Genomic DNA, 144179 nt, shown 5'->3' with positions numbered 1-144179 from the left:
CAAACTACGTGGAAGCAACGTGCAAAACTCAGGTTTTTAGTGGAGGAGACTTTGCAAACAAGCCAATTAACTTTTCCTGCTGTGTCAGAGGGCTGTGAGTGCCGCAGCTCCAAGTGTGTGCATAAAATTGTACCTCTATATAATGATTTTAAAAAATATTCATGTATGTAGAAATACCCATAGTCATGGCCACAGCACAGACACTTTTAGCAGATAAAAGATGTTTTTTTCATGTGTTTTAAGTGAGCCCTTAGCTGTGCACAGACACAGCCATATGGCTGTAGCCTATGTATGTACATAGCCTGTACAGGCCAGAGGGCAGGGGTGACCAAAAGGCTGTGGTCTGTGGCAGGAATGCATTCAGCAGAGTCCTTGTGGTGAGGAGCTAGAGGCTTCCTGACTGACACTTCTGCATTCTGTTTGCTAGTTGACTTTTTTCTTTGGTTGGTTTTTTGCATCTTACTTCCCTTTCTCTCTTTTGTGTCGTAGTGAGTGCTGCGCCTCAACATTTCACACAGAGCCTTTGGACACTGAATCAGGAGACAATGATGTGCATGTTCTCCCAGCCTGGAGAAGCCCTGCCACCCTGTCCTCAGGAGCTTTCCCTCTGGGCTGTACTGTAAGCCACTCTGGGAAGATGAGAAAATGAAGATCTTTTGTCAGCAATACCCCCAGTCCCATGACAGCATTAACATCTGTGAGATATGACCTGAACTTATTCTGTGTTTTTCACCTGCAGACCACTGGACTACAAAATATGGGGGGAAGTTTGCTTAGCAGAAACCTAGATAAGGACATGTTGTAGGAATCCTCCCAGCTACTCCACTCTCCTGCATCATCCTCCCTCAAACAGAGCTTAAAATCTGCCAGGAGTGCTGGTAACCAGAAAAGAAATTAGGTGAGAAGTTTCGCTGGAAACCACCACCAGAGAATTTTTCTGCACCACTGACACAGAGCTACCTGGCTTCTGAGAAAGGGAGTCTGTGACAGCAAAGAAACTGATATGGTGAGGAAGGGAAAAGGACAAGTATCCCCTGTGGGGATATTTCACCACACCAAAAGAGTGTAGGCAGTGATAAATGGCATCCTGATCTTGATGTCATGACTTCACTTGGTATTTGAGAGGTGGGATGTGTAGTTTTTTCAAATATAGATGTGGGTTTCTATTTTAGGTATGTTTTGTTACACAACAAGTTTATCTCACTTTAAAAAAAAAACACAGAAAGAAAAATGAAAGAAAACGATTCCTCCTTTCTCATACAAGAGAAGTATGTATTTCATATTTGTAAGTGTTGATCTAGCTGCTTTATAAACACAGGGAAAAATTTTTTCCCTTCCTTAAATACATAAATAAGTAAATGCATATCTATGCAATGAGTCCAATGAGGGAGGAGAATTCAGCTCCTTGAGGCTGGAGAGATTGTCTCCCAGCTGATGGGGCTTCCTGGAGCTTCTTGCAGGATCTTCACAGCTGTCCATGGAATGGGGAAGCTGTAGATTTCAGAGAAAATGAAGTTCTCTGAAGTGTGACGGGGAAGGAGCAGTGAAGAGCTGAAGGAGAGAGGTCAGGTAAGTCCCTGCTTAGAACTTCCTAAACCATGGTTGGTGATGGTACAGACAGGACTGACTGACTGGTGAGGAAGGACTGCCTGGGGTTTTATTTCTGCTGTACACCAGGCCTTCTGCTATTTCTGTTCTTTTTAAAGCAGGAATTACTTGAGGTTTGTAGCTTCTTTATGTGCAGTTCGGGATGTGTGGTGCAATTCCATCATGTGAATTCCATCATTCCAAACTCCATGTTTGGCTGTGGAGTGGGAGGCTGGTACCTCTGACTGAAAGATGGGGAGAAAACCTTCCTCTGGGGAGCCTGAGATACATCCTGATGCTTACTAAAGGAGTTAAACATCAAGCTATAAACCATCTCTGTATACTTGTCCTCTCTGTTCATCTCTGTATACTTGTATGGAAGAATTTTCTTCTGGTTATGCACAGCCCTGACAGCAGTAATTACACTTGTGGGTTGCTAATTCCCAGGTTTTTTTTTCTGGGAAATCAGCAGCAAAAAGCAGTAGGCCCACAAGGGGCAGGAGTTAAAGCAGTTAAGATCATGAACATATGTGTGGTAGGTAGATTTGTCTGCTGCAGTACTGGGATCAAGAGAGAAGCTCCTGAGGTTAAAGACCTACAAGTGATAAGGGGATTCTCTAGGGCCAGGAGTAGAAGTTGCTGAGCATGGCCCTGCTGGCCCAGTGCAATCAGCTACAGCTAAAAAAGAAATACATTTCCTTGATCTCTGCAAATTGTGATATAATTGCCTCTGGATATTTTAACATGGAAGTGTCAGGTTCTACAGGCTGCATTACCAGCAGGGCTTTTCCCCATCTGTTTGCTGACATTGGTGAGAGCCAAAGATGGTTTATACCTGGGAAAGTCAAGGTGTTAGGTACAAGAACTGTTTGTTTGTTTGTTTGTTTGTTTTTTCCTACATAAAATGGAAAATGTAAAGCAATAAAGCAATTGCTTTATTGTCGTGTCTCTTTCTGGAAGGAAGAGAATGAGCTACCAAGGGTGGTGTTGTTCACATTCATCCTTTGCTCCTACTGCCCCTTCCCAACACTGGATTACTCCCTGAGGGACTGGCTGCAAGGCAGCTGCAGGTGTGAGGAATATGCCTTGGCTTGTGCTATAACTTCATGGGACTAAACCATTTTCCAGATGAGCTAGTGATAAAAAGGTAAATACATCTGAGAAGAGGGGAGATGCCCAACTGCTTCCTGCAATTACAGCTACTATGTATGACAAATTTTTTTCCCCTGGGGAAAAATCCACACTTTGTAATGTTAGTATTACTCTAAATACTGCTATCTTGATGAATTCAATAGATGGCACAAATCTCTGTCTTGCTGTGGAGGAAATTTCAAAACTATTTACCTTTAGGTATATTTACCTAAACACTGTAATTTTACAGTTGTTTTGTATAACTTGCTTGTGATTGTTTTGAGAGCTGATTCTATTAGGCTAATTCTCTCTTTCAGAAAGCCATCCACCCTCTATTTCCCATTTTGCAGAGAAAGCTTTGTAGTTTGGAAGTGAATGAAACTAGCTCACAAACTGGATGGACTAAATTTCAAATCATCCCTGGCTTCAACTGATGCCAGCAACTGTGAGACAAACAGGGAGTCTGAGAAGAAAGTGCACCATGGAGGCTCTTATCCATCAGTCCCTGGCAGAGCTAACAGTGTTCTGCTGTGCTACTACAGGAGTACAGTTTTCAGGGTCAGGATATCTTTAAGAGAATAAAAATACCAGGAGGCTCTGAGGTCAAGGCAGAGGTCCATTACCCAGCAGCACTGTCAGGGGCCAGCCACAGATGGCTGAGAACAGAAAAAGAGCACAGCCTCTCCTCTCCCCACAGAGCTTTCCAGTTTCAGCTTTGGGGGTATCTACCTGCTGCCCCTTTGGATATATTTGTCTTCCCCAGAGGGCATTCAAAGTCTTGCTATATTTTGTTGTTTCATTTTCAGTGGAGGGACTTGAGGAATTCCCAGCAGAGGAACCATTGGTAGGGAGAAATGGGAGCAGAAGAGGCTGACCTGGGGTTGTTGAAAATACAGCATAACCAGCATCTCTCACTTCAGAAAAGCTGCAGGCTTTTGAGTTGGGTGCTGTGTGGTCTTGGTGATGAGGTAGAAACATCAAATACTGCATAGAAGATGCTGCTGCTACTCTGACTGCCAAAATTGTGGATTTGGATTTTAAATAATGCAGCCTTGATTTGCAGAGCACTTACCTTATCCTTATAAGAGAGTTGATACAGATGTGTGCCACTGCTTTCTCTTGTTGCCATCCCTTCCTGCCCTTCCTTTCCCATCTTACACAGAACAAAGAGCCTTCTAAGACAGTCTTTTGTACCCTTTAAAATGTGCTTTCACTTCAAAACAGAACCATATTTTGCTGAGGTAAACACAGGAATGGCTCTGTGACAGACTGGTTATCCTTTAAAAAGTTGTGGTGGCAACTGATGCACTGATAGATACCTGACCTTTTCCTTTTTCAGGCTGTGTTAGCAAATATTTAAATCATGTTGGACATTGCATTTAAATCATGTTGGACTTGCCTGATTTTAGGTTGATGCTTTGCATAGCTCAAGGCTTGTGGCTGGTGTGTGATGTGTAACAACAGACAGCTAAGGTTGTGACTTGTTTTCCATGTCACAAAGCAGTTTGTTTCTCTCAATTTAACTCTGCCACATCCTCTTCAGGGCAATGTACCACCAGAGGGTTTTTTTGACTCATCTCTTTCAAGGGGGGGGGGGTGGAGGCTTTATCTGTCTGTAAGAAAAATCAGCTGCATGTTAAGGTCTCAGAAGCAACAACAAAAAGAAACTAATGAGCCATACAGCTGAACGCAGGGATGGAATCTCCTAAACTGAGATAGTTCCCACTTTGCACTTACATCTGGGCCCTTGGTGGGGACAGAGAGGGAGGGGAGCTCCAGGTACATCTCTGCAGTTCCCTGGTGTGCAGGAGCTGCCTTGGAATCAGCCCTCAGGACTGGGATCCCCGTGGGAGCGGCTGCCAGTGCTGAAGCCTCCCTTCAGGAGGAGAATTGGAAGACCAGATCACACTGGAACTGCTGCTGCTCCCCTCCAGGCTCTGGGGTGAGGAGGGCTCCTCTTGAGCCCCTAAAGGCAGTGGATCTCCCCCAGCCTCAGCTCTCCTTGGGATGAATCCGAGCAGGAAGAGCGGCACACGTATCGCGAGGTCTTGTGTCAGCCACTGCCACCGAGGCTGAGTAAAAAATTTAATTTATTTTAATGCAGCTGTTGAGGCATTTTAATTCCATCAAAGGCAATAACACAAGGCGAGCCACCAAGTATTCGTTTGCTACTTTTAAATGGGTTTGATTCATCTCTGCTTGGTTGTTCCTTTATGGATTTTGAGAGTTCCTTCTTGCTCAGAGGCACAACTGTTCAAGGGCTGTGAATTTTAAAAATTGGAGATTAAATTCTGTGTTTCACCCATGAATATTTAAAGAGAGTCATATACTCTCTCCTTTCTGTAAGGTCCCATTTTTAATCATTAACGCCTGTTCTTTTGAGCAAATAAACCGCATATATGAGATTTCAATGCATTTAAAAAAAAGATACTTCTCTGGGACAAGTTCCAATATGAAAATATTCTGTTATGAATATTTATGGACTCATCAAAATTGGTGAATACTGAATTTGCTGATAGAAATTGTGGAAGGTCTGTTGTTTTTTCTTTTACTTTCCTTTTGAAAGAGACTGAGAAATTCTTTGCAAATTAGGTCAAGTTCAGTACATAAGTCTGGTCAAAATGTATATTTTAAATTTTTTTGGTTAAAAAAATCAGTTTTTAAAGATTCAAACTGTTTTGATTGAAAGCAACTTTTGCACGCATAATGCATCCAAATTGCAAAGAAAAAAAAAAATCCCAAAACTTCTGACAGTGCTGAATAAAATGAAACAAAACAAAACATTTCCTTTATGGCAAGGATTTTATGTGAATGAAAGTGAAATTTGAGATGTTTTTAATGTAGAATTACATTGCTTGTTACACATTAGTAGCAGAATATAGATCAATGTGGTTGTGTTGGTGTTTTTACCAGGTGGAAACGAAAGATTTTCATCCAGATGCATGACAATTCTTTGTTAGGGTTGTGAGCAAAACAATTCTTTGAGGAAAACAATTCTATTGAGGGTGGTGAGGCACTGGCACAGGTTGCCCAGAGAAGCTGTGGATGCCCCATCCCTGGAAGTGTTCAGGGTCAGGCTGGATGGAGCTCTGAGCAACCTGGTCTGGTGGAAGTGTCCATGGCAGGGGTTTGGAACTGGAAAATCTTTAAGGTCCCTCCCAACCCAAACCATTCTGTGATTCAGTGACTTGAACATGCACTTGTATCACCCTGTTAAGGCAAACACCATCTCTTGCATTTGGCTCGTGCCTGTGGCAGCTTTTGTTCTTCTTGTGCCTCACGTGTGGCAGCGTTGTGGCTTCTCTCCTCTACACCAGGCATCCTCTCGTGGTTTGTTTCACATTTAAAATGAAATCTTTGACTTGGGAATGAAAACATCATCGTGTCAGTATTTCCCGTGGGATGGGAACACAATTTTCCAATCATCTCTAGCTGTGGGTGCCTGATTCAGAAAGTAAAATATTAAAGAGATGGAAATGGCAGCATTTATAAGACATGGTTTGTTAAAAGGTTTAGATAGTTGTAGAATAGCAGGAGTTACTAGATGCCTCTTTAGTTCACCCTGCCTATGAAAGCAAAAACAAACTCATACAGTTTTGATCCCTTGCAATAAGAGGGCTGCTCTTTTTGTTCTGCTCCTAAAGGGAGTTACTCTTCAAGAAATTAAAAGCATCCAAAGGCTAGGAATAATTTCTTTGCCAAATAGTTGATGAAGTCTAGATCCTGAGTGGTACCAGAGATCCAGGATTTTAAAAAACTGTTTGCAAACTGTAGCTTGTTTTTTGTTGGTTTGGTTTGTTTTTGGGGTTTTTTTTTTTTTGTCTTTATTTTATTTTTAATTTTTTTTTTATTTTCAACCCTGTTTTTGCTGTACTTCTTCACTGTACGAGTGGCACTTGATATGGGGTCTTGTTTAGAACTCCTGCTTTCAAAGGAAATGGGTTTTCTACATGTTCTCTTTGAAGGGATGAGCACAACCCTTTGTGACTACATGCCGTTTTCTTTGCCTTCATTTTCTGCAGTGCTGATTCCTTCTGCTGAAGATGGCTCAGAAATGGGCAGTTCTGGCTGTGCTCCTTTTCTTGCCAATCAATCTGGTTGAAGGTAAGTGAGAAAGATCCAAAAACTGCATGTAGCACTGTTTGATACTCTGTATTTCCAACTTGCCAGGACATTGAAAGTTCACAGTGCACCAGAGCAAATTTTGCCTATTGTTTTGTGGGAATGGAAAGAGTAATGTCTCCTTGGCTGGCAAATTAATCGAGCGCCTTGCAGAGTGGCAGAGAATGAAAAATCTGACAGGAATCCAAAACTGCTCATCTAAAGATACATCTGTTCAGCTGGGACAATGGCAGGAGAGCGATGATTTCTGTAATAAAAGGGATCCACATATGTCTCTTACTAAACTTCTGCTCCAAGGGATGTTGGTCTGACCGTGCCACAGGTGTGTGTTCCACAGCTATACTGAGTTTTACTGGCACTTGAAGCAAGGCATCTAATTCAGGAGCACAATAAATATTTGAAATAGTTTCCTTTCCCTTAAGAATGAATTTTGCCCTCCCCATCAATTTTTCAAACCCTATATTAAAGTGATAGAAATTTATTGCCTAAAATAAAGGCAGGGAACTTGCAGCTTGTCAGCATCACTGTCCACAGCAAAAAGGCACCATCTCCACTGCACTTCCAAACTTCAGGAAGGTGGATCTGGAAGTTGAATACTAATAAGTGCCCCAAAGCTGCCAGTACAGTCAGGAAGTATATTTTTAAGGGTGATGGAGCCAAGAGTTTCCTGTGCTTTCACAATGGTTGTAGCATATTTTTAATGTCTTTTTGCCATCTTATGAAGCTCACAACAGGGTGACTGTGGAGGCTGGCTCGGAAGCGGTGCTGAGTTGCCCCAAAATCTTCAAGGTGCCTTCACTGCTGGTGATGTGGAAGGGGCATTGCACAAGTTGCTGCTTTTTATCCTATAGAAGGGATCACAATAAGACAAGCAGTCTGAACTGCAGTAAGAGGATCACGTTGAAATATTCACCTGGCAGTGACCCTGCACTCCGTATTTACCCTGTGCGCCTCAGGGATGAGGGAATTTACACCTGTGAACTTGCCAACACTGAAGGGAATTTTCAGTTTTTCTCTTCTCTGACTGTGATAGGTAAGACTGCATCACTAAAGTAAAAATTAAATTAGTCTATTTGCAACATAGGCAGGAACAAAAGAATATTAGGAAGCATAATGAATACATCAAATCATCTTTTTCATATAGTGAGGTAAACTATATCTAGGTTTCCATAAAAAAAAGGGAGAGATTTTTGGTTCTGGCTATATTAGTTAAGCCATCTCAATATAACTAAAAATTATAAGAAATTAATTTTGCAACTCTATAATTGCTATTTTTTGTCATTAATTTGTTTTGGATTTGGGTTTTGGAGTATTTTTGGTTCTTTCCTGGAGAATTGTGCCTTTCTGATAAAGGTTTAGGTGTTGTGTGAGCCTTTCCCTGTTTTGCCAAATGCAGAATATGAGTTGTTGGACTTCAAGCAGAACAGTTTTGCCCAATTCCTCTTTTATTTCCCTGCTATCAGATTTTTGATTCTACATATCCAAACTCCTAAATAATGTACCTGAAGCTTCAGCAATCTGCCTTTGCATCAGTCAAGTTGTAAATCTTTATTGAATCCACCCCTCTCTGTCATCCCATCTCCTGTTAATCTGTCATCACCTTTTGGCAAACAGGAGGAAGCAGTACTTTAGATGCAGACAGTTAGTTTTGAAGTGTCCACCTTGGACTTTTTGATGTATTGTTTTTCCTTTAAAATGTGCTAATATTTCAAATTATTTTAAAATCTCACAAATTGGTCATACAATCTAAAAAAAACCCCACCTGTTTTTCAGTTTCTCAGCTGGTGATTTTATACTAAAAAATGAAATAGAAATAAAAAATTGGAATAGAAATAATGGTTGTGGCTTTTCAAAATTTCTTCTGCAGTCCCTCCTACGGTGACTCTGACCCACGACAAGAGCAGGGTGGCTGTGTGCCAGGCATCTGCAGGAAAGCCAGCTGCTGACATCTCCTGGATCCCTGCAAGCAATCACAGCTCTGAGGAAGAATTCCATCACCCCAGTGGAACAGTGACCAGAGTGAGCTACTTTGGCTGGGCCAACAGCTCATTTCCCTCTGTCACCTGCCTGGTCACCCACGCAGCCATGAACCAGACTCTGGTCATGGACCTGAGATGTAAATAATGTTGTTTTGTGATTGCTTTTCATCATGTCTTGGGCTCCTCTCTGCTGTTCTGTGTAGCTGTTCCCACTAAATGCCAGGGCTCTGGAGCTAGGTTAGCATGGTTATAAGGTGGAAGTCCCAGTGCATGTTGAGAGATAAATTAATGATTTTGAAACCAAATGCTTTGTGGTACTCTACGGAGAAGCTTTCAGTGTGTTTTTCTCTCAAAATTCCTGTTCTGTTTTACAAGAATTCCTTATTCTGCTTTCAGTGGGTTCACCTTGGCAGGCTGCCAGGTGCTCTCCAAGCTGCTCTATTGCTCCCTCCTCTTCAACAAGACAGGGAGAAAAATACAATGGCCAGCTCATGGGTCAAGGTGAACACAGGGAGAGATCATTCACCAATTGCTGTCACAGGCAAAAAGGACTTGAGAGAAAATAATTTCTTGCCACTCAAATCAGAGGAGGGATAGCGAGAAAAAAGAGAATCTAAAAGTGCCTTCCCCACGACATTTTGTCCAGCTTTTCCACAGTAGTGATGGTCCGGAGAAAATTTCCTTGGAGCCTGTCTGTCTGTGACTGGCAAGTGTTCCAAAGGTAGTAAAGGCTAAAATTCAGCTTCTGTGGCTGTGCTGGACCTGTTGGAAGTCTATCGCAGTAGGATTTGTAAGAACAGCTAAAGATGTGCTCACACCACCAAAGTATCTCTACTAGTAAAGGCATGAAGAACAGAAATCAGCATAAACTAGTCATTAATAAAAGCATTTTGCAGGGAGGCTGCTCGGTTGTAAAGGGCTAGCAGTACTTGAAGAAAATGAGAATGTAAAGGCAGATGAGTTGAAAATGAAAATGTGTTTGTGCACACAAATGACTGGGAGTGTGAGGCAGCTTCTTATTGCTGGTCGGCATCCAGACATCTCATCTGTTTCTCTCTGCTTTGTTTGGAAGCAGAGGATTAGCTTTTTCTTGCAGATAAGGTAGGCAGTCATGTCACAAATACTGACATCTAGCTCTCTTGTAACTTGCTCTCTTTTCTCATTGCCCAGACACCTCCCCTACGCTTCTCTACATCCTGACAGGAGCAGCTGCAGGTGCCATTGCTGTCACTGGTCTGACTTTATGCTTGATATTCATATGCAGAGGTGAGTCTTTTGAATCTGAAATATACTGCAATTCCATTGCTGACCATGTGCAGGTACAAGGACATGCACTTTATTGCTGAGACTGAGGTGGGAGGCAAGGGTTGAGGAAAATGTTCATATATGCACTGTCCTTTTGGAGAAGTCATAATAAAATAAGGGGTAGCAATTTAAAATATGTCTGGAGTTTTGAAAGAGCCACAGGTATTGTGGTATTAATGCATTACAGACATGTCAGAGATTCATTCAGGATGAAAAGGGTTCTCTCTGAGAATAGGGCAGGCTTTGAGTTTTTAGAATTATTTTGTTTGTTCTGCATTTACCAGCACAGAATTCTGTACTTAATAATGACAGTTCATAAACTAATGACTAAACACAAACTATCTTTGTTTCCATGAGCAGTGATAATTTTTCCCTTGAGCAAGTGTAAGAATAGGCCAAATAGTTTGATATCTTTCAGATAATTGTGTATTGGGCATATTAGATAGCTAATTTGTTTAATTTCTCATACTAAATGCAAAACACAGCTACTAAGAAGAAAATCAACTCTACCCCAGTAGAAACCAGGGCACCCAGCATGACCAAAAGTTTCAATGAAGGGAAAAATAAAACAAGAGCGTGTCAAAGTGCAGGATGTAAGAAACCCCAAAAACTTAACATGTGAGGGTAACTGTATTTTGAAGAAAGTCTTTCAAGAGCTGGAGGTAGCTAGAGGAGAACCCCAGCTATACCAGCTGTGTACCCTGCACCATCAAACCACTCTAACTTCCTGACATCCTACTTTCAGCTTGCTGGTTACGTGGACGGGCACAGGGCCCAGCAGAACACTTTAGAGTAAGTGGGCTTTGTGTGTGTGTGTGCTTTGCAGGTTTTGGTGTTTTCTTCACTAAAACTTGTGTCTGCTCTGACAAACCTCCCATACACCTCTGGGAGCACTTGGAGGGGGGGAAGAGGAACACATCATCTGTGAGAATGTCTGTTGTTTGGATGGCCCTAGCTTCATGTATAATCAGAGTATTTGAGCAATTTTAATTTTAATTTGAGCAGTGTTTAAGCACTGGATATAGAAGGGTGTGGTGCATTTCCTGTCTATAAGTCACATTTACAGTGGTCACTTTTAACTCTCCCAAAACGTAATATTTTCATATTTCTGCTTCACAGAGTAGTCTTTACTCAGATGTTTTATTTAAGAATGTGTATTCTTAATGGCAGAAGCCTGCCTGATTAAAGATTGGATGGAAGTAGACAGGCCTTTTACAATGAGGGGAAAAAGGTCCACTTTGTTTCGCTATATTGGAGACAAACACAGCTATGAAACTTTTATTTTTATGTGGCAGTTCATATACTTGTAAACCAGGATACACCAGGGATAAATCTGCCACCACAACTTTTACTCACTCTCTAATTCCAGTGTGTTGTGGTATATATTTAACAAAATGAAAATGTGCTGCTTTTCCTCAGGGCTTCTGCCTCACTTAATGCACATGGAAAGACCAATTATTTCCTATTTTGTTTTCTGCTCATGATTTAATTAATTGTCGTGTGCCCTGTTGGTTGCAAACCAGTCAGAGTGCTCTGAAGTTAAAATGATTCATTTCCTGATATGCTCTTGTGTGGCATTCAGGACAATTTCATTGATGAGAGGGGGAGTTGCAGAGATCAAAGGCTTCCAGTGATTTTAGGTGCCTAAATTGGATTGTTTGTGGTCTGTCTGTTTTATTTTCAGAGAAGCTATCATTGTTCATTTTCATCTATTTTGCTGTAGATACCAACATTTCAAAATTTGTTTCTGAAAAGACAATATTAAAAAAAAACAATATTAAGAAAACAATGTCAGAGGCTGTCCTGTTGAGGCTTTGTGAAGGCTGTTCTTGCATTTGTCTGCCAGTTCATGTTTCACCCTCTGTGCTCTACCCTTTTGCTCAGAGAGCTCAGAGAAATCACTTCACATTTCTTTTGCAGCAGTAATGTTACCTACCAGGTCTCTTCTGCTCTTCGCTTTTAGTTTGGGATCTATAGGAATGACAGCCCCACAGTACTCTACAATGTAATACAATGGTACATGTTTTTCTTCCTGTTGCAGACTAGAGCCTCAAAGTTCCCACCTTCACGTGCAACAAGAGTTGAGCCTCCTGACTTTCCAGAGAGCATCTATGTGAATTACAAACCAAGATCTATTTATCTATACTTAGAAGAGTGTAGGCACAAGTAGCCAGCTCAGCTGTTAATGATACTCAGCTCCTCAAACTTGTACTTCAACTCTTAAGCCTCAGACCTTACCCCCAAAAACCTTTGTCTTTCCTGACCTGACGATGGTGGGGCAGAAAGGCTTGTTTAAGTAAGTTTTTTTCTCTTTCTCTAAATATCAGTACAGCTCTAGAGAAAGTTGGAAATTTTAAAGATTGAATCAGGGAAATACCTTAATTTTGTTAGAAAATGGACTTTGATGTATGTGCTGACTTTCCTCAAAACAATAATGGACATATTTCTGTGCCAGAGTAAAAGACTGCTGGTGAAAATGTAGCACTTTTCTTTCAATTTTGACAACTGGATGCTCTGTAAAGTTCTGTGTTGGAAACTTGAAAGTGGCATGGGAGACCTCAAAACACAGAAGGTCAAAGCAATGTATCTAACAGAAATGCAGAAATAAGAGAGTTTTAGGAATTTTGGTTGTTTTGTTTTGTTTTCTGGTTGCAATGACAGATGATGATCTCGTATTTGACATCTATGTATTTTTAACATACTTCTTTTTCAATTAATCTTCCTGTTTGCATTGATAATTGATGGAAAATAAAACCAATTTGATATTATACTGGATATGGAAATAAGAAACAGCAATGGACAATTTTTGGACACTCTTTAATGTAAACATGCAAATATTTACTGGAAGGATTTTTGTGGTTATTTGGGAAAATGTTTTTTAACCACTTTCTGAGAAGCTGAGATCACGTCATGGTTTTACTGAGAACAGAAGTGTTAAGTTGTATAAAGTGCAGGTGGTGTGCTAGTTTAAAACAAAGGAAAAAAAGACAACCCTAACCGCACCATTTATTTCTTCTCATCTTATGTCCCCAAGCTAAAAAAAACCTCCACAGAGTGGTTCTTAATTTCAGTTTTCATTGGTCAGGTCTGTCAGAGCTTCCAAACACTAATGCAGCAGTAACTAAACTGAAAGGTATGTTTTGAAGAGCCTTTTCCTGTTTGTTTCTGCAGGGTCATCTCTGCTCCATAAGCATTCTTAGGCATGAGCATCTCCCAGTGCCTTGCACTTTATCACTTCTAAATAGACGTGGATGTCAGCTGACATCACTCCAGCCTTTCATTTTAGTCAGAAAGGCATGAAAAATGACTCTCTGCCTTAAGGAAAAGGACCTACAGAGGCCATGCTGGTTTCCAGGCTTAGTGGACAAGTGAAGCCTTTCCTGTGGTGTTGAATGTCAGTGATGGGTTGATCTCACTCTGGTGTGCAGCATTATCATGCCTTCTGTAGGAAGGGAGAGGCCCTTTTCACGTCTAAAACCTCTGGGAGAAATAAGTGACAACTTGGAAGTAGTGCAAATAGGTTTGAAATGATGCTAGGTAGGAAAAGTGTCTTGTAGCTCCAGTGAAATTCACAGCAGTGCCTCAATCCAAGGTGCTGTCGAGGGGTCATTTGTGACTTGAAGCTTCTGAAATAGAGGGAAGATCTCTTCTTGCTTAAGGAACTGCCCAGTCAGGTTTAAACCTGGTGTTTTCTCAGTGTGGTAAATGAGCATGGATTGTTTTGTGGACAGCTACAGCAATCTGTGCCTTTTTCAGAAGCTGGATCATTGCAGCCACACCCAAGGATGACAGGGCTGTTAAAATTAAGAGAGGCTGTGGAGCAGCCTGGTTCTGGGAATCACAGTGCATGTGTACTGTGATCATTAGGGTGTAATGTGATTTTTCCTTAATTCCTTTGCCCCAAGTGAGATGTTGAAGGGTGAGATCTCATAGAGACAGAAAAGATAGAACCTAGACAGGGAGATGATGGTGTGTGGGGAGAAAGCTCTCTGAAGCTATCTGTGATAATTTGTCCTGGCTGAAAACTATGGTTTTCACTCTCATATCTTTATTTTCACCTTTAATTTGCATTTGGTGGAATTGGCCCAGTCACCTGCAATGTGTCAGCACTTTTGTACCGTAGAAATTCTGAGCAGACTTAGTGCTGAAACGAGGTGCTCTGGCAATGACATGGGCTATCCTGGAATAAAATTGGCCCTTATGCTTTTTAGGCTTGTTGTGTATGATTAATAGAAGTTATCAGGCCAAAGAGAATAATGTGGCTATGAAGGTGCTTGTAAGAAAGGCTGGGACATCAGGAAAGCCTTTATAGGTACTTTCACTGTTGGTTATGACTGGTAAAGGGCAGGGTTTTGTTATATGTGAAGCTCCTGGTGTGGGCTTTGATGGCTTCCTCTCTGCCTGCCATGACCAGAGCCATGTGTGCCATGCTTCTTGGGCTGATGAGCTGGTCTGTTGAGTACTTGAGAATGAGAAATAAATCACTTAGATATTTTCTGTTATGCTGCTTATGTATGGGATAGGCAGCTTGGTGTAACCCAAAGAACAGCTCAAAATGTGTGTTTGGTGTCTTATAACAATTTGGTCCCAAAAATAAGCAACTTGAAATGTGTTTATGAGTATATTTATAATGATTTTTTCCCCTCTTAATTATGAGTACATTTTTGGTGACCCTCTACTCTTTTTATTTGCACTGAAAGAAAATTTAATCAAGGCAGGTATTTTAGACTGCCAAAATGTGTAGGAAAATGCTGACTGTTTGTTGAATAATCATTGTGAGAGAGCTACTAAAAAGTGATGGGAATTGGAGTCAACTATTTGCACATTGTCACAAGAAAAAAATTTTTAAAAAAGCCTGGGAGCGTGACACTGCTGTTTCAGATCGACTATTTAGTCAAATGCACAGTTGACCGAATGTCACTTGAGCTTTTTAGCACCAGATGTGATTATAGATGAAAATGCTCCTGTTTATTGTGTGGATTTTCACTCACATTGTTCATAGGACACTCTTTGTAATAATGATGATGTCTGCTTTCTGATTAATCTATGAACAATTTGTCTTCTGGAAATAGCAGGTGTTGTGATGCCTCTTTCTCTTCACTGAATATGGAAAAAAATGGTGACAAAGCATTATGTTTTGAGCCTCATAAATTGGAATGTGACTTCAGATTATGAACAATATTTGTTTAAAATCACAAATTTCAACACCAGGATTGAAATAAGAAGGTAGACAATTTTTCTGCAGATTTTGGAAATGGAGCAGATGTCCAAAGGGTATTTGCCAGTTCAGTGAAGAGCTCGATTTTCCTGAATTTGAAGTTGCAGCTATAAGTTTTGTCTAACCTTCCTGGCATCAATTTGTCACAACTTTTACTCTCTGATGAGAAAATAATGCTTTCCTTGGTTCTTTTCTGGTAACTGTAACACCTGTGATGTCTTTGTGACCTACTCTTTCTGACTTCGTGAAGTCTTTGCTGTTAATGATAACTTAGTTCCTTGATTTTGTGTCCACAGTCTGTATACACCTGTCATGTGCTGGAGGCAGTGAAGAGCTCAGGAATTAACCAAGTGGGACTTTTTCTACGTTTCCTATCACTTCTCTGTCCTGCTGTATTTTCCTCTTAATGATGCTTCTTTAAGCAAGTACCTTCTTTTCTCTTTTTCCTCCCCAATCTTTTCATGCACTAGGTTTCTCAGTTTATTGATTTTTATGTTCTCCAAGTATTTTATTACCTAGTTTTATGTCTTTCTGGCATCAAGTACAATTTTATTCTTCATTCTTTTGTTGCCTTTTGTATGTGTGTAACGAGAAGTTTCAAATAGTGACTTGTTTTGGTATTTTTTAGTGCTTTTCACTGAACTTCTCCATAGGGACATACTTACTCCAGGTCTCCTTCATTTTTTTGTCCCAATACATAATAGGAAATTAATCACTCTTGATGACAAAAATCTTCTGTTCTTAGACTTCTGTGAATCTAAGCTCACTTACCAAATCCAAATGCATTATATGCAGCATTTTTATTTGTTCTTGGCTGACATCTGTCTAACAGAATCATAGAATTGTTAAGGTTGGAAATATCTTCTGAGATCATCAAGTCCAACCATTAACCCAGCACCATGGTGGTCACAACTAAACTGTGCTCCTCTGTGACAGATTTACATGTCTTTGAACACATCCAAGGATGGTGATTTTACCAGCTCCCTGGGCAGCCTGTTAAATGCCTGACCAGCTTCTCAGTGAAGAAACTTTTCTGAATATTTAATACACTCTGCAGCACCCGTGAGGAAGAGGAGTGAGAAAAATGTGAGAGGAAGAGCCCTGCAGACACCAAGGTCAGTGGAGAAGGAGGGCAGGAGGTGCTCCAGGTACCAAAGCTGGGATTCCCTTGCAGCCTCTGGTGAGGCCATGGTGAGACAGCTGTGCCCCAGCTGCCCATGGGGGTCCATGGAGCAGCAGATTTCCACCTGCAGCTCGTGGGGATCCCATCCTGGAGTACACTTCTGGCAGGAGCTGTGACCCTGGAGAGGGATCCATGCAGGAATGGGTTTTCTGGCAGAAATCACACTGAAGTAGTCTGTTCCTGAAGGACTGCATCCCATGGAAAGGACCCACTCTGGAGCAGTTCATGAGGGACTCTGTCCCATGGTAAGGAACTTGCTGGAACAGAGCAACTGTGTGAAGGAGGAGTGGTGGAGGTGAAGAGGTACAGAACTGACCCCCAAACCCCATTCCCCACCCCGCTGCACTCCTGGGGCTGGGGAATATGAGGCACATCTGTGAAGAAGAGGGAGTGAGAGCAAAGGTGTTTTCAATTTTGTTTATTCGTCATTATCCTACTCTGTTATTAATTGCTAATAAAAGAAATTAACGTCCCCAAGTCAAGTCTGCTTTGCCCATGACACTGACCAGTGATCTTCCTGTTCTTATCTTGACCCATGAACTTTTCCATCATATTTTCTCCCCCTGTTGTGCTGAGGAGGGGGAGTGAGAGAGTGTCTGGCTGGGCACTGTCAGGTGGCAGCCAGCCAAGGTCAATGCACCAGGCAAGGCTTAGTCACCAGCAGAGCTATAATAGGAAAGAGGATGCTGTAAACATCGCATTCTACATTATTAAGGCATTTTTATGCCGATGGTCCCTCTCTAGGTCTTCTGACTTTAATCTCATCACTGTGTACTGAGCTCTGAAAATTTCATTTCCACTCATTCTATTCTCTCAGCTGTCAATAAGTACTGCTGAGCAAACAAGGCTAAGTGCTTTTGGGATTGATTTTTGTCTCACTTCTGCCACAGTCCAACAGTGCTTATATTGTCATATCATAATGCTCGTATCTAGCTGTGCTTATATTTTAGATTTCCATGTGTGCATCTGAAAAAGAAAACACGGGCAGCCTCCCTGAAATCGTTTCCGTGCTAGATTTATGATCTTGGAAGAGTGCAACCCCCTCTTCTGTGGAAACATGTGGCCACATGCTGCAGAACAACGTGCTTAGTACATGAATGTCTTGTAATTCACTCCATCTCGTGTGAGAGGAGTGTTGTGTGGAATAAACAGACAAACGAGCCAACTACTGAAAAGCTCTGGTCTGGCTGCTCATCTTTTTGTGCAACTTGCTTGAAGTATTCGAACCAGGAAGACTGGAATCCAACACCACCAGTCAGTGTATTGTTAGGGCTGCCTCCTTAATCAGGCAAGTTAGTGCCTGCAAAGCTCTGATACCTTCAGGAGCACTGCCTGCCTCCAGGTCTGAATATCTACCAGCTACACTTAGTATCACACCCTTCATCATTGTTATTCTTGTGTAATCAACAGTGGCTGCCAATTTCATGCTGCTATAGATAGCAAAAATAAAAATGTACACCTATATGCAAATATCTTGATTCATAGTTACATTGCTCTGTGTGTGAAGCTGTGAATATACACAGGAAAAGTTACAGGGTTTTTTCCCCTGAGAAATTAATTTCTTAATAATTTCCCATCAACAGAACATCTCATTATATATAAATGTTGTGAAAGACCTTATAAGACAGATAGACACATGAGGGATAAAATGAAAAGTTGCTGTGGAAACCATAACCTGAAATAAATCTTTCTTCTGTGCACTCAAAATCCCAGTCTTTGTCTTCTATTAGAATATTGTTTGCATATCATTTCCCTCTTTTAGAAAGAATCTGAATTTCTGATACACAAATGGAAATGCCATTTTGACAGTGACTGTAAAGTGCATCTCAGACTAATGGAATTTTTTTTTCCTCTCCTGTGAGTATTTTAAGCCTTTCTCTTGTCTTGGTATCAGTCTGGTGTAAGGCAGAAAAAATTGTTGGTCAGTACAGCCCACATCTGACCAGGTGCAGCAGTTTTGAACTGATTATATTAATTGGACCTAATTTTGGTGCAGGAGACAGCTTGGGGTAGGCTATAAAGGAGAGAATAAGAAACACATAGAAGATGCTAAGGCACAGAGGAAATGTTTGGCTAAACACAAAACATTCTTTAGCTCTCAGCTTGCAGCTGTCATCATCCCTCTATAGCACATTCTTAGAAAAACACATTTCAAATAGAGCCTGTCAAATGAGCAAAAAGAGATTTGAGCTCTGGTATGGAGAGGCTGGATCACGTTCTGTCCTTGGGACTCTCCTGTAACTGCTGTTCTCTGCAGTCATCTGTTGGCAGATGCATCCACATGGTGTTAGCCTGGGTCAGGAATGTGCTTTTGAAAAGAAGCTCCCGTGCTCACTGTGCGGGGTTGGTATTGTCCAGCAGCCTTGCAGCACACAGCAAACGCTGCATCTTTTCTGCAGCACCCCTGGGCTTCACCTAAAGCTCCCCAGCTGCTCATGGGTGTTCAGCTCACAGGATCAGACCAGAGCTAGCCCAAAATAAAATCCCCCAGCTCGTGCTGTGCTCTGTCAAATCACTCCTGCTGAGCTACGCAGCTGATGAGATAAACTTAGCTTTTGTTAAACAAGCCCTTCCTGCAGTGTGATTTTTCTTTTTAATCTGTTTTGTATGCAAGAAATAACTTCAGCATCAGCTCCAAGAAGGCACTGAAAAATACCAATTTGCAGTGCTCATGTATTGAAGATCTTTTTTGATCACACAAAGGATGTGCGTGGAAAAGATGAGGCCAACTATTGAGTGTGCTCCTCTGATTCTCAGTCTAGCAAAAAGCACTGGGGACTGATTCTTCACCTGCTAAAACTGGATTGCTTGGCAAGAAAACATAGCAGACATGGCTTCATGCAGGCATTATTGCTGGCTAAGCCTCATGTTTTCTTCACAAATGCTGAAATACCACAAAGAATGATTTAAGATCAATCTGCACAGTGATTTGCAAATGCATTAGTCCTATTTCCCTTATTCAGTAGTTATATATATATAAACTGGCATAGAATTTCTACTGTTATTGCACAACAGCTTGCATTTGAAAGGTCATTGTGCTTAACTGCCAATGGAGAATTAGCATATCTGTAAAAAAAAGGAGGGTATGTGTGTGGAAAAAAAAATATGGAAAAAGCCAAATTCTTGGCATACATCTACTAGATGTAATGTCAGAGTCAGTCCCATATCTGGAGTTCACCCTCAGCAAACATTTTAGATACAGACACTACCTGATGGGCAGGCAATTCTTCTGCCCTTCCAGTTTTAGTGCCATCGATGGAGAGCTCAGCCTGGTAGAGTTTGATGGAATTGGGTCTGAATCAGTACCTGAATGCCTCTGTGGTGACTTATGCCCTGCCCATGGCTGGGGGAGCTGGAACCACAAGAACTTTGTGGTCCCCTTCCAACCCAAACCATTCCATGGTTCTATGATTTGAATGAGGAGCTGGCTATGAAACAAGCCCAGACATTGTGAAACACATCTCTTTTTCAGCAGCTCAGAGGAACATTCTGAGGATGGCTTGAGACTGTTTTAACTTTGTGTAATATTTTACAGGATAGTCCAGAATGGCCAGAAGAGAAAAGACCATAGGAAACCATGGCTATCTGACCCTTTGAAAACCTTGCTCAGCTTCTTACAGTCAAGGGTTTAGGACTTTTTGAGATGGAGGTTGTGTTTGAATCATCTCTTAACAGCCACTGATAAACCTGCCCTCCATAATTATTTCAATGTCTTTTAACCTTTTTTATGTTTTTAATCTATAATATAAGATCCAGCAATGAGTTCCACAAACTTAATTATGTTCTGGGAAAGATTATTTTTGCTGGTGATTCAAACCCACTTCTTTGTAGTTAAATGCTGAGAGGAGGAAGCATTACTGTGGTGAAGCTGAAGAAAACAATCAACAAGTAGCAAAAGAAACAGTAGTGGCAAAGAAGAGGAGCAAAGCACCTCACTCCAGAAGAGAGGCAAGAGTTAGGAAGAAGAATAGTAGGGAGAGGAGCTCAAAGATTCCCACCTGCCCCCAAAGGGCACATCCAGGAGTGTAAACAACCCTGGCTAAGGAAAAATTGGTCAGGTTTTCACTGGTGAATGAGAGACTCGTGAACTACATCCCTAAGGAAGGACTAGGACAGAGTGTTGAGGCTGAAAAGGATTCTGAAGGTCATAGGAAGAATCAATAGTGGATTTTTCCCTGTTAAAAAAACTGTCAGTGCCCAAAGGACAAAAAAAAAAAAACAAAAAAAACTGTGTGAAAGCGTGAAAGTGATATCACCAAAGACTTGGTTTAGGTGAAATTTGGTAAAATACTTTGAAAGGAAGGACAGAAAAGACAGAAAAGTTCCTCCAGATCACCGCAGTCAGTGCAAGGAGTGTGGTTAGAAGGAAAAGCCATGCAAAGGGGCATCCCCCATGGGAGGGTGGATAATGCTGAAGACACAGCTTCCTGGGATCACACTTAACAAGGCTTGTGAAAAGAAATCTAAATAAAGAAATGAATAAAATTGTTTGGAAAAGTAGTGAAGTCCTTAGAGCTATTTTTATAATACAAAGAGAAGGGGAAAAGGGAGTAAAACTGCTGCCAGCTGTAGTTAAGTGGGTAATATCAAAGTATTTACTTTTATATGCCTAGAAAGTATGGTCAGGAGACAACAGATATGGTGTTCACACCAAGCACACCAAGCAAGTGTTTATTGCAGGTGGTGTTGGAGCAGGAAAATGAATATCCTCATCAACTTAATCAATTACATTGAGGTGGAAAAGAAGCAGTGATTATTACATGACAGGAGCAATCATGTTGGAAATGGGCTGTATACAGAAAGGATAGAATAATGATTTTAAAGCTATTGGAGGAGTAGAAACATACTTTAAAGATGTTAAGAAAAAAAAGGGTAATATGGATAACGTAGATTAGTTTCCATCAGAATTATTCCAGGAAAAGATGTCAAAGGAAGCCCTCCTGGGATAGATTGGGGAGTTGAATTTGGATGCAAATAAAGCATTACTGAATGCTTTTAGAGAGTAAAATACTCCAGAGATTTGTGTCACAGGAAATTTTCTTAGTCATCCTACTGAACACCATTAGCAATCACATGCCATGGGAATGACAACAGAAGATCTATTTAACTCCACAGTCAATGAACCAGGGACTGATACGACTTAAAATTTTGTTTCTGAGACTAAACATTAAAAACTTAGAGGAGATGTAGAAAAACTGCTTGAGTGAGCAAGCGAGGTTGATTTAGTTGATGTGACCTGGAACATGGGTATGTGATCCTAGTTTAGAAAGGGAAAATCATGCATAACTAGAGGGAACTAAATGGTGAAGAACGGACTAAAAAGCTCAAGATTTCACTTTAAATGAAACTGGGAATTTCTTTTTGTTAAAGATGAAGAGATGTTGGAGACTTCTCTTCTAAACCAAAGGAAATATCAGCCCAGCCAGCTCTGGAAATAAGGCAAAATTTAATTAAAATGGACATGAGGAACATGGGGAAACCCTGAAGGATGGGGAAAGATGATTGCCCTGCAAAAAGGCCTAAGGATCAAGAATCTCAGGGAATTGCTAACACCTGTGCAATTGCACAGCTGGTCTTGAAAAATACCTTTAATTGCTAAGCAGGGGGCTTGCTACGTTTTGCGCAATAAAAGTTGTGGTGAGAGCAGCTCTGAGCTCTAAAGTTCTCATTGCAGCCCTGTGCTTTGGGAGAGCCAGTGGAGTTGGTGTCTGGAGTCATGGACAGCCAGTGCTCTGTAAGTAGAAAAAGGGAGTGTGGGGGGTAAGAACTGCTGCAGAGAAACATTTGGAGTTTTTCTGTAATGAGTGGAGCATTTTGGTCCAAATTTGCTTTTGGTACCTAGCAAGGTGGGCTGGGCCAGGGTTCTGTGTTAGCCCAGACACTCCTGTGATTTGAGGCAGAAGGTGGTCAGTCTGAACAGTGAAAAGCCTTGAGAAGTGGTACAAATGAAGTCTTTCACTGCAAAGTGTTGGGAAATTTTAATTATCAGTCTCATCACTAATTTGATGTGTGATGGCTTCACATCAGAGGATTCAGCAGCTGTTTGGGCAGAGATGGAAATGAATCTGTGTTGATGCAAGGTACGCATTCAGTATGACTCCCATACGTTTTTTGTGTCCATTCTTTGGGGGTGTGTGGGGATAAATAGATACACCAAAAATCACCACCTGCCTAAGGAGGACGTGCCCCTCCTCAAATCCTATAGTGGTTGTATCTGGATCAGAAAACTGCTGGATATGGTAAGAGCTTGATATCTGCTTGATGTTTGGAAGCCTTCCTCAGGGTACCATGTGGCAGCCTGAGGAGCCATCTTAGTGGGATGTTGAATGGACAGAGTGAAAATTTGATTGTGGCCTTCCACAGAAACCTGCTTAAAATTTTTCCTACTGGTTTTGTACAAAATTTCCTCATGTGAAATAATTTTTCACTTTCCACTATCTCTGAAAACACAAGCTGACTATGGCCTGGTTTGTTTTCACTGATTACTCACAGAGTCTCTGATGGTTTTTGCTTTGTTTTACCTTAAAATCCCACTTGTCTGAGTCCCAGTTTTGGTGTTTGGTTACTCTGTGTTCCTGGATTTTAAAATTATTGAAAACCAAGAGGATCTGACACCACAGCTGTTAATGGCAAATTAAGCAAATCTCAGTTGTACTATTTTCTGAAGCCCCAGCTATGACTTCAAACAGTAAAGGTTAACAATAAAGAGACTAGCCAAAAATAATAAATTTCTGTAGTCTTTAATCAAATCTCTACTCTAGACCCTGCACTTTTATGTCAAAGGAGGTCCCTTGCTTGCTTCCTTTAACATTTTACAGACTTTTAAAAATTACATAATGAAGCCTATGGAGAGAATCAAATAGGTGAGGAGAATTGGGTTTAGTTCTTTGTAGCTGTTTTCTTCTGTGATCTTGGGCAATAGTTTCTCCTTCTCTGTCTCTCTCTCTAGTGTGATTTTTTATCTCTAACTGAGGGCAGAGAACAAAGGAAACTTTCTTGTTTCTCCTGGAGATGCATTCTTTTACTTTCTATAAAAGACAATGAAGAGCTCAGACAGTAAAGCAAGGGGATTGTGTTAAATACAAGAGAGGGGAAAAAACCCAAAGCCACTCTGAGGCTTCTGACTTAAGTCTGGATTGTTTAATATCTCTATCAATTTGTTGTGCCCTCTGTGAAGATGGGAAGTGAGGGCACCAATAACATCTGCACCTTATGGGGCTGGAGATCCAACCTCTGCTGTCAACTCAAACCTTGGTCTTACTTTACAAATATCTTTGCAACTGTTAATCTCTGATGTTGAAAAAGACTGTAGAAAACACATCCATCTGTGAAATGGAAGTGTAGAATGAAATTACTTTTTCTGGGTTTTGTGGCTTTTTTTTGGTTGATATTGTTATTAAAATAGAAAATAAGGTACTGAATGGATTTCTCTTGTCCCACTTGAGTTTTGTGCCTAGATGGTTACAGCTTGGGCTTATTAACAACTTTGAAAAGGAGATGAGTAGATCAGCAAGGAAATGGCACATCACATTGATCTCCCATAACTATCAAGACTGTCCACAAATGGTGCTGGCTGATACCTTTGGATTTGATGAACTTCAGGCTGAACAGCCTGGAAGGAAGGAATTTCCTTGCAACATCTAGACAAAACAGCCACCTGACAGGACAAACTGCTGGCTGATAGTGCTGTCATTCAGATGAATGTCTGGTTTATTGCCTTTTTCTTTTTTTTAATCCCTGCTTGCTTGGGGAGCACTCTTTAGCCTTTATGGGTCAAGGTAATATCTGTATTTCTGTACTAGAAAAAAAACCCAGGTGCTTGACTTTGCTCTTTTGACACACTTGGAAATGTGCAAATGGAAAAACCCATGAATGTGTGGGCAGTAATTCTGCATGTAGAGGCTATGTATCAGACTCTGGCTGCCCTGTGGTCTGTGAAGCCTCTCTGAGCAGTGGGTTACCTTGTGAAGAAGTGGGTTGTACTGAAGCAGGAGGAGATCATGGTGATGGGGTTAGAGCAAGGAAATGACCGCAGTGTGGGGGATGTGTGAAAGAAGGAAATAGAAATACACCTCTAAAGATCAGGGAGGAAATGGTAGCACGTGTCAGTCTTTTGCTGCATTAAAAAATAATGATTTTGTATTTTGGGTTATTAACCCGTACTTTATATGTATAGATAGTCAGATCAGAAAATGCATTGCTGAGGGCAGTGATAGTCCTCATTCCATTCTGGCAGCAAAGGCCAGAGTTATCTGGAGCATATTCATGGTCTGCATTGCTTCCACAGCTGATGCCAAGCAAAGGGCAAGCTGGACTAATTGGTCAGCAGGGGACTTCCTTGTACGAAAAAGGCCCTCAAAAGGCTCAGGAGTGACCATACTTTAATGACAGCAGACTGTCTAGCAAGCAGTGGCTGTATTTCAGTGGAAGGACTAAAGGGACACAGGGCTGTCATCTTCCTTGGCTCTGTGTTTGGGCTGGCCTTTCCCTGACTGCAATGACCCCAGCCCTGTGGACCTGTGAGCCAGCATGTCCCACACTGTCCTTGTGCAGCTGCTGCTGGGACACCAGCTCAGCTGAACACTGAGAGACTCTTGGCAGGGTGCTCTCCCTGGGGGCTGGATTGTGGATTTCACTCATTCTGGTTGTGCTCTAAGTCACCCTCAGAACCCTGGCTCACCATCCATCTTCCTTTTCCTTACCACGGCCTGGGGAAGCTCCTATCCTTATTTGTTTCAGATCAGCTTGCTTCATTTTACCCTGGGGCCTTTGACAGGTGCCTTGTGTCATGCAGAGATGATCACTCACTCATCTGTGATCTCCTGAGGTGTGTTGGTGACAATGTTTTGAACTTCCCTGCTACAGTAATGAAACTCCAGGAGATGCATTTGAGCAAGGAGATCTCCCATGCCAGAACATTTGTCTGGAAGTTATGTAGTGACAGAAAGAAATAAATTGAGGGAGGGCAATAAGGGAAGGAGTTTACTCCACACTTGCTTATTATATGGTGAACTAGGTAGAAAAAGAGTCCCTGTGATATTTTTGCATCAAACAAGTGTTGAATATTTTAAAGAGCACTATCTGGCAAGAGATCCTACCCACGTGTTTCTGGGCAATTGAATGGGAGGATGTGGTTTGCACCACATCATGATGGTGCTGAATGCAGGGTTACTGTTTGTACACCTCTCCAAACAACCTGAAAATGTGAATACTCTGCTATTTAAAACTAGCTTGGCTTGAGGGTGTCTGAATATCTGTAATTACCACCAATATTAGCAATATATTCCACAGCAGAAGGGAATGAGATGGGATCATACTGCCACTGCGTATTCCCTTGGAAATGCAGCATGTATAACTGTAACTGGCCTCACAGTTGTGATGAAAGATTTGAATTGATTTCTTTTGATCCTTCATTTGATTTTATTTTCCCATCTCTCTTAGAATCCAACAAAACTTGGAAAGAAATTTCCAGGTCTGGCAAAGTTGTTTGTGTGGCTTTTTTTGTTTGTTTTGTTTATTTCTTTGTTTTGTGTCTGTATGACAGTGAAGAAAGGATATAGGACAGAAAAAAAAGATATGTTGACAGAAGCACAGGAGTCAAAAAATCTGTCATAATTTTTATTTCTTAGCTTTGCAAAGCAGCTCAAGTATTTCTGTGGCTTTTGTGCTGCCTATATTTAAAAAAAGAAGAAAAAGCAAATTCAAACTGCAAGTGAATTGCATAAACAATTCTAGATTTACTTTTCGAGAAACAGGAATAGAATTGGACAGCTGACAAGAACCAGCTGAAGCGCTTGGGTATAAATCAATGGTTAGGCAATGCATGAGAGAGAATTTCTTAACATGAAAAATGACAGTGGAATTGGAAAGAGCCCTTTCTAGATTAGTTCCTGAGGTCTTCTCTTGCTCAGGAAAAAATCTGCTGTCATGAATCCTTATGTTTGGTAATTTCTAACTCTGAAAAGGATTGTTTGTGGCACTTTAGCTCTGTGTTCACGTACAAATATTTGTGTGGTCTATATGTGTTTCTTTGTGTACGTGTCCTGGTCTCAGCTGAGGCTTCAAAGCTCCTCTCCTCAGTACCCAGAATATGCATTGATTTACTGCTGCCCAGTATTCCACCATATTCAGACATGTTGTTGGTAGAATTTCACAGAAAATGTATGAAGACAGTAAGACTTCAGTTATTCACACTGCAGCATGATTTTTATTTCCAAGAATGAAATTCCAGTGATTGACCACCTTATAATTCCAGAGCATAACTCCCCACTGCCCTGTGCTTTGCTTTGTCCTTGTGCAGTATGAGAGGGGCTACAGATTTTGGAAACCTGAGCAAGTTTCGACCACTTTGCACAGTACTGTGCAATATCAAAAAGTGGTAAAGAGCAACTGTGAACAGTTGCTAGTTCGAGTCCAGTAACCACAAACAAGTCCAAATCAAAAACAGTTATTATAAATAATGTCATTACTTTAAATAGAGAGCTAAGTGGCTATTCCTGTAGTACTTGCTATTGTTCATGAGTACGTAGAATTAAATCCTGAAATAAACCAAATAACACATCAGAAAGAATCGGCTTCTCTAGAAACCGCCTTAGAAGCTTCTACCTGTCACTGAGGCCTTTATTATTGTTTTATCAGCTCCCCTGATCTCTGATGATTCGTAATTTTTCTCCCCTATGTACATTTTTCAACTGCATAGGTGTTTCTGCACACCATTTCAAATGACAGTATTTTCTGACCTTTGTTTGAGAGGTCGTACACACACTGCTGAACTCCCCAGACTTGCCAACCTTAATTGGAATGCTCTGGAGTTCCATTCAGCTCACAAAATGTTACTTGCTACCTCAGTCTTGAAGCAGCCATGAGAGGGAGCAAATGCCATGTTCTCTTTCTGGGAAACCTCCATTGCCTCTGGCACCTGGTTGTCCCAGGAGCCTTGTGCTACGGGAGTTTTAACCCAGAGGAAAGCTCTATTGCAGCTCCCTTGTTCACCAACCCAGCCTTCAACCTGCTCCGTGCTCAGTGGCTCCTCCCAGTGATGATTCCTTAGGAAATCAACCTTTCACTGAAATTTTTCTTCCTTTTGCGTGTGTGGTGCAAAAAGTCTCTAAATGAGCAGGCGCTGTGGTGCATCAGGCACAGCAGCACTGGCCGGTCGAGGGAGGTGATTGTTCTGCTCTGCTCTGCACTGGTGTGGCCTTACCTCGGGCCCTGAGGGCATTTTTGTGTGCCATGATATAAAAAAGACATGGAGCCATTGGAGAATGTCCAAAGGAGAGCCATGAGGATGGTGAAGGGACCGGAGGGCAAGCCTTATGAGGAATGGCTGAGTTTTCTAGGTCTGTTCAGCCTGGAGGAGGCTGAGGGGAGACCTCATTGTGGTCTTCAACACCCTCATGAGGGGAAGCAGAGCGGCTGACACAGCTCTCCTCTCTCTGGCGTCCAGCCCTGAGGGAACGGCATGGAGTTGTGTTGAGGAGGAGAAAGTGGCCTGGATATCAGGGAAAGGTTCCTCACCCTGTGGAACAGGCTCTGCAGGGAACTGGTCTCAGATCTAAGCCTGCCAGAGTTCAAGAAGTGCTTGGGTAAAGCTCTTGGGCACATGATGGGATTGTTGGGATGTGTGGGGCCAGGGACTCGATGGTTGGACTCGATGATCCTCGTGGTTCCTTTACAACTCAGGGTATTGTATGATTCTCTGATAAACCTCTGAGCGGGCGTGCAGGCAGACATGGGGGTTCTGAAATTCTTGCTGGCAAAGGAGAAACCATGCTGATGCCTTCCCCACTTTATCGGCACGTTTGCTCCCCGGCCAGGGCTGCCTGTGACCGGGCGGCCGGGGGTGCCACGCTGGGCACTCGGGGAGCGGGGCTTGGCTGCCAGCCGGGCCCAGCCCGGCCGGGAGGGTGTGTGGGACGGCAGCCGGGGCTGTGACCCGCGGGCAGGGACCGGCAGCTCGGCCGGGGCCGCTGCCGGGCTCAGGTGCCGCTAGAGGGACCCGCCCGCCCGGGAAAAGGCTCCGCGGCCCGGCGCATCCCCCGGCACGTCCCCAGCCCTGCAGCGAGCCTCCAGCGGCTCCGGGGCCTGGCACGGCGAGAACAGCCCCAAATCGCCTCCTGTTCCCACCCCTGGCTGTGAATTTCTGGTTTCTAGCCCGCGGAGGGGGGCTGGGGTTGCCCTCTCAGGAAGTGTCCGGGGGCTGAGGCAAAGCTGCTCTGTCCCGTGAAAACCCAGCCCTCAGGGGGAACGTCTCCTTCCTCCTCCCCTTTCGTCTCTTTCCCTGTCTGCACCTGAGCCAATAATCTCTCGCTCCTCTTTGGTTTTCTTCGTCAAAGCAGGTTATCATTTCACAGCCTTCCTCGTTCCCCTGAAGGATCTTGAAACGAGAGCTCTTTAGCCCAACTATACAAAATAAGTCAAACCTGCTACTGGAATAAGTTTTCCCCTTCCCTCACAGTGCACAGTGTGTTGTAGGTGAGAAGAGAGTGTGAAATGGGGTGAATAGAAAGGGTGGTTCAGAGGAGTGTCACTTGATTTATTTTCTCTTAAATCTAGGCTGCTTCCTTCTATTTCTATTTTATGCCCTATTTGCAGGTTTAGAGCTTGGAGGGTGTTTCAGTTGCTTTTTGTTATTCTTCTCCAGTCAAGTGAAAGAGAGGTGTGCTGGAGTAAATTGTTATGGAGTGCTTTAACTCCATGTTCAGTGAGCCGGAGACACGAGCGAGGGCCAGGCTGGCAGGGCTGGGGAGGATTGCCATCCACTGGGTATTTCACTAAGAAGAACAGGAAACGTGGTAGTGGCTTTGACTGTGTAAGTTGTACTTCTGAAATATAAGGCAAGCTGAGCATCTATCTTTGCCATGTCTAAAGCAAGGGACGAAGTCTCCATTCAGTTCTCCAGGTGCTTTTGAGAAGCTGGGAGGGCATTGGAATGTAGATAAGATTTTAAGATATTCTTTCTCACTACTAATTTTTTTTTTTCCTCTGCTGTTTGTACCTCTCAAGATCTCAGTACTTGCAGCTCCCCAGCCTCACTGGCTGAGCACGGCTGGTGCTGACCAGAGTTGTCACAGCAGTTTTGGAGAAGGATCACGTGTGCTGGGCTGTGCAGCGCTGCACTGACCCTGCGTGGGATGGAGGTGGCAAAACCACCTCCTCTCCCTCTCTCAGCTCCAGGAGGTGCCAGGCAGCTCTGAAGTGAACTGGCACTTCTGTTCGCTGGATCTGAGCTGTGATGAGTTCAAGCAAGTTTACTTCAAGGCTGCCAAGCCCTATAAGGAGAAATCTGCTCAGTCTTTCTCTCTCCCTGTTCTCCTCCTCCTTCCCCTTCCCTGATTTGCCTTGCTCCACAGGTCTCATTTTCATCCCTCTGACAGTAGTGTGTGATTCCTTGTGCAGTTAAGAAAGGCCTTCCTGCTCTCCCCTCCCCTCCCCTCCTTTCACCTCCCCTCCACCCCAGGACCTCAGGATGAGGTGCTGTCTGCTCCTTCTTCCCTTAGCTTTTGGTCTTCTGACTATAAAAATGAGATAAGACCTGAGATAATTAATTAATTAGCATTCCTTCCACACTTTGAAAACCAAATGAAAGAAATACTTGTCAAAATGGAGGAGACCATCAATGAAAGAGGTTTGAAACAGTCCAATAGTAACATATCTTATATTTATGTGTGTGAAAAATGAAGTCCTGCTTAGCTGTTATGGCTGTATCTTGCTTGGAAAACTGTTTTGGGTTCAAAATGATTGCAGTTTACTGGCTGTTAGATTTGGAAGACAAATCCCCATGAAAACACGTAGCTTGAATTTTTCTTATCTTAAATTCCAGTATTTTTGCATATATTTAAGCTGGTGGATCACCTCAAGCTTCAGAGGTGAACTTTTTGATGACAGAAAATGCAAGCCCTGTGTTGACCAGAGCTGTTGAGGTAATTCAACGCTGTTTTGCTAATTACTGACATTCTCCTTGAAGGGATCTCTTTTTGTGTCTGGCTGGGAGCAGTGCTGCTCTGTGTTGAGCCCACCTGGCCATGAGTCAGTTCAGCCTGCCTCCAGAGTAGTACATGAATGTGAAAGATTCATTTTTTTCCCTGTGGATGCAGGCACAGCTTTGCTGCTATTGGTTAGTGGTGTGTGTTTGTGGGGCAATGATCTTCCAGTGACTGCCAGACTAGAAACATCTGGAGTGTAAACTGGCTGATTCCTTATTTTGTGGCTGTGGACTGTTTCATGCAGCTTTGTGCTGTGAAAGATAGGAAACCAGGCTTAGCCAAGAGCGAGTTGCTTAGCAGACGCTTGCTGTCATACAAATTAACCACAGCTTTTGCATCTTGGAGTGCTGCCAGAGCACAGAACCAGCTATTGCATTAAATGTCTACCACCAGTCATGATCTAAACTGAAAGTGAGAAGATTAATCCCTCTTCTAGCATTACCTTAGCAGTTAGCACTTTTTGTGGTGTTAAACATGTTTTTCATCTTTAAACCCAAACCATGAAATACAGCTCTGGATTTCAGATAAATGGGTGTACAGGAAGAAGGGAAAAGTCTTAATTTAGTGAGGGGAAAATATCATCCATGTATAGGAGGTATCTTGCTTTAAAGTGGAAAGAGAGGCATATTTTTATTAGTGCTGCCCATCTGGTGCATAGCAATGAATACCTTCAGAACTTCAGAATATTTAAAATAATCTTAGGCCTATATTATATATATAATAGTATTATATTATACACAAGAGTAGATACAATTGGTTTGAGCTATTAATGGGTTAAGAGCAATAGCATTGGATAAGCAGCATCTTTGACTTTACACAGCCCCAACCAGGATTCGAAATTCATAATTGTACTGATGTACTCTGACTAATGAAACACAGTACTTTTTCCTTGCCTGAAAATATTCCCTTCTGAAATTTTCCTGAGTTGCAGAGTTCTTACTTAAGTAACTCACTTGAATGTGAAGTAAAAAATGAAATTTATGAAACTCATACTTTGGTAAGTTAGGATAGAAAGTGAGGATATAAAGTTGCTTTCAGTTGCTGGTGTTCATTGTGTGGGAGATTTGACACCAGAAAGTCTGTTTTGAATTTGGCTGGTAACCTTGGCTGTTCAGAGCCCTTGCTGCTGACTTCTGTTTGTTCTGTTCTCTGTAATCTTTCCTCTTAGCCAAGATCAGTATCATCAAAGATTTAATTTTTTGGAGTTACTTTATGATGGCTAGAAACACTAAATCACAAAACCATTTTTGCTTCTTTTAGAGGTTTAGCTTTTCTGCTTGAGAAGTGAAGTAAGAAATTTGATCCTGGTTCTCCAGAAGACAATGAAAAATCTGAAAAAAAAATTGGTTTAATTAATTTCAGGATTTCACAGGGGAAGGAGATGTCAACATCTTGCTGTTAATTTTTAGCAGTTCTGCTATTGGTAGTAGTGTCCCTGTAGTAGGAATGACATGTGTTAGGATTCTTCTTAATCTTTACAGGGCCACTACAAGGGTTTCCTCTCACTTTCTTGCAGGATTTACTCTTTGGTGTGCAGAGTTACAAAGAGCCCTTTTTTTGTTCTATTTTTTTTTTTTTTTTCCCCAGCAGCAGCTACAGCAGCGATTTTCTGTTTCTCTTCTGCGAGGCGAATCTGACGTGCAAAGGTCGAGTAGTAATGTGTACTTGCCTAGAAATAACGTGCTGAGTTTGTAACTGCTGGAGAAAATAATTTGGCACGGAGCTATTTCCGTGCACCTCCCCAGCACCGAGAACAATCAGGCGCCAGCTGAAGACAGCGACTGCCAAAAGCGCATTTGGATGAGGTGGGTGTTTCTGGGTGGTACAGTCATGTGTTAACAAGTGTGACTGCATCACTAAAACAAATGTATTTTTGAGTCCCCAAGCTCTCTGTAGGGGTGTGCCATCCTCAGGAGGAAAGGACACCAATAAAGCATCTGGCAGGGAGGAGAGGTAAAGAAATGAGTACAGGCACAACGAGGTGTATCTGACTGCTTGTTGTTCGTAAAAACCATCCACCTGAGCTGGATATCATGTTCACAGCTGCTTCAGGAACAATTCTCTGTGAAAGCTGAAGTGGGAGTGGGTCAGCTGCTCCAAATCCAGTTCTCTGGGTATTGGAAGAAATCTAAACTGATGGGTGGGCAGCAAACAGCAATGGGGAGGCAGCTGCAGGAGTGATAGGGACTCAGGAAGCTTTGTGCAAACTCTGGAGTACATGTTAAACCCTTTCCCTGAAATACACACACACAGTCTTCTGGTGGAGGTGGGAAACCAGACACTTTTTTTTTTTTCTCTTTGCTGAGACTGAACTCTCACAGGGCACAGAGCTACTTGCAAAAAATCTTAGCTCCAGTGCATAAAGTTGTGCTCCTTCAGCCTGGTGCTAAGGTCCAGTGGAAGCCTCTGTGCTTCAAGGGGAGGGAAAGCAGCATCCTGCAGACATCTTAATGTCTATCCATTTTGAAAGGGGAATTCATGTATTTTTTTCTGGATACATCACATGCATGGGTAAATGCTAGAGATGAAATGATACTGTGTGGTGCTGTGTGGGGAAGTGTTTGGCACAGTGGGCTCTGTAAGGGAACGAGTGATGAGTCGCAGTCAGACACCAAGAAATGATGGTCCACAAGCCGCAAGTGCTTTTAATGGAATAACTTCCCACTTGTTTGATCAGATTTCTTGTAGTTGCCTCTCCCACCACTGTGCTGAAGGGTGAGCAGATACAGCTCAGTGAAAACGATACAAAAGAAACCACCCTGCATCTTAAGAAATGTTTAGCAGCTTAATTAGTTTCAGAGTATAATACTGTTAACAGTGCATAAATGACAGATATTTTCTGTTTATCTACATATGGTTCCTTCTTTGAGCTTCACCCATTGTTATTTAAATGAGTATTTTAAGTATCTTTTCTCCTGAAAAGCAGCCCCTATTTTTCTGTCCAATTTGATTTCACAAGATATTGTCAAACATCTTACTAGTAAGAGGATAAACAATAAAGTCTGTACTCCAGCAGCCATAAAGGGAGAGGCAGGGGGAGAGGAATGGATTCCCCCAGGACACCCAGGGTTACAACTCAGGAAATGTGGGAAACAGAGGTCTTCAAGAGTGAATGATTTTGTGGGGTTTTCTGTGCTGCCTCCTGCTAATCTGCTAATCCTTTTGGAAAGCTAAAATTCAAGGCTCTTTCTGGAGACAGCAGAGCACAGCTGATGCTGAGAGCAATTTTTTCTCTCAGCATAATGCAGCCAGTGCTGAGGTCATGGGGGCTGCAGAGGCTGTGCTCTGACTGCAATGGTAATAAAGCATGCTGGCTTGCACTGAGCATGAGCCAATTCCACTCTGTCGCATCCCAGTATCTTCAACATTTAGCTGTGCCACTGCTGTGCTAGGGCTCCATGGTATGACAAGTGAGCTTTCCATTAGATTCCTGGCTGTGTTAAAATCAACAGCAAATGCACCGTTTCTGCTAATTCTGAATAGCATTTCATTTGGACCTCGATGTGAAAGCAGAATACAGTAAGTTGTAAGTGACAGAAACAAATTAGTTCAGTATCTCAAGTTTCAAACCTCGTCATCTTGCAGGAAATCCTTTTGACAGCTGTTGTGTCAGCTGGTAGCCAGCAGGGAAAATACAAAAATTATTACCAACTCCAGAATTTGTAATACAGAGGAGGGAGAGGGAGAGAGACAAATGGCAGTGTTGACTTTTTTGTGTAATACAAACCACTGAAAGTCTCTTGGAAGAACAATTGCAAGGCCAGTGACACCTTTCCCCAACTAAAGGTGACAATGGTGCTGTTATTTCTCAGTTCCTTTGTGGTGTTCCTAGGCTGGTGGCCCAAGTGCCAAACTGGAGAACCTTTGCAGGAGGTTGCTGCTGCTGACAGTGTGGTCTGTGATCCCTGTAAGGAGCTTCAAGTCTCTGTTCCTGTGAGGCAGCACTGAATGTCTGACAAAGAATTTGAATCTCGGGCTCTTAGTGACACAGCCTGAATCTGTTTGTCCTGAAAAGTGCAAGACCTGGGCTTTGGTGTGGCTCTAACAGCTTCATGGCTTGGCATCTAGAGCATGTTTGTCAGGATTGGCCAAGCTGCCATCTTTCAGGCCTTGGAAGGGATTTGTTCATAGAGGTCATCTTTGACTAAGTAAGTTAGGATGGGCTGGAGTTCATGTTTTTGTTAACTCTGCTGGGAATGGGGATATGGATGTATGCTCTGGGGGAAGGAGGGGTTTTAGAGGTGCGCTTCTCAGTGAGCATCCCACAGGATCCCCTGCCCAGGTGTGCAGTGCATACTGAGGTCACTCCCTCTTCCCCTGCTGCAGAAGGTGCTGCACAGCCTTTTCCAGAGACCCATGCTGCCAGCACTGTGGTGCTTTCTCACTTGCTTGGAAAGGCAGCACAGCCCTGGTGCTTGGGGCAGTTGAGAAGAGGCTCAGGGGCATCAGGCTTCTGAGGATGGAGGGCTGAACATGCTGAACATGCTGAGCTGGAGCTGTCAGCCCCAGTCCTTCAAACCTTACTGAGCCACCCTCTGTCAGCAGTGCTCAGCCCTGGTATGAGCTGTGGCTGGTTTGGTGCTGCAGGTCACAGGCTCTGTGCCTGGCCAGGTTTGAGGACATGGAGAAAGGAGTGTCTCCTTGTCTCCAGCTTCTCTCTCTTCTAATATCTGCACAAGGAGAACCAGCTGCTCTTTGAACCTTCCCTTTCCCATGCAAGTGGAGCCTCAGAGCACCAGGCACTCTGTGTACCCTGCTCACTGGAGGTGTTCCAGATGTTTGGCTGTTTCTCTTGGGGTTATGCTTGCATCTGCTGTGGGTGTGCAATGGCAGAGAGCTCCCAACACTGGCTTCCTATGAAACTGGTAAGCCATCAGAGCCCCTTGCCTGCTGCTGGGATGCTGTGTAACACAGGGAAGTCCACCTATGGGGCAAAGCAGGGCTGCAGCTCGCTCTGCAGCTCACTGACTTAGCACGATGGTAGATATATTTAAAGCTACTACCCTTGGCTGTGAATGGCTTGGCTCTATGCTGTAGGCCTGTGCCAGACTGTTAAAATCATGTTGTCATTCCATGGTGTATTTTCTATCTTATATCAGTAGGGTTTAAAGTGTGTGTGTTGTTTTACTTAACATTTCATCGATGACTGAGGGTTACTTTTAAAAAAGTTTTGTTTCTTCATCTACTTCAAGTGCATTTTTCCTTCATATTTAAGGTAATACCTTATGCTTCAAGCTAGGCAGCTGTGAAAATCCAACTGGATCAGAGCTACCTCTTTTTCTAGAGCAAAAACCAATCCCAGATGATCCATCTCTTTAAAACTTGGGCAATTAATGCTCCCAATATTACCTCTACAAAAAAAGTCATTATAATGTAAATGCAGAGTCCTGGTGCTTTGCCTTAAATACAACAAATGCCATCTCAGTTATATAAATTTATACAGGTTAAAAAACAATGAATGTGTTCTCCTTATATGAACAAAAACTCTTAAAGGTATTGCCCGCACCGTACAAGTTTCTGGAAGGCTTTCTTGAAATCCTCATTAAAGATTGTGTAGATTAAAGGGTTAATAAGGGAGTTTATATATCCCAGCCATGCTAGGAAATTAGACATGTCCTCTGAGATGTGACATGTTTCACAGGTATTAACAACTACTTCTTTTACAAAAAATGGGAGCCAGCAGATCACAAATGCCCCCAAGATCAAACCCAGTGTTGTTGCTGCCTTTCTCTCTCTTGTGCTGGAGATTCTCTGTTTTTTCCAGGACTTCTCGTGCTTGGATTCAGACCTGGGACTTCGTAGGGTGATGTTGATTTTATCAGAGCTCACCAGGGGATCTGAGGTCTTCTCTGTTGTGCTAGGCATTGAGGCTGACTTGGTGCTTCTTTCACCTGCGTCCAAAAGGACTTGTCCGTTCACCCCCTCCTCCCTCACGATCCGGCTGACGCTTCTCCTGTGAAATGTCTTTGCAGCTTTGTAGATCTTGTAGTAAAGGATCAGGATCAAGGCCAGTGGGATGTAGAAGGCGCCAAACGTGGAGTAAATGGTGAAAACAATGTGGTCGTGTTTGATGATGCATTCGTCCTCCCTGCTGGTTGTCTGGTGCCTCCAGAACAAAGGTGGCATGGAGATAAAAATGGATATGATCCATACAACTGCGATCATGATGCCAGCGTGCTTAGGTGTCCTTTTCCGGGCATACTCCACGGCATCCGTGATCGCTCGGTACCGGTCCAAAGCAATGGCGGAGAGGTGCAGGATGGAACAAGTGCAGCACGTGATGTCCACGCTCAGCCAAATGTCACACACCACCTGCCCCATGATCCAGGTCTCCTTCACGATGTAGACAATGCTGAAGGGCATCACCAGGACTGCCACAAGGAAGTCAGTCACTGCAAGAGAGCAGATTAGATAGTTGGCGGGGTGGTGGAGCTTTCTTGTCACAATTATTGCAGTCATCACGAGAGAATTGATGGCCGTTGTCATTAGAGCCAGCACAGACAGGGTAATGGAAATGAGAATCTTGGATGTCGCCCATTTGAAAGGTTCTTCTGATGTACTGTTTTGTTCAGTTGAGTTTATTAAATCCATGTTCCCTTTTAAAGATGATCTTTACCCGTAGCAGTTACCTGTTGGAAAAGTAAAAACATTCAGATGACGAACCCTTGATTTTTTGTTGTCTTAAAAGACTGTGGGCCCTAAGCTTACAAGAAGTTCAGACTTATCATTAGAAATTATTCTGACTCCAGCCTGGTTCCTCGAGTGGCTAAAAATGCTTACTTCCCTTCCAGCTAGAAGCACTTATTCTGAATGCTTTGTAGAGGAGTCCTGAAACTGGTTTAATGTGAACAACCTCATCCAAAAGTAAGCACTAATACTACTTTTAGGCTTGTGCTGTCTGCTCCACTAAGCAATGTAATGACTGTTGAAAACATTAATGCAGCAGGCATAATGCTTATTTTACCCATATAAACTCATTTTCCCCATCAATAAGTGACTCATTCCTCATATATTAGCTAAACATGGGATTTCTTAACTGGGACATAGCTTTGAAAAGAAAATAGAAATGTGAAACATTGCCATATGCCCTGGGGTGACACCATACAAACAGGAGAAGGAAAAAATGGTGTGAGGAAAGTGTTGTATTATGTCTTCCTCTTATACATCTCTAAAATGAAGCATCTTAATAGGTTTTAAAGCTTCAAATGGTTCACTTATTGGCTAAGTGAAATATTAGATGTACATTAGAGCCCTGAGAACATCTTTACTTTTCCTCAAGTTTTGCTGTTCTCTGATTTCTGCCAAAGAAAACTTGGGTTCTACTTGTTCTGATAATAACTCTTTCTATGGAAATAGCCTAACTCTATGGCTCTGCAGGAAGGAAAATGCAGAGAAATACTGATGAAATAAGTTCTGGGTTGTGTTCTGGGGATACGTTCTTATCAAGAAGAGTTTCTGAGTACCCTGAAGAGTGCAGCTGAATTGGAGATTCCAGCTTTTACTGTGAGTGACAAGCTCTGCTCTAAAGATCAGGTTTCATCCTCTAGTGAGTGCTGACCTGCAATTTCTTGTGTAAGATCTACTTGATAAACACCTAAGTGGGGTAATCTTTCACAGATTTTTGAGTGTAGTGAGTGAGTTGCACTTGTGTTACATTGGATGCCACAAGTAGGGAAATATGTGAAATTAGTGAATATTTTTTCTTCCAGAAATTTGGTTTCATTAACATAACTAAAACTTTTTGATATGATGCTGGAGTGGCTGAAAAAGAATCTTGTTTACTGTTTATAACCTTGGACCCAACTCACTCACTTGCTTTGAGATTTTAACCCAGGCAGTGCTTAATATGCTACTGACTGCTCAGGAATGTTTTTAGCACTGATTGACCAACATTTAATTGAATGGAAGCACAAGGAAAGGAAATATAATTTATGTGGTGATATTTGCACATGCCTAGCAGCTACTTGTCCTGTACATGAGCTATCACAACATGTGTGTGCTTTCTGTGTTCCTTTCTCTGAACTTGAAATATACTTTACACATGTAAAAACAGATCTTTCATCATGTCAGTATCACCTTAAATCCTTCTGAATCCACGCTAATTTCTGTTTTGCAGATATTTTTGTCTACAGCTAGCTGCCTTCTAGGGAAAGAACAGACACATTTGCTGAATGCTCAACCTCTGCTAAATAAATCTTCCTTTTCAAGCTTGTGCAAATACATAGGGGAAAAAAGTTTATTGGGAAAAACTAAGATATGTGTGATATTCAGCAATTGATCATACTATGGTTAATCACCTTATAAATTTCTAACTCTTTGGATATTAGTCCTTAATTGCAAGCAAGGAAAAAGCAATTTAGAGCTAATGAAAGCTGATTAATAATTTTTGAAAGATTCTTCAGTTTGAGACTGTGGAGTAAGGAAGACACTCTGGGTAGATGTGCAAAAGTAGGCGTGTAGGAATAAGTACTTTCCTTAGTGTTGCTGTGATTTGGAGGCTCTTTATGAGAAGCACAGTGGCAGAAATGTGCCCATTTCTGTGCAGTGATTACGCCTCTCTGTGTGGAGGCAGAGCCATGAGGGCTGTGCTGCTCAGGGCTGCCAGTCACAAAATTTGGTGGCTTTCCTGGTGGAGTGAGGTGGGGATCCATTTCTAACTGGTGCAGCTTTACTGGGTGATCATTAACTAAAAAGATTGGTTTATAAATATGGGGAGTTGAAGTATTTGCAGTATTTAAGGACTGCTGCTTCTTTCTCTTTTGATAATGGCCAGAAGTGACCTAATTCTGGATTTTTTCTTAAGTGGAACTCAGTTCAGTCAGGTGCTATGGCTGGTTTCTGCCCTCAGCAAGCAACCAACCCACTCTCAGGAGTATGAAGGATGATCCTGTAGACAGTGCACTGGATTAGAATGCAGGAGAGCTGGCCTCTGCCCCTCTGCTTTAGCCTTTCCTTGTCAATTTTGAGCAAATTCATTACAGTGCTTCTGCTAATTCACTGTAAAACAAGAGGAATTCCCTGGAACCTTAGTTTGTTTATTTTTATTGCTTTCTCTTAGTAGCATGATTTATCTCTTGTGGAATAAGTTTGGCAGTGACTATTTCAAGCATGCAGCTATTTTCAGAAGAGTTGCTGCAGTCCAGATATTTGTAAGGCTACTTGTGTGGAGTTGGCAGCTCAGTGCCCCTCTTGTAGAGCTTATCACTGATATGTCTCTATCAGCTATCTCTGATATCACTCTATCAGCTTATCACTGATAACTTACATTCCATGGCACCTGCTCTTGCTGCAGATGGAAGTGTTGTTTTTTATTATTACCTTTTCAATACTCAGCTGTTGTTCCAAAACTCTGGAAAGACTTGAAATGTTGATTGCATTACATTGTCCTGAATTTAAGACTGGTGAAAATGGTGTCTTGTACTTTATTCATTATTTATTTATTATTATTTATGATTGTTGAATAAGAGCTCTGTAAACAAAGGAAGCTGCTGTTCACCTAAGATAGCATGCCTCTTATCTTGGACACAGGAATATTATTATTTTGGAGGAATTAGCCACTTCTACAAATCTTTTTTCCATCCCTTCCAGATCTGGCATATTACGGTGACCTGAATGTAAATACTTCCTTGTCTGTAAACACACACATTTATCATATTACTGATCATGTTTAGAAGGCATGGATGAAGATGTCTGTGCAGCCTTATCACAAAAGTAAGCATTGAGTTTGTCTAGTGGCCACTCAAGAAAAACGGATGTTGCTGGTATTTCAGCTTTTCTTGAGCATGTGTGTGTGTTATTAAGCCCATAACCCACCATTTGTGGCTAAGATTTACAAAATAACAATGTAATTGATCTTGTTCAACAGCCTTAGTCTGCCCTTCCAGGTTTGGAAAACAGTACTACTCTGCCTTTGAAAGCATGAAAAATAAATAAAAATCCCTAATGCTGGAGAAACCTGACTGGGAGTACCTTTGGGAAAGGCACCATCAGTCTGTTATTTGGGGTTCTGAATGTAGATTGAAGGGCTAGAAATGTACAGCCCTTGATTTTTGGGCCTCTTTTTTTCTTTTTTAATATTACTTTAAGCAGTTGTGGAGAGAAAACTTGCTGATTTAGTGTTTACTGCTTTCGAATACAGGTTTTTTGAGAGTACTGGGAGGGGTGGGAGAAGGTGTTTACTTTATTTCTGGGGGGGTTCATTAGCAAAATGTGTCTTAATTAAAAACAGTAACAGTAATCAGACAGCAAAATAAGCCAGGGATTGAATTTAGGGCGTTTAAATTGCTACAGGCAGCAATAGCAGCCTTTGTGCTCTAAGTAAACACAAAGTTGTGCCAGGGCAGGGAAAGCTCCTAATTTTCCACCTTCCACCAGACTTCAGCTGGCTTTGAAACGAAACACTTCACTTGGCAGCAGCAGGTGTCCCTTGCTCTGTTGGCCATTCTGACCTGTAAGCCAATTGGATTTAAATTGTTTTTATGAAGCTTTATAAATTTGTACAAATCCCTCCTAATGTGATTCCTAATGAGTGCCTTTAGAAACCGACCAAGTGATGTACTAATGACAATTAGCTTCATCCATCATATTAAGTGTGAGTAGAGGGAAATATGGCTGCTTTGGATTAAAAAAATCCCATTTTAGAAAGAGGAGCTTGTACTTGGATCTGATAGGGGATGTGTACTTTGAGCTTGAACTCCCATGTCCCAACAGAGGAGGAAGGGCAGAGGGACACTTTCACCTGATTCTTGGTGTCCTTCAATTCTTTCCTGCCAATAACTCTTCCTAAGGCTCCCAAAGCCACAGTGCATCCCTGGGCCAAGGTTTGTAAGGGAAGTTCCTTGCCAGCTGAAGGCTGCTGCAGCAAGCCTGGCCTTTCCTGGAATGCAAAGTAGATGTCTGTCAGCAGATTCAAGTGCGAAGCAGAAATTACAAGGTTGCCAACTCTCCTTACCCAGTCTGCATTTCTTCATGCTTAAAACCTTATTTTTTCTTTTTTTTCCTCCCTATATCTGCCACTTAACTCAGAGGTAGAGTTATTTCCAGTTCTTAATCTGTCAGCAAATATTTGTATATGCATGCTCAAGTAATGCTTAAGATTCCCTGTTTGGGCGATGCTATCCAGTCCATGGGACTGAGAACAGTTTGGACCTCAAATGTATTGGCAACTGGAGCAATATCTTAAAAGCTGTTTAGTTTTTGCTGTATGAGTCTCCAAAAACTGGAGTTATTTATAATTTCCACTTGTAAAAGGTCACAACAGACCTAGAAACACAGACAACAAATCACAGCAAAATTACAGGTAAATCAATTGAACTAATATCAACTAAAGATAATGTGGAATTCTGTCTCCCACGCACGCCTCAGGAGAAGCAGGGGCAAATAAATAGGCTTTGCAGCATGCCCTGAATGCCAATATAACACAGGAAGGAAACAAATCTGAGTCCTGGAGAATAGGTATCTCCATGTCTGAGCACAGGTGCTCTGATTTCTTACAGAATGGCAAAGGAAAGTCCCTTTCTGTGCCTTGAACCTAGATTTGGTGCTTTTCCTAGCTGTGTAACACTTAAAAGTCCTTCTGTTGGCAAAATGATGTGTTGCAGTATGCTTTGTGTCAGGCACAGCAAAGATTATGCTTGCCTTTGATTTTCTGGATGTCTCTTTAAATTCATTCTGCCAGCAGAAATAATTCCAAATGGCTAAAATGACAAAGTCTGACAGACTTAGCCCGGAAAATTAGCACCCCAAGTGTCTACTTTGTCATGTTATTGCAACAGAGATAGGCAGTGCTTCCACTGAAGCAGCTGAAACGCAAAGTCTGAAGCCTTCCTTGAGCTGCCAGGGAAAGGGAATTTGCCCTCTGCCATTGGATGCTGACAGGAGAGATGGAAGAACCAACTCCAGCAGGACAGGAATGAAGACAGTGCTCTCTGGTAAAAGGGAAGCACTGGATAGCTCTGTCCCCATCTCCTTGGTGTGATTAACTCACCTTCACAATTCCCACTGTGATTCCTTTGCCAGGTTCTCTGCTTGTGTGTCCAGGACTGCGGTGTAGTCCCAGACTGCCTGTCAAGCCTGCCTGGAGGATCCCTCCCCTGCTTGTTGTCATCTTATCTGTAGCAACTGCTGCATCTGCTTATGTTGAGGAATGTGATGTTCAGAGGGTAATTATGCATTCCTTGCTGCTGCTAACGTTGAAGTTAAGGGTTTGGCTTTCTGTCTCCTTTTGGAAAATTAGTCACTTGCCTGTGTTTGCTCTTTATTTCATGTCCCTCTGCCATCTGTTTTAATCTAGCTGAGGGGTGTGGGGGGGAGGGAAGGAGGAGCAGCAAGAACACAGGATGATGGACTTGCTTATATAACACATGACTCCCAAATCCAGCTTCATTTACTTGGGTGGTCACAGAGTGAACCTGTTATGATTTGATCATTTTTGGCTGGAGAAAGAGAAGATTTCATTCTTCTATTCATAGTTCTCCAGAAGAGATGACAGTGATTTGTTTCTTTGTTAGATTAAGGGATTTGGTTTCCTCCCTTATTTGAGGCTGATCTGAACCCCTAGTCCAGATCTCTCAGGATAAAGGCCTGGCTAGTTGTCTGTTGTGTTGTATATGTTGTGGAAGAGTCCCAGAGGATCAGGTCCTGGACAATAGGCTCCCATGGGAGCTGCTTCCTGCCATCTTCTCTGCTGCTGATGCTCAAAGCTCTTTAAATAAATAAATAAATGTGAGAAATGGTGTTTGAGCACCCCATCCCCCAGTGTGAGCTCAACACTGAGCAGAATAGCACATCCATGATGATCCCATGTAACCCTGCGGCCACCACCCTGTCCTTAGAGGGGGTTGGGATCTGAACTTGATGCCTCCATAACATCAGTTAAGGGGCCACTCCCTTCCCATCCCTACTCTTTGGCATTCCTCCTTTGTTTAATTTGGATCTAACGTGCCTGAAATGCCCATTCAACCAAAAAATTTCTGTATTAGAAAAAGTTTAAAATTTTTACTTTAGTCCTGGTGAAGAAAAAGCAAGGTTCCTGTTTGTTTTTACTTGAAGTTTTTTTGAAGTTTTTTTTTTTTCTTTTTTTGATTGGTAGTGAATCAAAGAAGTCACTAATCACCCATTTTTTATCTGATTTGTACAACTAGTTTCTTACTAGGCAGGAGTGGCTTGTTTTCATTGTTATCAACTAAATTTGTACAGGGGGCTGAAAATGCAGAATGGCTTTGCTTGTGTTCCAAAAAAACTGCCTTTTCAGGTAAGGGCTTGAACCCTGTAGGAATCACAAGGCAGTGCTGGAGCAAGGAGGTTGAGAGGCAGTTTTAGTTTGCTTGAACAGTCATAAAATGCAGCCTTGTTTCTCCCACTTCCCACTCATCCTTATGCTTTGAGGCCATGTGTTCTTTGACAGCCCTCTGAAAACACTTGTGTGTGCAGCTGCAAGTCCCAAACCTCCTTCACTGACAGACCTCCCTCTGAAACTCTTTTACAAGAAGGAGGTTCAGTAACAAAACAATCAATATTTTCAAATGTGTTCCTAGAAAAGATCTTCATTTCAAGTTATAACATAAGAAAACATAATTTTCAGACTGTACCCTGGTCCAACAGTTGGGGAATTATTTTTCTGCTGTGTGATCACCAGGACAGCTTTGAGGGAGAATTGGTCTCAGAAGAGTTTGCTGGAAGAGGAGTGATGGTGACACATCCCTGTGCTCCTCATCTGCAGCAGGATTCTGTGTGACACAAGAACAGCACAAGTCTGTGGCTGATCACTTACAGTTAGGAGAGATGGCAAAATTCACTTAATCTTTTATCTCATCTCTGACCAGTTTTTGGAGACTGATGCTGTTTTAGATAGTATTTGTCTCACTGCGTATTTCCCAGTGTCTTTCTCTGTACTTCTTCTCACTGTGTCATTTGTCTTTGTTCTAGTCCTCATCTGATCATCTTGGAGACTGAAGGTCGTTTCCCCTTGATCTTATTATCCATATGGCATGGCATAATCCTATCAGATGCAAACTCTGCACTGGGTTTGCCCTAAACAGCACTTCTCTAACATTTCCTTTATCAGGACTAACTGAGACAATTCAGGCTATTTCCCCTAAATGACCTACTGCCTGAAGTACTTCTTGGCCATGTAGTCCTGGCCAAGAAGTACTTCAAGCAAAACAAACAAAACAGTCCTTAAAGCCAATGATTTTGGAATAGGGAAGGATATTAAGAGAATCAACCTTTTATAGGAAGTAGAATTCAAGATTTTTATTTTTGTCCTGTCTCCATGGGAAAGACAGGGAGGAAAGCTGCCAGAAAAGCAGGAAGAATTTGTGGAAAGCTTTCTTAAAATGATGCATCCATGGCACAGGATTTTGTTGTGGAGGAATGTTTGGTTTTTTTTCTTTCAGACAATGCTTTTCTGCCAGAGGATGCCAGGCTGCCTTACCCCTTGATTACTTGCACAATTAGGTTGGGGCTGTCTTTCTAAAATTCAGATCCTGTGCCTTCAAACTTAGATATATACTAACCAGGACATGATTTTTGCTATACTCTGCATGGGGTGCCACAGTGCTGGTGATACAATACAGAGAACTGCTCTTGTACCTGCTTTCTCCTGTATGGACAGAGAGCATTAATGTGGGCAGGTAACTGATCAGACTTTCCACGAGCACCACAGGATAACCAGAAAGTCCTCATTTGCTTTTTCATGTGCTTTTCCTGTTGTGTGGAGTTTTTGTTGTTGTTTTTTTTTTTTTCTGTTTGTTTGTTTGGTTTTAATTATATTTTTTTAGGGATTTAAATCCTAGCATTGACACAACTGAAAATTTTAGCCAGAAGAATTATGTTCACACAGTGAACTGGCATAAATGCTAATGGCAGAAACCCCATTAGTTCCAGGGCTATTTAAACCATCTGTGTCTTGAGATCTGGGATGCAGCTATGCTGGCAAAACTTCTCTAGTGCAGATTGGGCTTTAGCTTTCTCCTTTTCACATTTCCAACTACTCTGCAGCTCTTGAGCATGCCTTTCTCTTTACTGCAGTTTCTTACTGCACTGCAATGTGATTCTCTTTAAAAGCAGCAGCATTTAGGCAGAATAAGTCCCAGGACAGCCTACATGAAATCAAGTGTGTGGTGAGGAGAGCCGTGGAGATAGGGGAGAGTACATCGCATGCAAGAGTTGTGAGGAGCACTTGAGGAAGTGGAACGGCTGGGAAGGAGGGTGCTGGAGAAACCAACCCCTGCTTAGTGTTTGCCTGTGGCTCTATCCCCCACTGGTGCTGAACTGCACGGAAATGATAAAATACAGCAACTTCCTTGCAGAGCTAAGATGTATCAAACAGCACTTCCACACGGTGCTGTGGAGGTCAGCGTTTGGGTTTTCTGAGATTTCTGGCGGGTTTCCTTGGCTCAGTGTGTGTCTGCAGCAGCAAGGATGAGAGGAAAGCAAACTGGAGCAGCTGCCACCAGCCCAGACTGGCAGCTGATCTGGAAATGACTTGTGTGTGGTCAGGACTGGGAGCCCAGCAAAATCTCCCAAGATCCTATTTTGGCAGAGAATGGCTCTCTCTGAGGTCAGCTGCCATCAAAGCTTGCTGAAGAATTCCTGGACACATTCAGCCTTGGGTGTATTTTTAGGGGTACAACACTGTCCAGCAGGACAGTCTCAAACTGTCCAAACACAGAAACAAGGATTTATCTTCCTTAGCAAGCTCCCTGGATGTGCCAGGTCTCTTGTAGTAGATGTTGTGAATACTAAATCAGCGCTTAAGCTCTCTAATGCTTTGTGAACTCATTTTCATTTCTGATAGGAAAATAACAGACTGTCACACACAACTTTTTTCCTTTGCATAATTCAGATGTAGTTGTGACACTTGACACACAGCACAGATGACAGTGAATGGCTCCTTAAAATTTAAACAGATGATTCAGAATTAATTATGAAAACTAACCTTATAGTTGTCCCAGGAAATCAATACAGATGATCATTGTCTAAGAAGATCACACAGCTCCAGCTGACCCCCAAAATTTCTCATTGATAAAGCAGCTAAAGAATCTTGAATGATAGACTAAGGAAGTATTGAAAAGTTTTTAGTTTTCCTGTTGTTGATATTTTTTTTCCATTGAGAATATATCGGTGTTGACTTTCTAAGATCTTTTAAAACATAACTTTGTGACTATGCAAACCTTCAGCATTGTATAGAAGTTTAAGTACAACTTTGTCCTAGGGATTCTTGTAGGCAACACTTTAGCTCTTCGTTTCCTGAGTAAGAAAAACCTATGCAGTTTCAAAAGAGGGTTGTGCAAATCTAACTTTTAGATTTAGATTGTAATCATAACATGAAGAGGAAATAATTTTAGCACCTTATTTCTCCTTAAGTTGTATGCTGAGAAAATGAAATTTGTGTTTTTATATGATAAGAATGTTACTTTGAAAACCTGGTGCACTCTTGCAATGTATTTCAATATATTTCACAATGACTGTTAAAAAAAACCTGTTTGACTGTACTTGCACATGATAACATGAAATATTAGTTTGATTGTGAAAAGAAGCATTAAACAGACTGGGTCTAATTGCCCAAATCCACAGAAGACACATCAGTGCTCTGAACTGCTGCAGGAGAGCTCAGAAAACCTCCAGCTGATTCTCAGCAATTGCAGGGTTTCTGTGGCCCCTGTCGTTTCTGAGAGAGATCAAGATTGTAAGATGTGCTTTCACATAATAACATGGTAAAAAGCAAGAGTAAAGGACAGAGGCAAATGGTTAAAGTGCTGATCTTCAGAGACTGGAAGAGGCCTGGAAAAATCAAAGGTGAGCCCTTGCTTCAGCATGATCTGGCTTGTTTGTTACGTATGGGAACAGCAACATCATGCTTAGCACTGCTGGAAATGCTGAATTCCTTTCCCTGGGTTGCTTACAGCCCAGCTGTCACATTGGGAAGCTGGAGAATTTCTCTATGGACTAGAGCATGAAAAACTATTTTTCTACTAGGAGATTGGAAAAGATCAAATTATAACTTCAAAGCTGTCTCCTCAAAAAGGCTTCTTTCAGTTTTAACCTCTGAGGCTACAGAAATTTATGGAAAAAGGCTTTTAACATTTTAACATCAATGTACTGTTGATAAGCAATGAGACCTGTAGTATGAGTTCTGACATTGTTTGCCCTTGTGTAGGTACACATGTGTATATTGCATCATATTTTACCCCATCATTTCTGTGTTTTCTATTTTAAGAAGTCATCATTGAAAACTACATTTCCTTAGTGTTCAAAATGCCTCTTTGCTCTTTGAAGCTGAAGAACTTTATAATGTTAACTCTTCTGGAAAGGAGCAATGAACAGATTCAGGCAAGTGCCCACTTCTGTAAAATACCTTGGGGTTTTTTTCCTCATTCCAAGTTTTCCCATTTTCAGCCACTAAATGCTGACATTACATTCTGTGATTCTTTTTCCTCTTTGTTTCTTTATTCAGAATCTTTAGGATGTGACTTGTTCATATATAGCAATTATTCCCCCTCCTATTTCCGAGGGTTAGAGGCTTTCAAAAAAAGACACAGGGGGGTTATATATGTGTAAATCAGGGGGATGCTCTCTCTAATCAGTTGACCTGAGTATCTAAGGCTTCAAGTAAGACTGAAGAGAAATAGTTGGATCACCAGCATCTAGAACAGAGAAAATGGTTGTGGTTGCCAGCATCTGAAGAAATTTATATGCATTTTTACATGGAAGCTCCATCTGTTTGTACTTGCTTAGCTCTGGGATTTGAGGTTGAAAAGTTCCAACACCATTAACTGCAGTTCCTGGCTCTGCTCTTACTTGACCTCTACTGCAAGGTTATTATCCTTTCTGAAAATTCAAATGGATTGTTTTAGACCCAGGCAAGCAGTCACAGTATTTTCTACCTGCAAAGAGTTTGAGTTTCTTTGTTCTCTCTGTTTCTGTTAATGCCTCCTAATGAAAAAAAAAATCATTAGGCACTAATTTAGGCCATGCAGCAAACTTTATCTAAAATCTTAGAATCAGTTGTGTGGGAAATAACATTATATTATGTTACACATTTTCTTTTGATTACTGCAGTTTGACCTGGTTTGACCATAATATTGACTGTCAGTATTCTCTATTCACTAGATAATAGGCAGCACTGCATGAAAGAAAACTGCAAAGACATGACCATTAATTCATCAACTATTCTAAGTCCAAATTCAAATATTAATTTGGAAAAAAACCCTATAACAAACAGAATAGGAACTTTCAGAAAATTTGTGATTTGAGGTAGTGTTGTTCAAGGTAAAAATGCAGTGCACTAAAGTCCTTGGTTCCCTATTATTTTCAGTTAGTAGTGGAAAAAATGCTGCAGACCTTTTAATACCATGAATGTTTCTCTTATCTCAGTTGGAGATAAGATATTTTGTGAGAAGTAGGTGCAGAAGAGCACTGTAGAAAGAAGCAAAACTGCCCCCCCAAGTCTAAGAAAAAAATAATGAAAACAACAAAAAACAACCCCCCAAAATAAAATTTGACTATGTCTTATAATCATCAAATATGGCAGAGGATCATTAGATTAACCTTTTGTTATGATGAAAAGCATTGCTCTAAGATGTTTTTCAGCTGTATTTAATGGGATCAGTAGGTTTATGCTCCTTATTACATTGAAATGGATAAAGATTTTAATTTAGATAAACGGGTACCTGACATGGTCTGTTGTTGTGGGTTTTCTTTTTTATATAACTGCTGCTTTTATGTTGGCTTCTGACTTCTGTGATGATTAACAGATAATTACTTTTCCTGTAGTGAGCAGTGCTGAATTTAGGTGGCAAGAAGGAATTATGTTTTTTGTGTGGATGTTGCAGCAGGAACGGTGTAGCCGGTGTCCATGTGGGCAATCCTGAATAAAAGCAGCTGCATCTGCCCAACTCAGAGAACTTGGCTGCCCTTTTTGGTTTGCCTCCGCCCGATTTAGAGAACTGTGTCAAAATGTGCCTCTTCAGGCCTGTGAAACAGATGAATCAGTTTAAATGCTAGAGGTTGCTATTCAGTTGGGAGAAGTTGATATCGGTGCCAAAACTGTTTTGGAAAGGTCCCTGTTGGATGTCAGAGCGGGACAATACAAATCAAGCAACTGTTCCTGCCCCTTCCTGCCTCCCTGAACTGATTTCTCTCTTCTGTACCAGGGCACCTCTTTACCACCTGGCCTCCACCCTGTGTGCCCAGGATCCCACAAGCCCTGCGGTGTCCAGCAGCTGGTGCCAAGCAGGGTGACAGGATCCCTGCTGTTGCTTTGTGACTGCTAGGAAATCATGCTTCAGGATGCACTGGGGGAGCTTGGTGAGTGAATGACTTCAGTGTGTAAAATGGACAATCTAGCACTTGTGCTTTGTAAATATATTGAACACTGTCAGCTCTGCAGAGAGTGCTGCGATGGAAAGATTGAACTAAGGTGTAAAATGCATTTAGGCTAGAAAGTATCCAGCTCAAATAATCTGTTACAGCTTCCAGTTGTTCTTCCTTCAGTCTGAGTGCAGGATACTTTAATCACATCTATTTAATTCCATCCAAGGTTGTTTGGATGTGTAGTTTTGCTGTGGTGTGTAGTGCCAGTGATGACCCCCAGAAAGTTATACTGCAGAACCACTTGAAAATAACAAAGCTCAGTATCTACAGGTGTCAGCATGGTCAAATGGTTGCACATTGCTCAGGGTAACCTTTTCAAAGACAAGTGATGATGAGAAGTTTGGGTTTCTGAAAGAGTGAATGGCTGAAGCCTCAGGGAGCTGCTATCAGCAGCGCTGTGTTCGGGGGCACAGCAGGTCCTCCTTTCTTCTTCTCTCATCCCCTCCTGTTTTCATAATGAAATGCAGCAAAAAGGGGGTTTGCTTATCAGATGCTTTGAACACAAGGCAATTATTTGTTGTCCTTTTCCCCCAGTAATTCCTTTACACCTGGAAAAAATAAATGCATTCCAGCCTGGGGTCCTTGCCCCATGCCACTGATGATCTCATACATGTTTTTCTATGTCTACCTGAACAATTGCCAGATCAAGGCTTAGGGCCTGTAAGTCTTAATAGGCTTTAAGATAAGAATTGTTTGATTGTTACTTAATTACTAAATAATGTATTTTTCCAGCCTAATATGATTAAAAATCTTTTACTGCCATGATAGTTGTTACAGAATACCCAGAAGGAGGATATTGAGCTGTCTTCGAATCACAAGTTGGTGTCATTGTGGCTCTTCTTTTGCTCACATGTAAGAGTAGGTGCTTTTGAAGGGAAGAGGTGCTTTTGACCTTTTTTTCAACTGCTGGGAGTGTGCTTTCTAGAGTTTTTGTGTGGGTGAGAAGTATTCCTGAGAAGGAAGCTGGGCTGCGTCAGTGACAGCATTGTGCTAACAGAAGTCTGCAGAATAATTGCTGAGACATCCGTTTAGGAAATTGGTGGCAGGGGGCTCTTCATTTGCTTGACTCTGTGGCATGACAAAGTTATTTTCCAGTCTGGAATTGAGGGAAGTATTTGGATTTTTTACTGCTACTGTATGAGAGATTCATAAGAACAATATTAATAACAACAGCAGTTACTTTAGGCTTCTTCATCTCCATGTGTTGGCTGCATTGTAGGTTGCTAATAAAAGTGGTGTTATAGATTGCAGTGGCTTATATGTGGGAATAGGTCTTTTTATATTCTCAGTTCACCATGGATGACGTTTACTGCATTTGCACTTTTAAAAGCAGTTATGTAACATCAGCAAAAGGTGTGTCAGAGGAAAGGCAATTGACTTTGAAAAGTTTTCATAAGCTGTGTTATTAAGTATTTATCTGTGTGGTCTCAGAGCAGGTAGTCTGAAAAGTAACTGCCTTTAAGAACATCACAAATGCTGCTTGGGAGTGCTGGGAGAGCACTATTTGGACCATTTATCTATCAAAACAAGAGACTGATGAGCACAGGAACTTTCTTCTGACAAGAGTAAAAATGTCAGTCTGAGCAGTTCTTGCCGTTTCAAGCCTTTGCTTTTCATTTAAAATTCTACTGCAGTTTGATCAGAACATTAAAGTCTTGCTCAAGTTCTGTGTCCTGTTCAATCAGGAGATTTTTTTTTATTCCTATATGCATGCTACAGATTCTAGAGAACTAACAATTCATTTGGTAGGGAGTGAGGAGTCTACATTCCTCCTTCTAGAGGTTTTGTGTGGTTAGAAATTACATTATATTGGCTATAAAGAAGTTTTTAGTGCTAATGCTGTAGTCATATATAGGAGAGTTTTTGAAAAGACAACAACCATACTGCCTATGTTTATTGACTTTAGCCAAAAGACATAGATTCAGCTGCTTGCTTTTCCTGAAGCTCTGTTTATGACCAGAAAAAAGCTCGTAAAGATCTCCTGTTTTCCATAAAACTGGATAAAAAACCTCATGCATCAATTTCTTGAGAAGCTCTTTTAACATCTAGGTGACTTCCTGCATATCTTTAAAGAACATTTCAACCTTCATTGATATTTAAATCAAATGTGTCACAACCCATAGGAAATACTACAGCTAAGTATCTAAAATTGAAGTGATTTAAAGGAATTAAATGTGGTTACATAGTGTTTTCCTATTGTCCTATATTGTAAACAGTATGTCAGGGACTGTATTTGTTTAATTGTATTTTTAATATTTAGGCTTAATGGTCCACCTGTTCCTCTAGGCCCTTCTGCAATTTTCCTACTTGTACATAAGGAGTTAATGAAATAAACCTTCTCTATCAAGGAGATGTAACCCTTCCTTCAGCAGATAGAATTATGACAGTAATAATGACTGGCAATAGAAAATTCACATACATATAAATTTAATTACCCATTTTTTGTCTTTGGACATCTGGATTGCCAACAACACATGGCACTAAAATTGGTTTTTGGATTTCTTTATTTTATTAATCATGTAGGTGTCTGATAATGTTAGAAGTAGAGTGTCTAGAATTAGGGAGAGAAGTTGAATATTTCCTGGCCCCCTTTTCCTTCCTCATCTACTAGAAATACAGACACTAGCAAAGTTAAAGATAAGACTTTTACCTTTTTGTTTTAGCTGCAAAGAAATGTACAAAACTGGCAACTTAGTGCCCCAGGAGGGGTCGAATAAGTACTTTCCTTTTGCTCTAGTGGCAAAAATGTCTTGAAGTAAAGCTGAGCTCAGTCCCCTGTTTCATAGAGCTTTTAGAATATTTTTCCATGCAATTTGACTGAATGCTCCCGTTTGGCTGCCTTTCCCATTCCATACCCCTTGGCAGCAGCGAGTTGGTCACATTTTCCCTGCCAATCTCTGCACATTCTGCAAGTAGTCTGAGCCATGAGCACTGTCCATTAGTTCTGCAGCAGAGAACCCAGCAGCAAATCCTTCCTGATGCATCTCCTGGGGAGCAGATTTGCTTCTCAGGTCCACTGCTTCTGATCCGTCAGGTAGAAATCCAGCCTAAGCACACTGAAAGGTTACAGAGGACTTTGTGAGCTCTTGCTTGAACTTCTCAGGGTGATTTATTAAGCTTGGAGAGCCATTTGGAAGTGTAATGGGTGTCTAGGATGCTGAAAAGCTCTCTGAGACCAGGAGCCTACCATTAAGGATGACATACTGGTTTCAGCAGCATTTGTATTTATAAGGTTTTTTACCTTGAAGCAATTATGGTTTCACCCAGGTGTGGTAGTGTGGGAGGGTTTTTGAAGGTGCAAGCTGGAGTTCCAGGATGCAAGCACTTTGCACCATCCTTGGGAGCCTTGATGGGTGCACAGCGTGAGCTGAAATCAAATGCTGATTGATCCTGTTAATTGATCCATCACAATAACCCTGCCAAAAGGTGCCTCCTTCCAGGAGAAGCCATCCAAGTGCCTTAAAGAATTAAAGCAGGGATTCAGACATGGCAAATCAACATGTTCACCATGACTTGCATAAGGATGCAGTCATTTTCTTAGTTGCTAGTGAGAGAGAGCTGAGTATAAATAACTTAAAAGACAATTTAGCTGGTCAACAGCTGTAAACTTCTCTCCAAGTAAAGCCAAAATTCTTTGACAAAGTACTTTCTGGTGTGCTTGAGCATAACAAGACAGAAGGAGGCTCTTGGGCTTTCTTCTAGCCAAGGCAGAGCTACAGGTGGAAGATCTCTTACATAAAATGGTGTAGCTCAAGGATGTATCCATGAAAGACAATTTTTGTAGTATTTCTTTCCAAGTCTTATATTCTCTAGTAAGAAAATACTTTTTTCCCAAGAAAACAAGTGTGGCTGAAAATAACTCTGGCATAATAATAAAAACAAGGGTGCTTCAAAGGGCAACAGTCTCCTCCTTTTCAAATTAACTTGTTACTTAACTTGAAAGTTGATCCCTTTTGCATTTCACATGGCTGGGGTTAAACTGTGGCACATATTTGATTCCACAGCTGTTGGCAAGAGCTATTGTTTGGAAGCAGTGGGACCAGAAAAGACACTTTTCTGCCAATGATGGCAGATGACCCAGCTCAGACGAGACATCACCAGTGTTCTGTCTAGGGTAGATTATCCTTGCCACAAAGGGATCTGGCATTATCCTTAGTGTACTTGGCACCTCAAGAAGCAAAGCAAGCAGCAAAGCTCAGGAAGGAAAGTTGGAGTAATCTCTGTAGTTGGTAAGCTTTCTTCAAGCATGTTTTACATTGTCAGCTTCCTCTCTTAGGCTGAGCTTTTCCTCCATGCCTTACACTGAGTGATCTTGTGTTTCTTAGCAGAAGCTACATGAAGGATTAAAAGTAATAGCCTATTTTTTTCTGTTGGAGAAAGGTATCCGTAGGCCTAAGCTCCTGGTAGTGGAGAAAGATCCACAGCTGATTTTTATTCTGACACTGTGGTACCTTGCTTGAGTGTATGGACACAATGAAACCTGTCTGTGTCTTTGCACTGATGACACTGGACCTGGGGACTGGGAAAGTCAGATAGCTCCCAAAGTGACCTCTCTGTTCCCTCTGGGAAGCTGCCATCTATAAGCTGGAGAGCAATGATCCTAGCAGCCACCCCTATTATAAATCCAAAAGGGACAAGCTTCAGGGAGCACCCTGTCTCCTTGTCAGGGCTGGTCAAAAGGATGAAATGCAGTCACTCAGGAATTGTGTGGGAGTGACAGCTGCCTCATGCACCTCTAGCATGGCTGGAGGTGGTGTTTGTCTTCCCATTGCTCCTTCATCTGTGAACTGCAGCTTGAAAACCCCACGAGGGAGCTCAGAGAAGCTTTTCTCCCAGGAGGGCCTTCTGCTGTGTTCAGAATTTAAAAAGTACCATGCTGGAGCATTAGAGAGCAAGGTGGAAGTAAATTATGACAAATCAATTAGCTACAAGTGCTATTTAGAGAGTGTTTTGGATTGAAATAGGCACCTAAGAGCGTGAAGTATTCTGTCAAATCATTGAACATGAGGGTGAAAAATGGAGGAAGTCCATTTTAGTACACATGTTCAGCCACATTAATTGGAGCAAACTGATGATTTTCTTCTGCTGGGAAATGTTGAGTCTGTACTCTCAAAAGAAAATCCCTCTTTAGAGGGAAAACTCTCCAGCAGGTTATTGTGTATAGGCTCCACTTATGACCGTGTGAGATTTCCCTACCCATGTGTCATGCTCCACACTGGGAACATTGGGGGAAAATAACATTTTAAACCATAAATGGAGGAATTTAAATGACTAAATGCAAACATCTAATCCTTAATTGTCACCCTACACAGGGAAGCAGTCATCTCCAGGGCAGAGTTGTTCTCGGCCTGAAGTAGCTGTCTCAGTTGAGTCAGGTGAATTATGCCTGGAGGTGCTTATTTCTCCCCACTGATTGTAAAGGGAGCCTGAGAACACTGACTCACATACAGAAGTGTGCAGTGTGGCCCTCTAGAGCTAAGGGAGATGAACCCTGCCCAGGAGATCAATAGTAGAAAATCTAAAGATTAAGATTTCCAAGCAGAGCATTTGTCATGTCCATTGTGGTGTTACACAGTGGCCAGAGAACACATGGCATGAAAATTTCAGAGCTGCAGTGGTTCATCAGTGAAGATAACCAACAGAGCAGGGCATGCAAGGAGCATTTTTTAGGATGTTTGTAGTAATATCAACATTGAGATGACCTCTGTTGGGGAATTTATATCATTGGGGTTCACCAGCTGTCTTTGCACCCTTGTAAAAGAAAACTCAGAGGAAAAGCAAGAGAACTTAGAATTTCATCTCATTTCAGCCTGTTTGTATTACTCTTAGAAAATAGCTGCTTTCCTGTAATACTTCTGTTATTAAAATTCTCCTTTTCCCTTTCTCTTCTACCTGGAAAATTGTATATGGTGCCACTTGGATTTTATCTTGGCAATAATCAGTTTCTCATAAATGAGAATATGGGAATATGAGATGTGAGGTAATGACGCAATTTATGGAACTAAAGAACTTTCAGTGAGTCTTCAACAATGTATTACGTCTAAATTCACGCATTTTAAAAATGTACCATCGACATAGGGATGTGTTGAGGGCCTGTGTCTAAAACAGCAAAAGTTGGCTATTTCCCTATATTAAAATATAAAAGCACTTCTAACTTCAAGGACGTGGAACTGCAAGCTGCTAAATAGATATATATTTTTTTTGAACCAATATGTGTCTCTATAAAGACAATGAATTGTGACTGCCTTCTCATCTTGTGCAAAGAACAATAAGTCTTAGAAGGCAGCAGCTTTAAAGATTGGTACTTAATTAGAAAGTGTCCTAAATGAAAAGTCAGCGTTTTAATAAATTTCCTCTAGGATGAAAGAAATGTCTCTCAAAGGAAATTGCAGCAGATGTGTGAGTATTTGGGATCACTGGGGAGACCTTGGCATTTGAAGAGAACTTGAACTGTGAAGAGTTTGCTCAGTAGTTTTGAAGAATGTGTCTGTGTGCAAACACTGTGTGTGCATAACATTGAAAAATGTCTATAAACACATAGATATATAGGGGTTTTATACACACTAAAAAATCCCAAAACAGCCCCCTCCAAATACAGGAATAGGCATCTTTCTGAGTAGCACTAGTGGGTGGGAGGAGAGGTGGTAGCAGAAGTTGTTGTAGGGGTTTGTGAGGAAGCAGCACAGCCTGAAAGGGATAAGTGGAGCCAAAGATGGGACCCCTGATTCCCAGGGCTGGGAATCCTGCATAAAATCACCCTTTCCTGCCTCCTTCATTGCTGTGGTGGGACTTTTGAGAGCTTAGCGCATGCCATAGGTCCTTGACAAAGCAAAAGCTGTCAGGGATGGAGGGGAGTGGGGAATCCCCTTCCAGCAGCTGTTCCGTGGTCCTCTTGGACACCATGGCTTGGTGTTGCCAGCCCCTGGATTCCAGCCTGCCCTGGGCCAGGTGAGGTGCAGCCAGGAGGTGCCTGCTCCCTCTGCACTGCTGCCCTCACCTGCTGTGCCCACAGCATTTTGGGGAAGTCTAATGGGGCAGGCTCAGAGCCATCCTCCCCATGTGGGTTTTGGTTACCTCACTCTTGCCACACCAATACCACGGGGAGTAATTTCCAGTAACTCTCACGTCCTTCCTCCTAAGTGATCCATGAATAACTTGGAAAAGCTCCTTTGGGCCATTATTTTAAACTGGCAGCTGTGAGTGATGTTGCTGTGGGAGGCTGGTACACAGTGTCTTGCACTCTCTTTATGACCCAGCTCATCCAATATGCTGGTGCTTGCAATGGGCTTCAAGGGACTTTGATGCTTAATCTGTGTTTGAAGTCATGTTTGTCCCTAGCGTTTTTTGTAGTTGAACAATTAAGGAAAGATACTTTTGGTAATGTAGGCCGCTAGACTGTCTTCCTGGTAGTTTCAGACCGCTTAATACTGATTTTCTTAAATCAATGTAAAATTTGTTAAGTCAAGCAATGTCCTGTATGAGTTTTTTCTTCAGTTCAGACAGAAGTATTTTATAAACTCCTCTGCAGGAAATGTCCAATTGAGTTGTTAAAACTTCTTGCCAGGTTCAAAATTACATTAACTGTTTTACCAGCAGAACAGGGGATTGTTGAAGAAACATCTGTTCTGAAAGGCTTATCAATTTTTACTCCCTCATCATCAGATTACTTTTTTGTCTTGTTCATTCAGTTGTGTTGCCTGACAATTTACTGCAATTTTCTGCTCATTTTTTTGACCTAGAGTTTGGGATTTAAAGGTTATAAGTACTAGGCTAGTAGGAAGCATTGGTTTAGTAGGAGAGATAGAAATATTTCCTGCATCATAGCACTTTTGATAATATTGATAGGCAGAAGACTTTTCTTCATTATCAAATAATGCAATGAATGTTTCTATCTGATAAGAGTCCTCAAATTGCTGCTCCATACCTACTCAAGTTGCTGCATTGCAATGACAACTTTGTATTATGGAGAAGGAGAACTTTGGGAGTTACTGTGCAGTTATTTTGTGTTTAGAATGGATGGCTGGCAGGGATTTCTAAGATCTGTGCACCCAGAAACAGAAGAAGTTTCACATTTCACAGTATCACTGCCCACCTTGCTGTACCTGAGCAGCAGCCTCTGCTTGGCCTTCCTCAAACTGGTTAGTTCCTCCAAAACTCCCCCAGAATTGTCTGCCCTCAGGAGCCAACAATTAAATGTGTGCTCTCAACCAACACTGGACTATTGATGTTAATTTTCCAACTATAGGAATACATATATGTATGAAATATTGTCAGATGAACTTTCTGTGAATTCCCTGCTGATCTTGAGAATTATGGCATGATGAAGGCCCTCTCCAGACATTCTTTTCTATAGAGAATAGTCCAGTTCTCTAGAATCCCATCTGGGATACTACAGTGCAGCGCAGATGAACAACAGTTTCTGCAATAATCATGTTAGTTCTGCAATAATGGAATTGGTTCATTAATAGAATATCAATTCTCTAATTATCTTATTCTCTCTATTTCAAATCCCATAAAACTCATTTGTACAAGAAAGCTGATTAGCACAATGCTGCAGCATAAAGCTGTAACAGCACAACAATAAATGTGTTATGCATTTTCTTAGTAATGCCCTTTTTTTTGGTGATAAATACCTAGCTATTTTTAAAGCAACAATTGCAAGACTTATTGCTTTAATTTTTGTGGGAATTACTAAAGGATGAACGATTTCATTGATATAATGAATATAACCTTGCATACAGATAATGCTAAATGATTGGGGAAAAAGAGGTTATTTGAAAGATTTTGTGTGCTTCTATACAAAGTAAGTGATCCTTAAGGACAAATAAGGAGAGAAATTTGCTAAGGAAGCATGTTTTGCTGGCTTGATGATTTTTTTTAATTGGCTGGACTAATGGTTTAGGCGATTCATTAGTTATCTAATGGAAATGTTTAAACCAACTATTTTAAATGACGTTTTCAGTAGTAAGCCAAATAAGTCAAGTACAAATACAGTATGCAAAGAGAGTATGTTAATAGAGTTCATGTGGTACACAGCAAGTTTGGAAACCCAAACTCCATCCCATGCATGTCTATGTTTAGAGCAGGTCAGTGCAGTGATTCTAAATCTGAGCACATTGATACTATTCAGAACTAGAACAAAAGAGTGAAATAAGACAGAACTCACTCATTCTTTGAAAAAATTTGCAGAAGTTCCTTAACAGAAGAAATCACATATCTTGTGCTTTGAACAGAGCACAAAGAAGTGTGGGGGTTGTGACTGACAGGTTTCAGTCTTGAAAATGGTAAAAGTTTGAACATCTTTCAAAAAAGACTTTCAAAGTAAGGATGGTTGAATCATGCTGTTTGCCTGTCTTTTCCATGATAGGCAGCTTGAGCTGCAGAACGAGATGTAGCTGTTTATAGTCCTTTTCAAAGGGGAATGGAGTATATGCACGTAATGATTTAACTCTCTCTCTCTCTCTCTGGGGATACTGAAGTGGCCATTTTGGGAAGAAACAGAAAAAAAATAGAAGTCTAGGTCTCCTCCGACTTCAGAGAAGCACTTGTTAAAAATAACCATTACATTTTTTCCTCAGAAACTCTAAAATCTGAACAGCTTTGCCTTGCGTTCAGATCACTGCAGTCTCAGCAAGCACAGGTGCAAATATGCAGCACAAAGGCCAGTCTCCCTGGGGATGCTGCTGTCCTCTATTTCCTCCCCAGCCCCTCCTGCTTGTCAGCCTGCACTTCTCACACAGCAATTTCTTCAGTGTTACACGAGCTGCATTTCAGAGGAGTGTTTAGAAAAGCAGAACAAACACGAGGGATGCCTTTCTGGAGGCCTCTGGGAGAAAAAAGCTGATGAGCCACAGCCTTCCTCCCTCCATGCACCTGGTGGTAGCAGCCAGCCCAGGGTGCACTAGCTGTGTTTACCTCTGGCAGAGATAAACTGGTCGTCCTTGGCAGCCTCATATCCTAGGACAATAGGAATATTTAAAGTTCTAGCTGGCTGTGCCTTGCTGTGGGTCAGTAGGACAGGCAGGAATAATAACACAGATCTCTTGGAACCATCAGCTCAGAGCTTTAATGACCAGGTGTCCAAGCAGCCAGAAACTTCTATAGAGCTTGACTGAAGAGTGCTCTCTTCCTATCTTGGCCCTGAGGAATTGTGAGAATGGAAAGACAAGGTGCTGCTGAGAAAATGGGAAATGTAGAAGGTGATGAATACTTCTTGTGCATCCTTTTTTTGAAATGTGATGAGACAGTTGCCATAGAAATGCTGTTCTCTGCTCAATACAATGGGTGCCAGTTCCAGGAAGCCATTGACAGCTGTCACAAACAGCTTTCCATGAATTTAAATATCTAGAGTAATGTAAAGGGAAATAAGTCCTTGTGTTTCCTTATAGATCAGATGCTGTAAGTTTTGATTTTACTTAGGGGAATATGACTGAGCAGAGCATCAGCTGTTACACATGGTCTGCAAAGTGAATGTAACTGCAGTTTGGTTTTGCTGTAAACAAAGAACAGCATATGTTTTCCAGAAAGAAATTAACTTGCATCCTTTAAGATTGTTTTGATAGACCAGAACTTGCAACTATCTTGACTTACACTACCAGACTACAAAGCTACACAAATTAATTTGTTTCAGAAGACAATTTTGGCAGTTTGAAACAATATCCTCCATAAGAATAAAGTGCTCAGTAAGGAACAGTTTTCAGCTGTAAATAGCTTAGGATATCCAAACTATTATGAATACAACTAGTAAGTCTATTATGAAAGGTCATTTAGCAAGGAAGAGGCTTCTTAGTTGTTTTTGTGGCCAAGGTTCCTTATCCCAGTTGTGTGCTCAGATACTGCAGGAGGTAACAGCAGCTTGGGCAGAGCACTGAGCATGCAGAATGAGCTTCTGGTCTACTTTTTTGGGTTATCACCTTGTTCTGCAGGCCTCAGTTGAAAGCAAACTCCTTTGGGCAGAAGTTACTCATCAGAGCAGTCAAAGTTGAGCTGCCTCAGGGGAGGAAGAATGAGCTGTACCAAACAGCCAATGGTAACAATGAGTAAGAAAATGAAGGCTCTAAAAGTGGTTTGCAGATGAAAGAGGCAATTCATGGATACATTTAGTAGCTCATGCTATTTACAAAATTTTGGTGGTCAGGCGTTATGCTTGTAAGAACTTGTTTCTTTTATTATGAGATGAGAAAGATGAAAATTATATTATTTTATGTAAGCAAATCCCTTTATGGAAGACTAGACTGTTAGAAATGAAGAAAGGGCCTGTTCATTTTCTTTTCCCCAGAGCTTGCTGGACTGGAACAGCATCCTTAAACAGCCCTATAGTCATTTAAAAACTGAGACTGACTTAACTTTTTTCAAGAGACTTGCTGCTTTCCTTTTCTGATAGTTAAATTTGGGTATGCAAAAAGACATGCCTGTAGTAATTACCTGTAAAATTTATCTGTCCAGGTGAATGTGTTATGTAACCTACAGACAGAGTGCTTACTGAAAACTGCAGCTGGAGGATTGCTACTTTGCTTCTCCTGCACTGCCCTTCCAGTCTAAAGAGACCTCTCTGGCCCATCACGTCCTAAAATTTGAGAGTAGGATAGCTGCAGGCTAATTTATTAATTAATGGGAAGACTTGAGTCTATGTGAGAGTGTAGGTCAGAGATTAAATGCTCCCTTTTCCTTTCCATGGAATCTGTCCAACACTGTAAATTGCCAAAATATTCACAGCTACTCTGGTGGGGAAGAAAGAGCTTAGCAGCAAGGCAGCACCCAATCCCCCTTAGGGCACAGTGATCTGGCACCTGTCTTGCTCCAAGGCCTCTGTGGATCCAGCAGGTGAGCATCACAACCTTCATCTCAGACTCAGTGCCTCCCCAGGTCCTGCTGGCAGGGTTTCTGGCTCTGCTCTGCTTGTTATTAATTCTCTCTGTCCAGCAAAGGTGCAAGGAGAGCCTGCTCGAGTCTTAAGGGGCAAGGAGAATAGTTAATGATCCTCTGTGCTAGAACTGACTGAACATCACTCTGTGGGCTACTGGGAACCTGGGGAACAAAGGGGTCCCAAAATGACTGGGATCCAAGGGGATTCAAGGTGCAGATCTCTGAGAGCTGTGGTCATCCCTGCTGGAGGGACATGATTGCTCAGCATTTTGTGTCTTGGGGAACTTGCCAAGTTCTTGTTCATTATAGGGCAAACTTAATTTGGCACTACTGACTGCCAGAAGCCTGAAGTCACACTGAGGTTTAGTACTCTGTTTCCTACAGCTACTGTAAACAAACATGTGCTGTCTGCTAAGAGACCATTATGTACTTGTTCAGCATTAGACTTACAGACAGCTTTGTTCTTGGAGCAGTTCTTTTATTCGTCGTTGTATAAGAATTTGCAAACCTATTTTCTCAACATTGGTACTGATCCTTGCTTTTCCATCTCTGATTTGTTGAATATCGTTCATCTTGGCAGGATTCAATTGCTTGAAATAACCATATTGTGTATCCTGAAATGGCCTACTGTGAGGCTTCAAATTTGAGGGCTCTTAGAGCTGCAGCTTAATTTACATGATGCTGCTAGCATTTTGAAAGTATTTATTTCAGTTTGTAAACATTTGTGTTTTGATGAATGGCAATGTATTGTCAACAATCCTGCACCTTCTTTCTATTTCTCTGCTTTCACAACCAGAGACAGGACTGATTTTAGCCACACTGTGTGTGACTTTTTTCCCCTTTAAAAACACATGTTTTCTTCCATTCTGTTGAAATGGAGAAAACTTCTGCCACTGGGTGTGTGGATGTGGCAGCAGTACTGTCCACTCGTGGACAAAATAAATGCAGCCTCTCTTGAAAGTGCACCACAGCACGAGGCTGTCTAATTTATACCACTGCCCGTGGGAACCAAACCACTAGAAACAACAAGGATTTCTGCTGCAAGCATGTCCTTCCTGCAATCCACAGCCTGTGCTACGAGATGGAGCTCCAGAGGGACCCCTCCCTTCCCATGCTGTCCTGAATATTGAAACTTGAACCTGCTTGGACAAATTTCCCTCTTTATGTGCTTGAACCTTTTCTTCTTGTGGTGATTTCTCCCCTCCCTGGAGGGAAAGGCAGTAAATCTACAGAAGATTTATGGCTTTCTGGCAGCTGAGGACAGCCTGATACACTGGAACCACTGTGATCTCCTAGAAAACATGGCAGGCTAATCTATTGAGTCTTGTAGAGCACCCAGCTGTCTTTTCTTAGAGAGGAGAAGGTCTTTTGGCTTGTAAAACCTTTGGAAATGAAGAGTAAAGAGGGGAAAAAGTTGCCCAATTTCTGTGTTCTGTGTTCTAGAAAGTCTGGTAGATTTTTAAACTTTTTTAAGTAAATCAGTTACCTTTATATCTCTAACTCTAAGTCACTGGAATGAAAAATATCCTAAACAATACTTACATAATGTTGCACGATTTCTTACTCCCAACTCATTAAATGTTGTTTTGTTCTGACAGCCTATGCCTCCAGTAAGAAATTCCTCCTTTGGGAATGCCACAGACTGTGCAGAGTGCAGGGCACAGTCCCTGAAGTGGATGTGTCTAGGTCTGAATTTAGAGAGACTGATATTCCAGCTGGAGTGGGTGGTGTCTCAAAAACCTCAGGTGGGAAGCAGATGCATTATCACTCTAATGTCTTGGTGATGGGTTTGGAAGGCTCTGCTACCAGCCTGGCTACAGCAAGAGCATCAGCATTCTGAATTAAATTGCTTGAGTCATAGCAGAATGCATCAAGAAAGATTAATTCCTGTCCAAGAATACCTGATAGGTGATGAGGTTTGAAATTTTTATTTATTAAAAAAACAAACCCCAGCAAACCCAACCAAATCAAACATCTCCCCTTTCCCTCTCAGCCAGTCCCCTGTCTGCTTTTTATTTTGCTGTAGCTCAAGACCCAACACCATGCATGCTGTGGTGAAAAATGTCACTGATATTACGTGAAGATAATTACTGTTTTCAGTGCTGCTTGGAGCATTTAATTTCATGTTCAATACAAATGAAACAAACTGCTTTCACAAAATAACTTCACAGTTTCTTCCCTTTGTGTTTCCATGGAGGAAATCTCCATCTCTTTCTGGATTACCTATTCTCTTCAAAGAATACTTTTGCTCTGGCTAAAAGTTCCTATGAGGATTGACCCTGACTTAAGGGAATACTGAGTGGGAGACTCTAACAGAATTGAGTTAGAGATCCTTTACTCTTAAATACCAGAAAGTAACAGAAGAGGAGGTTGCTTGAAATCTCTGTTAATCTGTTAGTCCACAGATAAAGGGTTTAATGTTATTAATGAAATTCATGAAACTTGTGATAATGAGTGATTATTTGTCCTTTACCATAAGAGGCATAGTGTAGCTACTTGCTGCATGGATTTACAATCTGCCTTGCAAAGGGCAAGTCCCAAGGGGCTACATTTCAATGAACTGGAAGAAAAGGAAAAGCACAGGTAGATGTGCAGCACTTCTGTACCTTTTTGCTTTCAAGTGCAGCTCTCGGAGTAAAAGGCCATCTGACCACTCAGCCCCAGTTTACCATCTCCTTAAACTGAGTCAGTGGTGATTGCAGGCGTCTAAAAATGAACTATAGGGTGCAGTGTCTTGCTCTAGAATATTGCTTCAATCTTGAATACTCTTTTAAAGCAGCAACTTTTGACTTTTTTTGTGGCAATTCTAGAAAGTTGTAGAGAGTAATGGCAAAGTTGTGACAAAGCCTGAAAGGCTACAAAACTGAAATGATAAGCAGGCATATAACTTGGAAAATTGTCTTCTTTCTCCTTTGGTGTCAAAACAACTCTTTCTTGTAGTTTTGGTAGAAAAGGGATGATGAGAGGCTTCCAGCACGGAAAGTGTTTCTAGCTTCATCTAGGTAGGGGTTCATCTATCTGTTGCAAGTTCTGGAGCCCAGACTGTCTATGTTTTATCCTAATTTTACAGGTAGAAAAGTCAAAATAAGGGAAAAGAGAGCTGACCTGAGTTTGTGAGCAGGGCAAGGTGAATGCTGAATTCTGCCTTAGGGTATAACAAAAAGAAAACAGAACTTTTTGTGATTTTTAAGATTGTTAGTTTGGCTTCTTGGGCAGTAGATGGCCTGGTAGCTCAGTGGTTTATCTATCCTGCACTGGTTTCGTGCTGTGCGTGCTTTGCTAAACTATTGCTGAGCTTCTGCTCTTGTGCAGAGGCCAGATTTCTTCAAAATTATCATCAAACAACATCTGTCTGCTGCTTGGGGATCCTGTGTGCTCACTAAATCAGTAGGCAGACTGTAGAACTTTATTAAGACTTAGGTCTTTGCAATGCCCTTGGTAGTTCATCACTGCTAAGCAGAAATGCAGCCTTGTAATTTCATAAAGGCCAGTTAGGCCTTTCAGAAATAACCCCAGTAGTTATGCTGATAGATCAAGTGTGGGATCTCTGGATATAAAGCATTGCTGTTCATCACAGGATATAAAAATTTATATGGAGGGATCCTGTTGTGGGAGACTTTCTGTCTGTGTGGAAGTGGGTTGGTCGTAGCTAGAATTTGATTATCTGTACCAGCACATTTTTGAAGTGAGAAAAGCTATTTGCATAAAATACAATAATGCCTCCCACCTGACATTTACAGAGGGAAGAAAAGAGTATTTTCCCAATTTTTACTACCCTTTGTTCATGGTGATATCTTTAGCTACAGGCTTGTCTCGTTAATTGATTGAATTATTTGAGGTGCTGATTTATTTAGTGAAGGCAAAATTAGTATTTTTGTCTCTGACAGCCATAGGACTTGGAAGAACAGTCAAGTTATTTTTCCTGATCTTTCAGTGCATTACCCAAGAACATGTTTCCTGTGTACTAGGTAAAACAGATGGAGAAATCTGATTTCTTTCTTTTGAAAAGCTTACTTCATAGTCCCTAGAAACTTCTCTGCACAGGCCTTTTGGTTCTTTCTCCCTACAGTGGCCTTCCCATAAAAGATCAGGATTTTGCTACAGCTCTGGATCGGCCTCATGAAATTATTTAGAAAGGTGTATGTTGTCCTGTATGTTATTGTGTGTAAGCCAGAACTGCAGTGTATGTATTTTGTGGGCATTTCTTCACTGTTTATAGTGCTTGTCTGCACTGATAGTATGACAAACTCTGATGTTGGCTTAGCAGAAAGGCCTCTGGGTTTGCGTGCTGCTTCCTGTGCCTCTGGCTGAACAGCCCCCTCACTTCCCTCTCCCAGCCTGTCCTGTAAAAATGTGTGAGCTGCCTTTGTCACCCCGGAGCCCTTTCCTCTCCAGAGCATGCACAACCACAGCAGCGTCTTGCAGAGGCACCTCGTCACTTGCAATTTATCCTTTCTTCCACAAGGAGCAAGGCTGCTAAGTCCTTTAACTGGGGATTAATCTTTCTGTCTTTTACTCTTTGAGTTGCTGCCAATCAACTATTATTTATAAAACAAGCTCTTGGGTGATGATGGCAGATCTCATAAGTCACTGCTCAGTTTCTGCCATACCTTACTGAGACTACTGGCATAAATTCGAGTAGGTTCAGCTACTCATTTCTAATTTGGTCAGTACAGAGCAATTTTATCCCCATATCACTGCCCATGCTGGCACATCCAAGAAGCAACCAATTGCCACTTCATTTACTCCTTAGAGTTGTACAGATCAGAAACAGAGGGCAGGAATTACCCTGCTGCGATGTCCTGAGAGGTTATTCAGAAATGCTATTCTACCTTGCAGTGATTAAAAACCAGGAGCTCTACTACTGAGATCCACCCTAGGAGAAATAGGTGAATTTTGGGGGAGAAGGGGGCTCTGGATTTCAGAAATGAGGGCTGATCATTTTGGAGATGCTAACAAGGAGCTTCAGCAGTGTTTGTATGGAATGGCCTTTATAGCTCATTCCTTTCTTTGCCTCTGAAGCTATTGCAGTATTGCTGATAAAACCTTCATACCACACTAGTCCCAAGAGAGACGTAGAACCAAGGAGACAGATATGTGTTATTTAATCTCTGGTTTGCACCATGCTTCAGTCAGTCTCTGGGTATGACATGGGTGCTCAGTGTTGTGTTAGTCACAAAGCCTTGTGCCAAGGTGAGCCTTGGCAGTTTTGGATGCTTACACAATGAATACTGGGTAAATCGCTTGAACTTCTGAAACTTTCTGAGCTTTCAAAGCTCTCTTTGGGATGTCAAATCTTGTAGTTCATACTTTAAGCTAAGTCTAATAGCCTGAAATACCTTCTCCTACTGTTTTGCAACATTCCTGCATCTGGTATTATCAAGCAATGCAAAAATACAAAAAACCCACCACAAATATGGGAGAGGACTGTAAGGATTCTACCAAATAAACCTCAGACTGTATTCAAAAAACCCTCAAACAATTCCCCCCCCTACCCTTTTTTTTTTTTTTTTTTTAGATTCTGGGCATATATTCAGATTATTTTCCTACTAAATATGAATTTTCCACCTCCCATAGTGGACATGCAGAGCTGGTTAAAATCCAATCTAATTTAAATTTGGTACTCCACTATAAAAAAAAAATTAAAAAATACTGCCAAAGATTTGAGACCTACAGTTACCAGCCACATGATGGCTAGGTCTATTTTGCTAACCATCCCCCATGCTTAGTTTGTTCCCCAGCCTGCAATAACCAACTTGAGATTTACTGCTGCCATTAACTTGCTTATTATCTAGAGACTCCTAATGTAGCAGATGAATACCTGTGTTCTGTGCCACATTGTTTTCAAAGGCTTTCTTTTTCTTCTTGCAAGGTGTGAGGCTGATCCCACAGATTCTCACTTTGAAGCACTGTTTGTAATATTAATTTGGTGAAACAGGAAAGACAGCAGCAAGCTTTTCTTTCTAACTTACACAATCCATAGAAAGGCTGAAGAAATCTGAAGCTTTGTTTGCCCTTGCAAATTCAGAGAGGTTCATTCACACTGCTTGATTCTGAGTGAGGACACTTGTCTTCCTAAACCCATTAGAAGTGAGGCTTTGTGAGTCACAGAATCACAGGGGTCTTGGTTGGATGGGGCAGGTGCAAGTTGCCTCACCCAGCCTCCTCTTTGTAGCTGGGGACTTGCTGACATTAGAGACCAGGTCAGCCATGGCTTTGTATGGAGGAGTTTTGAAAATCCTCAACAATTGAGACCTTACAAGCTCTTTGGGCAACTGCCCTGTCCTGCCAGTGAGGAAGTTTTTCCTAGTGTCCAACCTGAACCTATCACAGACAATGTTTGTGAATCTTGTAATTTCTCATTATCTTGCCTGCCACTCTCAAAACCAGTTTGGTTTCATGGTCTTTAGCCTCCCTAACAGTATTTGCACTAGATCATCCTCTTTTTAGACTGATAGATCACCCCTTCTTTGAGGAGGGAACAACTCCTGTTCTTCACCTGTCTCTCACAAGCCATGTTCCCTGAGCCCTGATCATGTCATAGACTGGGCTTTCTCCATTTTCTCCACATCCATCTTGATCTCCCCCTTCTTTGCAGAAGAGGCTGAAGTACTGCAAGTCTGGCCTGATCAGTGCTGACTGGATTGGGATAGTGACCTCTTGACCTGCTGGATATGCTTATTTTAATGAGGTCATTTGCTTTGTTTCTGACACGAGTGCAGTGTTGGTTTATATTAATCTGGCACCCATGGTAACCTCAGGACCTTTTTGGCAGGGCTAATTTCAGCCCACTTGATTTCCTGCCCTTGCAGGTGCCTGGGGTTTTTCTTCCCTGAGTGCATAGCTTTGCACTTTGGCTGTGTTGAACTTCATGATGTTTGTTTGCTCAGTCCTCAAATTTATGGCCAGCTCCCTTTGAGTCTGTCTTTTGTCATGTCAGAAACTTCTAATCTATTACCCTAGAGGATACAAAAAATCACAGGCAAGTTTCTGCTCTGATTTATTCTTTTGGGGGAGATTTCTGTATCCATTAACTATAGAGGGAACCACGGAAGACTTATTGCCTGAGCTATGGTTGGCTTTTGAGAGTCTTCAGCTTTAGTCTCCAGAAGTGAGAACAGTGAAACAACAGAGAAACTGGTATTGTGTTTTCTTTTCATCCTGCTGTGCCGTGCCAAGTCTGAATGGAATGGAGCAAGAGCTTTTTTATTTTGTTTGCTGTGATGTTCTGCTTTGTATCTATTCTGCCTTCCAAGTATTGTGTTTCATCTTTAATGGTTATGGCACCCATTAAGCTGAGAACAGTCTTATGACTGAACCATCTTCACAGACTGTTAGCCTCATTATAGAACCTTAACTTAATGTTCAGACTGTCAGTGCATTAATAATTGTTTGGTATAAAATGTTGGCTTGCCTTCCTGCCTAGTCTCTTCTCTTGAGGTTCTATTATTTACAAATAATAGAGCCTTAAGAAACCTTACAAATAAACTAGCCTGTGGCCAGTTAACCCATGGTGGGGTTTCCTTGTTACTCTTCCTGTTCACATCTGATACACCCCAATTTTTCTTGGGTTTTCATCAGATTTCTTTTTATTTTATTTTAGACACTTTGTTTTAGACAATAAGACCCCAATGGATATGTTTCTGTGCATATTCTTCTCTTTTCATTTTTGTAGTCCCTCTCAAGGGTTATCTGCCTTCTGCTATTGACCATGCAGGCATTATTTAGGCGTATTTAGCTTCTGCAGTAGTTGTAAGCTTTAAGCCAATGTGTAGATGACTAAAAATCTTTCAGTAGAAATGCAGGTCCCCATGTGATAACTGATGTCATGCACTAGTAGAGTTGTGGGTTTGTTTTTGCCTAATTGTTTTGAGTGGATCTCTTAGAAGCTGTTCATATAAAGGTTTACAGACCCCAAGATGAAAACAAACATTTTGTTTTATCTGATGGAAAAACAGAAAAAGGAATAATCCTTGGCTGTAGCCTACAGTAGGGAAAGCCACGTGGGATGAGGACATGTAATAAATATCTGATATTGCCTAGAGGATTCACAGCAAAACACACATTTGACTCCCTTTGTTCACTGAAGGATAAAGGGCTAATAAGCAAAACCTGGTTTTGAGAAACCACAAGGATCTTTCACTTTGATAGATGTTTTCAACAAAAACTTACAACATGAAATCAGCATGCCTCATTCTGTTCTGTCTCATCTTGGAGCTGGACTAGGTGAGAGGGTCAGTATTTTAACAGGGCAAGAGGTGTGCTGTTGTTAAGGACAGCAGAAAAAGGCACTGGGCTGATGAGTGACTGACTTGCTCTCTCTCAGCAGTAGCAATTTCTCTTTTCAGCCACCAGCCATCCTGGATGCAGCCATATGAAAAGCCCACTGCTGAGGGGGAGTGAGTGTGACATTCTCTTCTGTGGAACTCAGAGCTAAATTAGCACAGTCCTCCTCCCCCATTTCTTCCTTCATGGATTGCAGTGCTGTGGCTGTATTAATGAGGCACCAGCCCTGTGGAGTATGCCATTCTGGTGCCAAAGTTCAAGATTGGTAAAAATGTCTGAAAATGTTCAGTTTTCTGCAGGTTATAATTTTTTACAAAAAGATTCTTTCATTTGTTTTTTCCTTTCTTGGTCATAGCTTTAAGAAATTACCTATTTTATATAAAGAGATGTTTAGTGCTTGCAATTTCATTGTCTTCCACCCCGTTTTAGCTGTGGATGTGTTTACCCACATCAGAGAACATCTCTGGTGGTGTTAATAATATCTAGTTTTTATGAATTTGGTGGTTTGCTGTATTCCCAGAAAGAGAACTTACAGATAATAACCCTAAAAGTTTCTTACATTATTTCCCACTGTGAAATGTGGGGTTTGTAGGATAAATTACCTGAATCAATTCACAAAGTGGTCTCTGGACTGGTGGTGGTTGAAGGGCTGGGCAGCACTCTGCTCCTCAGCTAAAATAGGTGCCTCTTTCACACTGCTTTGTAAGGGAAGCCACCCTTGATTTCATCAGTGTCTTCTCTTTCAACTCCAAGGTCCTGATTTTGTTTGGCACTAGGGCTAAACAATAAGCAGGAAAGTGCCCGAAATGAATGCATGGAAAAATCATGCCTGGAGAAAGTGCTTCTTCCTAACTGCCATGAGCTGCAGGTTGGCTGCTGGTTGAAGAATGAATAATTGCATTCCTTTTTAAATGACACACTTTAGAAGTGGTGTGGATATTCCCTTTTTTTAGTCAGTCACATGTCCTGATCCAGCAATGTGTTTTAGTTCTTTTTAAACTCGGGTGATACTTTGAAATAAATAAAGCTAGCATGTGCTCCAACACTGTTCTCAGGCATGAGTTCTTTCCAATGTCCAGGCCCTAACTTTTAAAAAAGTGCTAATTTCTAGGATAATTTCATGCATTCAGAATTCCTGTGGGCATTTAGCTGACGTGCCTCATGATAGACACCCAAAACCCAGAGTGTGTGTGATATGGGCCAGGCAGGAACTGAGAGCTGACCCCCAGCCCAGTGTTTTAGCCACAATCCAACCCCCAGCCACTGGAACCGGATAGTGCACAGGGCAGGAAGCAGAAATCAGGGCTGGTTAACCAGGCTGGTGATTTCAGGAAGAGGCTGATAGAAGAGCAGAAGCAGAGAAGTGCACAGAGGGGAGCAATTTAAAATACTTAATTATAGAGTGCCTGAAGAAGGCTGGGCGCTTGCTGGAGCACAGATCAAGTGCTTTCTCCTCTGATGGGATTAGGCCACTTTGGCTACTTGTGTCAAGTCCCTTTCAGACATGACACTGCTTTGATTCCTCCCACTCCCCAGAGGACTGTAATTAAGAAGCTACTGCCTCCCAAGTGTGCAATTATGTTCTCTGAAACCCAATACCCAGGCCTGAGTGTAAAACATCCCCTGCCTCCTGCATGAGCATCCTTCTGACATGTAGGTACCTCAGCTTTGGTAAACTGCAGAGGATGTTTTGTCCCCAGACAATGTGTTGAATGTCAAGTGTTAGAGAGGGGATCAAAAGGAAGACATGAAGTAAGTAAAACACAAATAAGGGTGTAAGTATGCTTGGTAAGTATTTTTGACATAAAAGCTAGAATAAAAGCTTGTATGAAAGTCTGAGTAGTTGTTGAGTTTGCCAGAAATGAGGAATGAAAGACTTCCAAGGACTGCAAGTTTGGGTTTTGATGTTTTGCCAGAGTTTCTGTGCTGTTGACAAAAATAAAATTCAAGGAGTTATTACCCCTTAAAGACTTTTATTTACACTAGCCCAACACCCAGTTATGCCAGTCCCAATTTTAATCTTCTGCGAAGGCAAAACTCACTTTGTGAAAATAGTATATACAAGACAGAAATATAATCTGCAGGAAAACTGGTTTTGAACAGTAATCTTGAGTGTTTCACCATGCCAGTGTTACTGTCACATCTGACAAATATTTACGTTTCTCTTGTTTAAGGCACTCCAGCAACAGAAATAAACAATTCCCCGGCACCATTTCCCAACACAGTCAGAATTTGGCACTAAATCTCCCTTGTTGCCAGGCTTGCTGGGCTCTAGGTGGGCATGAAGCCTGTTTTTGTCCCTCCCTCACTGCAACAGCCTTTAGGCTTCCAAATGTGCTTCCCTTGTTTAGACTAAAGAACTTGATTTCTTTGATATTTCTTCTTGGTCCACAGTTTCTACTTATTTGAATTTTTTCCTTGTTCTTTCCTGTGTGCTTTCCAGTATGACCCTGACCCTCCTAAAGTCGTCAAAAATGAACAGAGCAGTCTGGGGTGATGTTTTATGTATTACACTATAATATTTTGTGGGTTTTACTCCTCCCTTTCCAATACTATGGCATTGTTTGTGATCCCTCAAATCCTTCTCTGCAGAGAGTCCCTCACAGCCCTGCTTTGTACAGGTGATTATTCCTAACTCAGTGTAGTGCTTTGAAATTCACTATGGACAATGAATGAGACAAATGTTTGTTTTTAAACAGGCTGTTTCCTCCAGTTTGCCCACAGAGCTGCTTGATTTAGGGCAGAGTTGTCAGAGCTGTGCCACAATCGAGGGCACATATTACCAGAAAAAGGTAATTGTGCTTGAACTGTTGTTCTAGAAGAGGACTTGCAGCTCAGGAAATAGTAATACCATAGGCCTTCAGGGAAGGTTAAAAATGGGGAAAAAAAAGAAAAAAAAGGAGTATTCTAGGGCAAAAAATGAGTATATAATTTTAAAAGTCAGGTTCATTGCCTAGTGTCTTTAAGTAGTATCTTTTCTCAGTTCTACAAGTCATGGCAACTTCAAATAAATGAAGTATAAACAGTTAGGCTACTTCCACACCAAAGTTTAATGGCAACACATTGAGGAAAAAACCAAAAAGTAAACTATGCAAAAAGTAAAGGAAGCACTTAACTTTGTTTGGTAGATGATTTTACTAAATTCTGACTTAGCTAATGAGCATAGTTAACAAATATACAATAGAATCTTCAATTCCTTCACTTCCAAAATTACTTTTGGAATCATTCCGGCTCTCTACCAGCTGTTTTCATGCCTGAGCTATGAAGTCACTTGTAAGAACTAACCTGGAAATATGATAGAAGTACTGCAGTTATTCCAGCTGCTTTGGGCAGGGAAAAGCGATGCATGCATAATATTCTAGATTAGTATTTCTACAAAATGTGTCCTGAGCATTGTTAAAAGCACTGGAAGCAAGACATGAAAAGAACAGTATTATCTGGCTTGCAGACTACTGCCTTCCAAATATAGATAATTTTTACATGAGCCTATACACCCTTTTTTTTGGGGGAGGGGGGTATTCCTTCAGCTCTCTTACCTGTACCACTAGTTAATTCTTGTGTTCAAAAGGAAGGGATGAACAGAGTATTTTAGTTCTGAATGTGCACATTTCTGAACAGAACAGAGAGCACTACAATATTTGTAGTAGTCTGGCTATTTCTTACTTAATTATAAAGATCTGGTCAAACTGGCATCCCTATTACTGTGCATGCTACAGAATATACTATCTTCCTTCTGCATCCTGTTGGTTTTCATAGGGATTTCTACTTCCTACAAAATATTTCTGTTGGTGTTGACAACAGCTCCTTTTAGCTTGAATGTTCCTGAATGGATTAAAAGAATCAAGATTTGCGCAACAGAAGGTAAAAAATCTAATTTAGGCAAATATTTTAAAGTGTTGTTGAATATATTGAAAAACCATCCCACACCTAAAATGACAAATGCCTGTATAGGAAATATCAGCACTCTGCTGTCACATTGCAATATATTGTATGACATTATTGGATCTCCAGGTTTGCTGGAGAAGAGTGAAAAGGGAAATAGAATTGCTGTTTCATACCTTCGAGGGGAACGTAATCATCATGAAATTCATTCAGGTGCCAATGTCTAAATCCATCCACGTATTTTCCACTCTTAATGTGATTTTTGACTTCCTGCAGCTTTGCAAAAAAACAAAAAAAACCTCAAACCAAACAAAAAAGAGTTGTCATGCTGATTTTGTGCCTTAGGATGAATTGGTAATGAAAGGGAAAATAAACTAAAGGCTTCAGGATTAGACACTTGCCTCTGGATCTTAAAATCAGCTTTAGTCCTCTTTCTGTTCTAATATCAGTTACCAACTCTAAAGTCACTTAAGTAAGGCTCTTGTCCCTCTGTATAATCTCAAATGCTTGACTTGAGAGCCCATCTCTGATTTGCAGGAGTGATAAGGTGATGTGAAAAGCTGATATCCAGGAGGTGTAGAGTAAAACCAGAGGGCTGTGCAATACTAAAACCTAAGGCCACTGCCCTTGGGGGTTGGGGCAGAGGCCCTCACTGGATTTTGGAAAAATCTGTAGTGATGAACACCACTGGAAAGCACCATGGGCATTTCTAACTTTTTGTGGGGTAAAAGTATTGCCTTCCCAAATATATCTGAAAATATTGCTTATGTAACTTTTGTGTTTTTACAATGTGATTGTTTTTTCCTTTAGAATTTTCACCATGGGTGTTTGCAGTTATTTATTTTACATTTCTGGGCAAGAGAAACTTGCTTTACTCAATGTCAGAGAATAAATTAAGTCATCCTTCAGTGTGTCACTTTTAATCTGGAGATCACTCTGAAGATATTTTTAATGATTTTGCATCTAGAAATATCAGTCTGATAATTTGTCTAAACTCCTTGAATACCATCTCTTACAGATACACTTATTTAAGGAAACTTATGGTTTAAATTTGACTGCACTGTATGGAAAATGTGTTTCTTAAAATTCTTCTTATAGTTTACACAGATAAATATTAATATATCATTTTATGAGCTTTACTGTTATGTTATTTAGAATCCTGGAAAAATCTGAAAAAACGAATTAGATTCTAAAATAATATATATTATTTTTATTTAACTAGCAGGGTACTGTTTTTAAATTATAGAAATTTAGCTGAGATGCACAATTTTCCTGGTTAATTCTGTCTTACCCACAGACCAGATAGATGGCTGCTTGACTTCCTAAATTTTGATCCCAACATGTAAAAGCAACCTCCATCTCTCCCCTAGGAGGGCTGAGGAAAGCTGTGGGATATTGTTATGCCTCATAAATCCTATCTTGTCATGGTTTCACTCCAGCTCTCTTCCCTCTTTCTCTCATTTTCCTGAGGAGATGCTGCCCTTGCACCCTGGCTGTGTTGCCTTTTTGCCTCCTGTTTTATCATCCACAATGTTCATGCACTAAAATTGGCTCTCTTAGAGAACAAGCCAGTTTCTAACAGGACAAACCTGAAAGTTTGAATTCATAAAGCCTACAGGTTTTATGCCTGAGCCTGCTGCGGAGCAGCAGTAATGACACAGGCCAGCTGTGTCACACACATCTGTCCCCCTCCCAGAACATCCTTTGTATCCAAATTCTGACTCCCTCATGCCACAGCACAGCCATGTAATTCAGGTGTCATGGTGTGAAAATGTTACTCTGCCAGGTTAGGATGTGGGTTTCCATCTTTTTAGATTTACCTGAAAAAAACCCCAAGCATGTGATAAGAATTATATATAATAATTATGTTTTGGTGCTACAAGAGCTACCAGCCTGAGGGAGGATATCTGAGAGATGATTACAGGCTCCAATCAAACATTGCTTTGGCCCTGAGTCATGGCTGCAGCCACCATAAAAAACTGGCAAATGGGCTGGCCCAGCAGGTGCTAAGTCTGGCTCTGGAAGCACACTGGAGATTGCTCTGGGGCTCAAACTTGGGGTCAGCTTCCTGTGCTGACCATGCAACTCAGTAAAATCAGTTGCTGTGATGAATCGTGCCTTCCTAGAGAATCATCTCATTCCAGCTGCTGTCCTCTAAGCACACTCACACCTGACAGTCTTTATCTCTGTTCTTGGCTCTTGCAAATAGGGGTGATAAGAAGGGCAGAAAATTGTCCCAATACCTATGGATAAATGTACAAATGCAGTGCAGGCAGCACTTCCCCCAGGAACTTTTCTGGTCCACCTCATTTTCTCCTGGCATTTCAGGAACATCCTGGCCATGCAGAAATTTTCCATGACTTTATTTCCAAAAAATTAATTATTGTCAAATTATGTTTGCTCCAGAGGATGCCAGGTCTGGGCAGCCTGAGACCATCTATACCAGCTGGTTTGGTGGCTCTGTTTCTTTTTGCTGGTGTGTTGCACAGAGACAATTTCCATGTGGCTTCAGGTGCCTTTTCTACAATTTCAGTGTTTTCATTTTCTAAATGAAGACTAAATTCTAGATATCTACTTCTCCTGTGTAGAAAATGACATATACCTCTGTAGGAATATATTAAACTGGAATGGGAATTCCTGGTTTACCTTTGGTCTTCCATGTTAATTTGCACCTTGGCCTCTGGTGACAATTTTTAACTGAGGTATTACACTTCCAACCCTTTTGGCTTCTTACATGCTGCTGAACATTGGCTTGACTGGTGCATTTGTATTTGTAAAGGAGTCACTACAGAGCAAGCAAGGTCAAAACTGTCACTGTTTCAAATGAAAAGTAGGATTTCAAATAAATGGGGAGATTAACTTTGTCCTTTGAAAAGCAACTCTGTTTTTCAGGAATAAAATTCACCTCTAACTGAAAGAAGAAAATAATTATCACTAAGTTACTAATAAGAGCACTTCTGAAATGTGCATGCATTTGGACTGAGATGTTTTAAGTGTGCTTGAAATTTATCTTAATTATGGCTCTAAGCATGTAAGATGGTGAAAAATAGTATTTCTATTTTGTAGGAGTGGGTGGTGTTACCTAATAACGTAAGTTTGAATTCACACAGTAACATTTAAAGTCTATTTATAAGTGAAAGACTAATAAACAGATGAGTGAATATAGGTCAGAGAGGGGAGTTAGAGAGAATGGGAATAATAACACCTCTGGCTACATGGGGGTGATGAGGCACCACTGCTGCCAAGGAAAAAGGATCAGAAAAATAGCTTGGTGTCTAAGTAAACCGTGGCTGCTTGCAGCAGTACAAAATACCAAACATTCTGACTGAGATTTACAGCCCTGCAGACTGCCTGAGGAGCTTTGCATTTCATCCCAGAGGCAGACATAGAGTGCTTATTATTCAAATACCCACCACTTATCCCTGATAATGCTTTCAAGGCATACCTGACTGAACTGTAAAAATCCCAATCTGGTCAAGTGCTGGTTTAATATGCACAGACACTGGCTTGCAAACCACCATGGATTGTTTTCATGAACTACAATTTCACTGTCAAGATTTAATTAAGAAATATATCAGAGCCTTTGGAATAAGTGGGGTTGTCTGGGGTGTTGGACAAGTGCAACGTGTGACATAAAAATCTGTGCACTGACCAAGCTGCCTTCCCAAAAGTGAAAAGGGACAGGATTGCTTAAAAAAGCCACCAAACCCTTACCTATAATGGACACAGTGCTTTTACATCATTCTCATCACTGTGAACCACATTATGTAGTTGGGATTTGATTGTATTAACCTACATATTGCAGTCTTAAAATCCTGGGAAAAGGACACATTTTATGGCACTATAAAGTCATCATTTTTCTGCTACTGTAAGAAGATTATTACATTCCCTGAAAATACATAACAGATTTAACCCAAAGTAGGATGTATTATTTCTTTCTGTACAAGCAAGCTGTCTGGCAGGCAGCAGGAAATAAAGAGAATGTTTATTATTAAGTTTTAGTGACTTAAAGTAATATTTGTATAAATGCACATACACAGGAGCACTAAAAACTACCCCACAACAAAAAAAAAAAAATTAAAGCTGACATGTTGATTTTAAATGAAGTTTTGAAATAGTGAAGCCTAATGGGCAGCCAGACATCATTCACAAATACAAATTAATATAAATTAAGAAATGTTTCTGCTCTAAACATCATGTGTTAAACCTAATCAGTATTTACTGTATTATCTCTGAATAGAATAAGGACAGCACATTATCTGTTTCAGTAATGCAAAGTTAATTTTAGCTGTCAGAAGGTTGGAGTCAAAGACCTATAAAAGAATATATTTCCTGAGTGAAATCTAAAGGGACATTTTCATTTGTTTCTGTTCCATTGCTTCTGAATAAATTGTTTTGAAGGAGATAATGAATTCATGTAACTGCTAGTCTTCTGTTCTGGTCCTAAAATTTCTAAGAGATTTCTAAGAAAGCTCTTTTTTCCTACTTTTTAAGTATAACCAAATACATTGGGGGTTATTTTCAGTGTTAAAATGCCTTTGTGAGGGCAGTTCAAGCAAGAGTTTTCAAAGTTCAAATTACCTTAAGTAAAATTTATACAGTTGTGTCAGACTTGTTTAAAATGTTAAATATGCATTTATGTATAATTTTCAGGGCTGTATAACTATGTTGGCTCTTCTCGGATGCTCACCACTGGGGAGGAGAATCCTAAACTTCCACTAGCAAAGTGATTATTTGAAGGTAAGTCATTTGAAGGTAAGTGATTTAGAGCTGTTGAGAGATGAAGTGTGCAAGCAAAAGTCTCTCCTGTATGTTTTCAACTCACTATAATGCATATTCAGCTTCTGAGGCTCACAGCTGCAAATTTGTCTTTTAGCTGTGCAAGACAAATTACAGAGACATTTCAGTGGAAGCAGGGAAGGTACTTACAAGCATGGTTTTAATAATAGCACACACACACACCCCCTACTACTGAATTCATGAGACCCTGGCTATGAAATTATTAAAACTGCAGCACTGATCACCACAGGATGCTGAAACAGCCAACAATAAAAACAGATTGAAAACAAATCACAGCAAATTCATGGGTTATTTGAACTTTACAGATAACCTCCATTCCAGGAACTCCTGAGATGTTTTGAGCAGGACTATTACAGTGTGGCTGTATTTAGAAAAGTTACAAAGTAAATGTTTTTTGGGTCTTAGTGAAAAATACCTGTGTAGTGACATGGAAGATCTTATTGGTTCGTAGCAGTGAATTATAAAGAACAGGGACAATGCTCTGTTTAATGCCTTGGGGTTCTTGCATGCAAGCTGGAAAGTTTTTTACCAGATTGTTAATTGACTGAAGGGATTCCTCTAGCCCTGGAGAACCAGGCTGAAAAGATTTCTGTGGCAAAGTAGCAGCTTCCTCTTTAGTGATGGATTCTGGGCCCTGATGAGCCAGAGGGCTCAGTCACTCCCCTCCATTGGCACAATGACTCGTTCCCTTGGCTGCTGCTGTAAACTTTGCCTTTCTTCGGCTGAGAATAAGTGAGGGCTGTGCTGTACCAGAGTTTGTAGCACACTGAGCTGTCAAAGCTGTTGCTAAACACAAGTCATTTTGTGTCTGAGGCTCATGAGGGAATGGGAGGGAGATACAAGAGTTGGCAAGTTAGCCCAGCACTTCAAAGTACAAAAGGCCTCTAGTTAGTTTGACTTCCTTAGGTTTTCTTCTATTTGCCTTATTTTTTCCTAGCTGGATCCTCAGATGAGCTCAGGAAAGTGGATACTTCCCTATTTTCCACAAAATTATGACTTTCCTTTCTGTAGCATAACCTGTTAAATTTTGCCACTACCTCTTTCTACCCCTAGAATATCTAAAATACCAAGAAATGTTCTTTCAATATCTTTAGATTACAAGGCTGATTTGTTTGAAACAGGCATGAGGATTCCCTGTGCTTCTGCTGTGCTGCACCCTCTGTGTTTGCAACACCAGTGACCTTAGCCCAGCCACCCAAAACTGGCAGTAGCAGCAGCAAGGAACCAAACCCTCAAACTCTCCCTTGCTCCTTTCTTCCAGAGCTTGCAAAAAAAAAAAATTGGAGAGCACAAGGTTCCTTCAAACCCATGCAACGTTTGGTTGGTTTGTTCGTTTGTTTTCCTCTCTGCTTTCCAATAAGGACAGCAGCTGGGGAAAGCACAAAGCTGCCATGCTTGATGGAAAGTTATTGAATCTGGAACCACAGCTTGCAGTCCCAGAGAGGGCTCTGCTGGCCTGCCTGCTTTTTATACCACAGAGAAGTTTTCATAGTTGTGTTGTTTCTGAAGGGTTGTGAGCCCAAAACACAGTTTAAACTGCTTTGAGTCAATACCTGAGGACAGCTGGGTAGGGGAACATACATGTGTTGGGTATAGAATAAAACAGCAGCCTGTGGAAACATTCTTAGGGCTGCAAGTTTACAACTCAAGGTGTATTTGATGGGCAGCAAATGTAAACTATTACATTCCAACCTATGTGGCCTTCAATTTTCTGGCATAAATTCAGCTTCTGAAGGGCTTTAGTTAAATTGTTACAATTCATCTGGTTAAGAAAGACCACAAGTGTTTTCACAACCACTTTTCCCCAAGCCTTCACTTTGCCTATTCATACTGAAAGCTCTCTAGCAAATGGACCACTTATTATGGTATTTTTGTTCAGTATGAGTGCCTGGGTTTTGAGGCACTACTGCAGTAACACAATTATAAGCAAATAACCACTCCAGGGTAATTCCACATAGACCTGCATATTCACATTTTTGTACCTCAGATACATTCACAGCTTACTCAGTGCATCAATTAATTAAGCTAATCTGAGCCTACTTATGACAAATGTCTCTAGCTTCCAAGATCCAATGGAACTGTTTTATTATCTTTGTGAAACATAAATTGCAAGTTTTGAAGGTTGGGTCTTATGTGTATCGGTCTTAAAGCAGTAAAAGAGATGGGAAAGAAAAGACCAAACCAAGAAATATCCTTGTCCTGGTGAGCAAGAGCAGCAAAACTGTCAATTTCTGCCCTTTATTCTTATGGGTCAGTTCAAAATCCATCTCTCTGAGTAACAGCTCAGCATCTGGCAATCAGATTTGTTGGCAAATAGTCCATTTCTATTATTTTAAGTACCAGCCTGAATCCACAGCAGGTTTCTCAGCTGCTTCCTTATTTTACGTAATTAATGAGTGCAATAACTGCTAAACTTTAGAAATCATTTTATGGAGGCAATGACCAAGATATCTGAAGACACGAAGTTCAAACACAGGTTTAATGTGTCCTCCTGGTCAAACACAGCATTTTTTTGTTTTAGGATTGCCTTTTTGTCAGCTGCAATAACAAAATGTAAACTACTTACTGATGGAATTTGCCTTAATAATGATCATATTTAAGCAGGTGATCTTCTGTTTTTTTGGTGTTTTTTTTTTTGCTATCCTATCTACTCTTTCAGATACAGCTGAAGGCATAATGTGTGTGTTTGTCCAGCTTAGCAGTATACATATTTATAATTTAAAACCAAATCCTGTTCCAAAGTAAAGGAAATACTATTCTCATAACAGACCTCAGAGAAATGGACCTTTGTTTGCCTGGCCAAGTAAATACCAACTCCTTGAAGGAGTATAGAATTAAATCTAAGTTTCTAGCTTGGTGCAGGGATAGGTGAAGATCTGATGATCACTGTCTCAAAATTTCCATTCCAAAGCTCTATTTCTCTACTGTTCTCTACTTTCTAAGCTAACCTTAAGCAGCTGGTTGAAATTTCTGTCTGCCTTAGGTTATTTTCTTCTCAGCGTAGGAAAAGAAGAAAGAAACATTTCCAGGAAATATACGTTAGAATATTTTCCAGCAGTTATGTTTTTCAGAGACAGGCAGAGGAAAGTTAAGTTGTTCTTGTCAATGTAAAATTTCTGTGAATATTTTTCTTGGCTGAGAAATTCTAGCTGTCTTTTATGACCCTGACATCTGACATAGGATGACCTTGCTGGTGGCCTTGACATCTTTGTGGAAGCTCAATTAAATCTGAGTAACAGAAAAATAAAATCTCACAAAGTGTACAGGCTTAGTACAGACTTCACAGACTTTTGAGAAATAAATTCTGCAAAAAATGCCACTGTTAAGGTCTGTTACCTCAAAGGAAAACCACAATGCATTGTATTTCCATTCCATGTCCAAGCTATCATCAGTTTCTTAGGTGCTCCATCATCTCCAGCTGATTCCAAAGGATCCTTTTTTGTCAAACAGCTCTTTGTTATCAGTTCAATCTTTGGAAGCTGCTCTGGGTCAGAGGCACATCAAGAAATCCTGTATTTAGAATAAGTTATATTTTCATTTGGCTGCCTTGTATTTTTCTCTACAGAAATATTGATCTTTCTTTCCAAGAAAGGACCTGAAAAACCCCAGGGAAAAAGTTTCTAATGACAGGCTCAGATAAAACCCAACACACTCTTTCAGGACAACATTTACATGCAAGCTTTGATTTTTATGGATTATAGCCCTTAGCTGTCATGGGAGACAGGGCTCAAAACAGCACAGACCTTGTCAAAGACTCTGCAGCAAGGACACTAAAAGCACACAACAGCTATCACCCAGAGGAACCCCTGGAATTTGCTGCTCACTAAAGATTTGCCAGTGTTTCTTCAACAGACCATGCTACCTGTTCCCCTGCACTGGGGATGTTGCAAAAGGTATTTGCTTATGTTAATCTACCCTGTGAATTAAATCTTTTTTCCCCCATATTTTCTTTCCCATGTTTCTGATAAACTCCTCTTCCTGAAGTCACCAACTCCTACTGAGTGAGAAAGCTTCATGCACCTGTTTATATAAAGGGAAATGAAACTGTCATTTCTTAAGTTTTTCAGCTTCTTTTAGTAGAATTCCTCTCACCTCCTTTTATGTCTCTGCCTAAGCTAAAAGCAATCTGTGCTAGACAGGTACTCTTTGGCACTTTAGGCACCGTTTTGGGAAAGGAGTGAAGGAAATACTGGGGTGAGATTGTGCTGACCTATTTACACCACATACCCTGCACCTCACCAGTGTCTGCTTCTCTCTATTACTGCATAGAGAAAGTTGGAGTGATTGGTTCAAGATGTCTATCTTTGGTCAGTTGAATTCTAACCTTTATTTGCAGGTACTAAGTGTTCAAGGTTTGACTGAGAATAAGGAATAATTGGCAATTTTCTGGTGGGAAAGGTGTTGTGATAGTCAGCAGGAATGGATTCTAATAGGTTTTAATTGATCCTACTACAGCAGAGTCCTGGTGTTTAGTGTCCTGAGAATCTCACATTTTTGAAAGGGAAAAAGATGTCTCTTCCCTGAAGTAGATTAAAGTGCAGGAGAAAACGACCTTTAGTACTGTGTCTTAGGTCCTGACTAAAATCCCAAATTTGAGCATTCATCTGCTGAGCTTTTAGAAAGTGAATCTGCTGAGCTTTGCTGTACCCACCCTATCTGCACTAACTGAGCTTTGTTTAATTCAGCTAAACATGTTTAGGTGATAACACTGTGCTCAAAACAAGACACAAACTTATCAAATATATTGTAGCTACCATCATTTTTAAAAACACATTTTCAAAATCTGAACATTTCTTCCCCCTATTATTATAAGTGTATGCATTTTACTGAAGTAGCAGTAACTTGCTTTCCCTTATCTTAACTGTAAATGACCCTATTCATTTGTAGCTAAAATTGTCCTCCCCAGAGTGCACTGGCTTCAGCAGAATTACAGCTTGCATGATTTTAGCTGATAGACTCTGCAGATACATAACCTAAAGAAGTAACATATTTCTGGCAATACATGATAAAAGAAGCACTCGGCCAAGGTCAGCTTTTCAGATGTCTCATGGAAATCTCTTGAAGTACAGTCTTCTGATAGGTCCTCTTCTTCTGCCTCGGTGTCTGTACCAATTGTCCTGAATTTCTGATTGAAGTTGGGCATTTCTGTGACTTTTCTAACAAGTTAGAAGGTTCCAGTATAATTAAAATAACCTCAAAGTCAAATTTAACAGGTGAGAATTTTGATAAAACTCTTTGAATTAACTCTATTGTATGCAAGTAAAACAATCTTTAAATTATCAGTCCTTCTGAATGTAGCTAAGGCTGCTAAGATTTGAGTAAATGTCAGGCAAATTCCTAAATATTTGAACAAAAAAGCTTTGCTGAAGCAATTATTCTCTATTAATAGGAACTATGCTAAAATGAAACCCTTGTGCAAGCAGGGCCTATCTTCTTTTCAGTTTTCCATTTTCAGTCCAAACTTTCCCTTCATTTCAGCTTTCCATTTGAAATCCTAACTTTTGTCTGCCATGATGACTTCTTGTTAAGCTGCTGTTAAAAGTCTAGGTTGGTGCATATGTTAAAAGAGTGCAGGTAATGGAGAGCAGAAATAAGAGTAGATGATCCAAAAGTTGTGATGAACTCTAGCTCAGTGCTGAGGCAAAACTCACCACTAGGCATTGTTTCTGCCTACAAACTCCAGAAATTGTTTAAGCTCAGCCACTATAAACAGAGAAACATTAATATTTATGTGGTGACGTTTTGTTTGACCATCAAGCCAGTTTTCAGCTGACAGACTGCTATAAAATAAAAAGATGGACAGCAACTAAAAAAGAATAAAATTAAGCTGTGTATTAGATATGAATCAATTACAGAATGAGATGACAAGCTCATTCTCTTTCCTGTTGGAGGTGGGGAAGCAAAGTACTTCATGACCTTGAGGTTTCTTTCAGAGCACGTTTGCTTTCCTTACATGCACAGCAATATGTGAGCTTAAGGGCTGGCTCTTAAAATCTGCATTACATTCCCCTTTGGGAAGGAGTAAGTTACAGAGAGTCTTCATTCATGTTTTAGAAGAGACTGTGTGCCTATTTTCTGCTCTTGTACTTGTCCCAGATCCCAGCATTACAGAGATCCCTGCAACCTCTGCTGCATTGCAAAGGTCTTGGATTGAGGCGGCTGCCAGGAGGCTGAGCAGTAAGGAACATATCAGCTCCAAAGAGCTAAGGCTGAGTTCCATGGGACACTGCAGGGGTTAAATTCACTGGCATCCTCTCTGCTCATGTACAGAAGGACTTGTGTCATGTGAGCTTTTGGTCAGCACAAGCCTGCAGGATGCCCTTGCCCTCTTCAATAAACTTCAGTCACTTGTGTTGCACTGAACTGAGAAGGAAAGCCCTGCAAATTTGAAACCTAAAAATAACTCCCATGAGACATTCAGTTGTCCCAAATATAGCTGGGACAGCTCAATGTCTGGTGAGTAGCCCAGTGGAGGCATCACTCCATTGGGGATGTGCATTCCTGTGGAGCACCCTCAGCCTAAGTCACAGAGAGTATCTCCTGAGACACCAAAGAAAAAAATTATGGAGTCCATTCAAAGGCAAGTAGGTGGTAAATGTTTTCATGGATTACAAAAGATGAAGTAGCCTACCAGATGTTGGAAGATGCAAGTACTTGATCCATGGGAGAAAGAAAATGCATGGATATCTCATGCTTCTGGAAAACTGCGGAAGTACAGAGACTTCACTAGCCAACTTCTGTCCACTGACCCAGCTTCAGTCTCAGCCTTATTGAAGGGTATGAGATATAGGAACAGTCTACCAATATGCTGGTAATTTAAATGATAGATGCTGATAAGTACTTTTTTTCCTTCCTGCCTGAGCTTTACTCAAATTCTTCCATTAAAATATATAATTGAGTACCTAGACAGTTGCATTTTGATTTGCACCTCTTGCCAACCCAATATATCTTTCAGATAAGCCTTTCATGCATCACTTTTAATAATAATGTCTTAAATTAAAAGGCTGCTTCCATCAGCATAATGAAGCAAGATAGCCAAGGAAAATAGCTATGTGCCTGAGAAATTCATTAAAGTAAGAAAAAAAAATCCATGAAAAGGGATGATAATGAGAAAAATATTGAGCCTCAAAGATGACAATACTGAAAGGAGAGACTGCATTTAGGGCTTACTTACTGCATGGGAGGGGCTGTTTTTTCTTTCCAGAGATCTTGCCTTTTTTTTTTTTTAATTCTGACAAATCACATAAAATTTTGGCAACTCAGTTACTTTTAAATTGCCGTAGGCATATGGGAGTTTACTAGCACAAAACCTGTGCCTGATAGTGCTATCAGGGATAATCCTTTATGCTACTTCTGTAAGTGTTAGTTTTAATGATGTCCCTTCTTCTAACACTGAGAAACCTACAACTTAATAATGACAAACACCAAAGCTGCTCAAAGAAGGCAATTTATTGTAATCAAGATATGATTTCTAATTACCCTCCTGGTCTCTATTTAAGCTGCAGATTGTATATTATATTTATCTTAGAAATGCATTGTCCTTATAAAATCCTTTTTTTTAAAAAGAAATATTTGAAAAGGTACTGAAAAATATTATAGAGATTAAAAGGAACTTGCGTGGTGAGCACTAATGAGGCACATGCTTGCCTTTGAATTGCATTCCCTCTTCCTCTCCCTCCCCTCTTTATCTTCAGGCAGCCAAGGCAGCGTTTAACAAGAAAACCAGTTCCCATCTGACTCCTCTCTGCCTGTCTGCTGAGCTGTGCTGCTGCTCCTGGCAGGCTGTGGGCACTCAGGAACACACAGGGGCTTTGCAGGAGGAGCTGACACACATCCAGCCTCAGACAGGTGCTGTAAACCTGCTCTCTGCTTGCCGTGACTATGCAGAGACAAAAGGCTCTGCCTGGGACAGAACAACCCTTGGCTGCTGGAGCACAGATGGTATGGAAGTGCTTTGTGTGACATGAGGTGTTAGAAAATGCTCAGCTCACTAACATGTGCTGTCAAGACCTGTTTTCTCCAAGCTGCCAGCCTGTCATTGTCTTTTGGAAACCAGCATGCAGCCAGGAAAACCATTTCCATCAGAAACAGAAGCCCTGTTTATACTTCACTTTCATTTTCTCCTACCAGGTAATTTCTCTCTCTAATGTCACCACAGGTATTATAGTAGAATTAAGGAACAGCCAAAATTTCTCTTTCATTACATAAAAACCCTAGTACCTACATAAGTAACTAGAAGAGAGAAAACAGGTTTTAAAAATGACAAGAGTAAAGGAAAAAGAAGCTTTCAAACCAAGCATTCCCCACACCTGAATCTGCTGAACTTCCCAGATACAGTATAAAAGTCTTTTCTCTATGAAGTGTCCTTTCTGAAATGTTATCAATGTTAAGCTGTTGTATTTGAAAGATGAAGCAAGGATTTTGGGATTTCATCTTTGTTGTAAAAAAATCTACAATTAGGCTATGGAAAAAGTCACTTGGTAAAACTGCACAAGGCAAAACCAGAAATAAAATCAAGCATACGGTGGCTAATGCAAAAATTGAGAAAAGTCTTCTCACAAAATATCTTTGTGCTGCTGGGCTTTCCATCTTCAAAATGTCTTGCAAAGGTTAAGTCTTTAAAATATATCTGTGCAATGAAGCATTATATTGGCACCATTGTTTCTTTCCCCTCAGTTAAAGTAGATGTTGAGTGTTTAAATGTCCAAGGCTGTGGAGAAGGTCGCTCAGATCTAGGACTGCAGACTAAGCTGCTTCTGCGGTGCCTGAATTTCTCAGACTGGGCTGGACATTCTTCATTTATTCAGTCATCCTTCTGTCAGCCACTGCTCTCCTTTTCTCAACTGATTGTCCTCTTTGACATCTTTTCCTGGCTGGTCTGCAGCTTTCCACTGCACTGAGTGTGCTCAGATTGCCCCATTAAGCCTTCAATAACCCCACAGGTCAACCCTCACTTGGCTGGGTTTCCCTGCTCCCACTTGAGGCTTTTTGCAGTCCAGACTTTTCTCTCCTCCTGTATTACTTTAAGGAAAGGTCAGTCTGGCAGAGGTCAGCAAAACTCTGTATTCAACCTGCTTTGCAGAATCCCTATGGAAGACCCAGCCAAATGAATTTGATCTCTGAAGCAGGTACATCACAAACACACGTATAAAGTCTCTGTGTGTCAGGGTAAAAAGCAACTCACCATCTCCTGTGTCAGGAATCACCTTGGAAAAGCTGCCTTTGGGAATAGGACTGGTAGTAGGAATTCAATCAGCCTTAGCAACACTGGATACTGCCAAAAACCTGCAAGAAAGCAAAAGACCATAATATAGGCTCTGTAAATGACAATGAATGATGTCTGCTTCAGGGGAAGGAAAAGATTCTTCAGGCCTAACTGTAGTTTTCAGGATCTCCAAATAGCTGGGAAGGATTGTTTAAAAGCTTAGAGACCAGTGCCAGGAGCTCCCCCTGCTCAGAGTTCACACAAGAGCATAGTTGGTGATGACAGAAATACTTTGGAATGAGCTAATGACCAGCAAGGGCCTTGCAGGATTAGACACGCCAGGAATCGACTCCACTTGAGGAACTGGAGAAATCGAAAGGTCTGACTTGTACTTTCCTGAAGATAAATGACCTGTTAAAGCAAAGGGGAAGGAAGTTTAGCCAAACCAGCAGTTTTAGTGTGTCTCAAGCTTTTAGCACCCGGGTACATTTGTCAGGTGCTAATTGTCAACTCCCACTGACTGCAGCAGGAGCCCAGGGCACTTGGCTTTGTGCAGTATTAACCTGCTGTTATTAAGCTGAAGAGATAAACATGCCAGAGTATGTGATGTTTGAAATCCAAGGCATTGTTTCTTGCATTCTCCCAACTTTAATATATTTTTTTCCCCAGTTAGCAGTGTCTCACGGCAAGCAACTGCCTAAATTGGAAACATAATGCAAAAGAATATGCACTGTGAAAAGTCTGCACTGTGAAGTGCAGAAATATATCATTCTACCAAGAGTAGGCTGATTTAATTTTAAATATAAAATCTTTATATAGCTAATGTGCTTAAAATGTAGATATGAGATAACAAAAGCAGTTCTTGTTTCAAAGAAGAATAGCAGTCAGTGAGAAAAATGAATAAAAAGAAGACAAAGTGACAAAAGAAAGAAGGAAATATCATTGATTTCCTGGGGAAAAAAGGATAAAACCTAATAATTTTTCACACATTATCAAATAACATGGTAATTTATCCAGAATATAATTATGCTAACATTTGGCTGTTACTTGGTATCAGATGACTTCTTTCAGCTCAGAGTGTTCTGGGGCAGGTTTTGAGGGTGGCTTCAGACGTGTTTGTTGGCATTATGGCTAATATCCCTGGAGGTGTTGAAGAAATGACTGGATGTGGCACTTAGTGCTGTGGTTTAGTTGAAAAGGTGATGTTTGGTCAAGGGTTGGATTTGATGATCTTGAATTCTTTTCCAGCCTTACTGATTCTATGGTTGTGTGGGCTAGGCTAGGATAGTAGGTGATGTGGCTTCTTGAGGTTGTCAGGGCAACTTTGGGAAGTTCTGGTTTCATTATTGCTAAAGGAAGGGTGCGAGCACCCAGCAAATCCTGAGTTACAACATCAGTGCTGCATGTTTTGCAAAAACTTGGAAAAGTAAAGGCTTTTATACTTTTGTACCCATTCCACTGGTAGACGTAAGACATTTTTCAAAAATTAAGTCTCCTGCTTCGTACAGAACATTAACCTTCAAAATGTAACTTATTGGCAGTAATAACAGAGTTTAAAAAGTAAAATGAGTGCCTGTGCTCTGTTTTTCCCTGCTCTCCTTTGTAATTCAGATATCTCTCTCTCTAGGCAAGGTCAGAAAGGACAGAAGGCAGAGGGGCCAGCATGATCTGCTGTGGGAATATGGAGCACTCAGGACATAATGATCCACTTGGCTGTATCTCGTTGAGCATCCACCAGATGACCATCAGTAACTGATAGATGTAGAGGCAGAGTGGCCCTTTGGTCTGGTTTTGTTTGGAAGTTGGTGTAACCATTGCCTCCATCCTTTTCTCTCAACACTCTCTTTCAGATGTAGCAAAACTCTTTTCTGAATAAGACTGCAGGAGTGCACAAGAGCTGGGATAATTTTAGGGTTATCTTAAAATGCTCAGAAGGATTTCCATTTTAAGGGGTGGATGGAGAGCCACTTTAGATGGAAGCTGGCTTTAGTTCTTGTTTGACATCTTGCACCTTTGTTCCCAGGTAAGAAATTTTAAGTATCAGAACATCTAGGCAGCACCAGAACACCTCAGAGGTTTTATTTGGCTTTTTTAACAAAAAAGAAGTCTCTGTTTCTTCACAAGCTCAAGGTCTTTTTCATGCATGCCTTACCCCTGCAGTCTATCCTTTTCCTATTCTGTTATTTTTCAGCTTCTGCATCAACATTTTCATCTTCATCTCAACACAGCTCTTTACATTCAGGCCATCTCCAATTGCATTCTTTATTTCTCCCCTGGTCCTCTAAAACAAAAGGGAATATTTCTGACATGCATGTGCTTACACAGTCAAGAATTTAATTGTTGGCACTGCCATTCAATGACTTCATTCTTGTCTGAATGGGGAAAGTGACCTCTGAAGGGGATCTGGAGGCCTCCTGGCTGCTTAGATCACTATTTGCTCCCTGTTATTTGGAGTTGTTTGGAGTGCTGCCAGCCACTCCTGTGCAGGGAGATTTGCAAGCTGCCTACAAGCTCTTGTGAAGACCTTGTCTGAATGGGAAGGATGTGGGGGTCCTTGTTGATGGTACAGCTGTATGGATGGATGTTTTACCTCTTCATTTATCATTATCATTATAATTTCATTATCATTACCTTATCATTTTCAGCTTAATTAAAATGTAAGCACCCTGGACCTAGAGGATCAGCACAGGAACTGAACAGACATCTCCAAGATTAATTTTACATAGCTGGAAAGCAATGTTCATATGGATTTATGCTTTCTTTTATGCATCAGAAAAAATCCAGGTAATGTTCAATGAGTTAAGTGAGGCTGGGTTTAGAGCAGTGCTAAATGGAGCTGAAGACAGAGAAGAAGACATTACAAAACTGCAGAAATAAGAATTATTGGAACTATTGATAGGTAATTTACAATTAGAGTAATTTTTGTTATGGTAGAACATCCCCACATAAGCAAAAAAAAAAAAAAAAGGGGAATTACCCCAAGTCCTATGAACTCTCTGTTTTGTTTATTAAACAGAAGCCAAGCTTTTAAAAGATTTGCAGTTGTTTTGTACATATGAGGATTTAATATTTCTGAACAAAATCCAAACCTCTTTTTACCCAATATAAAATCATTTCACATCTGCTCAAAATCCCAGCAGTTTGTGTGTGGCAGCGACTTCCTCTAGGAAGGTAGTCCAGCAGAAGAAATTCTGGACCTGCTTCCATCTCTGAAACACATTTATTGTTTCCATTGCTTCTCATACTTCAGGATACTCCTGCTTCAAGTCTGAATATTTATTATGGAGGTTGAAGTCTGCCAGTAACCAAAACCCAGTACTATCAATTCCAGCCCTCCTTCTTATGAGGCCTTTGGTCTTGTGAAACACAATGGGAAAAATCTCGTGAAATGTGTGGAAGGAAAGCTTTTCTTGTGGTTAAAAACAGCATCTGCAATAATTCCATGAGAAGAATAAAAGTGAGTTTCTTACTGTGTGGAGGATGCTAAGTACGACTTTTTAAAATGGTACCTTTTTCTAGGACAATTATGGAAGAAAAACAGCTTTCCGTGAATCTAACAGCTGTTTTAAAGGCTCAGCTGGCAGCATCATTTCCTATCATGCAGAAGATCTAAGTTCAAGATCACACACAAGTTTTTGTCTTCTCAAAAGGCAGCAGGAAGTGAAGGTGGCATAAAGAAAATTACAATCTTACTGCAACGGCAAACAGCAATCTCTCTGTGATCATCAGCTGAGTTTGTGTTTCCTGTACAAAAGTGGCAAGAAGTTACAAGCAGATAATACTCCCTAGAATGGCTTGACATCCATAGCTGGGTGAGAATTCTCTTTTTCTTTAAATTTACAGTGGCTGCATCTGATGTTCCAGAAAATGATGGATCAGTACAGTCCTATAAATCCCAAACACATATGTAGTATATCTTTTCAGAAATAACTTACAAAACAGCCTTCCAGAGGAGGAGAAGTCTGCAATAATGACAGCACACTGACAGTGCAATAAAGAGGAATTCATTATTCAGACTGCAGGGGTTGACAATGGCCAGAGGGCAAATGCATAAAATAAGAAGAAAGAGTCGATGCTCAAATGTCAAAAACTCCCTGCCACAAGTGGGAAAAAAGAGAAATGTGTTCAAAATGTATTTCCTCTGTATAGGAATGATGGTGGTGATGCTAATAATAACATTTATCTGAGTATGATAAATATTGCTGAGGGTGAAGCATTATATGACATCATCTGTGTATAAACTGTCCCTTTCCAGTTTCCATTGCCATAAAATTAAAAAGAACTTTGCAATCTAGAAAGTGGCAGCAAACCAAACAGTTAAATATGTAGGATGGTTGGTTTTGTGAGTAATCCTTGTTGACAGTTTTTAAGCTACTGTTCAATTCTAGAAACAAATCTGATTGTTATAATTATTTCTTTTATTACCTAAAGAGGATAATATCTACTCACAAGTGCAACTACTTCAGTATGAAATTTTGCAGGCATAAACTGCACCCTCAAACAAGATCTCAATCCCACAAAGGAACAGCAATAAGCTGGGCAAAAGCCCAGTTGTTTTTCTAGCGTTATTTAGTTCTAAACAAACTTCCCTTGCAGTCTGTCTGTTTTTTATTTTTAGTTCCTCCTTCTTTGCTATTGAATGCTTTTGTAAGAAGGAAGGATTCTTGTTCTTCCCCTGATATTTTTCTTCCCCTGATATTTCCCATATGAAGTTACAATCCTCTGATGGCTTGTATGAAGAGGATTAGAAACATGTCATCACTAATTGCAGATGAGGATTTAAAGGAGGGCTGGGCAGGAGAAGCACAAAGATGAGATTGGCTGACCTGTCGTGATTAGGCTGTGGATGTTCTGTGCCTGCCTCTGCTGCTCCAGGAATTTAGCCTGCCTCCCACATCTGCCCTCGTCTTATGGAAAAGGAAAATTGTTGGTTGTTGAACAGGATGAAAGACTGATTTCTTTACTGCTCCTAAAGACCCATTTCTGCCATGAGGAGTACCTATAGTTGGCTTAAAATGCACAAGGGAATGTGAAGTTGCAAAGAGGAAGCGCTTTTAACTCAAAAAAAAGGAAAAAAAAAGCCAGATTACACTTGTGGAATTGTTTCTTTCTCCTCAACAGATTTTTTTGTTGTTTGTATTAAACTGTAAACTGAGTCACTGTATCCTCACACACACCACACAAGTGTGGAAGTAGCAGTGGCTAAGCAAGCCCTCACCATCTGTGAGCATTCCCACTGCTTAATGTCAAACCAGTACCAGTTTGGCTAATAAGGTTAAGGAATTACATAACTTAAGTGGAATTACAACAGAATTACGCCAGCATGTGTTCCCCTCTCTTTTGCTTGGGGATGAATCAATTATGAAACATAAATCCAAGTAATGGATACAATATTTATAACCATTTAGGCTCCCAGGCATTGATTAACCATGACTGAGAGAACTTTTTCTTGTGGAAATGGATCATAAAGAACCTGTAAGTTCCCATCTAGGGCTGTGAACTACTTGGAAGGACATTTTACTCTAGGACTAGGATTCTTTGAAAGGTTGAAGTCTGAGGAGATAAGACACAAGAAGGAAGGCCAAGTAGTCAGAGTTGCTTCACACCCTTCAGTATGGATCATTCCTCAATGAGTCAATAGAGGAAATTTAATGAAAATACCCCATTCTTCTACTTTAAAAAACAATGCTACATTCTTCAGGCCTTGCAACAAGGTCAAAAGTGACTCAAGAGTTCCAAAAAGTGGTAAAGATGAGCCAGAGTGATATGAATTATCTTCAGACTTGTAATAGAAACCACAGAGTTTTGTCACAATTTTCAGGACTTGTCTGTCAAGCTTTGACAGATTAGGAATCTGAAAAGGATGATTTCTGGATTAAGACTGAAAATAAAGCCTGAACTTCACTTTCAAGGAGAAAGTGTTTATTTTGATTAATAAAGAAATATGCAGTAAAACTACTTCCTTCTCTCCCAACATAGTTATAACCACAATTCCACATCTCTGTCTCTCCCATGACAAATTTTGGGCTCTCATTTTGGCAATAAAAATGTCTTTTACAAAGTGTTTTGGAGAACTATCTGTGATTTACTTAAGGAAATAATGAAATATCTCAGTCTTCTCAGAATTAAAGGCAAATAACATTTTTATCTGCATTAATAGACTTGTTGATGTAACCTGCTGGTTCTTGATCATCTAAGTTTATGACGCTCACCAGTATCTTTTTGCAAAATCTCTGTTGCTAAAATGGGCTCATTTTCTTGTCACTTAATCACTCAATCAGAGCACTTCTAGTGAGGAAAAACAGGGATTAACAGACAGAGGACTAAGTATGGGATTAAAAAAATGTGTACGTTGTTTCTGGACTGGTACAACAGGCTGTGTGCTGTCTGTTTCACAGACAAATGTCTTACATCCCAAAAGGTCACGTCTCTAGAGCAGGCAGCCCCTCAGTCCTGTCTAACATTCTTTTAGCAAAGTTATCATATGGCTCAAACTTTCCTGAAACAGTCACTCTCTTTTAAAGTATAACTATTGGTGATACAAGACCTAAGGGAGACAAAGTTCTTGGAAAATGAAAGGAAATCTTGCCATAAGCTTTATCAGTGGCTTGGCAACCCTTTGGAGACAGACAACTTTGGTGTTGCTTCATCTTTACTCAGAGTTTGGGGTTCTGGATATCATGATGGCTTACAGAAACTTGTTGAGACTAACTCCTTTCTTCCTGATGCAGGTGCTGCTGCTGGAAGAGTTTTTGGAGAAGAGCTGTGAAACACAGAAATGGTGATGGATACAGCAGGGGGCCACTAAAGGTACTTGTTTATATTTTTCTTCCAGAGAAGGTCTGTAGAGCTAACATAAATGTTTATATTATCCTTCACTGCTGCTTTCAATTAAATTCAATTTAAGAATCTCAACTTTTACACAATATTTGTTTGTGAGGCCCTGATGAATGCAGCTCCTGGTACTGCTGCTGCCAGAGGTACCTTTTGAAACAGATGTGTTTAATGGTAATGTGCAGTCAAAGTATTGCTCTCCATTCTGCTAAATTACATTTTGTTTCAGCACTCCAATCTTTAAGCCATATCCAAAAGCTGGATCTGTTTAGGAAAATTCACTGGCAGCCTGGCTGAGATTACATCTCAAGCAATCATTTTAATATGTAGTTATAAATCACTTCTAACTTTCTGCACGTAGAGTGTTTTCTGTTGATGTATTTGAGAACATTGTAGAGAGGTTTGTAATTAAATGAGAAAAAAGTAGGACTTCTTTCATGAAGAAATAAATTTTTAATGCCATAGAAATAAGGGAATTCTGAAAATGCTGTGCACTCTTTATTTTGGCTTTGTACCTGAAAGTTGCTCAAAAGTAATTGCATTTCTCTTTAAAAGACAGTGGAGGGAGAAACAGCCAGCTTTCTTTTACATTTGGAATAAAAAAAATTATCAAGTAGAGAGACCACAGATTTACGTAAAGATTTCTATATTTTTCTACAACATTTTCAGGGACAAGTTCTCCAAAATCTTTTGCCAAATTGTGTACTAAACTGTATCTCTCTATGCATTAAAAATGCCCATGCTTCACAGCAGGGTTTAGCTTTAAAATGATATGTAGGGCTCAAAACCCAAGAGTTCAGTTTCTAGTACCAAATGTAGAAAATGCCCTTCTCTTCCTTGTCCTTTTCCAGCCCAGGGTGGCCAGTTTAGTGTTCCACCTGTTTTTGATTAAAGGTGAGGTACCCTATGATCCAGCATGGTAATTACTGTATTCCAGTGTAAGTCACAGACCATTGCTGCTATTATTTATTCTGAGACAAAAACATTCATTCACCCCTCTCCAGCTACAGGCTGCAGATTCTTAATGGCTCGACTTTTGCTGTGAGTGAAACCACTTTATTTTTCATTTGCTCCAGTTGCTGAGATAGCTGCACTATCTGTTGTCCATTCTCTGTGGAAAGATTTGAAATTTGCCAGTGCTCTCTTTCACTATGGATCACAAACCAGATAAGTTTTCAATGTTAAGGATGGTCACTTGTACCTCATCCAGTTTCTGCAGGCTTAAATAAATGCACACATTTGTCAGATCACTCTCTCTACAGAAATTTTCTTTTTTCCTCCGTGGAGTTGGTGGGGGTATCTTGCACATTTGAGCCTATATTGGCAAATTCCAAGTAAATATGGATGACAGACTAAGGAGTTTATTAGATATGATTTTTTGTGAAAAAGGTCTACTAGGTTTACTTCATTTTGTACAAAAACAGAGGCAAAAATGGAGCAGAAGTCTACACATAAGCAAAACCCCCAAAATAGCCTCCAGCCCCCCAACTTTTTCTCCTAGAACCATTTAATGTGGGAAAAAGCTGAGTGCACAAAGCCACTCCATCGTGAGCTAGTGAGTCACTGCCTTCAATCTGCGCCTCTTCGGTTCAGGCTGACGTACTTGCAGCTAAACTTTTTAGGCTTGCCAGTTCTCTGGAGAAGATGTATATTACAGAAAAGTTGGGAATTTTCAAGATACAGCTCATCCATTCACCATGTATAGCACTTCTGAGAAACCAAGCATCTAACAATAGGGAAAGGGAAGGGAGCGGGGGAGATACGGATCTGAGTACAAGACCTGCAGAAGTGCTTTCAGCTTGTTAGAAACTTTTAGGACCTAAAACTTAGTATTTAAGTACCTGCCTTGAAGAAGCTGTAGGTAGCAACAATAGGTGAAAGCGCTTTTTTAAAGAAGTGAGTAAATCTATTCCTTTCTTAATGGAAAAATCCACACAATCTGTCAAGGAGTGGTAGATGTTCTTCAAAGCAGACAAATACCAATGGCATGACATTTCCTGCCTGTCCTACTAATGAATAGGACATTCAGTAGAATCCTAGAATGGCTTGGGTTCCCTCAAAGACCATTGAGTTCCAACCCCCCTGCCAGGGGCAAGGACAGAGAGTAAGCAAGAAGAGGTCAGAGAAGGACAAGAGGCTGGAATGAGGTGTGCAGTGGAGTGGATAAAGGTAGGCAGAGCTACTGTAACTAACCATTCTTGAAACTGGATCTTTCACTCCGTGCCAGCAAACAGAAAACAAATTTTTCCTTGTCCTCAGCATCCCTTTGCATTGCAAATGACAGGAATGTACAGGTAGAAGGAAGATCAGTCTTCAAAATCTGAATGTTTTAAATGGAAAAGTGCTATTGATTTTAAGTGCACAGTGTTTATACAGAAGATTAGATAATCAGTTTTATATGAAAATATTGAAGTGCACACAGAACATATTTTTGGGGAGTAATAGAATATTTTCTTTTATATTCTTATGAGAATTCTATTGTGCTTGCTCCACCATAAATTTTCCACTATTGTTCATGGACACTTCAAGAGTTTGAAGCCAAAATTTGATGCTGCAAAAATTCAGATAGAAGCCGTGAGGTAAAGGAGGAAATGTGCAGAACATCTCAGAGTTTCCTATTCAGATTCCCTCAGAGAAAAAAACATCTTTAAGAAAGCTGGATGTATAATGAAAAGGCAGATAAGTGTCTCATCTCATTATTTTCCTGTCCTAAACCTCAGGCTCATATCCTCCCCCTTGGCTTCTGAAGACAGAACTGCTTACTTTTCAATCATGAGTAATGCTTCCCTTTCCTAAAAATCCTTCTCCCACCACTTAAAATAGTTTCCAATGTTGGAATCAAGGTACAACCTCAGCCAGAAGTGGTGAGGTCTAACCAAATGTCTCATTATCCTGACTGGAGAGTTAAGGCAGAGCTGCAAGCTCAGCTAGCTGGGAGGAAAATAGTCTTAAAATATCAAATCTTCTAAGTGAGGAGACTGAAACAGGAAAGATCCCAGGGTTGTTTGAAGCCTCTCTTAGCCAATGTGGCACCTGTCAAGACTCAAGAGAACACCTGGCTGTGTGTTTACAGAGATGTGTCAGCTGATAGTCGCTGTTGTATCTCACTTCATGTGATGCAGAGGAGGTCTGGCACTTGCCCCAGGGTGGCTCCTGTGGAGACTGTGACTGCCTCAAAACTGCTCCTAGCAACTGCTGCCATCTCCATCTCTGGCAGTATTTGATCTGCTTGTTGGGGCTGCAACACAAAGTAGGCTTGGAAAAATGCACCCATGGCTGCTCTTCTTTGCCTGGGAAGGAGTGACTCGAGCCAAGATTCTCTTCTGCCTTACTGGGCTTGTTCTCAACTACTTTGCCAGGGCAAGAGACACAGGAAAGAGGGCACAGCAATGGAACAGTGCTGGGCAAGAAAGGAGGGTTTTGCTAGCCCTCAGCTTAACCATAACCTTCAGGGTCTGGAGGATCCACAGAAGTCTGGATGAGCAATGCTGGAGATGAGGCAAATGGCTCATAACTAGCCATGGTCTGCATGGATGTGGTTAATGCTGGTATTTGGTTTATTATTTGTGCTCAAAGAGCCTAAGCAATTGGATTTACTCCTAAATACCACAGGACCCAGGTGGCTAGTTGAGCAGATAGGGGAAGGTCTCTGCAGTGACTAATACCTGGTTTATAGTGGGGATCGTAACAGCTGCGACAGAACGTGGTCAAGGTGTGCCAGTGGTGGAGCCACAGCTGAAATCTTTGATCCCAAGGATGAGGGTCTGGTCTGGCCAAGGTTTGGGAAGGGGAGTCAGAGGGAAGGATAGTGGTAGAATGGGGAGAAAGGTCACATTTGCTGCTCTGGCTGTTTTAGGGGAAATAGGAAGGAGGAGAGTGACTCCTTGCACATGGAGACTCTGCACTTCTGGGGCAGCCAAATGGAATATGTGGGGTTCCAGCCCAGGAGCATACAATTTGTAATGCCTACATAGTGAATGCCTACAGCTGATGATGATCTGAAGACTAAGATTTACTGCTGGTTAGTGCAGGACCTTGACGACTTCTGCTGACAAAACCCACTAGCATATAGATGCTTTTGAAAGAGGAAGGTGTTACTGAACTCTGGTGAAGGCTGCATTTCAGGCAAAGATTATATTTAAGGAGCTTGGCAATGAGAATTCAAAATTATGTTTATTTTTCCTTCCTAACATATTTGCTTGGCAGGTTAAGGGAAGGATAATATGGAGCAGGTGGCTCCAGATGTGCCAGAAAGATTGAGAGGAGAGTAGGTCCAAGGAGGGTGAATGCTGGATGCTGATAGCAGGAGTGGAGTTTGAAGGGAGGCTGCTCAGAGTGAGAACAAATGTAAGTGGAAGAAGGAAAGGGGAGGGAAGAGGCAAAAGCCAAAGGCAATTTCCAAAGGCTTCTCTCTTCATCCCTGTCCTCCTCCTCATCTTCTGGGTACACTCTGACTTAACCCGTGCCCTCTCAAAAACTGAAGGAAAAACTGAAAGCTACAGCTCTCCTTTATGTTCACACTAAATTATTTGATGCCTGATTAAGTGACCTGGCCCATTTCAGCATCCAGAGGTCAGTGCACCTTTTTCACCTCTTTTTCTCCTGCTTGTTAGCAGAAAACAGGATACAGCTGATTTTTTTTAAGAGAGTACTTTTGTTCTGAGCATTTAAAGTAAATATTTTTATATTGTGTGTCTTAAAATTTCTGGATATTGGTCTTCATCATTCTCAAGCACAGGAATAGCATGTTAAAAAAGTATCAGCTACTGTAGATCATGAAGAAAATGCCTAACAGGGTATTAGATGTATCTATATCTATGTACATATTTGTATATGAGTGAAGGACTGAGACACCAAGAGTCTCCAGATCTCAATAAAAGGGTTGAATAAAGGGAGAAGCAGGATACTGACTGTGAGGGTGACATGATATTGTAACCTGAAAACTAATTAAGGAAAGAACAGAATTTAAATAACATTTGGATACAACAGCAGGAAATGCAAGGAACAGATGTTTAACAAGATTTCTTTTGACTGTTTAACCTCTTTGCTAATGCCGAAAAGCCCAAACTCTGTCAGACTTCAGCTTTACCTCATATCAGTAGTTGTCCTTTTGGCTATTTCATGACTCAGAGCATTTATTCTGTTGTTAGTTTGTCTCTAGGGATCTGGGTCTCTGCCATTAAGTGTTTTTGATCTCCATTGCATGTGTTGTTTTCTCTTCAGGGAGCAGCGAGATTACATGGCTGCAAATAAAGGTCAGAATTTGTGACTCTGCTCTGTGGGTTCACAACAGCATCTGCAGGAGAGATCGCCTCACAAAACTGGGTAGGATTTGTTTCCTAACACTTAGAAACCAGGGAAGGCTTTCCTTTGTGATCACTATAAAATACAAAAGCATAAATAAGTGTTTTGCAGTGTTTCAGGTATTGGTAGAGTCTGGAGGGACAGCTGTTAAGAGAGTAGGTCTCTGACACCCTGCTGAGTGACTGATATTACATAATACACTTTATGCACACATCTCTTAAGAAGCTCCTTGTTTAAATGACCTTCTAGCAACGAGCTCTTTCTCTCTTTTATATTCTGACTTCACACTGTTTCTTGGATTTAGAAAACAAAAATAAGCTCAGGTGATACCTGCTTTTAACAGTAACCTTTAATTGTGTGTTTTCTTCCATCATGATTTTTAAAAGTTTCTTCTGAATTTCTTTTGTTCAGTGTTTGAAGTGAAGAAATTGTTAGAACAGTAAAAGCATGCTTTCTTTAGGAGGGGGTTTCAACAACTTAAGACAATAGACAGAGTCAGTACTGAATGTCAGATTCTGCCTGCATGAACTCCCACCCCCCACTCTCCTCCTACACACATTTAGACCTCTGCATGGCAGGGACATGCATCTCTAACTCTTTAGGCTCGTTTTCAGAAATTGATTCCATTAGCTGCTGCTTCTTTTTGTTATTTTTCCCCTTTCATCTTCCTCCTTGCTTTCTGCCCAGCATGCAGTCCAACCTGCTGGCTAATGTTCTCCATCCAAATTAGAGGGTTTGACACTAGAATCTTCTACAAATAAACTGATCTATCTTTTCACCCCATTCCTCCAGCAGATGTATATATGAGAAGTGCCTTTCTCCTGAACCCTGCTCTCCTGTCCCTGACCTCTCTCTCCACAGTGAGGGCATCAGCACCCTCTGTCACCTCTCCCTTCGAGGGGCTTGGCTGCCCTGGTTCAGGGCTGTGGCATTTGTTGTCAGCTCTTTGTTGCTTACTGGATGTTATCTCCAGGGCTGATGGTGGCCCAAATTCCCCTACCAGAGATCCTGTTTAATCTCCTTCCCTATTGTTATCATCAGTTATGGTCTGTAGGTTTTCTGATTTCTTTTTCCAGTTTCCCTCCATTTTTTTGTTTTTCCCTGATAACAAGTGCACCAAGGACACACTTGCAGCGTTCAGGGACCACCCTGATCTCCAGGCTGGGGCTGCTGGAAGGGGAAAGAACATTTCTGACCTGAAGAACCTATCAATAGATGTACCTAGCTCACAACTTCCCTCAGATTCCCTAGCTTGAAAATATTTTTCAATCTTTAATTTAAAAGTAAACTGCAACACTTGGAAATAGGAGATCCATTGTGCAACATGGTCCAAATTCTTGCAGTGTCATGTCTGAAATGAGTGTTTCAGTCTCCATTTCTAAACTCCTGGGAAGCAGGAAAAGAACCAGGTTGAGTGCAGGATGCAAGATAGAAGGGTGGGTTTGAGTGTTCAGACAGGATTCAACCCATTAAGTAGACAGATGCTTTAATGTTTCTCACCCTAGAGAGTTGCTTCCTATACAATACTTCATCTTTTATGATCTTAATTAATACTAATTGGTAGATGATTGCCTCTAAAAGTACTATTCTATGGAGAAAACTAATCTCTGATATTACAGTGAATGATATTTGGGAGAAATCATAAGGTACTGCAGCCCTATGTAAATGATTAAATAGATTGCCTTTCTCTGTTTTGATTGGTATCTGTTTATATATTGTTTTCCTTGACAGTCTACATTGTAACTCCCACACCTGGGGAGTTTCATCACGTTTTTTAAACCATAATGTGTGGCTAGAGGAGATCACACTTTTGGAAGCTGTAATGAACACCCATTATTAAAAAAGGGATTTAGTTGTTTTCTTTTTTTTTCTTTGTTTGCCTTCAATCAACAAACTAATTCTGCTTTTATGTAGAATTTGCTCTTCCATTTATATGGTAGAGCAATTTAATTTTTGATCTATTCCTATTTTGAGAAGGAATCCTGCATACATCCCCAAGATCCTCTTTTAGTGAAGACTGTGATTACAGAAAAGTAAAGCAGAGATCTTAGATCTTAGTAAACAAAATCAGAGGATGAATTAATGTTTAAAGCTGGCTGTGACACTGAACTTGCAATTCACTTATTATTTTTGGCAGCAGCGTGTCCAAACTGCCAAGACCATTCTTGGAAATCACAGCTGTGGTGTCTATAATAGCTGAACTACAGGAAAGCTGCAGTTAGGTCATACTGCCTTGTCACTGCACATGAATAGTGCAAGTGATAATAGTTACCATTACTGCCTACTCATTTTGCAGCATGTTTTGTTCAGTTAAAACAATTCCAATTATTAGCAGCATGATAAAATAGTCTGCTGAGTGCATTCCCTCCTGCTCTACATGGTTGACTCAGGTAAGGAGGGTGGTGGGGGCAGATCAGCCCCAGCTGAACCCAAACAGGCCCTGTGGGTAAGGGCAGAGAAAGGTCATGGAGTGGGCTGGGAGGGGAGGTCACAGGACTGGCTGGGGCCAGGTGGTTTTTGGAGGCCACCTGGGGAAGATGAAGTTTCAAAATGAAGCTGGGGAGAGGAGAAGGCCAGTCAGAGCCATCGATGAGGGGAAGAAGTTTGCTGAGCTCTCTGTGCAGTGAGTACTTGAATGCATTTTCATAAGTAGGAAAAGGTCTCAGGAATTTATTGGCAGCCAGAGATGCTGGTCAAGGGGGAGGTGTTAAAATTAGATGCTGAGCTGGAAGAGTATTAGGAAATTGATGCTTATTACTGTGTTTTAGCAACCTAATTCTCAAAGTAAGTTATATAGGGCGTGCTGCCAATTAGTTTCAAACAGAGCTTGAAAAGTGCTCCTGGCCTGATGTAAATACTATCAACTTCAGAAGAGCTCAACTGTTGTTTCAGAGCACTTACATAAACATACATTCCGCATCTACAATTATTTGTTTTACAGGATTAAGTTTCTTTCAGATGCTATTAATGGTTTGGAAACCTGTGCCAGCCTCCTGCATGCGCAGGCTGTTTGACCACAGGTGTCTGATTTAGAAGGTCTGCAAAACATCTACTTTGCATGTTTGCAAACAGTCCAGGAGCAAATTGCTTGATAATGCTGTTAGCAAGACAGGCCATATGTGGTAAAATGGCAGCAGCCATGGACAAACAAAATATTGTAAAAACCTAAGTACTTGCAATAGTGGGTGATATGATGCAAGAATTGTCCAGAGTTCCAAAAGATTCTCTCTCTTGTTAAAGGTAGTGAACTGTTTTTTTAAATTTATTTTAATTTTTTTTTTGGCTCAGTTTTTTCCTTTTCTCAGCTGGTGCTGAAATGATTTGGCTTAGCCTGAGGGAAGTGCAGGGGAGTTGCTGCCCGTAGACCTGGGAAATGAATTTTGGCAGGGAAGCTGGCACGTGCTCCTCACAGCCTGTTTTGAGCTGCAGCCAGTCAATGGGGACAACCTTGGGGCAGTTAAGCTGAATGCTGAAAGACACCCTAGACTTAATCTCAGAGGATTTGGTGCAGGAAGAAAGAAAACTTGGAAAACAAATAATGTGTCAAAGATGGAAAGAATTTTCTTGCTCTTGGCAGGTAAACAAAAGAAATTCTGATGCAGAGGCCTAATACAATATAGGTGTAATATTTTTTTTTTAATAGTAATTGTTTTGGCTGTACTGCTGCAACAATAACTCAAGAGCCTGTAGTACAGACTTGTTTTTCAGTCTGCAGTTCTTAGGTTTATAAATCCCTGCATAATGTGATTGAACCATGTTTTAAAAGAGAGTTCCTCATCCCAACTGCTTTGTCTGGAAGATTGATCCAGAGTTTCATGCTGATAAGCATGAAAGCCATTTTTATTTTCCTGCCCAGCTTTCAGTCCTATCTGATGCTTTATGAGTTCATATTTACTTGAATTTTTACTGATGTCTTTGAAACAGATTTTATTTTCCTGTTTGCCCCCTCTCAACTTTGACATGACAAAACTGTCCAAGCTCTTGTAACTTTTCCATTCCTTTAATAATCTTTCTGTTCTTCCTCTGTACCCATTCTAACATTACTTTGTACAGAATGTAAATTACCAGAAAAGTAGTCCAAATAGTATTTCAGTGAAGTCTTTTAAAACAGTCTTTTTCTTTTCCAAAATTAGCTTGCCTAAAGTGTTTTCTGATGTCATTAACTTCCACACCTGTATCACACCAACTCCATTGACCAGTGCAACCTGATTTTCCTCCTTTTAGCCATCTCTTTGACATAATCTCTATGGAAATTCAAACAGTGATTAGGGATCAAACAACAATTCTGTCTCCTAAGCTGTAAAATACCTTTTTTTTTCTTTTTTTTTTTTTTTTTTTTTTTTTTTGTGAGAATAAGTTATTGCCTCTTGGCATAGAAACCTGAGAGCTCCAGTCATGTTGGGCAGCATTCTGTAAGGTCATATTTAAGGATAAAAGCATAAATCTCACTCATTGATCGACTAAAACCTCCAAACTTTCCTGAGGCTCATATAAAGCCTAAAATGTGCCCCATGCAGGTTGGTGATCATGGTTACAACAGCAAGACAAACCCTGAAAAGGGTTTGGTTGCCAAATCCACTCTTTTGGATTAAAGTCATAAATAAAAAGGCAGAACAAACATAATTAAGTTGGACACAATACTCAGACTTACGAAGCTTTTATGCATTTAATATGTGCAAGAGCCAAAGCAAACAAGAATTTGAATATAATAGAAATACTGTAAAGTGAAGAGATTCTGATAGTGTAAACAATTTTATCCCTGATTTTTCTTTAGAGTAGGTGTTTTCAAAAAAAAGTCAGAGTTAAAAACACCACTCCAAGCTGCCATACTAGAGGATGATCTGGAAGTTTTCCCTACAGCTTTGTAGTGAAACATTGCAGACCTTGCTCTCATCTCCTGCCTATAACCAGACTATTTATCAGGTAATGTTTAGTTATGGAGAAGAAGCAGGTAAACGTACAAATGGCACAATCAAACAAAGCACATTTAATTGCAAAAGTCTGAAGTTATTCACTATGTGAAAAGTGGACTATAAAAATCAAAAAGCCACTGTTCTATTCCCTAATAGTGACAGATTGCAAAAAATTATATTCCATGACTCCCACAAGTCTACATCTGATGTGCTTGTAGGGACTAAACACAAGTCACTCCTCAGAGAATACTGAGCTGTGAGGGATGCTGAAAAGAATGTGGGATGGAGGAGGCATGGGAAGATGGAGGGAAGAGCAGATTATGTTCTTCTCTCCCTGATGAGACACATAAAAGCTGAACAGCCCCATTCTACACCAACGTGTTTTCAGTACCTACATATTTCCAAAATGCATTAGAAAAGGATTGTTACTACGTCTGATGTGTGTCACCAAAGCACAGCTTGTCAGGGAAAGAAGAGATTCAAACAGCCTGAAGACAGAGAGAAGTGTGTTCTAATCACAACCTTGTGCTCCTTCAGAAAATTTGTGCCATCTATTCTCCTCAGTATTTCTTGTAGTTAAAGGCACTAATGATACTCCAAAATCTGATCCTTGTAGTGTCCAAAGACAATGTTTGCAACGTATTTTGATGGCTGAAAATAGCACCAACTAAACATTTTTTGCCACTGGAGCATGTGCACTCAGATACATTGATAATAGAAGGAGGTGGGCAGCTCTCTGTACTAGACAAGGAGTAGGAAACTTTCCTTCCTTGTGAAGGAAAGTTTACCTGAAAATGTAAGAGTTTTACCAGAGCTTTACAAATTCCAATGCATGAAAAGCTAGAGAATAAATAGCTGCATAGAAAATTAATAACTAAGTGCTGAAATAAAATGCTTATAGTGAGCAGAAATACTGTGCAAGGATGGTTTGGTGTCCAGAATGTTTTGTAGGAGTTATTGAAGGGGTAATGTAAGTAAAGACAATTTGGGCTATAACAAGGAAGTTAAGCAATTAAGAGATGAGATCCACCAAATATCAAATGTCAGAAATTTATTTAAAAGCCACAATAGTGGCAATATAATCTTGAAGGGTGTCATATATCCATCTCAGTTGATGAACAACTAATTAATCTTGTAATGCTAGAAGCTAAAACAATCCCAGACAGTGGCATGGGTGAGGTATCATTACATCTGGAAGAGAATATGTGGTGAAATTAAAAGTTTTTCAGATCAGCCAGACATCCTTTATGCTCAGTGTAGTGTTCTTCTCTCATATTATGCTTCCTTGAAATGAACTTTTTGGCTTGATTATTTTTATAATAATTTTATTTAGGAGGAGTAAATGTTCATAAAATCCTGATTCTACTTTAAGTATACTGAACTAGCTCAGCCTGTGACTGAGAATATTTTTACTGTAAGAGTCCCTTTACTTGAGGAAATTAACACAGCATTCCAGTGACACAATTCTGAGAGGAGCATTTATGATTTTTATATAACCTTAATCCATCCATTTAAATGAAGCGATGCGGTTTCCTCTTTTAATGGAAATTTAGTTCTCCAGCAGACTTAAAACTTTCAGGGAAGACAGAAATTTCCTTAAATGTACACACATAGAAGTATTTAGACTTGAAAAGACCCTTGAGTCCAAGCATTAACCCAGCGTTGCCCAGTTCCTCACTAGACTATGTCCCTAAGCACCACATCTGCACATCTTTTAAACACCTCCAGGAATGGTGACTCCACCACTTCTGTGGGCAGCCTGTTCCAGGGCTTGACAACTTTTTCCATTAAGAAATTTTTTCCTGATATCCAATCTAAGCCTCCCCTGGCACAACTTGAGGCTGCTTCCTCTTGTCCTGTCTCTTGTTACCTGGGAGAAAAGACCAACCCCCACCTGGCTTGCACCCTCCTTTCAGGGAGTTGCAGAGAGTGATAAGGCTCCCCCTGAGCCTCCTTTTCTCCAGGATAAACACCCCCAGCTCCCTCAGCTGCTCCTCAAAACCCTTGTGCCCTAAAGCCTTCTCCAGCTCTGTTGTTCTTCTTTGGATGCATGCAATGCAAAGATCTATAAATTATGAGGGTTTTGGGTTTTTTTTGCATTTTCTTAATGTTCAATAGTGTTTCTAGGGGGCAGTGCTTTACATCTGAAAGTAAAATGTCTGAAACAGATGAGAGGATTTTGTCTTTTTCACTTTATTGGGAGAGTGTGGGATGACCTGCCTGGATAGGTTTCTAAATTGCATACGAAAATCTTGTCTCAATGGCACCAATTGATGTAACTTCATTAAAAAAATAGATTTATAGAAAAATATATGGTTGCTGCATGACTATCTTTTGTATGAATATCTGGCTGGACTGAAAATTGGCTGTGATAAATCCAGTGTGCTTTAAAGTGCATCAGCAATACCACTTGGCAAATCTCTCCTACTAAGCTAGGATTTTTTTCCCTACTGAGGAAATGGGGGCAAGGGAGTTCTTTTCTACTTAAACATGTAGTCTAGAGTCCACCTGCCTGAGGAGTTGCTAGGTAGCTCATATTTTTTGCAAGTCTCTACTCTGAAACCTCCTGCAGCAGTCAAATACCTGAGGTTCTTTCTACTTTTGGGTCAGTTCAGAGCTCTGAGCAGAGCCTACAGCCCTGTGCTCAGGAGCAGCTCCTCACCACAGGCAGGAGCCACCATGAATGAAGTTTTCTAGGGGGGCTGTAACTGTCCCAGATCCCTGCCCTGGCTGTTACTGGCTGCAATTCCCAGAGTCCTGGAAAAGATCTGTTCCCTACTAGTACATCTCTTTTGAGGGTGTGTGCTAAACTACAATAGAGAGTCTATGTTATTTAGTTAATGTCTCAAGTGAGAATTTTGGAAACTGGATATAGACCTTTCCTGATCTGTGAACAGTACACAAAGGACTGTGCCAAATCTGAAATTGCCATGACTAAACAGCTCTGCGTTAATCATCTTGCAAATTTAATTTTAAAATGAGAACAAGAGAACTTAAGCTCGTCTTTTAGGTCTCTGAGGGGTTCTTTTTTAAACTTTTTGTTCCCTATTCTTCCTTTTCCCTGTTCATCTACTGAAGAGTGAAAAAAGGACCAGAACAGTAGATTTCATGTGGCTATTGATTCAATAGCCGAATGAATTCAACCACTGCCATTAGAGCTACTGTAGCTGGAAAATAAAGAAATATTCTTCTTAAATTTCTCCAGCTGGTCTACTGGGTTTTCTGATCCCACATTCTTCCTGAGTGATAGAGGCTACTTTAATTTGCACAATATTAAGACAAAGAAGCAAAAACCCCCACCCTGAAAGGCAAACCCACCAGAACCACTTTTGGTAGCCATAGGTGTGTAACTGTGCCACCCCCATTGACCCCTGTGGTAAACCAAAAGGGAATAAATATTAGTTTACCCTTACAAGAATCTTGTAATTTGTGTTTCAAGTACATAATAGCAGAAACAATGCACTGGCTAAATGATTTAACAGTTAATAAAATAGTGACCGTCCAAACCGCTTGTACAAATTAAAGGTTAGATCAAGTTCACGCTGGGTTTTCTTAGACATGCATCCAAAATGCAATAAGAATTCTGAAGGGAACACATAGTGCTTAAAATACCAATGCAAATTCAAAGATTCTATTCGGCACCTGTGCTAAAATTCATGCTTGAGGCAATGCCATGAGAGAAACATGAGCTACTGGCGTGCATCAAAATGAAAACTTTAGGCTTCTATTTATGCACATTGATGCACGGTACTGAAACGTTATGTGCATCTAAAAACAAAAACCATTTTCTCTCCTCCTTGACTCTTTGAGGCCAGGAGGAGCAAAGAAAACCCTGCCACAGGGAAGAGAGTTGTCTTGTGGTTTTGTGGGGTTAGAAAGGATGGGGTTGGATCTGGGTCTGGCCCCTGTGCTTGAGGCAGTCCAGGCACCACCCCAGAAACCCTTTGTCCTTGTTCCACCCCTCAGCATGATATCCCAAACCCCCTCTTGACATGATTTTGGCATTCTGAACTGCAAAAAAATGATGCCTTGGAGTACCAGAGGGAAGGCAAGCTGATTTCCTGTATTATCTCCTTTATCTGTGCCTTTTTTTCTTCTTCTTCTTTTTCCCTGGGCTGTTAGGGAATTGGGAATTGTTAAAGCTGCTTCTTCAGGCTGATGCTCCAAATCCAGCCCAAGCTAACAATGGCTGTTTCAGTGTATGTAAAATTAACTTCTCCTGGGTTTCAGTGGATCCTGGGCTGCATCTCTTGAAATAATTGATAGTGCTGCCAGAAGTCTTAGCAGACAAGCCAAAGTCTGAAGTTGTGATGTCCCCAGAGATCTTACTGGAGATCTGAGATGCATCATTTCCAGGGAGCAATGGGAGGTAATTGTGGAGTTCAGGTGCTTTAGCCTACATACATATTTTGGAGGGAAAAAAAAAAAAAAAGGCGGCTCACACTGATATATTCCAGGTATATTCAGCAGGTACATGTCCTGTACACAAACACTGTTAGCAAAATTTCTAAAAGCTTGTAAAACAGTATAGCTTGCTGCTCAGACATGAACTGGCTGTGTAATGCCTCACTGGAGGTCTGATGAGAATGCTACCACTGTATTTTACTGATTACTTCTGGCTTTATAGAAAAGCTAACACTTCCTTTAGTTTCAAGCCACAAAGCTGTGTCCAGCACTGTAGGCCATAGTTTCTGCCCCGTCACTCCAGCCCCTCTGCTAAAATCTTTTGGTAAAGCAATTTTACATTCCTCAGAGGATATTGCAAAAGGTTGGAAGAGCAGAAAGAGGTAGGGTCTCAAAAATATGAAAATAACACTGAATCAAAACAGCACCACCTCAGTGGTCCTTCCCTAATGGTTTAGTTATTAACCATTTATCTGTGAGCTAGATACACAGATGGCACTAATTCCCCACCAATGCAAAGTGCAGGATAAATGTCAAAATAATGTATTACTGTAAATTAACACGTAAGTTTCCCACAAAGTTCACTCATTTTGTATGAAATGGATGTATTTATTAATATTTAGTGCTTCTACTCTGTGAGCTCCAGTAAGAGTTTTCTGTAGACAGTTTGTCTGTTATTTACAGGGACATATAATTGTAGTTGACAGCAGGAATGTAAAAATATTTGCAGGTAAATTTTACTCAAATAAAAATCTCGGCAACTTAAAATTATTTGAGGATGTTGAGGAATATATTTTAAATGTTAACTAAAGAACAGTTAAATATATTTCAAACTGTCCCATTTGGCACAGCTGTAAATAACAATCTGTCCATTTTAAACAGTCCTCTGTTGACTGTGTCAGCAAATGTTAGGATTATTTGCTCCTAACTGACAATTTCATCTTTGAGTGTATTTATAAAGTTCTGCAGCGCTGACACCAGTACATATATCACTTCTTGCAGATCAGTATAATGCTGAAAGAATCTTTGTGTAAACATACTTAAAGCTCTTCATCTTTATGTCTGAAGATGTTGATATGGATGGAATTAGAGAGATTTATCATCATCTTCACTTTGATCCCCTTTACTCCAAAAAAAGCAATAAGCTGAAAAATTCATGCATCTGGAGAAGTAGGGAAGGCAGTTTCATCTGCCACTGAAATCACTTAGGCATGAGGGACTGGCTGACTTCTGGATGTGAGTGGGTACAGCATAAATGTCTCACAGATACTGTGTGTGGCACAGTGGTCTTTTGTCAGAGCAGACTTTATGGGTGTTTCCTAGCTACTAGAGGAGTGGTGTGTAATGTGATTCCATAAATTACTGTGAAAAGCAGATAGCAATAAAAGTAAATACTGTTAGCAGGAACCAGTGTATGTTACCCTGTATGAACAAGGGAAAAGCATAGAGAGATCACCTCACTCCTGCTCATGAGGGCTTTAATAGTGACCTCACACTGGCAGGGATTCCTGACCTTTGTTCCCAATGAAAATCAACATCTGGCCTGCTGGGTTGGATATAAGACAAATATTGTGTGGTAAAGTGTGTTTTATGAAACACGGTTTTCATTCTTTAAGTAACATTTATCAGTTTCTTGCTTCTAGTTTAAAATAACTGCTTATTGTGTCAGATAAAGAACACTCTACCTGTGCTCAGGCCATGCTGTTACCTCTGCACAATGCATATAGAACTTTCAAACCTTCTAAGGCCAAGAGCGGATGAAAGCAAAAGTGAGAAGTTTAAGCACTAAAATTTACACTGTTTCTCAAAGAAGAAAGCTAAATTAATTGTCTGTCTTTTTCCAACTCTGAAAACTTACTTGTCCTAGAAATTTCTTCCACGGGGTTGGGTAAAGAGGAGGTGCTACAAGTGTTCAGCAAAGGACAGAGCAAGATGAATGTGAAAGTAGCATTCAGTCCCAGGTATTTCAAAAGCTGCTCTGAGAAGAGACTTTATCTAACATCTCCCACTTCGATGTAAAATTTCCACCCACTCAGTATGTTATTTATGTGTATTCAAAGGCACAGCTACTTGCTTGCCTTTCAAACTGATGTTTTAACTATTTTCTTTGGTGTGCAAGCCCAGCACAGGAGATGTGCTGACAGTAAACCAGGTTCAACATTTTCTTGTGTGTCACTGGCATTGTTTGGGAGTTCTGGTCTGTGCTGCCTGTGCAAAAAAATACTGGCAAGAAACAATGCTCAAGTGTCAGTGAAACAACTGGGCCAGAGGATTCCTCATTAAAGCTAATTATGCATGAGAAGGACTTTGCTTGATTGTCAGCTTGAGTTGGTAGCACTGACAGATTGGGGAAACCAAACCAAATTTAACTTGCAGATAATGTATATTTTACAGGGAAATAACTGACAGACAACAACTTATAAAGTTCCTGCCTGCTGCTTGTGTGACCACTTTTCAGACAGAACCATCATTTAAATGGAAGTAGAAAGCACCACCACCCTCTCCTGAAGGTTTCATTGTGATCAAGTTAAATCTGTTTAGAATGGAAAAGCTGGGTATAGAACACCTTTAAATGCATCATGAAAAACATGTTGATAAACAGCCTGTCCCTTCTGTGAAACAAAATTGGAGAAAAAAACAGCTTTAATGGAAGGGTCTGTGAAATGTAGTGTCTGTGAGGTAGCCAGATTTAAGACAGACTGGGGTATTTTTGTTGTTGTTAGCTTTATTTAAAAGCAGAATTTTCTTCCTAAAGTTGAAACTTTTCAAAGAAGTGGTCTTGCATAAGCAGGGGGAACTTCATATGAGGATTGCAAAACTAAAAACACACCCTTGCCTAAAATCCTGCACCCTCCTCCATGTGGATGCAACGGTAACAATGTCCCAGCATCCCCCCAGACCCCTTCATGCTTCAGGGCTAGAAGGAGAGCAGATTCTCTGGACCTTCCCACAGCACCCTGTTCTCTTGTTTCATTCTCTGGTTTGTTGCAGTGTTTCAACTACATCAAATTGACGCTCTGAGGATGAGAAAAGAGATGCTGGCAAATTTCATTTCCATCTTTGAAAAAAAATGTGTGATCCAATTGAATTCTGTAACTGCGTATCAATTGTTATAAAGGCAAAAAAACCCCAACCCACATTAAGAAGATTCAATAGAAAATGGAATTGGTTTTAGGGATAAATAAATACAAGTTAGCTATGAAATGTCTTTGTGCAGTGAGTCTGAAGAACAATTGAAGTGCCTACTTATTCAACAGATTTTTTTTTAAGCTTTCAGAAATGACAAACATTAGAGTTGACTGAAAGGAGAAATTACAGAATTGAAATTTGTGGTGTGTATATGTATATATATTTGCAATTATTACTTAATAAGATGCATTCAGAAGTAGTAAAGATGTAATATGCACTGAAAATAGTAGACATGGTAGAAAATTGCATCAAGAAAATTAATTAAATTGGATTTCAAGCCATCCATTACACAGTGGAAATGAACTTAGAAGAGGAAGATACGGCTTGACATGCAAAATAATTATTTTAAATGCGTATATGCATTAAAAGGTTGTGCCAACATGCAGGCACAGCTCCAGTGACCTTGCCTGGTAGGGCATGGGGAATTTCACCATCAGACTGCCGCAGGCTAATTAGCACTGCTCCCGTTTTCCAAAAATTGAATAGTCAACTTTATTTGCAGAACCCTTTTTCTCTTGGACTATTGCAAATCTTTTTAATAAGAAACCTTAAAGTGATTTGTGAAATGAGTCAGATATTTTAACTGGGTGTGTCAAAGCAAATAAAAAGGGACTTATCAAAGTGATGTGTCAGTGGCAGAGAGAGCTGGCTGAAGAGTTCACAAACAAAACACACCCAAGTTTGGTTAAGCCCTTGGAGGGAATATCCCATTTACTTGAAACTTGAAAAGCATAACAGTAATTATATAAAGATACTTGTGCCTTCCATTCTATTCTCATATTTCAACACAGTCAATAATTTGGTTTAGGATTTACAAACTACATAAACTCTGTTAAAGTTAAGAAGTAATTGATTGAGGGAAAATAGTTGGTTGCTTTTCCCTAAGTGTGTCTCTCATCTGGGCAGTGTGGGTAGAGTGAATTCCATGAGTGGAGGGTGAGCCATGTAGGGATTTCAACTCCTGCTACAGCAGGCAGGGCTTTATTTTTCCATTTCCTCCCTCCTCTCCAAGAACAAGTGGAAGAACTCAGTCTTTGCCATGCCAGCACATTCAACAGAAACTTTGCCCTCTGAGAGAACAGAAAGAAAAGACCTGTTTGTTTCTGGTCTAGGAATGGTCTGTCTTCTACCCACCTCAGGCAAATTCATCTCTAAATTACCCAAACTCATCAATCTCCATTTTGAAATACTTCTGTGCCAATTACCCTTAGAAAACCGTTCCCCAAACCCAACCTAATTGCACTCAAGGTGGGATATGTTCTTCTAACTTCATGTTGTGTTTGCTTTCTTGGCAACATTACCCTTCAGCTAAAATATTATTTTCCATTTTCTGGTTTTTACTTCAACTATGTGTTTGTTGATAGAATGCTTATCTGCCAAGGCTGTTACTTTGGCAAACTCAGCAACCTCTTTGCAGTTGTATGGTCACTTAAGAATGGATTGACACAGCAGAATTATTCAAAGTATTTGCTCTACCTGCTATTTTGCATCCTGTTCTTTCAGAATTCTGCTGTGATGATTATTTGGTCTCAAAAGACCAAATAAGCTCCTTAGCGATTTTTTCCTAACCTGATTCCTATTAGCCATTCTGCCTCTTGTTCCATGTTCAGCATCATTTCCTCTGATTGAAACGAGGCACAGAGTATTTACCCAGTTTTTGGGTTGTACCCAGATTATCCTTAATCTCTGTCCTTCCTGCATAGTAACTCCATTCCCCCCAGTTTATTTTAGTATCCTTTGCAAAGTCTAATTTTCACTGTAAGTCTGCATTTGTTAATTTCTAACACACAGCTTAATTTGATGCTCAGTACTTTCTTGTTGGTTCTTCATACGCAACATCTGTTTTTGTTGCCACTGTTCATCCTACTGGGCAAGCCTATTTACACATTTAAAAGAGCAATCAAAGATTCCAACAATGGAAAAATACATTTCCTAAATGTGGTACTGCACTGTGCCTCACAGCTTCCAGGTCAGGTTATTCTAGCAGCTTGTTTTTCTGTCCTAAAGGAAACTCTCGTTAGACAGATGCAACATTCCCTTTGCTTACTTAGCATTGCTTAGTATGTACCATTTTCTGTTTATATGTGGCTTTCAAGCTATATTCTGGGTGAAATACTCATTTGTGTTCTATAAAGATTTACGTGGCTTTATGCAGCTTCTATATTCACTCCTAAATGGTGACAAAATGAAACTTTTCTATTTACTCCATAGATGACATTTATGGACTGAGCAAAAATGAATATGAAGTACTCTGGTTATTCAGAAGAAAAATACAACAGTAGTATTGGTTTCCTCAAGAAAGACATATTTTTTGATATGGTGGTGTAAAATGAACACTAGCCAGAATTTCAGCAATAAATCAACTTTTATAACAAAGACAGTGCATTAGGCTTAGATATATTTATGCTAACGCAGAAGTTTTCAACTCTGTTTTGTACGTGTGTTTAGCTAATTTCATTCCTCATATTCTCCACCTGCTCCCACACATCTAATAACTCCTTATTAAGGTTGCCTTTTGTTGTCTCCCATCATGTTTCTCTTGAATTTCCTTGAATTGCCTCTTTTTTCCTACTGCAGTTTGTTTTCAGCTCCTACTTTTGGAGTAATTTCTTGCTTCAACTGACTGCCTTCATAAAACTAAGCAGATTTTGCCTTGAATATTTTGTGATAGGCAAGTTGGAGCACTGTAGGGTCTCTTGCCACCTCGGTGTGAGGGGAGGGGAAGCTGTCCTTTCCAGCATCTGTTGCCTAGCAATGTTTCTCAGGTGCCTTCAGCTGTGCTGCATTGTGATCAAAGCTGGAAAGGCTGAGCGTAAGGGAAAGCGAAAATGGGCTTGAAAAACACCGCAATCAAAGCACAGCTCGGTGCAACATTCATGATTTGTACATGGCAGTGGAGAGGCCCCAGCAACATGTGCCATTATGTGAAAAAGGCTTAGGTCTGCTTCCGCCAAGTGCACTGCACTCCTTGGAGGAGAGAGAGCAGCATCACCATCCAGCAGCTCTCTGCTGGACCATGTGGCACGACTGTGCCCATTCAGGAGTCAAACTGCTAGAGCTCAGCCTGGATTTCTGTTCTGAAATCAGCTGAGACGTTTTCAGACACCATCAGGTGGCATTAGAACCAGAGCCCAGGGAGGCAGTATGTGTCTCCTGTGGGATGCACTGGTAGAGGTGGGATGGAAGCACCCTGAGAAGCTCTACTGCTTTTCATCCAGGCATTTCTTCTGTGGGATTCACATTCTCTGAACCTGCGAGAAGCAGTGATAGAAGCAGAGAAAAGAATGATCAAAACAATTCTTATCTCATTTGCTGCTCCTGTGTTGTGCCAAAGTAGAATGCAATATGGAGATTGTTTACCCAAAGCGGTGGGGTTTTGTTTCCTTGGCCTATCAGGCCAAGTGTGTGTGCAGACTGTCAGCAAACAGTCACAAGATTCTGGGCAGTTGAGTGCTTGTGCAGATTCAGTTTAGATGTAGTGTTATATAGTATAGAATAATATAGTATAATAAAGTAATTAATTAGCCTTTTTCATATCAATGGAGTCCTCCTCATCATTCTTCCCAGATGTTGGGCAAAGATATCACTGATATTGTTCAAAGATCCAGGCATGGCTTTGCATGTACCAGACCATCACTGTGACCCATCTGAGCTATTTCATGACATTCCAACTCATCCAATCCAGCCCCTCGCTAAAGGTGGGAAAGTTCCCCATACCTTAACACTGACCATCTTGTTTTCAAGGCTTCAAAAATAGAAATTGTAGAATAAATCTCGTGTAAGAAGGATTTGTTAATATGGATGATGCAGAAGTCACTGATATGTCAGGCTAAGTTCTATTTGTGAGATGATGCTAATAACAACACTGCACAAACTTAGATAAACTGGCTAGTAGCGTTCTTGATGTTATAGGGAAAACAAGATTAATCATCCTTGCAAAACCAGTCCTCTCGCAGTGACATCATCAGGATGGGAATATCTAGATTAAGACCGTATGGCCCCAGCCTAAGATAGCATTTTCCAAAACTGTGTTTATAGTTTGGGTGTTTGGGTTATTTCAGTGTGACTTATAATTAATTTAGGCATTCATACAAGTATTTTATCTATGAAGCGACACCTGAATAGAAATATGAGCATGTACTCTGTTAAAAAATTGCATTCTCTGTGTGGTAGATAAAATTACAGGGATAAAGATAAGTAAATCATTCTAAAGACAAACCTTCTTAGAAAACCAGGAAGATTAGGGTACAGAAGCTAAAAAAAAAATCTCTTGGTAATCTCTTGTCTTTCTTTAAAGTTCACAAAATAGAGGATTTCATCACCCTGTCTTGCAAAAGTGTGAGAGGGAAACGTGGTAGAAAGATGATTTTGAATTGCACTTAAAACTTTCAGCACTGCTAGAGAGTTAAGCAGATAAATATTTCCCCCAACTAGCCAGCTGCCAAGCAAGACTCTTCACAATGACATTTTATATACCATGCTTTTGGCATGTGAACAAAATCCATACCCTGCTGCTTCTCCCTCTCCTGATACTTCCTCAATTAGGAAGATCTTAGTTATTTGTCACAGTTTTAAGTATTATATTCACAAAAAGAAAATGAAATTACTTTCAGGGAAAGGGGTAATTAGTAGCATACTCACCCAGCTCCACAATTCCTCCAGTATTTTCAGACTTCAGCCATTCTATACTATATGTGAGTTTCAAGTTTAAACTGATCTTTTGTTATGTAAGATAATCTTTCAAGAAGAAGTCTGATGTTTTGTTGACTGGAGAAACTTTAATTGAAAGTCTCGATTTACAACAGCTTTTTCCTTAACTTTCTGAGCTTGAAAGAGTGTTTTTTCTGTCTCTGTTTGGTGTCTGGTTTGAAGTTTTCTCAGAAAGGCATTTCTACAGCTCTTCACAAGAAAGCAAGGGAACGAGCCTTCAGAAGTAACAGATCTAGGACTTTTAGTCTGAAGCTATTTCCTTTGCAAAGCTGGAGGAGGGAAAGAAGATAGAAATGAGATGGTGACAGTAGAATTATAGTTGGACTGAGAGTCTCACTGATCCCTATTCTGGTTTTGGACTTGGTCGAGCTTCCAAAATATACCTTATAAATCAATAGATTAGTGAAGGTTTTTCCTCCTCTTTAAACTCTGGAAGGGAAAACATTCATCTCCCTGCTTTTGAAGGCAAGAAATTATGGTTTTATTTGAAAATTTTTGCACAGCAACTAATGGCCAAGGTTGGTCATTCCTCACTACCCTTTTAAATCTGTGCTGCAGTGCATCTTTGACACCACAGCACCCCAAAAAAGTTAGTCCTATGATTGGTTAGTCTCTCTCATATTGAAGGGCTGGGAAAAATTTATTGTGGGTGTTTTTTCCCCCTCAAAAGGTGGTGAGAAACCACATAAGAAGATCTGGGAATGCTGGGACTGGAGACCAACATAAACTCAAAAATCTTCTGTATCATTCATGTGTCTTTTGCAAACCCTGCCCATTTTCCAGTTGTGTGCCAGCAGGGAAGGAAGGTGGTGCAGTGAGATCCCTGTGCTGTCTCTGGGTGTGCCACGGCACAGATGGGTGGCCACAACAATCAGTGGCTTTGTCAGTCTGGACAGAGGAGGATAAAGTCTAAGGGGTAGCTTTTGTAAGCTCTGCCTGCACCAAATGGACTGAGTCCAGCTCAGTTTCTGGGCTTAGTATTCATTTTTAGGAATGGATGTGATGTGGGATGAGGGTATATAACAATGGTATGAGTGTGAATATCTATCAGCCACGTTTTGGACCCTTTTTGCAACCTCCTTGGTTGGCAAGGACCAGGTATGCTGCTGTTCTCCTGGGAGACACATTCTATCCTCTGCTCATCCACTGGTTTGTGGTGTCTCTTGGTGGTTGTGCAGAATTTCCAGCTGTACCCTCAGTGGCTGCAAAGGAATGAGATTTTGCAAGGCTGGAAGTACAAAGGCAGTGCTTGCTGCAGAGCCAGAGGTAACAGAGCTAGGCTTGTTCACTGGGTTTTGCACAAGGGGTGTGGCAGGAAGAAAACATTTTCCATGGGTGAAAGGTGTGTTCAGAGACACTTTACGCGGCTGGTGATGCTGCCTCTAGTGCCCTCGTTGGTAGTTGTGAAGCCTAGTTGATCATAAGTGCCTCATCTTCCTAATTTTCATCTACAAGCTCCACTGAATCTTTATTACCCTACCTGAATGCTTTTCCAGGGTTTCTAAAGAAGGGCAGAGCATTACTTTTACAGCTCAAATGATTTTATGGAAAACATTGAACTCAGGTCAACAATAACTCATCCAAAAGAAGTGCAAGCTTTAGGGAACTGAAACATAAACCCTATCAGAAATGGCACAACCACCTCATTCAGTGCAACCATGTGGATGTGGAAAACTTTCAAATTTTCAAATTAATTCCAGCTTTTGCTCTTCCTCTGAGAAGAAAGCATGATGTTATATTTCCTTCCTAGAAGCTTTGGTTTTCCTCTCAGTGCTGAAGAAAAATGAGAGGCTGTTGCATCCTGAAAGGAAGAGATCCCAGTATTCACTGCTGAGTGTGCACAGCCTGTGCATTGCTCTCTGTGAGGGGCAGGACTTCATTATGGAATGGTAGAGGGTGACCATATGGTACCAAAGTATTTTCCAATTCTGTTTCTGCACTACCTTCAAAAGCAATTTTTCCATATCCCTGCCTCTTACATTTTTTTTCCCTTTCTTATTTGTTTTCTCTTTTCCTTGATTTTATTTTATTCTCTCTCCTTCTACAAGGCCTTCTCTCACTTTTTTCTCCTTCTTTTCTGGTCTCAGCCCAGACTTCAGGTTCTTATGTGTTCTGCCATTCCCTTTCCAGTTCCTGGCCCAGAAATCTGTCAGGTGTGCTGGAATGTTGCTGGGACAGAACTGAAACAGTGGTACAGTAGGGGAAGGAGTTAAAACTGAAGACTGGGAAGCTTTGAAACAGAACACAATAGTTATTGTGCTAATTTTCATCTCCATAGCAACACTAATGCAATGTTTTTCCCTCACTCCTGGAATTCCCCTCCAATGTCTCCTCCTGGGCTCAGCCTGGAGACCAGCACTGGCACAGGGACTGGGACGGTGCCTGTATGGCTTTGACTTGTTGGAAAATGGATGAGATTTGAAGAAATCAGTAGTAACCTCCTGGTGCAACTCTATGGGCTGCCCCTGAGGTGTGGGACAGATCTGATCAGGAGGTTTGTCACCAAGGAACAGAAAGGGTCTTGTTGAGATGGCGATGGCAGCTGGTGCAGTAGACAGCAATAATTCTGTGGGGAGCTTCTCACTGAGGTTCTGTGAGGATGAGAGGTCAATGTCACTGTAATAGGTGACCCCTCAGAGAGACACTCTTGCATTGGAATGTATTATCCTTGAAAGTTGGGTTTAGGTCGTCTGAAGGTCTGAGCAAATTGCATAGCAAAAAATTAGAATTTTGCACTATTTTTTTCTGAATTCAAATTATTAATAGTGTGAGACTGTGATTAATGCAAACTGAGTATCTTAAAATCTGTAGGCATCTTTACATATCTTAGTTTGGGTAATGTATCTTGTAGAAGTTAAAGGCAGCTGAAGGCTCAGAGCATCATTCAAGCTGTAAAGCAAATTACAATCTCAACTGAATTTTCTCCTATTCCTAATATCTTGGTAACCATGCTTGCATTATTATAAGCGTTGGGGTTTTTTTTAACCCTCGTGGTACCATCATACTGAGCAAGAAAAATCTGGCAGGGAGGAGCCTTTTTGATACTCCACAAATGCAAATGTCCCAACACTGCTGAATGCTGCTGTGCCATTTGGAGAATGCCAGAGGGCAAACTCTGAAGAGGCATAAGAAGCACCAAGAGGGAGAAGAAAATGTTAGAAAGTGCTGTTGCGACAGATGGTGAGATGGTAGGCTGTTCTCAGATGGAAACGTTGAAGAGTTTTGCTTCTCCAGTCTGGACAGCTTCTTGAGAACAGGCTGGGGGCAAAAACATCCAGAAAGCCTCAGAACAGCTTTAATGTGTGAGCTGTAAGTGCTGGTGGAAAAGAGTCAGTGAGCAGCTCTCTCAGTAGCTGTAGTGGTTGAACGTGTCCTGGTAGCAGTGCTGGATGTCCATGAAGATCCATCAGGAGTCCTGACTGGAATTCCTTGGGCCTTGGCTGAGGAAAATTAATGCTGTCCACAAAACATGGGAATGCAGTGGTGATCTTCCTAATCATCCATCAGTGCCATTTGGAGCCAAACCAGCCCCTACTGGGAGCCTTTTTTGTCAAGGGACCTTGACTTCTCTTGCAGTGGGGAGTATCCAAGTGTTCTCTTCTTGGCACTGCTGGATGTTACCATCGGCGCTGGCACTGCTCTGGCAGGTAGGAATGAGCACAGAGCTGTTCCTTTTGAGAAGGTCTTTACTAGGATTCCTCAGGTTTGGACTAAGAGGAGATCTCTAGGAAGGTGTGTAGTTCTGCAGCTGGAACGCTGCAGTGTTTAAAGTGGGAGTGTCACAGGGGCACCCCATGGAAACAGGGGGCTTGCAGCTAAACTGAGGGCTCAGTGAAGGAAAGCTGCAGGAAAGTTAACTCAAAACACAGAACTGCTTTCCCTGTCAGCTGACTCTGAAGTTAAAGTGATGTCATTTTCAAGCAAGTGTTCCATTTTACCAAAAGTTTATACTTACTACTCTTACATACCCTTCTTAGCCTGCAGACATGAGGCATTTCTATTTAAAAAAAAAAAAAATGAAAAGAGGAATAAACCTGGGCATCTTTTACTTCTTCCACTACCTTCTGTCCATCCCTTCTCCCATCTTTAAATCCCATAGCCTTAACACCCAAATCAGAGACCTTCCTCTCCCCACATATTCAGAGCCTAGAGCGTACATGTAGTTTGCAGAGCACTGAGTGGGCTCAATGTACCATCAGGCTGGAACGTGTTAGGAGCTAATTCTGGGATGCATGTCAGGAATTGTCATGGGAACACAGCCTATAATCAAGAAGGATAAAAATTCCAGTAGGAAACCAGGCTATGGGAGACTTCCATCATGTTGCTCAAAACAACCTTAAAGAGAGAATTATTTTGCAATTATTTCAAAGGAGACACCATGCCATGGAAACCCCTGATACAGCAAATTGCCTGTAATTAATAAAAGAGGGAACTTAAAAAGAGTAATTTTTTCTACTTATGTCCAAAAACATAAATCTGCCCTTCTTCTAAACCCACTTATGAGAAAAAAAACCCAAACATTTGGGGAGTTAAGTTTCCCTCTGACTGAAACTCAGCTAGTAAACATTGTGTAAAAATATGTTTTCTCACTTTTTTTTTTTTAAACTGACAGAAAGGAAAGTTTGACTTAGCCTACCACTTAGTCAGATGCTTCCTTTTAATCCAGTTTCCTTGGGAAATAACAGTTACAAGATGGTGCCATTGTCAGTCCCCATGAGCTCCTTTTGAACTCATTGCCCAGTTTCAACTAAACTTGCAGAGAGATCAAGAGTCCCTTTGCCTTTGATGAAAACAAGCAGATACAAGGCAAGCCCCTGTTAATGGAAAGGCCACAGCATGTGTTCAATATATTATTAGACATTAGAGAGTCTGTGTGAGGGAACAGAAGGACTGAAAACTTTTGTGAGAACAAAAACTACGGCAAGCAAGCTTTAAAAGAGTCACTGCTCAGATAACTTTTTGGGAGTTGCTGTACTAAGCTCCATGTATAAGTACTTGTAATTGTTTTCTAATTCCAACCTGTGCAGGGCCTCCTGATAATTAAAGTGTCAGCATTTCAGTGATGAAAAGCCCCATTGAAAATCAATGTTCAGTTGCCATTGCTGCTTGCAGAGAAGACAGAAAGGTCTTATGAAGGTCTGCAGAACCAGCTGTGAAAGCCTTCTGTCAGCTTGGTGGGAGGTGAGAGCTGTAAGACCAAACCACCATTTGCAAATTCTCATCCTTTAAACTTAGGGCTGGCTATAGAAAATATCAGAGGCATGTCTTTCATGTGGAGGCCTCCAGAACTGCATGTCCTGCTTAAAACTTATTTGCAGGTATTCTGCCTGTTCCCATACCAAGAGAACAGACTGAGTAAGCCTGACTGGAAGCTGCAGGGAAGCTCCTCACAGGAGGATCTGTCAGTGTAAGCAATGGCACATCCTCACAGAGCTCAAACGCCTTTTACTGTTCAATGTAGACTTTATTCCCAGTTCTTTGGTAATCAGGGGAATGCTCCTCACCTTGCTTTATGAGTCAGGACAGTGAGATGCAGGGAGACTAAATGGTGACACCAAGGTCACGCATTTTGGCAGAGGATGAAGTTAAACCCAAACCCTCTGAGCTGTGGGCTGGCAGTGACTCTGAGAGCTGTGGGAAGGGGCAGCCTCGGGCTCTCTGCAGGGTGGAAAGCTCTTCCATGTGCTCTCTGCCCTTCTTCCCTTCTCAAACCAGCTCTCTGATTCTTGCTTGCACTTTTCTGACTGTGCTTTGGCCTATCAGGCTTCCCAGAACTGACCATTATGCCATCACTTTTGAAATGACTTTTGAGTATAACCCAGTGCAAGACTTGGTTTTACAAACCTGCTTACAAAAATGGCTTGCTGCCTTCCCTTAGAGCATTCATAAACTATGTCCAAAAATACTCCAAAGTAGGTGCTAATAGCCTAGATTGATTCTGACTGCATAAAAGACAAGTAATTTCAAATTATGAAAATTAACTACTTACATAATTTGATTTATTCAGTTACAGTCTCTGTGAGGATTTAATGATGGTGCCTTATTCCCAGCTCTGCTGCTGCTGCTGAACTGACAATATATCACAAGTGTGATTCAGAAAGGTCTAGCAAGAATGTTGGGGTGGTATGAGGAAAAAACAGGTAGATGATATAGCAGAACTTAAATTTCAGTCTCTGAGTTATAATTATTCCATCTTTTTCTCATCATCTGTGTTTATCCTATTGCATTTTGATTTAGCAGCTTCTTTAGGATCATATTTATTATGTATATTAATATGTATATTTGCAATCAGATTACATCTTGTACTGGAATTCCTGGCTCAGACTTGCTGGACTTTTGCAATCCAGGAATAATTCCTCTGCCTCAGAAATGACTTTCCTGTATCCCTACTCCATACAAGCAGGAAGAGACCCTGAGTCCAGCAGAGCTCCTGCCTCTTGCTAAGGAAGATGAACCCTGCAGCCACTTGCAGATGCTGGCATGGAGCACATTCATAAGTCCCTTTATGACAAAGAGCATAAAGGGATGGTGGTGATGTACCTGTGTCTGAGAGGCAGCAAGCTGACAGCAGAAAAACCTGTTTAAATAAGGATTTACTTCTGTAATCAGACACAGAGTCCCATGGCACGGTCTGTGGTACAGCCTCCTCCCTGACACAGAGAATCTAAATCTGAAAAGCAGAGACTGCACTAGGAATATTTCTATCTTCACAATTTATTTGTGAAGTTGTTACCTTTGCTCTGATAGGGACCCTTCTACTTGCCACTGGCCTCTGCAATCACTCAGCTAAAAAGGGGTAAAAAAATAGACAAGCACTTACACACACAAAAAACATTGTGACTTGAGCAAGGGGCACTTAGAAGTAACTTGGAACCTAAATTTGCAAACAAACCTAAGGGATAAGAGTAGCTAGCTGGATAAACTTCCAGAAAGCAGAAACATCTTTCCAATCTCCTCTTTAGCTCCTTTAAGGCGTTATCATCATTTTGATCTAAATTGAATTGACTCCAAGCCAGTTTATTGCAATGTATGAGCTGCTCCCCTGGAGATGCTGGAGATGAGGCTCTTGCCTGAGAGCTCAGAGTGACACAGTTCTTTCTCAAAGGCACCAAATGAGAGGTGAGAACTGATTCCTGTAGTTCCCTCCACCACAGAGACAGAAGAAAGGGTGATTCTCACTTTCGGCATAGGTTTTAGAGGTAGATGAGGATGCAAAGAAAGAAAGGTATTGTTTACCCTTTCTTTTCCCTTGTCTACTCTCAACCAATACTCCTTTCTCTTTCCTGGCTGGGAGGTGGCTGTGTCTGAGAAGGAGAACAGTTCTGCCCACAAGGACCTTTCTACCCCTCCTGGATATCTCCTTGTTCCAATTCAGCTCTTTCTGAGCTGGCAGCAATTGCAGGTGGGAAGAGTCTGAAGAAAGGAGTGACGAAGTCTTCTTTACTGAAAGCAAGAGCAATACTCCTTGATCATTGATTGCTACAGCTCTTTAAAGGGTAGAACATCCAGCAATTGCCTTTGACAGGTGTTGGGCCAGAAGATTTGTAACAGGAAACATGAGGGGTATGATTTGTTCTCATTACCACAAAAAGAAGATTTTTGTTTCAGTTGGAACAAACAAGTCTTTTATTTCCTGTCTTCTTTTATTACTTCACCAACTTATTGAATTCTTTATTTTTATTTTCTTAATATCTCTGCAATGCCTTAGCTTTTTAGGTCAGTGACTCATATCTACAGCTGCATAAGAGCAAACATCTTCATATAAATGGCTTAATTTTCAGGCTGACCATGTAATTTTATCATTCTTCAAATGATCTATGCTTCTCTAGATTAAATGGATGAGTTTCCAGAAAGTAAATGTGTTTGGGCTGCACAGACAGAGCTTTATGTCAGGTTCCTGCCAAAGAAGTCTGCACAATATTGTCTCAATAAAAAATGAGAAAGTAAAAATCATTTAGTCACAGGTGTACTACACATTAAGATGCAGAAAAGGCATCACTAAATTATGTCATTGCATAAGTAGTTCCCTCAGTAACAGTTAAGGGAAGAAACTAGTTGGTCACAACTAAAGAAAGTGCAGCTTTTATGAAAAGAACTGGCAATAAAAAAGTCAGAATTATACTTCTATGTGAAGTAAGTTCTGATGAATTCAAGCAGCTCCTGCAGTTTCCAGTGCTCTTTCCTATGTAAATGGTGCTTCATCCCATATGTATTTTCAGCACATCTCTCCGTCTGAGACTTTAACTTTGGTTCTATGCTGTTGCATTGAATTTCAATCCAGATTTCTGTGCCACTTCCTCCAAGGTACCTCCCGGATTTATGAGAGAAGTGAAGATACATGTACTGTTCCCTTCTTTCTTGGTTACATACTTCTTTGATATATGGAAGTCAGATTTCAGCAGACTGGTGCCTTCAGGTCAGAAAAATGGTTGCTTTGTCATCTTTCTGCATTTAAGTCCATTTTAATTCTATATCTTCCCAGATAAATTCAGGCCAAATCCGTCTTTCCAGTATTTCATACAGAGCTTTGTCATGTAACTTTTCTGATGGCGCAGAGATGAGCAATTTCTAAAAAAGGTTTTGACTGTTCTGAGCTGATTGGGTGTGTTGCAATGGCCCTGGTAACTGCAGAGGGTCACCAGTTTATCCTCACCACACACCCAAGAAGTCAGTCAGCATCTCTGCTGTGTTATCTGGGGAGATGAGAGGCCAACTCCCTGATGCCCTATATCATCCTTGGGCAGGGGTCTGCCTCTCCCTCTGAATCAGTGAAATGGAAGGAACTGTCACATTTCCAACCTCCCAGAGTGCAGTGGGATGGACATTCAGTAAAATCCAGGTGATACTGCAGTAGTGCAGACCACACAATGCTTCAAAGAAGCACCTCTGAGGGTCTGCAATAGAAAGCATTTTCCAAAGAGAATCAGGACCCATCCTCCTCCTTCTCCATCCTTGCCTCAGGATATGTCCAAATCAAGCAGACCCAGCCCATTCTTGCAAGTGCATGCAACACAGACCCCGTGCTTCTGGGGTGTTGTTTTCCCATTTATCATGAGCTGCACCCACCAGCCTTCACAATCAGCCCTTGACAAAGAAGAATTTCATGGGATTTTCTGCAAAAGCATATTGAAAAGGAATGAAGATTTTGCCAAAAATGTGTTTCTCTCTTCATGTGGATATAAATCAAATCCTTGATTTCCTTTCTATACTCTTTGATTCCAGCAGAGGTCAGCTCTGCCTGTGCTGGGGATGGACAAAGCAGTTCAAAGTATGGGCACCTGCACACCTTGGAACACAAAGCTCTGCTTGCTTCCCCACTGCCCCTCACAGCACTAACTTCAGCCCATTTCAGGCCCTCCTCTTAAATGGAGATAAAAGGGCTTTGAACCAGAGCATCTGTGTCTCCAGGACTGCCATAAAAGCTGGTTAGAGAGCTCTTCTTGCTGCTGCTCTGTCGCTCCAAGCCTGTTTGAGAACAGCCTGTAATGAGCATAAGGAGCAGGAGACTGTGACAGTGGTCCTTGGTGAGGTTAAAAGTGTTGCAAGATGAAAAACCCCCAAAGAGCAAGAAGTTATGTCTGGACTGTGCTTTCCAATTACTGAACTATTAGGGAGACAGAAATACTGCCATCCTGTTGCAACTATCTTCCTTTGCTGCTGGTATCAGGATTGTTAAAAAAACCCTAAAGCTGTGCTCAACAACGTTTGGTTAAGGTTTGTTCTGGCAAAAAAAAAAAAAAAATTGAGTGTATCTACAAAAAAATTTACTTCTTTAAATGGCATTATCTTGGTGGATATATGGTCCACTAAAATTCTTATTTCCTCTACCAGTTACAGTGGTTCTTTAGCTCTTCAGAGCACAAGACAAAAAACATTTTGAAGCTGAAGGCAAAATGTGTTGACAAAAACTCTCTAGTTTAACCAAGTAAATCTGCAACTGTCCAAGACATGTTTTATCCTCCCTTCTTTTATAGAGATTAAGTTATTGCTACATTGAGCTTTTTTGTTAATTGTCATTAGTGATTGACACACTTTACAGACTTTTGAAGCTAGAAATTAATGACTGCTTTTCTGAAATTAGATGTCATGCTTTCGACAGAAATCTTTCATGTAACCAGTGATGTGTGCCATTGAGACAGCAGCTGCTTCTGAAGGATAATATCTAAAAAACCCCAAAGAATCTCACTGTAAATCTAATGCGTGGTTTTCCTAAATAATACTTTTCACACTTTTCTGGTACCTTTTTTGAATTTAGCTTGTTAATACTAAAACCCAGATGACGTTTCAGTGCATCTAAGCATCTCTTTTCTTTGTTCTGTTTGGGAGATTTTGTAGATTGAAATGACAAAATGTGGTTTGCTGATTTCTTATGTGTAGCTGTATATAACAAGAAATCAGTGCCATTAGTCTAACAAACTACCAGGGGAGCCAATAAATAATTTCAGCAAAAGATCAAGGATAGGACTAATGAGCAGCAGACTTGACTGCTTACCTGAGAATTGAGAGAAGAAACATAAGCCCACTAGAAAGAGGTGATTAAGGTGCACCTTCACAGTGAACTTGCACTCTTGTGTGCAGTTGTGCTGCCCAGCTCCAGCCCTTAGGAGTGTCAGATGAATGTCAGGCAAAGCAAGGAAAGCTATTTTTCATTTTAGTGCTTGTTCCTCCTGATGGCATTATCTGTTATAGGTCAAGCAGCTACAGCTGACAGCTTCATAGGTCATCTTAAAAACAAGATATACACTCAGTGCTGTTGTTGCTGATTAAAGATCACATATCTAAGTGCAGATGACACTCCTGGCTTTTGGGTGACTACAGGGCATTTGGAATTCCAGCGTGAACAGCACATTGTGTCCCAATACCTTGTACACACACAGCCCAGGCTGTTGTTCAAGAGAGACTGTGTAACTGCCTCACCAAAGAGCAAATTGTGTTCTGGAAAAGTGATAGCATTTGTAAGGCTCCTATTCTTTGCTGTTACAAGGAGATCTGGAGCGTCCAACACTTACAGGGGCTGGCTGCCACTACAGACAGTCACAGGCAGGCTTCTCACTTAATGCCCTCTTTACCTGTCTTTCTTTGGCAGCTGCATCCAAATACAGGTATTTTCTAGGTCAGATTTGTCTTTACAGAGAGTTCAAAGCACCACTGACTTTTGTGCCAAAAGCTAATGGATGCATCCTGGGCTCCTCATCTTGCTGTTTCATTTTGTCATCTGTCCAGTGGAAACTGCCTTGCCCTGGGCTGAGGAGAGCCTGATCTGCTTTTCCCAAGGAGAAATCTTAGGATGTCTCTAGGCCATTGACGAAATCTGAAATACAAACAAAAAACCTAATCCTGAATCACAAATCTCTGAAACGAACAGAAAAAGATGTCTCTCTTGCTGAGAGTTGCCTGCTCCCTAGCTGAAGTGGGGCTGGTGCCCACAATATTCCTGTTAACTCCCTCTAGAGCAGTGTGAGCAAACAGCTGTGCCCACATTCTGTGGCCTCTAACACAGGGCCATGTGGCTGAAAGACATCATTACAGTTTTTCAGAGATTTCATGGTTCAAAAAACCTAAAGTGACATGAGGGCTCAATCAGTGGATTGGTAGTTTGATAGCCTAATATCAAAAGGGGGATAAATTGCACACCCTTGGACATGGCACGAAGGTTTGTGAGCCCTTGAGAGTAGAACTGCTGGAAGTGTGCTGGAAAACACTGTGCAGCACAGAAAGATCCCAATCTGGTTATGGTCTTGGCTATTGTGCTTATTTGAAATGGTCTTCTCAACAAATCACCTCTAAATCCACATCTGGCTTTTGTCTTGAAAGGAACCGATTGGTTTTCTGCATAACAGGGTCCAAACAAACTCAAACTGATACAGCTTTGATGATCAGGAGATAGGGACTTAACAGCAAATCAGAGAAGTGACAGTGTAGACACAGATCCTTATTATTTATAGTAAATGGTTGTTTATTCTAGATGTAAACATCCTAAAATATTAATTAAAAAAAAAAGTCAAAACCCCGTAATCACACGAGGCTTTGGTCTAGATGCAAAGAAACACATTTTGCCTTTTACAAAACAGCAGGGGCCCTTTTTGCCACTGGCAACTGTCAGTCTTCAGGTAATTTCATAATAAGACCTGCAGTACAGTCTTTGAGAAGAGTAAGACTAGAATGGATGAAAAAAATTAAAAGCCTTCAGTAAAAGGCAGAGTGAGAAGCAGCTTGATTTATGACCCTAATGTAAAAATTCTTTGTGTGGAAGAGATGGTAATGATGCCATTATGTTGGGCAAGCCCAATACAGAAGATTGTTTATGTAGATACAAGTGTTAGGACAGAATGGAAGTCATTTCCCTAGGAAGGAAATCAACAGCCTTAAATGCATCTTTTACAGAGACCAAAATGCTATTAGACTACTAAAGTTTGACTTTCCTCTTGAGAGGATAATTTTATTATTTGCTTGTTTTCTCTGGTACATTTGAATTTTTTTCTGTGTCACTAAATAATGTCTGTCATTTTTTGCTCCTGGCTGCTCCCCTGGTTTATTCCCCCACTGATCTGGGGGTGTCACTGGCCCCATTATGGGCACCTGGCTCTGCCTGCCTGTGCTTGGCTGTGTCCCCTCAGTGAGGAGTGCCTGTGCTGGGGTCACCTGAGCTCCCAGCCCATGTCCCCCTTGCAGAGCAGCCCTGCTCTCCCTGTTCTCCAAATGCCCAGGTTCAGGATGTGGATAGCCATGTAGCAGTTTTTCTAAAAGGAGTCACCAGTGACATCATCAGGACATGAATCAGCTCTGTGATATTGCAGGGGTGTCAGCTCTGCCCAGCCTGTCATTTCCCCTGTTAAATTTGCACTCTTGATTGTTCCTGCCCAAGAGCATCCCTGATACTGGTTCTATTCAGCTGCATTTTTAAGACAGCCTTTAATTCTAACTCAGTTGTTCCATCCATTTGCGTTCCTCCCCAACCTTTCATCACCTGCACGCTTACCAACCTTAGAGGTTATTCCCTCAGCTCAACTGTTAATGAATAATTAAACACTATTTTTTATTAAACTATTAATTAACACACTTCAGGGTACCCAGGAGAGTCTCCTGAACAATCACATGTGGTTGTAAGGTTTATGACTTGACAATAGTTATTATAATGAGCTATTTTTGATTAAAGCTTTCCAGACAATGGTACATACTCCTAGTATTTTCACCCAACACACACTTATTGCTTTGTGTCTGTGGCACTGTTAAAAGCTTGTGCTGTATTTACCAGGATTTATTATAACACAAATTAGAGGAAGAGACTCTGATAACTGACTGGGCTGCATCTCTAAGTGATACTGATGAGGTCCAAGTTAGCCTACATCCTTTAGTGGTTGAGTTACCAATAAACCATGGCCTAAAATCTCTCTCAAGGATGATATTTTGATCACAGACCTCCCTGTTTCAGTTGTTTCTGCTGGTTTCAGAGCACCCCCTTCTCATCAGTGACTCAGTGAGCCACAGTCATTGCAGTGAGGTGACAAACTTGTACTCCGTGGGCTCCACCACTGCCTACTGCAGTAGTTTCTCCAAGCCAGGCTGATCTTTTATAATCTAGCACAAAGCTAAGGATAGGAAAATGAGTATTGATAGCGACTTCACCCCACCCTCCCTATTAAATTTAGAGGTAATCTTAGGCTTAATACAAATAAACTGGATGGATTTAATGCTATCAAATCAACAGTGCCAGGTTAAAAAAAAAAAAAAAGAATGTGTTTCTTTCCTCCTAGAGGAAGGATCACTCTTATACAGTGAAAGATCCAATTATGGCCCAAATTATGGCCATCTAGAGACTCGCTAATGTGGTTATATTACAAATAAATCATCTGCACTTAAAACTGGAAAATGCTTGTTTTGATGTATTACAGCCACCCTCCAGTAAGTGTCATGCACAGCGGGGTCTGGATTCAGGCAAAAACAACAACCCAAAGAGTTACTGCTGCCCACACAGAAGTTTTCCAGGCAGGGCAGTGCTTCCACGTGAGTGCAATCAGCAGCACTCCAGCAAGTCAAAACCCAGGAAACTCAACAGTGGAGGATGAGGATGGATGGGCTGCCTGACACCTAATTGCTGTGAGGCAAGGCAAAACAGCAGGAATGGGAGGACAGAAGATGCAAGGTGATGCTGAAGTCATGTTCTGCTGCTGGCCATAAGAGTGATTCACTGAACAGCGTGTCCCCTGTCAGAGGGAGGGAACAATAAGCAGGAACATTTGGCATTCCAGTCCATGAGAAGACCCAAGCCAACTGTCCTGCTCTGATCACTCAGAGCTGCTGTAGGAACCAACTAGAGACAGTTCTAGGAAGAAAGGAAAAGGAATATAACTTGACTAAAATGAACTTTTATTTCCACTACTGTGAAGAAGGGGGAAGGGGATGCTGACTCTTGTCGTTTTGCCTGTAATTGTTATTGCAGACATGACTATGTTACAGGTACCGTAATTGAATACTCTCAAATTCTATTTTGAAGGTCAAAGTGTTCTAACATCGTCATATTTTTGACTGTGACTTACAGCAGCGGAGTTTGGAAGTTCTCCCCAAGTCAGGAGAAGCTGCCAAATGAAACCACACTTCAATAGGTACAAAGTACCCTTTGGCAGAATTCCATCAAATTATAATCTCCTCTCATTACTGCATAAACATTTCTGGGTGAGGTAGCCAGTTCCAACCCTTCTCACCCATGTCTAAAATCTATGCAGTGGATCAGATATTTCTGTGATTCCTAGTTTTCATTTCTGCTTTCCTTTCCCATTTCTCCAGCAGGTCAACATCCCAATGTTGCTTCACATTTCACCACAACCTTTTGTTCATTTACATGGGTTTTGTATTGGCCTCCATGGAACTGTTCTGTGTGTTTGTGTACATATGTAAGCACAGACACCTACTTATTTATGCAAGTAGGCAGCTAAATCACCTTGGCTCCTCTTTGCACCTCAAAGCCCATCTTGCATTTTGGCACGAAGAAACCACACTTAAACATAGTCAACAAGGCTACTTTTCTCATATACTGATAGAGCTTTTCCAATCTTCCCATTTTGCAGAGGAGCCAGTGATGTGGGAGTCCTTAGGTTGGACTTTTTGTAGTGCTGAGCAGCTGATGCTTCATGGCAGAGCAAGGCAGTTTAAAATTAGCCATCCTGCTTTTAATTTTGGGCTTTTGCCCTCTCCCCTATGGCAAATGCACACACGGGGATGTGCACCTGTAGGAGGCAAACCCAGTTTCATAACTCTTCCATTTCCAAGCTTCCCAAATTACCATGTGACACACTCCTACTGCAGGCAAGGCAAACTCAAAAGTGTTTAGTCAATTCTTAGGACATCTAGGTCTACATATTTCCCCGTACTCCCATGTGCTTTTCTTTCTCCAGTAAGTGCAGAACCGAGGTCCTAAAGAGAATGTGGAGGAAATGACCTCCAATTCCATTCTCTTACTCCAGCATTAATTTATAACATGAATCCTCAAGAAAATAACACTTTAAATTCAATATATATAATATACATTCCCAATATTTTCTAAAATGTGCCCTGGTTTTAATTAAAATATGAATTGTACAGGCAGAAGGACTTGTTCCTCTGCCAGGAGCAGATCTTCAGCCATGGACATCAAATGCCCATGGAAAAAATATTTGTTTTTTTCATGCATTGAAACTTCTCCAACTTTATTACATTTGGAAACAGAATGTAATAGCAGAGGGCAACATTATGTCTGAAATATATAATTAGTTTACAAAAAAAAAAAAATACAACCAGGGGACACAATTTTGATAGAACCACTTTTTTTCACGCAATAGTTGCAGGATAATGGAGCACATTGATCCTTTTTGCTAAATGGTATGACAAAGAAAATGAGCATTTGTATAAAAATGCCATAACAGTTGAAGCTTGAATTAGGGAGTCTGTAACCTTTGCTTGTGCTTATAAATTACCCTGCAGATGAGAATGTGACATCAAAAAAAAAAAGAGAAAGGCATCCAAAGCCAAGAGATGCAACCCATCAAATACTGAAATGCTCTATGTGTATGGGTACCCAATGTTAATCACTTCAGATCCTATAGTACAAATTGCCTCCAGCAGTTTCTAAAGTTGTATCACAGGTTAAATGGACACCCACAGATAGAGATTAGTCATTTAAAAGACAAAGGTATAAAAACTGATTTCAACTGCTAAAGCTGTCTTAAAGTCAGTTTTTCATGCATTTTGAAGCTGTGCCTTTTTTACCCCGTTTCTGGGAGAGGGGTTAATAGCAGGGCCAAACACTGAAACTGGCAGCATATAAGGCTTTTCCCCAGCAAATACCTTAGAGAAAACTGGGGCAAAAAGGTGTTATTCTTTCAGATCAAGTAAATTCATTTGTTGCTTTTAACAGCTGTGCATCAGTAAGTCATTAAAAATATCTGAATTTTAATCACTTATGCTCTCTCAAACACTAGAATAGCGGTTTGTCACTCTCAAATCTGGAATTAGTACAAAATGACATGAGAGCTGTCCTGTACCCCCAGCTCAAGAGGAATCTCAGTACTGAGGAGTCAGATTCTGCATGCAGTGGGTGCCTCCTGCCTGACTGAATTCTGTCAGCTCTTTCATTTGCTGCCTGGATGAAGAAACAGGCAATTTGGAGCTCTCAGGGAAGGAAGGAGGAGGAAGTATACAAGGAAACTTGCTTATTTGCAGGTTTCACTGAGGTCACTGAGGACCATGACAGCTGTAGAGTCCAAAACTTCTGGGAATAATAATAATAATAATAATAATAATAATAATAATAATAATAATAATAATAATAATAATAATAATAATAATAATAATAATACTCCAAAACAAAGTCTTGATTAATCTCCTCTTAAAAAAGCAGACTTTTAGCTAAGTCAGAAATCCTGTTTTAGATATTGTATTAACTTTTCACAATAACTTGGAGCTGATTACCTTTTTCTCTCCTTTAACATTTCAGGTGCTTCAGTCTCCACAATCAAAAAGAAGAAACTCAAGGCTATATATGAGAGGATTGGTGGAAATCTGAACTTTGCAGAAATTCCACCAAAGAGAGAAGGTGTGAATGGTAACTGTGAGGAGGCTGAGGTACCAAGAGCAGCTTACTTACTGTACCTTAAGGCAGCCTGTACCTTTCCAAGTGTTCAGAAAGTAATAATCCTTGGAGTTCCTAATGCTCTGAGCACTGTTGCTGACCAATCACTTAACCCCTTGAAGTCCTATATCTGAGAAAAAAATGACTCCTAATTCCATATTCCTGTTTCATGCAACACTGCAAGAAGTGAGCATGCAGCGTCAGCACACAGCAAGTTGTATGATCATAAACAAAAATAATTTTTTCAGCCCCTAAGCAAAGTACTTGTCTCTTGGGTCAACAGATCTTAGAATTTAGCAGACCAAATTAACAGCAAATGCATGTTTTATCCCATTTTTAACTCTAACAAGATAAATGATGGATGAACACAAGTTTTTAGAAGATTAATTTAAATACAGATGTAATCACAGCAGGCAGCAGTTCAGAGCACAATCTGTGCCAAGTCCATGTGAGGTCCTGCCTCTCTTCTTTGACTACTGAGACTCATTTCCAAGGCAAGGTCCCTAAAATATGTGCCCAACAGCAAATATTGTGAATCCCTCCTTCCTTTTTCCTTTCCCCTGCATTGTTTGTAGTCCTCTGTGGCTCAAAACCTCAACTCTCAAGTCCTGCACTTGGACGGTATCAGGTGTTTGCCTGTGCAGGTGAATATGCTCATGCATGTATGGGTAGGCAGATTAATATGTGATTGACTTCTCAGAAAGGAAAGAAACAAAATCAATAAAGAGCAACAGAGTCTACCCTAAGCGAAGTTTTTCCCAAGTCAGACTTAGAAGTTTAGCCCAAATTTTACAGCAAAGTTCAGGTCAGTATTTATCAACTATGCAACTGATGCTCTCATTTTCTCTTGTTTGATTAGAGTAAGACAGTCTTTTCTCCATTTATACATTGATTTTTTTAAACTAACTTCTCAATTTTAATTTTCCTCAGGTAAATATCTGCTGGATTAATAGTCCAAAAAGAAGAATAGCTTATAGTAGCAAGCATAAGCATCTATGGAATTATAATATCTAACAAAGACATTTAATTTCCTAAAGTTGGTTTTCATAATGTGCAGAAAGCCTGGGGTTGCCCAGTCTCATAAAGCATCCAACCAACACAGGGACTGTATAAAATGAATATCCTCTCAAACAAAAGCCCTGTGGATTATGAAGCTGTACAAATTGTGTGACCTGTACAAATGAGAGCATGCTTCTATCTCTGAAAAGGCAACTAAATAATTAAAAGCTAAGAAACACGACTTGATTCGGTTCAGATGATCTCTTGGCAGAATCCACAAGTTGAATTAGGATGAAAACAGAAGACAGTTCACTTGCTAACATCATAAACTAAAGACATTCAAAGCCTAGCTGGAATCTCAGCTGTGAATGCCAGCATACAAAATCTATCAGCCTACAGGACTGCATGTGTGCAACATACACACATCTTTGCTGTATTATTGGCAAAAATTAAAGGAAAAGCAAACTCAAGAGGATGCTGCCACAGGAAATCTCATCTATGTTCAGGCTGGTAAAGCAAGTAAACATACTCACAAGGCTAGTATGAACTAGGAACGTTTTCATTCCTCAGTACAACTTTAGGAAAAAGCATTAACAGAGTCCTCCTCTGTTCTGAACCCCAATATTTCAAGTTCTCCAGCAGCACAAGATCAGATAATTAACAAAAACCAAAGGATGACGAAATGAAGCCAGATAAATAACAAATATCTACATATATAAGCACACAGCAAGCAAGATAATGAAAAGTTAGCTAGATTTACCGTTTTAATTATCCAAGTGGGTGGTTTGTTTGGGTTTGGGTTTTTTTGGGGGGGGAGGGAAACGTCGGGCGCTGTTTTCACGAGGATTCCTCCATACGCATCCGCACCGCGGCAGGCGCCGGTCCCGGAGCGCGGAGAGCGAATCCTTTCCCTCCGCAGCCGGCGCTGCCCCCGCCAAAAATGAAACGAGAGAAGGCGGGGAGGGGCGGGGAAGCGGCGACCGGCAGGAAAAGCTCCAGCGCCGCCCCGAGCGCTCCCTGCCCGGCGCTGCGGCCGCGGCGGCTCCGCGCTGCCCGCAACTTGCGGGAGCCGCGGGGCGGGCGGTGCCGGGGCTGAACCGGCGGGATGATGCCGGGCGGGATGATGCCGGGCGGGATGATGCCCGGCGGGATGATGCCCGGCGGGATGATGCCGGGCGGGATTGATGCCCGGCGGGATGATGCCCGGCGGGATGATGCCGGGCGGGATTGATGCCCGGCGGGATGATGCCCGGCGGGATTGATGCCCGACGTGCTCCGCCCGCGGCTCCCGGGATGCGCCCACCTGCATCCCTGGTGCGATGTTGACCGCGCACCCCGCGCTTGTGCCGCCTCCGCGGCTCCAGGGCTGGGAGGGGCCACACGAGTCCTCCCGAGTGGGGGGGCCGTGGTGTAGCCTAAATTGGGTGGAAAGGGTGCTGTCTGGAGCGGGGATGTAGGGGAGGTCTGTTTCAAGCACCCGGCTTGTTTAGGATTTGGGGTCTTCGCAAGTGCGGGTTCGTGGGTGAGGCTGTTCGTCCGCTCCGAGATGTTACGGCCGGGCTGTGAGGAAGGGGTGCCAGGGTGAGTGTGAAGTGGTGCAGAGGTGGACGAGCGTGTGCTCAGCTCTTCTGCAGAGAAACAGCGCAGCTGTCAGAGTTGTGTACTTGGACCAGCAGGACCTGGATTGGGCGATAGCTTGCCGAGGAGCTCAGACACGCCTGGGAGTTGTGACCTGAGCCCCAGCCCTTCAGCACCCACCAGCGCTCGCACACCCACTCGGTGCCTTCTGTCCCCCTCTGCTTGGCGCTCAGCGCTCAGACTCAGCACCTCTCAGTGGCTGTTTCCAGCCCTATGTCGGCAAGGGCTGAGTGCCACACACACAACCTGTTGGCAGGCAGTGCTTTGAGCTCCCCTTTGCATGCTGTTCGCAGTTCCCTTCTATGGTGCACGTTTTACCCTGGTGACAAGTAATCCAGAGTGCTACTCGGTGCCCTTTCCTTCAGCTCAGGATGTTTATTGTTTGCTTGGACCTCTATTTATAGGAGGTTTTGTTTCTGAAGCAAACCCAACATGTATTTCAGTGAAACCAGCCCCTACATCCCATTGCAAATATTTATTCCACAAAAGCTTAAAAGATTTTTAAGTACTAGAGGGTAATTTCTAATGCTGTTTACTAAGAAAAGCAAAGCCTTTAAAGACAGTAGTTCTATAAACTACCTGCATCACACAGCCACATTGTAACTTCATCAGTCTAATTAAATGCAGTTTCCCTGGGTCATTTGGTGCCTGCCAGGTGCTGAACTTGCTGCTTAGGACCTGTCTTCTGCAGGCTATTAAAGTTCCAGTTTTGTATGAGCTGAACACTGTTTTTCCTTTTGCAGGTTTTGGCAATAGCGACTACAATCTCTTCTCTCAGCTGCATGCATCACTGGCTACTGTTTGAATTAATGTATTATACCACAAGTGACCTTAGAAATGGCAGAAATAATAGCAAAACATTTCTGCTCTGTCTATTGGTGCTGACCAGTAAGAGTCAACCGTTTATGATTAATCTCTGCACTGTAGCCTGCATCTGGTGTTAGACTGATGCCATTACACTCAGTCCAGCAGGAATGTGAAAGTGCCTCTCTGGAACTGACAATTTAGTGTATTATATATATATTTTTTTTTTTTTTTGCTGTGTCTGTAAACCTTTAAAATACATTTCTCCTAGGGAAAACTGCCTGAGTGACATTGATGGTGGCAGAAACTCTCTAGTAATTCCCAAAACAGTGTGCAAGGGCATTGGACGTCACAGTGAGAGCAAGTAGTCTCTCCATCTCCTTCAAATATCTCCTTAGGACCTCTTGCTTCCTGTGGTGTTTGCTGAGAGTTTGCTCATTGTTATTTTGTGTGTTGTTTTGGTTTCAAACTGTGGCTCATCCTCAGATTGAGTCCTGCTCAATGTAGTGACATCTTGTTCAGCTGCTGTGCCTCACAGAAATAGATTTGATGGTAGCAAGGGGCTTTTCTGTTCTGATCATATCAGGCAGCAATCTAAAGCTTATTTTTCTGAGCCATTTTTTTTGTCATTGTCTTTTACACAGGAATGGTCATTCTGGGGCAGGCAGAAATTCTTTCTGAGTCTGTTGTTTTCTCCCTAAGGAGGGCTGGCAGTGGGTACTTAGGAAAAGAGTACAAGACCTGGGCAAATAGAGGGAGATCCTTGTCTGGGAACACCCTCTCATCTGGCTAAGACTTAGGCAATGCAGGTTTGAAATACTTCCTATGCCTTTGTAACTAACCACCTTGAGGGATCTTTTTTAAAAGAGTGTCTACAGGTGGTTTTTGAGCACATTTCTGCTTTTGGTATCTGCTCCATCACTCCAGCAAGGCACTCTACTGCACACGTAGCCATGGGACTTAGGGAAAAGTAATTCTTGATTATTTTAAACTTCTTTCAAAAAATTCGTCAAACTGAAAGTCAAGAAGTGGTGGGAAAGTTTTACTTAGCTTAAGTGATATTTGGGTTAGTTTAGATAAAGTTATTTACTCCCCTGCATGAAATTAAAAAGAAAAAAACCCAAAAACCAAAAAACAAACAAAGAAATGGGTAATTGAACTGAAAATGGCTGCATTCAGGGTTTATAAGAATGTCCACACATCCTTAATTTTATGAGGCAGTCTTTTTGCCCTTTTTGCCTTTTTGCTGCCTTAAAGTCTTGATCCTGGACTCAGGCTCTAAGACACAATGACACTAAAATGGTAATAGTGGATTGTTTGAATGATAGATACAAATAAAATTTAAAAATTATATGGTGGTTGGTCTCTAAGCTGCTATTGGAGAAGACCAGGGCAGGAAACCCTCAGTTTAACACCTTGTTTGAAATTCCAGTATCCAGCTGTAAAGTCCAGGTTGCTTTCTTCTTTCTCAAACCCTGCCTCACATGGTTATGTAGTAAAAGAAGGACTAGAGCTTTTTTGTAAGCCACCATCATTTGTAAACTCTCCTCCCTTCTTGACAGTGTAGACTTGATACATCTGAAACTTTTGGGGGTTTCCATCACATTTAAATTCCTTTTGTGCAATAAATCAGGTGGATAATTTGTATTTCCTGTATGGCATCCCTTTGCAGGCTCTTTTCCTTCCTGAGATGTTTCTTTCCAGGAATGTTAAGAAGCTTTGATAGTCTCCTGCTTCTTCATCCTTTCCCATTCACTGACATGGATCAGGTTGCTGAAGTTTGCTTGCAGACACCTTTCCTCTCTTCTTGGGTTGTAACTGCATCTCTGGAGGTTAATCTGATTGGGATGCTGGAGTTTTTTCCCTCCTGTTCTTCCTCTTTACTTCTAATATTACCTCCTTACCTCTGCCAATACCAGCTGTGACAGAGGGACAAAGGAAAGTTTTAGTGAGGTTTTTGCAGTTGTGACACCATCAGATGCCCCCTGGATGCATTTGCTTTCTGGGGAGTGGAGAAGAGGCTCTGAACTCATTTGTGTGGATATAACCAAAGACACCAAATAGAAGATAAAACAGCTTGAACTGATGTAAGAAATTAATGTGGCAGATACTGCTGTCAGAAAAATTTCCTCCCACTGGGTTTATGAAAGGCAAGTATAAAAGTGGCTGTTTAGTCTCTGGGGCCACACTGTCTTGTGCAAGAAGCTCCTCCTTGGCAGCGGCATTTATGAGGGCAATAACTCAGCACTGCAGGGGATGCACATCCTTTTTTGATTTTTACTGCTGTGCTCTTAGAAGAGATCTAGCTGACCATTTCCCCCTGCTTTTAAATCCCTCTACACTTTTGCTTTCCTTTCAGAGCATATCTGCCTGTTGTGCATATCCTGAGTAGCTCATGTTGGGGTGAAGGGAGGCCAAATCAGTGCGACACAGAGATTTGGGGCAGCCTCAGCCCTAGGACAAACCCCCCTCAGAGCAGTGTGAGGGGTCTCAATGGCTTCATGGACAGGATAGATGAAAAGGAGCTGCCTGAACAGTTTTGCATCAGAGCCATCTTTTGTAGCTATTGCCGAGTCCCAGGATGACCTGGAGCCTGATCCCTCACAGTTCTTGCCTTTTCTACTTTACCATAAATACCTACACATTTGGGATAAACTGTGCCATGCAGATGCCAGGTTAGCTTCAGTTAGATGACAGGGGTTATGATGTTGTTATTTACAGTATGATGTCTAGAGAGGTGAGAGTTGACTCTGCACAGCCATCATGTGCTGTGGTGTGCCCTTAACGAGGGTCAGAGGGGCAGGTCAGGGGAGCAGGGACAAACCATCTGCAGTTTGCAATACCAGGTGCTCAGCATCTCTCAAAGTCAGACCATTTGTTTGCATCCTTTAATTAAAACACTCTTAGTTCACTTAAAGGCCGATTATGAAGCGAGAATGAAGATTGCTGCTTAGGAAAACAGATGATCATTTCTGCTTAATGAAATGTGTGTGTGTGTGTCTCATTGCTATCCACCTAAGGAGGGAAAAACGTGAAGATGTTTGTTCCCTGTAAATAACATTTACACTCCATGTATTCAAACCTGCTCTCATCACAGGGGCCAAGGCATTAAGCTCAAGGGAGCCCTCCAGAACATTTAGCAGGGGCTATGGGGCAGGGCATGGTGTGTTACTCTTCTTGAAGAAAACTGGAGAAGCTTAGGCTGCCTCTTGGAATAAAAAAAAGGAAATGCCACACCTGTTATGTCAGATGGTGGGAAAGGAGATGCCCAGCACCTGGAGACTGAAGAAAAAGACTGGAATTTTAAAAAGCATGGATGTTGCCTCACAATGGGCAGGAAAGCAGAATGCAGTGAGAAATCACTCAGAACAAAAGCATGGGTCTTAATGTCACCAGAAAAATTCATTTGAGTTTTCAGAATGTGGAAACTGGTTTTGACACTCAGCTGAGAGGGAGGACAAGAATGCTTATATCCTAATTTATTATGTTAGCAAGGACTTTATTACCTCTTTCTTAGATTTAGTATCTTCCATTCCAGTTCTCCACTGGGACTTCAGTGGCTTTCTTCATGCCAGCATATACCAGAGTGTATATTCATGTACAGAACTACAGAAGCTGCCATAATCCCTGTACTTTCCTCAGTCTTTCAAAAATGAGGATGTTGTCCATATTTCATATATTTCTAAACTTCAGATTCTATGAAAAACAATTTATATCCAAAGTGATAACTGCTTAAGAGGTAGGTGGATATGACAGCCCTGAGTTGACATGGTGGTGTTTGGTCCAAGGTTGGACTCAATGACCTTAGAGGTCTTTTCTATCCTTAATGATTCTATAATTTTATGAAATCTGTTTTTAATTATAACAAAGAACATAGAAGAACTTTAGATGGGAGCCAGTAGAAACCTTGATCATTTTCACTGCTCCATTACTGGCTAACTATATTTAACAGATGACTTATTTAGACAGATTGCTGTCTCTGGGAATGCATGTTTTTTGTCTCCTGAAAATTGTATTTTCCACTTGGCTGGGTACTGCTGTTCTGTAGCTGCTGTGATCATGTTTGCACACATGCGCGCACACACACACACACACACACACACACAAACACACAGAGCCTGGTATCATGGCAACATCCCACTGGAAAAGGAGGAGTTTGACCAGCAACAGGGAAAATTGCTAATTACAGAGAAAAATGGTGTACAATATCCTGACAGCTACAGTAATAGTGCCCTTCCAGCACATCATTAGGCCCATTAAAATTCTATGATTTGATGAAGAGGTAAAAAAACCCCTAACACATTCTGATGTTACTCCACGCCTTCCCTTTGGACAGTTTAGAAGCATTTTGTTCAGACTCCTGTGTAGAAAACCAAACTTCATTCCCTCCAATGAGTTACCAGAATCATTTTGAAAAGAAACACTCTGGTCTCTGCCCCAGGGTGCTGACCAGTTACTGGGCTGATTTTGTTCTGATTCAGATTTGTTGAAGATGTACTGAAGTCTGTGGGGCTCAGTCACTTTCACTGAGAATGAGAATCTTTGTCATATTCAAGACAGTTTTAAAACTAATAAAAACTTGCTGAAGGGAATACCTGCCTCCACCTGATGAAAAAAAAGCAGGTCTAACAATGCAAATGTTAAGAGTACTTAGATCTGTTTTTTTCAGTAAAGAAAAAGTCATCCATATCAGTCATCAGGAATGACAAAGGAGATTTCTACATAACCTTATTCAAAATGAACTTAGGATCTATGCTGGAGAAGAATCAGAAAAAGACAGCCAAACAGCAGAGGAGTAATAAAGCAAGCCTTCCAAGGTTAATGGCTAAATGGTGTGCATGCTTTTATTTCTGTGCTTTCAAGTCTAGCATCTCTTGCTCTAACCTTTTTTTACACTTTTCATGGACATTTGTCATGATTTTGACTGAATGACACCAACATGACTTTTTGCACAGCTAGATCAGTATTTGCCACTGTTTGCTTCAACCAAGTGCTGACTGCCACAAAGACTTCAGGACTTCTTATTTTAAAAAATTCTTCTCCCCTTCCCTTCCCCTTCTTGATTCAGTATATTGCGTTTGCATGACCAGGTTTTGCTGGTGGGGGTCTGCAGGGGTGGCATCTGTGTGAAGCTGCCTCTGTGTCCAGCAGATCTCATGCCAGGTGGCTCCAAGACAGACTCACTGCTGGCCAAGGCCAAGCCCTTCAGGGATGGTGGAACAGCCTCTGGGATTTGAGGAGGAGGAGGAAAACCTGCACAACAACCTGTGGCTGGAGAGAGAGGTGAGAAGGGAAGAAACAGTCCTGCAGACACCCAGGTCAGTGGAAAACTAGGGCCCCTGAGGTTCCCCTGCAGCCCATGGAGGATCCCACAGTGGAGCCTGATATTTAAATGTGACTTTGTTAGTGGATGCCTGAGATAAGGCTGTGGGGAACTGAGCACAGCCACCATTCCCTCTACCCCTGTGCTGCTGGTGGGGAGGAGGGAGAGAAAATTGTGAGTGAAGTTGAGCCTGAGAAAAAAGACTTTGGTGGGTAATAAAGCCATTTCCCCAAGTCAAATCAGTTTTGCTGGTGAGTGATCTCTCCCTTTTCTTATATTGACCTCTCTCTGTTTTCCAGCCGAGAAAGGAATGATAGACCAGCTTCCATGGGCACCTGGTGTCACCCCACCACACCTAGAAAGATATTAAAAAATTTCCAACCCAGTTTGGCATTAAATAGCTTCTACTTCTTCTCTTAAAGAGGATATATATATATATATATATAAGTGTGTGTGTGTGTGTATTTATATGTATATAATGAACATGGGGGCACCATCCTTGTGTATGGTTGGTTCTGATTGACTAAAAATAAATAGCTCACTCAGAGAGAAAACATTTAATATAAGTTAAAATTATTAGATTTGCTCAGATATCTCTGAGTCTTTTTGTTTTCTGCTGCTTTGATTAATATTTTGAAAATTGCATTGAAAAATAAATAGCCTAGGGACATATTTATTGCAAAGGTTTTGAATTTTCCATTATTAAACAGCTTGACTGTGTTGCTCTTGAACAGACTGAGCTCAGGTGAGAAAATGGAAGAATTGATGAGACAAATATTCTAATGACTTCTAAATAAATGCATCTTTCCATGACAGTGTTTGCTTTTAAAGATCCCACTCTCTGAAATAGCTTCTTGCATCATTAGTGAATAGTGTATAGCTGGCTGATTGTTCATCTTCTTTTGTGCAAAAGCTTGGTGCATTTGCTTTGAGTGAAGACTATTGAATGAATGTGTTTGAGATTTTAAAAGTCTCTGTTTTCTAAAAAGCAGCTTTGCCACCAAGCTACATCTCTTGAAATCTGTAAGATCA

General features: G+C 41.1%; 2 protein-coding genes across 4 annotated transcripts; one reads left to right on the top strand and one right to left on the bottom strand.

Moving 5' to 3' along the window:
• Nucleotides 1-6761: 6761 nt before the first annotated feature.
• Nucleotides 6762-12765, top strand: LOC118689786 (cell surface glycoprotein CD200 receptor 2-like). The gene is made up of 6 exons (XM_036388242.2): nt 6762-6822; nt 7565-7873; nt 8708-8956; nt 9990-10085; nt 10870-10916; nt 12166-12765. The coding sequence occupies exons 1-6, from the start codon at nt 6762-6764 to the stop codon at nt 12292-12294; spliced, it is 891 nt and encodes a 296-aa protein (XP_036244135.1). The 3' UTR covers nt 12295-12765.
• An 18349-nt stretch (nt 12766-31114) lies between these two features.
• On the bottom strand, nt 31115-136305 carry HTR1F (5-hydroxytryptamine receptor 1F). 3 transcript variants are annotated; one of them, XM_036389850.1, is made up of 4 exons: nt 136143-136305; nt 87905-88005; nt 82057-82230; nt 31115-37139 (listed from the first exon to the last, which is right to left on the bottom strand). In XM_036389850.1, the coding sequence occupies exon 4, from the start codon at nt 37099-37101 to the stop codon at nt 35998-36000; it is 1104 nt and encodes a 367-aa protein (XP_036245743.1). In that variant the 5' UTR covers nt 37102-37139; nt 82057-82230; nt 87905-88005; nt 136143-136305; the 3' UTR covers nt 31115-35997. The 3 variants fall into 3 exon arrangements, with proteins under 3 accessions (XP_036245743.1, XP_036245734.1, XP_036245752.1); XM_036389841.1 differs by lacking the exon at nt 82057-82230; XM_036389859.1 differs by lacking the exons at nt 82057-82230; nt 87905-88005; nt 136143-136305 and adding an exon at nt 41249-41317.
• Between the last annotated feature and the right edge of the window lie 7874 nt (nt 136306-144179).

Source organism: Molothrus ater, chromosome 2 (assembly GCF_012460135.2).
Source record: "Molothrus ater isolate BHLD 08-10-18 breed brown headed cowbird chromosome 2, BPBGC_Mater_1.1, whole genome shotgun sequence".
NCBI lineage: Eukaryota > Metazoa > Chordata > Aves > Passeriformes > Icteridae > Molothrus > Molothrus ater.
The sequence above is the reverse complement of the archived record's forward strand: the minus strand, read 5'-3'. Positions and strand labels throughout refer to the sequence as shown.

Excerpts from the sequence above, each read along its gene's own strand:
- LOC118689786 (XM_036388242.2), top strand. The coding sequence starts at position 6,762 with ATGGCTCAGAAATGGGCAGTTCTGGCTGTGCTCCTTTTCTTGCCAATC. Across the intron at positions 6,823-7,564 it reads GCCAATCAATCTGGTTGAAG|CTCACAACAGGGTGACTGTG; the intron begins GTAAGTGAGAAA and ends CATCTTATGAAG. Across the intron at positions 7,874-8,707 it reads CTCTTCTCTGACTGTGATAG|TCCCTCCTACGGTGACTCTG; the intron begins GTAAGACTGCAT and ends TTTCTTCTGCAG.
- HTR1F (XM_036389850.1), bottom strand. The coding sequence starts at position 37,101 with ATGGATTTAATAAACTCAACTGAACAAAACAGTACATCAGAAGAACCT.